The sequence below is a fragment of the Cryptomeria japonica genome, chromosome 1, assembly GCF_030272615.1.
Source record: "Cryptomeria japonica chromosome 1, Sugi_1.0, whole genome shotgun sequence".
Taxonomy (NCBI): domain Eukaryota; kingdom Viridiplantae; phylum Streptophyta; class Pinopsida; order Cupressales; family Cupressaceae; genus Cryptomeria; species Cryptomeria japonica.
Genome location: NC_081405.1, coordinates 10,852,973 through 10,981,961, shown reverse-complemented (window position 1 = coordinate 10,981,961; position 128,989 = coordinate 10,852,973). Strand labels below are relative to the sequence as shown.

Sequence of the window (128,989 nt, the reverse complement as noted above, 5' to 3'; positions counted from 1 at the left end):
AGACTATGACAAGAGATATGTTGGTTGGTAAGCTTGTTGCTTTTGAATTGAGTGAACTTGGTGAATCACGTGGAAAAACTGAGACTACATTTAAAGCTATTGTATCTGAAAAGCAAAAGTATGATCTAGGAGAGAGTTCAACTAGGGTTTCCAAGTATAAAAAGGAAATGAGAGAGATGGAAGAACAAGACAGATAATTGGAAGATCTTGAAGCACTTATTGCAATAATATCACCTAAGGGAGTCGATAAGTATGAAGGGAAGTTACCTTTGAAATGTTTTTCATGTAATAAGATAGGTCATTTTGCTTATAGGTGTCCCGAAAGAGCAGAGTATGATAAGCCTTACAAGCCTAATCGCAACTATAGATAACAGAAGAAGTGTTATTATGTTGTTGATGAAGGTGTGACAAATGATGAGTCTGAGAAAGGGAATTCAAAAGATGATTTTTTGTTCATTGCTATCAAGGGAGATGATCATGTATCTGCTGATTCTACAAGCTATATTGTTGAAGAGAAAGCTTTGACTTCTAAGATTAATGAGAAAGATGAATGAGTAATTGATAGTGGTTGTTCACATCACATGACAGGTGATAAAGGTAATTTATGAATATGGAGAAGTATGATGGTGGTCTAGTGAGATTTGGAGACAACAAAGTTTGTGTAATCCGTGGTAGAGGTTCTATTTCTCTTGATGGTAAGCATAATACTGATGATGTTTTATATGTTGAAGGTTTGAAGCATAATCTTTTGAGTGTTGGACAAATGGTTGACAAGAGATATGATTTGCAATTCAAGAATGGGAAATGTAAGATCGAATAGCTCCGGTATAGAAATTGCATCAAAAACTAAAACTAAAGGTAATATCTTTCATCTGAATGCTGGTGATAAAAGTTGTTTGATTGCTCAGATTGATGAGAGTTGGTCGTGGCATAGAAGGATGTGTCATGTTAGCTTTGACTGCATGATTAAGATTAGTTCTACTCAAGTTGTTAGAGATTTTCCTAAGATAGTAAAGCCTACTAATCTGGTGTGTAAAGAATGTCAATTGGGAAAGCAAACAAGAATTTCATTCAAGAGAAAACTGTATACATCTAATGGGTTATTAAATCTTGTGCATACTAATTTATGTGGACCGTCTAGGGTGAGAAGCTTGTAGGGAGATAGATACTTTACATTGTTGATTAATGACTATTCTAGAATGATTTGGGTCACTTTTCTAAGGGAGAAATCTGAAGCATTGGAGAAATTCAAAATATTCAAAGCTAGAGTGGAGACAGAGACGGGATTGAAGCTGAAGTGTCTAAGGTCTGACAGAGGAGGAGAATTTACCTCCGATGAGTTTAATTCTTTATGTGAAGAGCATGGAATTAGAAGACAGTTATCTGCTTCGTGAACCCCTCGGTAGAATGGAGTTGTTGAAAGGAAGAACAAAACTATTTTGGATGCTACTAGAACTATGACGATTGAAGGAAATGTTCTGCATATCTATTGGAGATAATTTGGTAGCATTGTTGTATACACATTCAATCGAGTACATATAAAAGGTGATTCCGGTAAGACTCCTTATGAGCTATGGTTTGGTCATGTTTCTTGTCCGCCTCCTTTAATGGTTCAACAACTAAGCCCTTAAAGCTATAACTCAAAGATTACACATCTATACTAAGTAGCTATCAGACTCATTATGGAGGTTCATTTAACTTATCAAACCAGGGACGTGAACTTGAAATGGGTCAACACTATTCGTGTACTAAGACTCAGTTATGGCCATTATGACTTAAGAAAAGAACAATGCTGGAATTGAAATGTTGTAAATAACTGAAGGAAACTGAACTTAGACTGATAATTAATTTGAACATGCAATTCTTAAGCTAACACAAATTACAAGAATGAAATTTCAAACAAACAAACAAACAAGAAACTACTCTACCAACTTTGGCTGCAGGAACAAACATAAAGCAGAGTTATGTGGCTGTAGGAACAGTCAACTGTTGGAATAAAACTAACTACTGAATGAAGAATAACTACTAAGCTAACTGCACAGAGTTCTCACCAAGTGGGCCCCCTTGAGTGAGACTTCCAAGATTAACACAATTGTTGAAAACTCGGAATATCATTGTATTCATCAAAACAGAAGTACATAAGATATGACAACTTGCTCTTAAACTGTATTCCAAAACTAGAAGTAAACTTACAACAATAGAATATTCAACCTCTCACAAGAGATCATATGAATATTATTTATAAAGAAAAACTACCAACTATCCTAACTAGTAACTAACTGGGCGACCAACTCCGCAACATAAGGAGGGCGCCATTTATTGAAAGCATGACAAAAGGAAAGGAAAACTCATGCATGCACTTAGCCAAGTCAGATATGACTTCCTCAATGGAGATATAGCGCAACATGCCCCTAAATAGACTCAATTGATTGTACATGATTAATTAAGAAGGTAGTTGCAACATTAAGTAGATAAAGCTCCTCAACATTGATTTCTTCTTGACTTCTTCAATAACTGGCCAGCTGGTAAGAGTCATGCTCCTTGTTGCAAGCTTCATCATAACACCACTTTCTTAGTACAGACCTACAAAACACATTAGCACATACAAACAACCACATTTCCCAAATCATCTTGAACAACATTCTTTTCAACACATGCACATTTAATAAAGAATTGCATAGCATATGCATTAGTATCATGGATTGTTTCAAGGTTACACTTAAGCCCAAAAGGTAATAATAAATAGTGACATCACAGTATCAAAGTCTAAAGTATCATCATGAACATCATAACAAATCCTTAGATAACAGAACTATAAACTTGTCTCATCATTCCTACAGTTAGATATTTCAGAATCTTTGGAAGCAAATGTTATATCAAAAGAGATGAGGATATGGGAAAATTTGATGCAAGATATGATGAAGGAATCTTTTTGGGATATTCTATTAAGAGCAAAGCTTGTCGGTGTTACAACAAGAGAGTGAGAAAGATAGTGGAAAGTGCAAATGTGAAGGTTTATGAGTGTCGTGTGAAACAAATCAGAGCATGCAAATATGAATATGATGATCACGATGTTATTTCAAGGCAAGTGCAGACTCATAGTATGAAGCAAAGTGATCCAGAGGAGACAGTAGATCTAGATGTTGTTGGCGATGAAGAAGTTCAAGAGACAGAAAACCAGAATAATCAGAAGACCCCCAAGTATGTAAGATTAAATAATTCAGAAAATCATATTATTGATGATAAAAATAAAGGTGTGATGACTAGGAGAAGGAATGCTACTGAAGAGACATGTTTGATTTCCAAAATTGAGCCTAAAGATATTGTTGAAGCTTGTACAGATGAAAATTGGGTAAAAGCTATGGAAGAAAAGTTAGATCAGATTGAGAAAAACAAAACATGGGAACTTATTCTGAGACCTAAGGACAAGAATGTAATTGGTACTAAATGGGTGTTCCAGAATAAGTTAAATGAACATGGAGAAGTTGTTAGAAACAAAGAAAGACTGGTATGTAAGGGATATTCACAAATGGATGGTATTGATTTTGAGGAGACTTTTGCTTTGGTAGCTATAATTGAAGTTGTTAGACTATTTCTTGCATATACTACTCATAAGAAGTTCAAGGTATATCATATGGATGTGAAGTCAACCTTTTTGAATGATGAATTGGAAGAGGAAGTCTACAATGAGCAACCAGGTGGATTTTCATTGACAAATGAAGAAGACATGGTATGCAGATTGAAGAAAGAATTGTATGGACTCAAACAAGCCCCTAGAGCTTGGTACGCCAGATTGGACAGGTATTTGATAAAGTTGGGATTTTGTAAAGGTATTACTGATAGTAACTTATACATCAAGATTGATAATGATAATATTTTGACTGTTGTGATTTAAGGAAGAAATTTGTTGATGAGATGCAAAAATAATTTGAGATATCTATGATAGGTGAGATGAAATTCTTTATGGGATTGCAAATTACACGAATTGATAAAGGTATTTTTATATCTCAATCTAAGTATGCGAAGGAACTGTTGAAGAAGTTTGGGTTGGATGATTCCAAACATGTTGGAACTCCTATAGTGACTGGATGCAAGATGACAAAAGATGATGAATCTTGAAAGGGTAACCAGACCCTATATAGATCTATGATTGGTGGACTGTTATATTTGACTTAGACTAGACCTTACATTATGAATGTTGTATGTCTTGTTGCAAGATTTCAAGCTGATCGTAAGGAAAGTCATGTTACTACTGTGAAGAGGATATTTAGATATTTGAAGGGAACAATTGATTATGGTTTGTGGTATCCAAAGAATGACGATTTCATTTTGAGTGCTTATACTGAAGTTGATTGGGCAGGTGATGTTGATGACTGGAAGAGCACTACTAGTGGAGCATTCTTTTTAGGAAAGAAGTTGATTTCTTGGGCAAGCAAGAAGCAAGATGTTATTAATTTATCTATTGCAAAATTTGAATACATTGTTGCTCCTAGCAACTGTACTCAGGTACTCTGGATGAAGCAGATGTTGAAGGATATTAGAGTTGTTTATATGTTGAAATGTGGCGACTGATCAACAAAGTACTGTACACTCGGCACGTATTCTCGCCAGGGTCTGGGGCCGGGCAGGGGTTTGGGGGCGGCAACCCTCGAGAAATTTTTTTTTGCCATTTTTTCGTTGATGAAAAACGACATTGTAATAAAATCCTAAAAAGGCCGACTTTGTTTGTTGCCCTAAAAACGCATGTTATAAGCAGCTGAGATGCTTAAGGCATTGTAAGGTTGATGTACTATTTTTGCTGGATAATAAGAAAGATTGGATGATTGTGTATGGTGGACGTAACCCATTCTGGGTGAACCACATTAAATCTCTATGTTATTTGTGTCTTGTTTTATTTCTTTATCTTTTGTATTTAAATCTGCATATAATTGTTAGTTCATATTTGCTTCGGATCTGCTTGAAACCCTAACAATTGGTATCAGAGCGAGGCTTTCTGTAAATTGGCAGGACTTTTAGATTTGAGTGGGAGCAATGGAGGATTCCAAATTCAAGGTCGAAAAGTTTAACGGCCAGAATTATCAGTTATGGAAAATGCAGATGGAGGATTACCTGTATCAAAAGGATTTGTGGCGGCCATTGGAAGGAAAGGCAAAGAAACCGACCACAATATCAGATGAAGAGTGGGACATTTTAGATAGAAAGGCATTGGGATCCATTCGATTGTGCCTTGCATCATTTGTAGCATTCAATATAACAGAAGCAAAAATGACTGTAGATTTGATGGCAACATTGGCTAAGTTGTATGAGAAACCCTTGGCTTCGAATAAGGTATTTCTTATGAAGTGTTTGTTTAATTTGAAAATGAGTGAGGGAGGATCTATAGCGGAGCACTTAAATGAATTTAATACAATTACCAGTCAATTGTCTTCCGTAAAAATTACCTTTGCAGAAGAGGTTAGGGCTCTCTTGATTTTATGTTCTTTGCCAAAAAGTTGGAATAGCTTGGTTATGGCTGTAAGTAACTCTATCTCTGGTAAAAATACTTTGGTATTTGATAATATTGTTGGTGTTATCCTAAGCGAGGAAATGTGAAGGAAAAGCATAGGTGAGACTTCAACATCATCGGGTAGTCTTTTGAATGTGGAGAACAGAGGAAGATCAAAGGAAAGAAGAAAAGGCCCTGGGAATGAGAAGTCACAAGGGAAGTCAAATAAAGGACGCTCTCAATCTAGAGGAAAGAAAGATTGCTAGTACTGCGGAAAGCCTGGTCATCTAAAGAAAGACTGTTGGTCTTGAAAAAACAAAGAAGGAGACAAAAATGAAAATGACAGTAAGGAAGCTAATATTGCAAGTAATACTTTACAAGATGCTTTAATTTTATGTTTGGATAATGTTAATGATTCCTGGGTAATAGATTCTGGGGCTTCATTTCATGCTACACCCCATAGAAAATATTTTCTAGATTATGTTCAAGGTGATTTTGGACAGGTATATTTGGGTGATGATGAGCCCTATCAAATTGTTGGAAAAGGAAAGATAAAGATCAAGTTGCAGAATGGTAATGACTGGGTTCTACAGGAGGTGAGACATGTTCCTAATTTAAGAAGAAATTTAATTTCTGCAGGGCAACTAGGTAGTGAAGGTTGCATAGTTACCTTCTCAGACAATATGTGGAAGGTCACTAATGGATCATTAGTAGTAGCTAAAGGTGCGAAGGTAGGCACATTATATCTGTGTATTGGTAACACTTACTCTACCTTAGCTGCTACAGATAAAGTTACTGTAGGGACAACAACAATAAATGTTGCAAGAACAAATTCGATAATGTGGCACCATAGGCTTGGGCACATGAGTGAGAAAGGGATGAAAATCCTTCACTCCAAAAATCTATTGCCAGGACTAAAGAAGATTGATTTAGAGTTCTGTGAAAACTGTGTTTATGGTAAACATAAAAGAGTCAGATTTCTCAAGGTTGGGAAAGAGAAGAAGAGTGAGAAGTTAGAGCTTGTACATTCAGATGTATGGGGACCAACTTAGGTATTATCTCTTGGTGGCTCTTGTTATTATGTTATTTTTATTGATGAATCAACCAGAAAAACATGGGTATATTTCCTAAAACAAAAATCGGATGTTTTTGAAACTTTTAAGAAATGGAAAGCTTTGGTTGAGAATGAGACAGGAAAAAAGTTGAAGTGTCTCAGATTGGATAATGGAGGTGAGTATTGCAGCAAAGCATTTGAAGATTACTGTTCCTTAAATGGGATTCGAAAGCAGAAGACAGTTCCAGGAACTCCACGGGAAAATGGTGTGTCAGAGAGAATGAATAGGACCATCATGGAACGTGCAAGGAGCATGAGATTGCATGCTGGATTGCCCTTACATTTTTGGGCAGATGTTGTACATACTACTGTCTATTTGATAAATAGAGGACCTTCAACCCCTTTGGATGGTGGTATTCCAGAGGAGGCATGGACTGGTAAAAAGGTAAATTATTCTTTTCTAAAAACTTTTGGTTGCGAAGCTTTTGTCCATGTTGATAAAGAAAACATAACCAAGCTTGATACTAAATCTCAGAAATGTACCTTCATTGGATATGGGATAGATGAATATGGCTATCGGTTATGGGATTTTGAAAATAAGAAAATAATTAGAAGTAGAGATGTTATATTCAATGAGAAGGTTATGTATAAAGAACAAATGCAGGAAAAGAAGCATGAATAGGACAAACAAGAATATGTGGTGTTGGATGAGATTCCTGAAAATGAAATGCCACGGGTACCTGATGCTCAGCAACAACAGATTGTCCCACAAACTCCTGCAAGTGTTAGATGTTCTACGAGGACAAGTAGACCCCCTGAAAGATTTTCTCCTTCTTTGTATTCTATTTTATTAACGAATTCTGGTGAACTAGAAGAATATGAAGAAGCAATGCAGGTGGATGCCAAACAACAGTGGCAACTAGGCATGAAAGAGGAGATGGACTCCTTGATGAAAAATAAGACTTGGGACTTAGTCCCTTTACCTGCAGAAAAAAGAGCCTTGCCTAACAAATGGGTTTATCGGCTGAAGGAGGAGGAAGGAGGTCAGAAAAGATATAAGGCCAGACTTGTGGTAAAAGGTTTTGCATAGAAAAAGGGTATAGATTATGATGAAATATTTTCTCCAGTTGTAAAAATGACTTCAATTAGAACCGTACTTAGTCTTGTGGCTGCAGATGATTTACATCTTGAACAATTAGATGTCAAAACAACTTTTCTCCATGGAGATTTGGAGGAGGAAATTTACATGTTGCAACCACAGGGATATGAGGTCAAAGGTAAGGAGAACTTGGTGTGCAGGTTGAAGAAAAGTCTGTATGGCCTAAAGCAAGCACCCCGACAATGGTATTTAAAATTTGATAGTTTCATGGCTGAACACGGTTATCATAGATGTCATTCTGATCATTGTGTATATTTTAAGAGATTTGATAATGGCAGTTATATTATTCTGTTGCTTTATGTTGATGACATGCTTGTTGCTCGGTCTAACATGCAACATATAAATGATCTTAAATATAAATTAGCCAGGTCATTTGCTATGAAGGATTTGGGTGTAGCTAAGCAAATTCTTGGTATGAGGATTACACGGGACAGGAAAAATAGAACCTTGAATTTGTCCCAAAGTGAGTATATAAAGAAGGTGTTGAAAAGATTTAACATACAGGATGCAAAAGCAGTTAGTACACCTTTGGCTAGTCATTTCAAATTGACTAAGGAAATGTGCCCAAAGGTACAGGAAGAGGTTAATAAAATGTCTAACATCCCGTATTCATCAGCTGTTGGCAGTCTAATGTATGCAATGGTATGCACAAGGCCAGATATTGCACATGCAGTGGGAGTTGTGAGCAGGTTTATGAGTAATCCGGGTATGGAACATTGGAATGTTGTGAAATGGATTCTTCGATATTTGAAAGGAACTACTACGAAGGCATTATGTTTCAAAGGATCTAATGCTGCTCTAAGTGGATTTGTTGACTCTGATCTGGCGGGTGATATTGATTCACGGAGGAGTACTACAAGGTATGTTTTTACTATAGGGGGAACTGTAGTCAGTTGGATTTCTAGGCTGCAAAAGGTTGTTGCACTTTCAACCACTGAAGCTGAGTATGTTGTTGCTACAGAAGCCAGCAAAGAGATGATTTGGTTGCAATGTTTTCTGAAGGAATTGGGTCAGACACAAGAGGATAGCCCATTGTATACTGATAGCCAGAGTGCCATTCATCTTGCAAAGAACTCTGCTTTTCATTCTAGGACAAAGCACATTCAGCTCAGGTACCACTTCATCTGGACTATTTTGGAGGAGGGTCAGTTATGGCTTGAGAAGATTCACACAAGTGAGAATCCTGCTGATATGTTCACAAAGGCAATTCCACAGGAGAAGCTGATTTCTTCATCAGTTTTTGTTGGTCTTCTTGATTGATAATTGTGGAATTTATACCAGTCAAGTCCTAGTGTTTTATCCAGCAGATGTTGCATGTAGAGTGGTGTTGTGTAGTATCAGTCTCCAAGTGGGAGATTGTTCGGTGTGGAGCCTGATCAGTCTCCAAGTGGGAGATTGTTGAAATGTGGCGACTGATCAGCAAAGTACTATACACTCAGCATGTATCCTCGCTGGGGTTTGGGGTCGGGCTAGGCCCTGGGCAGGGGTTCGGGGGCAGCAACCCCCAAGAAATTTTTTTTTGCCATTTTTCGTTGATGAAAACCGACATTGTAATAAAACCCTAAAAAGGCCGACTTTGTTTATTGCCCTAAAAACACATGTTATAAGTGGCTGGGATGCTTAAGGCATTGTAAGGTTGATGTACTATTTTTGCTGGATAATAAGAAAGATTGGACGGCTGTGTATGGTGGACGTAACCCATTCTGGGTGAACCACGTTAAATCTCTATGTTATCTATGTCTTGTTTTATTTATTTATCTTTTGTTTTTAAATCTGCATATAATTGTTAGTTCATATTTGCTTCAGATTTGCTTGAAACCCTAACATTATAATGATCCTACTGTTATATATTGTGATAATTCTAGTGTTATCAATATTATTAAAAATCCGGTGTTGCATTCTAAGACAAAACATATATCAATCAAGTTTCATTTCTTGAGAGAGAAGGTGAATGAGAAGGAAGTCAGATTGGAGTATGTACCTACAAAGGAACAAATTGCGGATATATTTACTAAGCCTTTGCCTGCAAAAACATTTCTATATCTGAGAGAGAAGTTAGGGGTGATTTCCCCTCCTGCTATGAACTAGATGCATTGAGTCACATCGATCTAGTGGACTTCATAGTCTTATTTTGATATACAGATTGATGAGTGGGTGTTGTTGCTTCGGGGGAGTAGTCAATGTGTGATTTAGTTGTTCATATTTGTGTGAGTGTGTCTTAGGGGGAGAGATTATCTGTAAGGGAGAGAGAATAGGGAAAATAATGATTTTTTATGTGTCTTTGGCATTGTTGTCAAAGGGGATAGATGCATGTGAAAAATTGTCTTATCTATCTAAGGTGGAGAGTTATGTGTGTATGATCTCAAGGGGAGATTGTTGGAGTTGACTTCTTTCTTTTCATTGAAATTTTTTCACATTCATATGTTGACATGAATGCCAAAGGGGGAGATTGTTGGATATTAGAGTTGTTGGATTGTGTTGTTGTCATTGATGTCAACATATTCCTGTGTTGCAAAGAATTGGTTTGTTGGAAAGAGTTGGTTTGAGTGATCTGTTGTAGATGCTCTGATGTGAATTAATGGGTTTTGAGATACTTATCTCTAGTTGATTAAGTACAAGTTTCAGTGTTTTGGAAGGTGATTTGGTAGAGTTATGTGATTCGGTGTGATGGTTGGTATTTATGTTGGTTATGTATTGCATAGTTGTGATTTCTTGATTGTATTGCTCTGGAATTAATTCTTTATATTGTGTGGATTTAGGAGAATGATTGGGATGTTCATGTGTATCCTCAGTTCAGATGGTTCATGATTTGGAACTTCACAAGCATATCTTTCAGTTTGTCAATTGGTGTTCTTGAGCTCCGGTGATGGAATAATGATGATTCTTGTTATCCGAGTTGTTGTGGTTATTGTGATGGAATTCAAATTGCTTATTGATGTTCTATGATCATGTTCTATGTGTTTTGGTGGTATGCGTTGATCGTGGTGCGCGTTATTGAAGAATTTATTGGTCTGGTGGTATTCTTCATGTTATGTGATGTATTGGTGGTTTAGCATGTTGCAGATGATCTTGGCGAATTATTTGCTAGTGTTGTGTGTTCGAAGATTTGATTTGGGTCCATGCTATGTCCTTGCCAACATTGTATTGGTCCGGTTATGGATTCATGTATCATGTGCTGTAATTTTGTAAGTAGGTCTTATGTGCTGAGCCGACCTTGAGGTTAAGGTTGATGATATGTATAAATAAGTGTTGTAATCATGTAAGATGTGTGCATGTGTTTGTATCTATGATCTATAAGAGTATTGTATGTGTGAAAAAGCAAATTTATTTTTCGGTAGTGGAGAAGAGAAGAGAAGTGTTGTTGTGCAAACAATGTGCTTAACCAAAACTGTGGTCAGACGCATGTGCATTCCCCATTATAATATTTACACATACTACTACAAAGTATCATCATATTCTGGGTAGGTTCCCACAGTGGTTTTTCCCTTGACCAAGTTTTCCATGTCAAAAATTTGTGTGTTATGTGTGTTGTTGATGTGGTGTTTATCTTTGCTATTGTTGTTCCTGATCGGATTTAAAGTTAGGTTATTTTGGTTTAGTTTGGTGAAAATTGATTCACACCCCCCCCCCCTCTCAGTTTTCGTGCATTGTTGCTGCCAATAGAAGATAAACAAGACATTGGAGCACTCCATATAAGAAGTAAATTGATTCAAGTGAAATCAATTTATTTTCTATTAGAAGGATTTCTTATCTTGGTTTTTATATTCTAAATTTACTCAAGAAATTTGAGCAATCATTTTAAATATTCAAATTGCGATGAAGAATGTGGAGGACACTTTTCTTCAACTATAATAGCTTTTAATATTTTAAGCCAATGTTACTATTTCCTTGGGATGTTCAAAGATTCTTATCAATGGGTTGCAAAGTGTGAAAATGTAGAAGTTAACAAGAAGACCACAACTAACAGCATTACCTCTCTAATTAGTGATCATTGAAGAACATTCCCAAGTATGGGGATTGGACTTCATAGGGCCAATTACTCCTACTTCAAGTGCTAGGAATACCCACATTCTAACAACTACAAATTACTTCGCAAAAAGGGTAGAGGCTATACCAGTAAAATGAACTACTTTTGAAGTGGTATGTGACTTTGTCAAAGAAAATATAATAGTGCATTTTGGAGTACCTTTAAAAATTATGACAAACAATGCAACTGGTTTCTCTTCATCTGAAGCTACCTAGTTCTACTATGAACATGGCATTTCACTTTCACATTTATCATTTTACTACCTGCGAGGAAATGAGAAACAAAAATCAAGTGACAAGAATTTGGTTTCAATAATGAAAAAGTTTGTGAGTGATAATTAACAATACTGGCACAAGAAAATATATGAAGCAATGTGGGCTAATAGGACAACTCCAAAAAGAGAAATAGGTAATGTCACCTTTTGAGTTTTTTTTATGGAACTAGATTAGCATTACCTCTACCATTGGAGTTAGTAGCATCAAAGTTGTAGACCTCAATTCAAGGACAATAATTTCAAAATTCTTTAGAGAAGATGATAATGTACCTATCCAAAATTGAAGAATAGAGATTCGATATGGTGGCTTGCATTACTTTGCATCAAGCCATAGTTAAAACGAATTTTTGTCAAAGAGCAAGACTAAGAAATTTTGTAGAAGGAGATATAGTGTTGATATTGGATAAAAGGAGAGAACCAAAAGGATCTCATGGGAAATTCAACTCACTCTAGAAGGGGCCCTTTAAAATCAATCAAATATGTGGTAACAATGCACTCAAACTAATATACCCCAATGGTACCATTCTGCCCTTCTCATATAATGGACAAGACTTAAAACCCTTCTAGATTTGAGGAATGCAATTACATCCTTTCTATGCTATATGTAATTTTTCTTGTCTTCATTTTTGTTTGTATCCCATTTTTGTTGTGAGTGGTCGATCTCTCTCTTTTGTCATTCATTTTCGTATTTCTCTACACTCTGATTCTCATGTTTTAACTAGATATTTCAGGTTCACTTGAATCATTGGACAAGTTTTTATCCCCAAACAGAGCCACTTGTTGCCCCATCTTTTGCAAAAGATTTTTGTTTTTATAAGATCCTTATGATTTTAATCTCTATGGAATTTTATTAAGTATTTTTCGGGATTCAAACCTTGATTCAAAACCTATTGAGAAAGGAACCAATTTTGAAAACAACTCCAAAACCCACTTTAGCTTTTGAAATGTGTTTTTGAGTCAACTATCAGGTTTCAAACTATAATCCACAACCTCGTCAGACTTAGAAGAGGTTTTCATAACCAATCCATTTTTCAATCTGCATGTCTTGTTATTTGTTCATGCATACTTATATTTTTGAAAGAATTTAAAGTCATTCGAAGAGCTACAACTTGGTTTCAAAATCGAGTTCATTTTCTAAAATGGTTGTCGAAATAAAGTCAAAAGCCAAAAATTAAAAGAAGTCTTTAAAGACCAATGAGCGAGAGGTTATAAAATTTCAAATTTTATATATGGACCTAATATGCTATCGAAAACCAACTCCCTCTCAATAGTCATACAATACTAAACACCAAAACCATTGGGTGAAAAGAAAACTAGGTTTCAAAACCTAGTTCATTTGTTGAAGGGTTCGAAATTGATTTCATTTGTTGATCATATTATTTTATAAGGTGGATGCATAGAATAAATTTGAAAAGGCCAAAGCTTCCACCGATATTGATGATATTAATGGAGTGTCAAAGAGTTGTATTGACATAATTAATGCGCATTGAAAAACAAAATTTCTCCAGTGTATGCAGTTTAACACACATAATTGGCACTCTAATCTAAAAGACTCTTAAGGTTCATATATTAGAGGAGATTTAAGAAGGAGGAATTTCCAGTGATGCTCATTTGAGGGATTTGACACATGAGTTGATAAGTACTACAACCCTTTGCAATTGTAGCAAGATTTGAAGAAATTGTCATAATTTAGAGTTGTATTATTCATACCCAATGAAGCTTATTAATTAAATACTCATCAAAATTCCTACTTTCTTTGCAAAATCTATTACATAACCTTTCATCTGAAGCAATGAGGGTAAATACTTGGGATACGAGCATTTAATTGGTCATACGTGTTCAATCCTATAAATTGGAGACACAAGATGGGGAAAAGTGAACTTAGATGAGTTTTGGAAAAGGGAAAATAGTCCTAAAATAAACCCTATTACTCAAAAAATAGTTGAGAGCGGGCTAATGCAAGCAATTGCCTTTCCTGTAGTAGTGTAATGCCTAGACCTAGTATTGGAAAGTGTAATCGTTATGGTCCTGGTACTAGAGAAATAAAAAATGTGAATGATGAAATTCTGCTCACTATAAATAGGGAAACTATTCTAGCAAGTTTGGGCATCCCTTCACATGATAAATATGCGCATTTCAATATCCCTATCTCACAGTCTAAATTTAGTTAGAAGAAAACTAATAATTGAAATGCAATCGCATGAAAATGGTTACTCAACAAAGAGGGGCAAGTTCTCAATTTCCCAATAATATGCAAAGAACTCATTTCACCTATGAAGTAGGTGTTACTACTTATCAAATTGCCATTAGTTTCATATCCAAAGTCATACTATATTCTAGTCGGTTAGTATTACCGAATCATGCAGTCAGTATGAACAGTCTAGTCGGTTACTGAAAAAAGCAGTCACAGAACACAGTATTCACCGAGCTGTTTACCGAGTAAAGTTTCATGGCTACCGAGTGGTAAAGTTAACTCACTGAGTTGATATTCACGGAGTGAAACATTTTACTAGATACATTGAACCTGGACATGCACATGAAAACGTGTTACAAGATTGAGGCACATCTAACCATTTTTGCATTAGGAATTGCATTAGGAGATTGTGTATGATTACAAGGCCAATCTAACCTATGAGATATTTTGTTTAGTTATTCATTCGAAGAATCTTTTTGTAAGATCGAAGCAATGAATCAGATCACTGCTGTAAGAGATCTATATATACAACATGATTCTAGGGTTAGACATGATATGGTATGAGATGCAATGAGATAGCAGTGTGTATGCATGAAGGAAGACTGTTACAAAGACACAGAGAGGTCACCGAGAAGGTTATCAGTGAACAGTCGAAGAATAGAGTAAATAGAAGGGTTTGCCGAGTTTCATTATGGGTTACCGAGGTATGCTACAAGCTATGTAATCTTATTAAGAGCACATAGAATCTGCTTTAGCATTTCAGATGTAAAGTTGCAGATATTTTGTAATGATTATATTGTAATATTTTGAAGTTGTAAGAGAAACCTTTAACAGGGTAAAAGACTCTAACCAAGTCTATAAATTGTAAATCCTTTAACTAGGTGCTACACTTATATAGTGTTGTAAAAATCCTTTAGTAAGGTAGATCTAACTGATCTTAATACTCCTAACAAGGTAAGCTATCAGAAATAGCTAAATGTATCTCTAACCGAGCATTCTTTATTATTGCAGTAGTGAAGTTGTGGGTGCCATCCCCACCGCAATTTTTCTCTCTAACCAAGAGTTTTTGTGTGACCAAAATATATGTGATGGAGTGAATCATGTATGATTGTTATCTATTGATTATAGTTTTATTTTATGTTATTGCACTATTTTGTTTATGCATAACAGTAATGTTATTATCAAGGAAAAGTTTTGGAGTACTGATTCACCCCTCCCCTCTCAGTACATTAGCTTTTTATATTGGGCCTAACAGTAATTGATATCATAATCCTATTCCATAGGATTAAAGGAAACCAAACAATGCATTTTTGGAGGACTAGATGCATTTATTTGTCCAAATTATAACAAATGGTATGTAATATTTGGAATGGGCTCAAATTATTAGCCACCAAATACATTATACAATGGTGAAGTTTCCATTGAGTTGAGAGTTTTATATGTCTTTTTATCTTTTCTATTATTTGGCTCACATCAAAGAATGGTAGGGTTTAGACCACATACCTTTGAATCAAGATATCCACATTAATGGCTATTATTATCAATTACAATTGAAAAACAATTAATAAAATTAAAACAACGTGAATGATGTGTTCACCTTGGAGCTACAGGGAAACACAACCCAAAGTATGTCCATGGAAGCCAAACAATTGGTGAGTGTATATGGCAGTTATTTTATCCAATTCATGACTTTTTCTTATATAATAATAAGAGGGTTTGATGATACCCTCGTGAAAATTCCCAAATATGTGGATGATAAGTTTGTGTTAATGGAATTTTCTAGGAATATAACTTATTGTTATCCTCACTTTGGAAAAATTGGGGTAACCCTACAAAATTTTAACCCATTTATAGATTATATGTTATATGCACTCTTTTCGAGGTAATTTGTGCCACTTCACATGTGTGATTTTTTGCTTTAGAACCTTCACTTGAAGTATTTTGGGTGCTTTATGGATCTTGTAAATTCCAAGTGCTCAGGTGCAATTTAGGTTTACAAACCCGAATTACACCATTTACTCTTGCTAGTGCAAATTGGGTTTGCAAACCTGAATTGCACCTCCTTGCATTTGCTCAACACCTTTTGATGTTGTTTGGGTTGGTAGACCTGAACTACGCCATGTTATTGGTGTTGTTTAGGCCTACGAACCCCCAAAACACCATATCTCCCTTGCCATCCTTTTGTGGACGGTGCATGGTGGGGTCGTAGGCTCACCATACACCAAAAACCTTACTTGGTGCATGGCAGGTCTATGATCCTGCCCTGCACCTCACCAACCTTGTGTGCCATTTCTTAAGTGTATGTTTGCTTTCTTTTAAAAGGAAAAAAACATTAATTACATGGGAGTTGTACCATTTGAAATTTAGAGGGAGATTAATTAATAATCTACCCACTATTAGTTACAAATTGGTCCTTAAGTTTGGGTATACAAAGTTAGGTCATAAATGATCTTTTAAAGGACAAATATGTTAAATTACAAATAGGAGACAAAATTTCTCTTGATATTCATGGTTATGTGGATTCAAATTGGCAGGTGATGTTTATATCAGAAGATGCACTAGTGCTTATGTGTTTACTTTATTTGGTGGTGCAATTAGTTGGATGAGTAAGCGAGAGGTTGTGGTTGCTTTGTCCACTACTAACACAAAGTACATGGTATCTACCCATTCTTGTAAAGAAGCCATTTGGCTTAAATAATATGCTCAAATATTGGAATAAAACAAGGTGTAGTGACAGTTTATTGCGACAGTCCGAGTGTGATCTATCTAGCTAATAACTTGATATTTCATGCTAGGACCAACCACATTGATATTCAGTACCATTTTGTCAGAGATGGTTGAGGAAGGTAGGGTGGAGCTAGTTAAGGTAGAGACTTTGATGAATGTTGTAGATTCTCTTAGGCTATAGGCACAAAGTAGTTCAGATGGTGTTCGGAGTCTATGGGGCCCTCACCCCCTAGCAATTAAAACATGTAAGAAGATTTATTTGCAAGTATATTGTAATCCATCATTGTTTTTTAAATAATATATTGGGCAGATTTTGGAGTGTCATAATTTTCTCTTGAAAGGGTTTTCCTCACATAAATCATGTGTTGTGGTATCCATGTTATTTATGTTTATTTCTGTTAAGTTTTTGTAATTATTGTAAAGATGTGTAAATTTTTTTGCATTACCCTCTTAAGGTTAGTGTGGAAGTTGTTTTGCTACTTAACTTACACATTTTTTTGTCTATTTTGAATCTGAAACTATATATCTCTATCTGCACCTTTTGGATTTGCAAATATGTGTCACCAAATCTATCATTTACACATAGAAAATGTAGGAAAAGTGTTGTGTTGTATATGGGCTTGCTTAAGTCAAACCCTAGGCAAGAATTAACTTCCTCTAAAATAATGATGATAAAAAAGAGTGCACCTTTGACTATGTAAAGACTAAAAATCCTAAGGAAATGTTGAATTGAAATGTTATGCCTTTGGTATGATATTATTGCCTTGAAGCTTCATGAAAGTTGATGTTTCTAGGTGGGAGTTCATACATGTCTTCACTCATGGAGGAAACACATGAACTTTATCATGGATGCCAACTTGAATGCTTGAATACTTGATCTCTCCTTCAATACCTTGAAGATTCCTGATTGCTTGCTCAATCGAAACATGCTTGGTGATAACTAATATACGATATGTGAGATGTTTCAAATAAGAGGGCGAGATTTTCATTTATACTCAACCTCCTAAAATGTGTTGAAAATTTGAAAAAGGTCGACACTGAGGAACACTTTCTCACAACAATTTCTCAACCATTGAGGGTCCAAATTTGAGCCCCTTTTAACTAAACCATGGTTTTAGGCACCATAGTCCAAGGGGATCAGGACACTAGGTGCCATAGTCTAGGAGGACAAGGGTGCTAGGCTCCATAGTCCCAACCTCCTAGGCTAAAATCAAGTTTAGGGAGCCTAGAAAGGTGTTGAGCTTCTAGAGTTGGCATTGCCTTGAGCAAAATCAGTCAAAATTAAGGGCATGAAGGGAAAAACTCCAAAGTGAAGCCCAAATAAGCATGAATTGTATAAGGATACAATTTATGACACTACATGTAGCTCCCACTTTAGTGGGAGCATGACCTTACACTCGTACTCTAGGTAAAGTATAGGATATCATCAAAGACTTTCATCGAGACATTAAAGAGATGATATAACACCAAGCCCCCAATGACTTAGGACCTCATTGGTTTAAAATATCAAGATAAAAGAAGAAACATGATCAGCATAGGTTACACACACATGGAGCATGCAAGAACAAAGAAGAGATATGACATCTAGGTCTAGTAAGGATTTCTTGTTGGAAGCCATATATAAGAGATAAGACATGAATTCTTGTCCTATTAAGGGTCTAAATACTATGAGTCATGTTAGAGAAAGGAGAGTTAAATAGGTCTATCAAGGTGTGTTGTGCTAGTTGACTCTTGCAAAAGATTATAAAGCAAATCCTTGGTTTCCTAGATAATCTGGAAAAAAAAAGTGACTACAAAATGGGTGTGGCGACATGCACCAAACAAAAAGATTACAAAACAAAGCCTCAGATTGCTAGGTAGTCCAAAAAACGTGACTAATAAATTGATGTTCTAGTGTGCACTGAGATTATCATCATGTTTGATCAAAGTGTACAAACCAAAATTCATGATGTGTGCACAAAGTGAAACATATACCAGAGTGTATGCCTCGTAAAGTGATTGTGTAAGTTCCTTACCAAGAGAAATTACTTTAAAGTAGCATATGCATGCTTAAAGGAAAGCACACTGCAACAATAAAATTCCCCCAGACCTAAGAAAATCAAAGGTTAAAGTCACAAGACACGAAAGTGTTAGACTTGTGTGAATATTATTGTCATTGATGTCAAACCAGCTATCTGATTTGGACCGGATAGTGTATGTGGTCTAGATATTACTCTGGATATTGTGGATGTGGTATGCAAGGTTGGGTGCAGTCAGTATGTGCAATTCAAATGTTGCTATCAGATATTATATCTGTTGTGGATATCTTTGGATGATTTTTTGAGTGCACTTTGTGTTCTTTTTGATCCTGGTATCAGTTATGAGTCTCGATATTAGCTATTTTGGTTAATATTAGTAGTATTTCTTTGAGATTTGTGTTGCGGTCCTCTTGGTATGTGTGGAGTCTACATTTTGGAGATATTGAGCTTGATCTTGTAACTATGGGTCGGTATTCCTGGGTCTGAATGACCCTGCCCCATTCGAATAGTCTTGGTATATGCATTGGCAATTGAAGTATGTAAAGGAAGCGTGTAGAAGTTATGTGGAGGCTGACATGAGCATATTGATGGCGTGTTGGGGATAGCTGACACACTATTTTTTATTTGTGTCCTCCAATATATATATACATATGTAGTAGCATGATGACCTGGATAAGTGTATGAAGGTGTGTGATGTGCAAAATAAAGTTAGTAGTGAAGATAGCAGTGCATGAAGTGTGAGTTTCAGATAGTGTTGTAGTAGTGCAGTAGTCCTTTACCGGACTGACTACAGGTCAGTTCTATAGAGATCTCTAACCGAATCCATTGTGGAGTTTGAGATTTGTAATATGAGCTTAACTTTAGAATTGATCCCATGCATTTGAAGATGCAATCCATTTTAGTTCAACCTTTTTAGTTGTAGTGAGCATTCCAACAGTTAGCCATTTTTCTTGTGTATTTGTAGTGAGCAGTCCGACAGAGAGCCGCTTTTCTAATCTAGCAGTGAGCCACCCCTTTTTGTAAACACAAATATAACTAGTTATATTCTCCTAAGAGTTAACACTCTCTGTAGTTTTGGCCATTTGGGTTTTCCATGTATAAAATCTGGTGTTTATCTTCTGGTTGTGTTCTTCATGTTATTTTGCATTAATTGTTTTAGATCAACCAAGTTTGTTTGGTATTTTTTGTGGAGGGTTTTAGTTGTGAAGAAAGTTTTTAAATCTATGGGAATATTGATTCACCCCCTTTCAGTATTTAGGTTCTCTCAACGTGAGCAGCAGAAAGAGTACATAATGTTGAATATTCTAACTCACAAGACAACTAAGAGGAGGGGGGAGGGTGAATCGGTTATATAAAATCTTAAATCTATTTCTTAAATTAGATCTGCAACAACTTAAATTTAAAACATAATGTATAGAAAGATATGAACATGAAACACCAAATCACACCATACGTAATGAGACACCAGATTTTACATGGAAAAACCGGTCAGGGGAAAAACCACCGAGAAGATATTCTCAATATATGAACACCTGTCAGGGTGACATTGGTTAAGGTGATTTTTACAAAGAAAGACTCATTACCAGAGGGCTCACTACCTAAGAGAAAGAAAGAGGCTCGCTATTGGACGGATCACCACCAAAATGAAGAATAATAAAGGAGAAATAATCCACCACTAATGCACTTTTGCAACTGCAAGATTTGTATATACCTTCAGTTCATTGCTTCAAATAGCTAGCACATGAAAGCTCACACTACTCAACACTTCTCAGCAACTCAACACCAGTTATCAAATGGTTAGGAAGATAGATCCTCTTTCACACACATTCATTACATTTCACTTTCTTTCACACTCATGTAAAATATACAACACCCACACACCATTATATGTTTCATCCTCTCATATGCAAAGTCTCACAAGGTCGGCTAATTAAATTAATTGGACACAATTCAAATTAGGTTGACACTAAACATTCTTGTGATAGAAGAATGCAAAGTGGACCACAACCCATCTTAACTAGAACCAAAATAATCTTCAAACATATTATACAACAATCCATAATCAATGAAGCAACAAGATGAAGTGTAAACACCTGAGGTCGATCAAACCTAGGGTAAACACCATCAAACTTGAAACCATACTTCCAAAGCCCAAGAACATGTGCCTAGTGAATAGAATGAAGCTAAGGACATTATCAACTTAATTCCAAAACCGCAACACTAGAAAACATAATGTGGAGAAATGTGGAGCATGCATTTTATATGGAAACACAATCAAACATACTAGTAAACACAACTTCCTTATCACAAAAATTTAGAGCACAAAATCTAGAATATATAATCTCTAAACATAGTTTAACAACATATCCAAACTAATCCATAATTGTGGGTTGGAACGATGAGTGGGAGAGGTGGTTGCGGCGGGCGTCCAGGGGTTAGGGTTTCCTCAGGGAATGAGGAAGCCAAATCGGAGGATGATGAAGACAATGGGCATCCCCCTGTGTCGGTAGTGATTTGTTTTTCCCTCTAGATCATTTGGTGGTTGTTGTGGTTCACGATGGTGGTCTTTGTCATCTCAACGACGTTGTGTTCAGCCTTGCCTCTGCTTCGAGCTCTTACCTATGGCGAGATGCGGCTGTTGTGGTGCAAGTGGGGCTTGTGCCTTTTTTTTTATTTTGAGGCCGAGGGTTTTTCTCGCCTGGTGCTTGGTTACGGTGGCTTTTGTTCCCCTTGCTTCCTTCCCTTTCCCGTCTGTACGGTCTTTGGTAGATGCGAGGGGTTTGTGGTCGAATCTTTGTGTGAGGGGCTTGTTGATGTTCCTCTGTTTGTGCTTTTTGGCCGACTCTCTATTGGAGTTCAGAGCCTTGTTGGTGAGGCCTGACCGGTGTGATGGCTTAGGTTTTTTTCTTGCAGATCTTGATGGAGAGGGCTTGGTGGTGGTGTCCTTCACTCTTCTTCCCCCTCATTGCCTGTCCTCTTGAGGTGGATGGATTTCTTTTTGGGGTTTCTTGTTGGGTTGAGGGTTTTGTTGAGGGATACCTATTGGGTCTTTGTCTTGCTGTCTCTTTGTTGTTGAGGTTCTTTGTGGCTTTCTGCATCAATTTTGGGTTCCTCCATTCTTCTGCTCCTATAGAGGTGGGGTCATGGGTGGATGATTTCTCGTTGGTGTTTTGTAGGCCTATGACTCTTTAGCTCTATAAGGTTTTGGGAGCGTTCTTAAAACCCAACTCTCTTGTGCTCCTGGTTTCTCAACTGTATCTTCGGTCTTCTTTGGGCTAGCCTATTGTGGTGGCCCCTTCTTCTATTAAGGTGGACAGGGTTTGTTTCATAGTTGATATTCCTTCTATTGAGGTGAAGGTGGGTGTAGCGGGTTTCTTCAGGAGTGAGGTTTTTGTCCTTCTCTTTATGTTTTTATTGTGTTATTTTGTCTGGCTGGCCGCTGGCAGTTTTCAAGGGCCCAACATAGACTGTGGTTGTTTTTAGTTAAGGCCTGGGCTAGATTTTTGCTACTCAAGGATTTTGTCTTAGGTTAAGGGGGTTGGGATTATCCCTGATATTCAGTTGAGGGTGTCTGTTAAACCCTAGGTGTTCTTTGTGAAGGTTAGGGGATCCTTTCAAAACCCTATGTTTCTTGTGAAGGTTAGGGGAGCCTTTCAAAACCCTATGTTTCTTATGAAGGTTAGGGGAGCCTTTCAAAACATTATGTGTCTAGATTGTTATTGTATGAATATCTATTGTAGTCTGGTGTCTTTGAAAGTTATGGGTGCCTAGAAACACCCATGATATTTGTTGAAGGTTAAGGGAGCCTTTGTAAAACCCTTGGGCATGTGATTGTCATTGTCCTTTCTTGTCATGGTTGTGGTTGGGCTTCTATTTTTTCATGATTGTTCCTCTTAGTAGCGTTGTATTGTGGGTTCCAGATCAAGGTAAAATATGAGGGTTTTGGGTCCCTTTAAAACCTGTTATATGGGGTTTCGGGTCCCCTCAAAACCTGCTTTTACCTTAATAAAAAACAACATATCCAAACTATATGAAAGTGCAACATACAAGATATATAGAATAAATATCCAAGCACAACTGCACAGAAAACTCAACATCACTTATACCAATCAGTCACTAATGACAACCAAGGCATGCTGACATCAATGACAACACATAAGCAAATCATTCTGATCAACCTTACAACAATATCCCCCTTTGTCATTGATGGAAACACATAAACGAAAACAACAATAACTCTCATACCAAAATCCAAGAAACCGGTCCATTCCATGTTCTCTCCCCTTTTGCCGAATATATTATCTTCTCATTCTCTCCCCCTTTTCTATTAAGGACAAATGCTCAAATAGAAAAATTGTTAGCTCATTTTGTTCAACTCTTTAGAAACTTACAACTACACGTAGCTCCCCCTAAGAGGTAGTACCAAGTCATTAGTCCAAAATAATAGTATTCATGAAGTTTGTTGGACTAATGCATCTCTTTATGCATTTAGTTCAACAAAGGAGGGGCAGTAACCCACAATTTCTCCCAGAGATATTCAAAAGTTTTTTTAGAAAGAGCTTGAGTAAGTATATTAGCAATATGTTCCTTTGTAGGCACATAATTAAGATTAACTTCATTCTCTAAAAATTTCTCCCTTAAGAAGTGGTACCTAATTGAAATGTGTTTCGTTCTTTAATGCAGTGCTAGATTATTATAAATTTTTATTGCACTGGTATTGTGACAAAATATAGAAATCATCAAACAATATTCCAATGTCCTTCAAATTTTGTTTCATCCATAATACCTGAGTATAGCAAGTAGAAACAACAATATACTCAGCTTCAACAATAGATAGAGATATTGAATCTTGTTTCTTACTTGACCCAGCAACCAATTGGGGTCCAAGGAAAAATGCACCCCCACTAGTACTTTTCTTGTCATCTACACAACCAACCTAGTCTGCATTGGTGTAGGCAATAAGAGTGAAATTAGATCTTTTAGGGTACCATAGAACATAGTCATTTGTTCCTTTCAGGTATCTAAAAATTATTTTTACAACAACAACACGTGTTTCTCTAGGATCTTGTCGAAATCTAGCCACAAGACAAACAACATGCATGATATCCGGTCTAGTAGTAGTTAGGTACAATAATCCTCCAATCATTGATCTATATATGCTCTTATCAATCTTTGGTGATTCAACATATTTTCTTAACTTACAACCAGTAGCCACAGGAGTACATAAAAGTTGAGTATTTTCCATTCCAAGCTTCTTTAACATTTCTTTAACATACTTAGATAATGAAATAGATATACCATCATCCTTCTGATTGACTTGTAAACCAAGAAATAAATTCACCTCCCCAATCATAGACATTTCAAGCTATTCTCGCATCTCATCAGAAAACTTCTTGCACATACCATCATTTCCTCCAAAGACTATGTCATCCACATAAACAACTACAATCAAGATGTCATTTTCTACAACCTTAAAATATAGATTGTTGTTAGTAGTACCTTTTTGAAAACCTTGCTTTAGCAAATACCTATCAAGCCTTGCATACCAAGCTCTTGGATCTTGCCTCGGCCCATACAATGCCTTCTTCAATTTGTAGACCATATCCATAGTGTTTGATAGATTGAATCCTTCTGGTTGTTTTATATATAATTCCTCTTTTAGTTCTCCATTCAAGAATGTAGACTTCACATCCATCTAATAGACCTTGAAATCATTGTGTGCCGCAAAAGCCAAAAACATTCAGATAGCTTTCATTCTTGCTACAGGAGCATAAGTCTCATCAAAATACATTCCTTCTACCTTTGAATAGCCTTTACATACAAGGATTGCCTTGCTTCTCACTATGTAACCATCCTCATCCAGTTTGTTCTAAAATACGCATTTAGTCCCTTTAACATTCTGGCCAGTTGGTATTGGGACAAGTTCCAAAGTCTGATTCTTCTCAATTTGTTCCAATTCTTCTTGCATAGCTTTCATCCAATGCTAATCACTACAAGCATCCTTCATTGTTTTTAGTTCTATTTTTAAAATTAAGCATAAGTTCACCCATTCTTTAGTAGTTTTACTTCTTGTGATAACACCTTTGTTCTTTTCTCCAATAATCTATTTCTTTGAGTGATTCTTCTGCTTATATCTCAGAGTCTTAGGACTAATTTCTAGAGCATCTTCCTTATCATCCTGTAACTTTTTTTCTTCAACCTTTTCTTCTTTTGGTTTTTTGATAGACACATCAGATTCATATCCCATTTCTACAACTGTATTCTTTGAAGTATCAACATCAACTTTCACATTTGTGCTTTCAACAATTCTTCTTAATATTTTGTTATAACATCTATAAGCTCTGCTTTTAGTAGAGTAGTCAACAAAAATACCTTCATCAGCTCTTGTGTCAAACTTTCCCCCCAAAAAATCATCTCTCCTGATATAGCATTTACTTCCAAATACTCTGAAAAATTTCACAAATGGGGTCCTTTTGTACCAAAGTTTATAAGATGTCTTCCTACGATTCCTTCTAATCTGTACTTTGTTAAAATTGTATACTGCAATGTGTATTGCTTCTTTCCAATAAATTTATGATAAACTTGATTCATTCATCATTGTTCTAGCAACTTCTTGAACTGTTCTATTCATCCTTTCAACTACACCATTTTGTTATGGTGTCTTAGGAGTAGACAAGTGTCTTCTTATCCCATGATTCCTACAAAAGGTATTGAATTCATCAAAAGTAAACTCTCCACCTCTATGAGACCTCAAGCATTTGATTCTTCTATCTATCTCATTTTCAACTATGACCTTGAAATTCTTAAAAATTTATAGAGCTTTAGACTTTTCTCTTAAGAAAGTAACCCAAGTCATTCTAGACTAATCATCAATTAAGAACATGAAATACCTGTCACCTTGTTGACTTCTAGTTTTGTTCAGTCCAAAAAGATCAATGTGCACTAACTCCAATAATCCATTAGAATATTATTCCTTAACTTCAAAAGTTCTCCTTATATGCTTTCCAACTTGACATTCTTTGCAAATAACATTAGCAGGCTTTGTGATCTTCAACAAATCTCTCACAACTTGAATTGAACTAATTCGAGCACCAGATTATCAAAATTAGTTCGACACATCCTTCGATGCCATAGAGAACTCTCAGTAATCTATACCATCAGGCAATATCCGTCAGCAATCTTCAACTGATATACATTTCCATTTGTCCTCTTTCCTATTGTAATCAAAATTCTGAACCTTCTTCTGATCTCACACCCATCCTCCTACAAAACAAGATTATATCCATTTCCACACATTTGACCAACACTTAAAAGATTATGATTCAAGCCTTTAATATAGAAAATATTGTCAATATTATGTATGCCATCAAAACTAATTGAACCAATTCCAACTATCCTAGCTAATCTCCAAATTTGACAACTCCTCCATCAAATTTTTCAAGCTTTACAAACTTCCTCTTGTCACCAGTCATATTATTTGAACATTCACTATCAATAATTAATTCATATTTATCTCTTCTAGCATGAAAAATAGATACAACAATACCTTCTATTTAGCAACATCTTTCGAAGCTTTTTCCTTCACAATTTTATTAGGGTTAGCAAAACAAGATTCTTCTTTTATAGCCAAAAACAAACATTCACTGTCTTCTTCATAATTAGATTCATCAAAAATATTTGCATCTTCTTTAACATAATAAGCCTTCTTATTCAATTAGGCCCTTTCATGGGTTTTCCAGGGTTAATCTTAGTGCTAGAGGTGGCTCAAACAATGTTTGGGTCAAGCCGGAGCAAGGGTGGGTTAAAGTAAATTTTGATGGGGCTTCGAGAGGCAATCCGAGAATCTTAGGTGCAAGTTGTGTCACCTGTGATGTGGAAGGAAATGTGTTAATTAAAGGAGCTCAAAGGTTCCAAGATGGCACTAATAATGAGGCGGAGGTGCAAGTAGCTTTGCTTGTGATTGAGTTGGCTAGAAATCTTAAGATTTTGAAGGTACACTTAGAAGGAGATTCCAAAATTGTAGTTGGCGCAATATTGAAGGATTCTTCTCCAAGTTGGCATATTAGTAAATTCATTTCAATGATCTGCTCAAAGTTACTTTCTTTTCAAGGTTTTATAATTTTGCATATCAAAAGGGTACAAAATGGGGTGGCGGATTTTTTGTCCAATGTGGCATGTGAGTTGGACCTTTTGTAACCCGACGGTGGGGTAGTGTTGATGAGGAAGTCCTTTGGTCTGCCTAGTTGGGAGCTGATGGTATTTCTTTGAATGCTTGAAGTACAAATGAGAGTATTTCACACCAATTTATTTGTAGAACACCTAGTGAATAAATTTCATCTAGACTGAAATCAAGTTTGAAGATTTTTTATGTTTACTGTTGGTAGAGAATGTTTAAATTCTTTGTGGAAAGTTTCAAGTCATTATTGTGCTTGCTTTATTCATTCTCTTGGAAAGCATGTCAACTTTGCTAACTTGGTTGGGTAGGGTGGTGGAAAATGGTGGTACATCATATTTATGGTGATTGAATGGGTGTTAATATCGACTACCTTTCGTTTATGTGGCTTCTATTGTTGTGTTCTCGAAATCTCAGTAGGCATTGTTTACTGGTAAAGTTTGGTGGAGGTGACAACACTATTACAACAGGTAAAATGGGGGTGAATTTTACATTGAAAACAAAGAAACAACTCTATTCGTCTCTTGGTCATCTCGGAGAGGAGGCTGAATGGGATGTTCCTTTTCAAAGATGAAAGGCTAGTAAAGTGTGTGAAGAGGTTGTTGGGGGAAACAATTGGAGTGGTGGAATATCGTTACAAAACCAACATGGATGTGTACTCTCTCATCTTGGCGTGGGGCTTGGCGTTGGAGAATTTTTTGGAGTTAGTGACAAAGGTGATGAATGCAATTGTCCTAGAAGAATATCACTTGGGTATGGAGTCAATTATTGAGTGGGTGGTACCTGGTGCTAGGTTTGTCATATGCGAAGGTATTGAAAATTTTCATCATGTGGCTGAGGAAAATTTCATCCCTTTTGTGAGGTGGTGAGATGACGAAACCAAGGCACGATTCAGAGGGGAGGCACGCATTAGATGAGAAGCCTGAAGGTGTCTGTGGACTTAATGGAGATTGATGTTGTACTGCAACAAGCCATAGAGGAGGCAAGAGTGATGAAATGTGGAGGACAACAGATGAGGAAGAGAAAGCGGGTGGCGAACGAACCCTAGTATTTTCTTCAGGTAGTTCTCATTGATTCTTTGTTTTATGGGGTTTTTTCTTATTTCTGGATTGTGGGGGTTATTCCCTATCGACTAGTTTAAAATTTTTGATGTAGACCGTGTAAAAATGTATTCATTTTTTTAAACTAAGTTGTTGTATCAAGTGAAATTCGTGTGCTTGAAGACACTGTATTTTTTGGGGGGATGGTGGTTGCATGGGTGGTTGGGAGTTGGTGGTTTTTTAGGGTTTGTAGGGTGGTTTGGATGGGTGGCATTCTAGATGCTTTTTGGTGGGTAGTTTTGATGCTCGCTTTTAGTTAAAAATGTAAACTTTCCTTTAATTATTAATAAAAACTACTATTACCGATAAAAAAAGCCTTCTTATTGAATTTTCCTTTGATTTGGAATTTTGTTAGGACATCTAGAAGCATAATGACCAATCTTTCCATAGCTAAAACATTTTAAGGGAAATTTACCTTTGTATTTTTCAATTCCTTTCTTCATCCTTCTCACAAAGTTTGCCTTAATCGCATCAAAGTTTTCTTCATCATATTCCTCATCTTTTGCCGATTTAGTAGCCTCAAATGTTGTCTTTTTCTTGCACTAGTAGTACACCATTCTCTCATCTCAAAAGCAAGTAAAGAGCCATAGAAGTATTCTCTAGTGTACTTATTTTGATTATGTGATTCTTCTATTTCTGAAACTTTAGAGCTATAGGGTTTAGTAAGAGTTTTGAGTACCTTTTCCACAACTTCATCTTTTGGTAAGTTACCTCCAAGACCTATGATCTTACTTACAACATTATCTATCTTCTGCAAGTAGCTAGTTATATTGTCTTCTTTATCCATCTACATGCATTCATATTTTGTTTTAGCATTCTACAACTTATATTCCTTAACAATATCATCTCCTTCATAAGTCTTTTCTAATTTTTCCCAAACTTCATAAGAAATCTCCAAAGATACAACCTCCGTTAATTTAGTCTTAGAAAGAGCTCAAAGATAGAAAACCTTGCCTTTTCATTGTCTTCAAAATCCTTGATCTCATCTAGAGTGTTCACCCCATTCTACAATTTAATGTACTTATTTGTAATACACTTCCATATTTCATAGCCAAGAGAAATCAAGTAACCTTGCATCTTTGCTTTCCAGAAAGCATAGTCAGATTCATCAAACATAGGGATTTTTAATTTTTGCGCCATCAGGATCTCCTCAAGCAGTTAAGCTCTTCTCTAAGGAACAAAATCTCTAACACCAATTATTGAATATTCTAATGCACAAGACAATTGGGAAGGGGGGTGAATCAATTGTATAAATCTTAAATCTATTTCTTAAATCAGATCTACAACAACTTAACTTTAACACATAATCCACAGAAAGATATGGAAATGAAACACTAGACCACACCATACAAACTGAGACACCAAATTGTACGTGGAGAACCCTATTAGGAGAAAAACTACAAACAATTTATTCTCAATATATGAACACATGTTAGGGTGACACCAATTAACATGATTTTTACAAAAAAATGCTCACTGCTCAAGAGAAAGAAAGAAAGGTTCTCTGCGGAGGGCTCACTACTGAAGAAGAATAAAAGAGAAATAATCCACCACTAATGTACTTCTACAACCACAAGATCTGTAGATACCTTCGACTCACTACTTCTAGTAGCTAGCACATGAAAGCTCACACTACTCAACACTTCTCATCAGCTCAATACCAGTTATCAAACAATCAGGAAGATAGATCCTCTTTCACAGACCTTCATCACATTTCACTTTATTTCACACTCAAACATACAAAACATCCACACACCATTATGTATATCATCCTCTCATATGCAAAATCTCCCAAGGTCAGCTAAGCAACTTAACTAAACACAATTCAAATTAGGTCAGCACTAAACATTCCCATAGTCGAAAAGAATGCAAACTGGACCACAACACATCTTAACTAGGACCAAAATAATCATCAAAAATGTTATACAAAAATCCATAATCATCAAAGCAACAATATGAAGTGTAAACACCCGAGGTCGATCAAACCTAGGGTAAATACCATCGAACTTGAAACCATGCTTCTAAATACCAAAAATACATGCCAACTAAATAGAATGAAGCTAAGGACATTATCAAATTAATTCCAAAACCTCAATGCTAGAAACCATAACGCGGAGAAATGTGAAGCATGCATTTCATATGAAAACACTGTCAAACATACTGGTAAACACAACTTCTTTATCATATCAATCTGGAGCACCAAATCTAGAATATATCATCTTTAAATGTATCTTAACAACATATCCAAACTGCATGAATAGATGTGAAACATAGAAGATACGCAGAGCAAATATCTAAGCACAACTGCACAGAAAACTGAACATCACTTATATCAATCAATCACTAATGACAACCAAAGCATGTTGACATCAATGACAACACATAAGCGACTCATTCTAATCAACCTTGCAACACATAAGGGATCCAATATCTAGTATAAATATGTGCATCAGATAAATCATGTATATTAAGTATGATTGTTATTATTTGACCTCATCCCCAAAAGGTCGTGCAACTAAAAACACAATACAAGAAGATCACTTAAGATGAACAAAAAAATTATTTTTGGGTCAACATGTAAGAGACCAAAATATTGATCTCAACACTTTGCATCATCCCCAAGTAGACAACACAAAAGCACATTTACGACATAACTTGTAAACAACATATAGAAGTGAGATACAAATAGAGGAATGTTATAAGAGGATTGGTCTCTTGTTGCCTTGTGCCAATGGAGAAACAAGGGTTATCAAAACAACTTTTAACAAAACACTAAGAAACACCAAGCATCATATTACGAGGATAACATTACATGCAAGCAAATAGAAAAAATAATCTACTTCATAAGTGACTAGCAAATCGTTCACCTCCCAATCTTGATTAACATGATTTAGAGATGGTGGACAAGATGTTAAAGGAACCACAACTAGTATGGTAGATGTATATATTGCTAGTGCCAAGTAAGGACCATGCTCTAATGATTAATCATTATATGTGTCAATAGGAGCTAGAGTTAAATCTTTTGAAAATATTGAAGATAATTCATAATTAATTTCAACGACTTGATACATATCATCAAAGTCATTAATAATCTCATTATTATTGGTAAAATCTTCATCCAATTTCATCACAATAAGAGAGCTAATCCAAAGAGGAGGAGAATAAGAATAATCATTATGCATTGACAAATTCAACCTTTGATGAGGTTGATTTAGGTAATTTTCCTCTCTAAGATTGGTTGAAGGATGCAAAAGTGGGATCAAATTAGCATTTCACTACTTGGGAGAAAAATCATTTTGGAAAACAAGATCACGAGCCTTGGCACAATGTCCTTGTCAGTGTTCTCTTTCACTACATTTTATGTCTACTATTGTTAATCAATTTAAGCATCACACTATGCAAGGAATTGGAAAAAGGTGTGAAGTTGTGATGCTTGAATTTAAAAGCAAAGTTAAAAGGATTTCTTGTAGCTATCACTTGAGTATCAATATAATTGGAACAATTATATACTATTGATTTTAAGAAATATTTTGTTTTGTTTTCTAAAGTTTTGAAATGTTTGATGAGCATCTTCATTCTTATCAACTTGAGTAAAAAATGAAGAAGCTTCATATTGACTAACTTGGAGTTGATAATTATGAAGTGTTGTGCATAATTGTGTGAAAGATGTGAATTCACAAAATAGAATATTTTTTCCAATGTCCTTTTACAAATTATTAATCAAAATCCTTTGAACATCAACACCAAGAATAGGATAAGCAATTTATGCATGCAAATGTTTATGTCTACCAGCAAAATTAGTCACTTTTTCTTTATCACCTTGTTTACAATACATTAAATCAATCATTTAGTAATTTGTGGCCCATTATTATTTTGAAAGTGTTGAATGAATGCATCAACAAATTGTTGAAAGTGTTAATTGAATAACTAGTCAAAGAGCAGAATGCTTCCAAAGCTTTGTCTTTTAAAAAATGAGCAAATTTTTTTTAAAGAAGCTTTCAATCATAGAAGAAGTCACTACACAAAGTAGAAAATATTTTCACATTAGTGTGGGGGTCACCTTGTGCCTTATATTTCTTCAAACGGGGAACTTCAATGTGTTGTGGAAGAGGAGTACAAATGTTGTCCATGGAAAGTGGGCTAGCTATAGATTATGTAGGAATAATGGACATGGATCAGGTTATGTTAGCTAATTGTTGTTTTAAAGATGAAACATTTTGCAACAAGTGATTTCTGGTAGCTTTGATGGATAAATTTAGTTGGCAAAAATTGGATTGTGATGGAGGGTTTGAAGGTATACTATGATAGATAAGAGGAACATTGTGGTAGGTAGGTTGAGGAGATGGTTGGGAAACAAAAGGGAGATTGGTTGAAGGTACAACATAGGAATATTGATTAATAGGATTCCACCCACTACTAACATGGATAACATTGCCAAATTATGCAATGGTATCCATGATAGAAAACATGTATGTAGAAACACTAGGTAGAAATGTATGTATGGCCATGGAAATATCAATTTCATTTAGAGGATTGGAATGTCCAAGCACCTCAACACAACTATCCAAACTCACAGGGTTCTGAAAATCATGCACAAGCACAAGCTCCAACAAAGTAGGAAGGGAAATCTAATGGAATTGGTTTATGATCTCAATGTCTTCTATGCAATAGTGAATGATGATGAAAGAAAATAAAAATTGATATGTAATTATTGCAATGCAACAAGTGATTAAATAATGTAAAATAGGAGGGAAATGATTAATTAAGCACCTATTTAAGAAATATGAGCTAAAGAAAGATAATCAAAGCACATAAAAGATCAAGTAATGTCTCCAAATCTAATTTTGATATGTAATTAAACTCATATCTAAACATCCAATTCATAAATTATGCAAGAAACATCGGGTTCACCAAAATGAAATGGATGAAAATGGATTTTCCTAGTCTAAATATGAAAATTAGGAATCAAACCCATTGACATCAACATTCATTAAAGAAACATCAATTAGGCCCAATTTTAGACCCTTGGGGGAGCTGGGGACTTATGGTTGAGTACTATTTTTTTTTTCTTCATATAATTAGATAATATAGGATGAGAAATAACGCAAGACATAGGGATTTTGACAAGAAACAACATGAATAGAAATAAATAGAACTATAAATTAGGAGAGAAACTCAAATATGAAAATGTGATACAGATAAGAACCTATGTCTGCAATCTAGGCATGAAAGTGTCGAACACTGTGGATAGGTGCCATTGTCCAAGGGGTGTTTTTGTTAGCTTAGGTGTGAAAAATCTAGAGCATGATGCTCTATATATTGTCCACCTAAAATTTCAGCATAAAAGTGAAACACTTTTGCCACAAATAGTGTCCAGTGTTTTTTGCATTTTTTGAATTTGAAATTGTATAAGTTTGTCTACAGTTTCTAGATTTTCAACTCTCTATAATTGAATTTGTCATCTACACACAAAAAAGAGAGGAAAAGTGTTGGGCTATGTAGGGGCTTCCCTAAATCAAACCTCGGGTATGAATTGAACTCCCCTACAACAACGATGGTAAAAAACAAAGTGTGCCTTTGATTAGGCATGGGCTAAAAACCTTTAAGAAGAGTTGAATTGGAATGTTATACCTTTGCTATGAATATGATATTCTTTCCTTTAAGATTCATGTAAGGTTGATTTTGGTAGATGGGAGTTCATGCATGTCTTCACTCATAGAGGAAACACAAAAAATTGATCATGAATGCTAACTCGAATGCTTGAATACTTGATCTCTCCTTCGCTGCCTTGAGGATGTCTGATTGCTTTCCCAAATAAAAATTACTTGATGATAATTCAATTAGGAAATGGGATATGTTTAAAATGAGGGGTGAGACTTTGTTTTATACTCAACTTCATCAAACGTGTTGAAAATTTGAAAAGGCCAACATTGGGGAGCACTTAACCACCCAACAATTTACCAATCGTTGCAGGTTCAAATTTTGTCCCCTTTTGATTGGACCCTAGCACTAGGCACTATAGTCCAGGAGGAGTAGGGTTGCTAGGTGTCATAGTCCTCACCTCCTAAGATAAAATCAAGGTCAAGGAGCTAAGATTCCAGATCTTGCACTGGCTTGATCACAATCAATTAGAATTGGGGCATGAAGGGAAAAGGACAAAAGTGAGGCCCAAATGAGTATGAATTATATGAGGATACAATGTGCGACACTACACCTATGTTCACCTTAGCCTATATAACCAAGGGGTTACCTTTATAATCTCAGTCATGTTGTTTATCAGTATATCATTTTTGTGCTTTAATATAATATCGTTTTTCTCTCATAGCTAATTTTTCATGTGCTTTCTTAGAAGTTCCTAGATCTTGGGTGGCAACAATCTTCAACCAAATTTTGCATGGTATAGAGCATACAGTACCAACTCTTATAGTTTCTCTACATAAATTCTAGTATTGTGTGTTTTATATGACTTTGTCAATAGATGCTTCTCCTAATATATTTTAATGGTTAACCACATGTTAAATTAATCTATATATTAAATTTGGTTGCTATGTGTCTAAACTTTTATTGTATTGGTTTATCGTATTTCTCAACCTTTGATATCTAAGCTTTGGTTTTGATTAAAGAGGTACAACTTACTTGGAAGTGTTGTGAGTATTTTGGCTATAGTGGAAGCTTTGAACTTAATGGTTTAATAGATCTCTTGGTGCCATGGCTATCATTTCCTTTTAAAATATTGATAAATTCAATGGCTTTGGTACAATTTGTGGAGGCTAAGATCTCTTGGATAAGGATCAATCGAGAGAAGTTGTAAATGAAGTAAAACCTATAAAAATCTTTAAGGAATAATAGAAAGTGTTGGAGAAGAATGCATGGGGAACCATTTGGTTATGTCTTGCAAATATTATTCTCTCGAATGTCTTAAAGTATGCCATCAAATTTAGCCTATGTAAGAGAATAGGTCATATTTACCAAATGAAGAGTCTAAAAAATAAATTATACCATTGGACACCATAAAAGTGGAGGAGACTTTGATGTTGAGCATCATAGCACTTTTTATCGATCTTTAAGTTAACTAGGTTTAGTAGATAATAAAATTGATGAGGATAAATGCATGTTACCACTTTGTTCCTTGCCTAAATCATGGAAAATTTTAATTATTCCTATCAATGGTGGTAATGTAGAGCCTAATATGGATACCTTGTTTCAACTTTTCTTAGTGAATAGATGAGGAGAAAATTCCATGCACGAGGCTTCCAAAGATGCATTGCATGTTTAAAGGTTAGGAATAAAGGAAATTTAGAAAGGGAACATATCCAAATCAAAAAAGGATGAGCCACAATCCCTAGGAAGAAAAAGGTGAATTTTATGAACTATGGAAAGTGGGGCCACATGAAGAAATAAAGCAAAAAAAAGAAGAATTTTGATGATTTTTCCACTAAGAAATCCTCTTATGGTGACGTTAGTGATTCGTAGTTTATTTCTATTAACTTGGCTAGTGATGATTCTTTCCTTATTAATTTCAATGCCTCAAATTGCATGAATCCTCATGAGGAGTGATTCTTCAATTACAAAAATTATGAAGGTGGTGAGGTCTTACTTGGTGCCAATAATTCAAATCAAATTGTTGGTTATTGATAAAAATAATATGGAGTTCAATAGTTTGATTTTATCTTTCTAAAGTTGTATTTAATTCATTGTGATGCCTAATGAAGAAAAATAAATAAAATAAGTAATATTATATAATAAACAAAAGAAAATATGCATGTATTCATACGCCATTCGTATATTCATAAGATATAATCAAAAGACTATTATATTCTTCATGTTCTCATTGCATACTCTTTGTATATGCCCTATTACAATGTATGCCACTATTGCATCATTGCATTATATTATATCATTTATTACACACTATTCTCTATTATCTCCTATATTTAATCTTTCATATCTTCTAGATTATCTGTTCCTATGTGCAATGCATTTACATTATTTTTATAGCCTTCCTTTCCATGTGCTTACTCTTTGTCTTGATTTTGATAAGTAAATATATGTTTGTTTATTGGCCTAGTTTATTGCTTCTTTTCCTACAATAATATAGACTATGATACATAAATATAAGGTGCGTCTTACATACCAACTTCCCCTACCAGGTTCTTCTCTTGGTCACTTAATATGGTTTCAACCTAGCTCCATTTAGATAATACAATGTCAAAATGTTATCAATTTTATAAGGACCAAGTTGTCTTATCTTCAATTTTTTAGGCTTCTTAAGTCCACTTTCTCGCAACAATATTGCATCTTTAGGCTCTAGTTGTTTATTCTTAATGTTCCTATCACACCATATATTTTGCCTTCTTTTCACTTGAGTTTGGCTATAGGCTATAATTAATATTTTCCCATCTACTTATTAAGCCTATCAATCTCTATATGGTATAATCATCATAGTTTAATCTTAATGTACTATCCAACCTTAAGTTTGGTACCATATATTGCACATGTACTAAAACATCTACGCCATACACTAATTGAAATGAAAGAAATTTGGTTAACCTTTTGCAAGTTATTCTAAATGGCCGGAGTACCATTGATATCTTTAAGTCCCAATTCAATGCATTTATATTGCACATCTTAGTTAATTCAATACTTGAATCTTAATGAAAACTTCACTTGTGTTATTGGCTTGAGGATAGTAAGGGATACTCGCATTGTGCATTATCATAAAATTCTTTAACAACTCTATAATAATGTCATTCCCAAATTCTTTGCCTTGATAACTTGTAATAATGAGAGTATACCCAAACCACATGATAATATTCTCGTAAATGAATCTTTTTTTTTTCTCATAAATGAATCTTCTTGCAATCTTTGTTGTACTATCCCTTATAGGTCTAATGTTTACCCACCTAGTCAAATACTTTGTATCTATTATAATGAAATATAAGTGGGACTAATGGGCTAGGGGACCTATGAGAACAATGAAATCAATTTTCTAGTTTTCAAATGGGTTAGTGCTATAATTGGCCACAAAGGCATTTCATCACTTGTGAGTTTATCTATCGTCTAGCATACATCACATTTTGAGCATATCTATTTTGTATATTTGAAAAATGTTCACCACCAAAGGCCAATCAATAACACCGCCTTGCCAATGTTGTCTCTAGAGTTATGGCCACCTAAGATCCTTTATGTGTATTCCTTTCACCTTATCACCTTATCTTTTCCAATAACGTAAATCAATGTATAAAGTAATGACCAAATTGTCAACCCTCTCTCTCTTCTTTTGTGATCTTTTCTAGAAACTCACTTTAGCTAATATTTCTACACTAATTTATTTTTTCTAGAAACTCGCTTTCACTTTAAATAGGTATGCATCAAGAAACTCACTATCAATTGACCCATATCCTTCTCTATATCAATCCTTGATAAATAGTGTAGAACTTGATTTACTTTTCTTGGTTTGACAATTATTTTAAAGTCAAATTCTTAAAATAGCATATGTTGGAAAATCGAATTGTCAAAGGTTGATGAAGGAGTTCGTGGATGAATGTTAGTGGCATTGTTTTGGAATAAAATTTAACATGAAATGAATATTTGTGTCCCCCCTTGGTTGGTGCCCCTCTTGGGGAAGTAAAAGAAATAAATTAAAAATTGCAAATATTTTGTTTGTGCACGAGGCCGACCATATTGGGCACCCCATTTTGAGGATTTCAAATTTAAATTAAATTCAATACTTTGTTGTTTTGGGTCAACCCTATCTAGGCACCCAATTTGAGGGTGAAAAGATGCTTTTAAAATGAAAAGTTGTATATCCTTGTTGAAGATATTTGAAGAGGTTGAAAGAGTTTTCTAACGTAAGAAAAATATTGAATATAATTCATCTTTAGAGCATATCGTAAGGAAGATATAGTGCATTTTTTAAAGCACTAAAAATTAAAAATTTGAAGGATATCTAAACCAAGTTTTATAGCATATTTGAAGATTTGTGAGCAAGTTTTTGAGCAGCATATTGTAGAGAATATGAGAACAAACCCATGTCGTCTCCATGCGACTGCTTATCAACATTTTCTACTTAAATTTAAGCAGCCAGAGTATTCCCATATAAACTTTTAATTCACCTATTTTAGTGGAGCAGCAATTGCTTAAATGTTGAAAATAAGCTTTGACAAAAAAAGGGGGGCTAGAAATAAGCAGTTGCTCCTTATTGAAAAAACAAACATGTGGCTTTTACTATTTTTTTTAATCTCCTTTTTATTTGCAAAAATATTGCTAATATTTCATTTATAAAAAATGATTTCAGATGATATTACTATTTTTTTTTATCTCCATTTTACTTTCCATGGGGCCACCTGCTCCACAAATTACTCCTTATAAAGTTGAGCAGATGCTACTAGCCAAAATAAGCTAAGCAGCAGCATGGGGACATGCCCTAAGTCTCAAACAAATATCACATTATACTCTTGGAAGTTGGTGCCTCTAACTGAGAAGATTTCAAAAAAACAGGCCTCTTCATAATAAATTATATTATTCACCCCGTCAATGCAGTTGATATTATTTACCCCTTGATTTCTTTTGTTTATATTTCATAATTTATAACCTACTAAATCAATGCATAATTTCCTACTACAAGCATATATATTGAATTTCAAGCAAGAAGAAAAATCTCTTTTATGAAAGCTTTCCTCTTTCCATAGATGGCTCCTCTGGAAAAAAAATAAAATTGTAAAATCTACTCATCTCTAAGTCCAATGCATAGTTTCCTACTATAAGTATATATATTGAATTTCAAGCAAGAAGAAAAATCTCTTTCATGAAAGCTTTCCTCTTTCCATAGATGGCTCCTCTAGAAAAAAATTGTAAAATCCACTCCTTGTCATTTCTAAGTCACATGATAATAACCACCTAATGTTTTATTACAAAAGGTGAATTGTGCAATGTTGACTTAAAAAATTAGATGATGGTTCTAAAAACCTTGGAAACATTTTCTACAACTGAAAATACGTATCCATAAAAGAGGTGGAAAGATTGCTAGGCCTGGTATCGCCACAAGATCGAATGTTTAGAGAACATTTATCGATAATTTTAAGGAAAGGAAAGTACAAAAACTCCAATTATAAGTCTTATATTCGGAATGCCAGAGTTTTATAAGTTGGCTTAATAAACAATTTTGGCTCTTCACCAGGGATTGTGTTGAAATTCTCTCTAATTACACTATTAAACTAAATGCAATATTATGTGTTTTAACAAAATTCTCATTTACCCCTTGCTGAAGTCGAGCATAACTTCGTTCGTTTACAAACTAACATAGCTTCAGATTGTCAGTGTCTAGCTACACTACAGAACACGTTATTTACCTAGATTATGTCCGAACAGTCTCGGGCTCAACATGGTAAAATAAAACTGCATTTGATGCTCATTTACCTCTTGGTGCTTGCAAGGTTTAATCAGATCAGATGCTCTTTGCTATGTGGTCTAATATTAAGCATGGAGAAATGAGGAATTATTTCTTACTGCAATTTGTTTGCTGCCAATCTGACAAATTGAGTTCAAAGTAGAGTGTTAAATTATAACTCTACTTTACCAACAACATCTTAGAGATTAATATTAAGTCTTTAAGTACTCATCCTGATGAAGTATGATCCGAAATGTTGACAATGAAAAGATTGTACAGTTTAATCCAGAAATTTATGAAACCAACTCATGATCTGTTTATGATGGAATCCCCAACCCATCAATGGTTCTAGCTGTTATCAAAGCCAAAATATAACTCGTAGACATGTTAACTAGCTCTCAAACCTCCTTACAAATATTAGCTGACAAACAATGTGTGTTCTCAAGGGTCCTATTAACTGCAATATTATGATGTGAACTAAAAGATAAAAGATTGCCTCAATTTAATGTTCTCAACCACAAATGTTCCCAAGTTTTTTGAAACTTCCGAACATAAAAATTCCTCTTCTAACCCTACCTACATATCTACACACTTAATTGGAGTCAAACAACTTAAGCAAAGCTGTAAATCACTTTGGATTTCTTAGAACAATAATCACAGAATCTCCACGAAGGAACATTTTGCTAATGAATCTATCCTTGTTGACAGGCTGGGCCGCCTTCTTCCCTTTCCCCGTCTTTGGGACCTGTACACATCAGTAGAATCAAAATGAGTGTTTTTAGATGCGAGGAGCAATCTGTAAACTTCCCTGTCAATAAATGCACCGATAGAATGTATAAAAGTTCAAGAAGATGAAGCATATTCACCAACCTCTGTCCACATTTCTTTAACATTCTCCAGAACCATGTTGCAATGCCTATCAAAGGCTCTAACTCGTCCAAGGAGTTTCTTGTTGTTTCTACAATTTATCAGAACCTGTGGTACAAAAAGGAGACAATTTATTCATGTAAAGTCAAACGTTTGCGGACAAAAGCCACAATTGTAAATGCAAATTTCAACTAAAAAATCTTTCAATTAAAATCTTGTTTTAATTGTTTCCACAATAACAACCATCATACCTGTGTGTTGTTTTTCACACTCATCATAAGGACAGAAAGAGGGCCAGTGTTGAATTCCTCCTCCTCCGTCTTCTCTGGCTGAAAGAATGTGTACAAAGAAACATAACATTCAACAAAGTCTCAATGCAACAAACAAAATTAGAAGAGTGTCATTACATTATGGATTCTTGTGTATCACTAGTATGCTTGTGGCTCATTCCAAAAATACAACATAATATGCTTCTGAAGAATTGTGAATGCAGTTTCCATTGCAAGACTCTCAAACCATAACTTCAAGAGTTGGGACCACTTAAGAATTACCGTGCAAGACATCACTCGAGATGAGATACTTACTAAAATACAGATATAATATATCCCAAACAAAAGTAGATTTGTCACTAAAACGGAAAATAGATGTAACCTTCGTACACAATCTGCACAATGGACAACTTGATTGGTTTATCTGAGTAAAGTGTGGCCTGCTAGTTTGCATGTGGGGCAATATGTTTATAAATTATATCTATGTCACTTCAAGATTTTATGATGGAGAATACGGGACACATCTATGCAACTGCAAAATGTTTGCCCAAGGGAGCCCGAAGACAAAACGCACAAGAAAATGATAAAAAACATATTTTATAACTTTTGACCATATTATTAAGTGTTAAATGTCATTAAACATTCTGAAGGGCTGAAAGTCAAATATCTCTCAGAATTTCCAGGACAGGAGGACGTGGGTTCACATTTCTAGGACGGCAAAAAAAAAAAAAACTTTGTACATGTGTGAGAGTATACATACACACATGCACACATAAAACGATAAAATCATCAAAATCATATTTTGTGGCTTTCCGTTTATATATTTAAACTGTAAAACATCATTAAACATTCTAAAGAGCTGAAATTGACCATTCTAAAGAGCAATAAACATTCAAATTGATCATTGAAAGTCACACTCAAAAAGTGAGGAACGCTGATATACACTTAAAACTTTTATGAAACTAAATATCCGATCACATTGTCAAAATACCCTTTTTCTTTTTTCAGATTAAAAATATGAGGGAGTTTGAGACTTCTTAGGCACACGAGGTGTCATCTGGCACAGCTTAGTGGGATCAATGCGGGCACACAAGGCGTCAATGGGACAACCCTAGGATCGCTATGGAACACAGGTTTCAAACTTTATTATCCATTAAGCAAAAATGGACTGAAAATATATATGCCATGAAGTTTGGAAGACAGAATCTGCATACGAGACCTGTTCTTCAATCACCTTTCAATATCATGAAAATCATACGATATAAATTCTTTAAAATTCACCAAGTTACCTTTCATAAAATGTGGACTAAAATTAGAATTGATTATTACAATCGCTATCATCTTTAATATTGAAAGAAAAATAAAACTGATATCAAACATTTTCCGTCAGCCCCTTTTGGAAGGCAGCCAATTCACCAAGGTCATTCAACACAGCAATCTACAGAAAATAAGTGGTTTATCAGGATCCTATTCTTTGGTACTGCACCTAAGGGCTATCTAAAGTGGATGAAAGAGAGAAATGCTGCATAATCTGGTAATTTTCAGTGTTTATCCAAACAAACAACAGCCACACTGAAGAAAGTTCAATGTTCAAAATCGTGGGAAAGTTGTCTCCAACTTGCATCCTAATGTTCCAATTTATTAATTATTTGTATTTATTTCTTATTTTGGCCTCATAGCAGGGAAGCATCCCACTTTGTGTTGGCATTTTCACATGTGTCGAATACTTTGGGAGGTGTGTAAGAGGTTGGAATAACATCTAACATCATTATGGCATTGTAAGATAGGAGTTATGACAAATTCGTATGACATGTAAGAGAATGATTATAAGGGAGATACATTGGAATCTTGACTAACATTATGACAAGTCCTAAAGCATTATCTTTCAATGGATTTGAATACGCCAAAATGGAGCACCCATATTGAGGAGTCAACTGTGATAAACATTATGACAGGTTATGACAGCTGTGAGAGCATTTTCTATTTTTAGCAGAGAAGACATGACCAACTTTGGCATTGGCATTTGGGCCAACCATACAACCATTTTGGGTTATTGTTTTGACTCGTGGTTTTAGCAAACAACTTGTGGTTTGTGGCTTCGGTTTTGCCTAATTATTGGTGTTAACTGTTAAAGGATGGAGTATTGATGGATTGTATGATTGACTTGCAGGTACAATGGTACTCCTGTATAGGCATAGCCTAAGATTTGTGTTGTAACCTCTTAGTTCCTGAAAAAAACAATTGCTTTTGTTTAGAGTGTGGATTTTTCTACCAAAAACATTTTCTCCTTTAAAATCATCTTGTCATGGTATAATTTTCTCTATGCATTCTTTTCCATAACTGCAAGATCTTTTATCGCACGTATGTCATGTTCCCTTTTCAAAACTAAAAGAATTAACTGAGAACCAATACCCTATTTTTATTTTTTATAGCCTAAGAGATAAAATAAGGCGAATAATAATAATAATTTATGTTGGGCCCAATCGCTTTATTTACAAAAAAACACAATTTAGTATTACATTTAAAAAAAGTTTTAAACACTTAATTTAATGTGTAATTCAAAAAGTGTTTTAGACACTTGATGTAACACTTTTCTTTAAAGTGTGTCTAAACTTTAAACACTTGGAGAAAAACGTAAAATATAAAATGTTTTTAAACATTTGGAAGGAAAAGTAAATTCAAATGGAGGCCCCAAAAAGAAACTATAAAAGAAGGTACATTGCCTTTGTCATTTTGTTATTCCTTCATTTTGATGATTGAAGTATTCAGGAACAAAAACAGTTGCTGTGGGAGATCCAGACAACAAAAGCTCTATAAGTTTCAATATTTGAATTTGAAAATGAAAACCCTCGTCCATGAGGCATGATTTCATCTTGGAATTACGTGTGTTGATTTGTTGAAGAATTTATTAAAGATATGATTAACAAGGATTTAATCAATAGAGTATTTGCAAGCAAATCTACTGATATGGTCATAATATTCAAATTTCTCATAGTTTGAAAGAAACTTATTGCAGTGCCCAGCTTTGAGCTTGCTGTTATCATCATTTGGACTGCTAAGATTGCATTTTGCTGCTGCATCTCATTTAGATCTTGCATTATTAGTGTTTCAGTGCTCATACAGTCAAAGGTTGCTGATTTAGAGGCATTTAAGATATTATTGTTGTTTCTAAAGGATTCTCAGACATTATTGCTGCTGTCAACGTCACTCCCATCTGCCATACAAGGGTAAAGAAGCGCCATACAGATCTGATCAATAATTATCCAGTGATTGGCGAAGGGTTTCCAGGCATTTATTTCTGTTTCTAGCTGCCACACTACTACTTCTGATCAGCATACCATTGTTGTGCAGCATTTCAAAGGTTGCACCTGGAGTTTTAATGCTACTGCAACCCTCAAACCCTCTTCACCACCAAACCAGCAGATGAAGGGGGTTGCCATACCATTTATGTTGGTGTTGGAAATAAGCCACACCCGGACTGACAATGGACTGGTCCAAGAGGGGCCAGTAGCTCAGTGATAGAGCACTCCAGCAGCGTATGGAAGGTCCTAGGTTCGAGTCCTAGCTGGTCTATGTCTCAACATGGTATCAGAGCCCGGTCCACGCTAGGAGCCCCAAGCACACGAGAGGTGTGGCTTAAGGGGGGGTGTTGGTGTTGGAAATAAGCCACACCCGGACTGACGATGGACTGCTCCAAGAGGGGCCAGTAGCTCAGTGGTAGAGCACTCCAGCAGCGTATGGAAGGTCCTAGGTTCGAGTCCTAGCTGGTCCATGTCTCAACAATTTAGGGAGCTGGTGCAGTATGTGTAACTGGAATTTGTTGTCATTTATATGTTGGAAGCAATAAAATATCAAAGGCAGGCCTAACCATGTTTGCTCAATGGTTTATTGCTGCTAACAAATAATTTGTTTGCTAATTGCACTGACTGTCATCATTAATCATCAACAATTAATACTCGGATCTACTGTTATATTTATTATATCTTCGTCATATAGGGGCTTCTAAGCTCATATCAGCCATAAATAGTTCAGATCTGCTGTTTCTAAAAATCAAATCAGCACTGTTGGTTGTTGGATCAAAAGTTTTAAAAACTCAGACTCGGATTTGACTTGGCAGCCCCAAATTTTGACTTGGACTCGGGACTTGGCACAGACTTGGCAAAAAACTCAGCATAGACTGAAATCAATGCATTTTACAAAAAATAAAAATCTAATTTGACTATCAACTGGTGTCATAATTCAACTATTACACCTATCATATGACCCTCAACCTCTCAAAATTTGAAATTTCAGTCACTTGTTCAGCCGCCAAAAGAGTCTAGGCTCAGGACTCGGGAGGCTTGGAGCAGGACTCAATCTAGTACTCAGCCAGACTCAGCTCGGGAGCCCTGGGCAACTCACCTCGGCCACCCTGAGGGCTTGCAAGCTGAGAGAGTCCTGCCGAGTACTCAGTGAGTCCTCAAACTATGGTTGGATCCACTGCTCATGGTTGAATATTTTGATTAAGAGTTTGTTGCTGCTAATTATATTGCTGATCAGCATTTATTTCAGTGGGGTTTGGAATTTTCTTCGGTAATTTTTATAATTTCAGCTTGCACACATATAAAAATTGTCTGTTTCCTAAGGTAGTCCGATTGGGAACATTACAACATACCTTCCCTTAAAAGGATTTAGTGTAGAAATCATTTCTGCACCATTGCTTCCTTCACGAAACCCAAACAATAGTCGAATCTTGACATTCCCCTCAACCATGACCATACAAAGTTCAATGCTTGAAACCCTTAATGCTAAGCTAAAATTTACTTACTACAAAGCCAAACCTCACATCAAAAAATATGTCAGTTCCACTTTAATCTAGCAGATTGCATAAAAGGAGGAGAAGATGTCTATTTTAGACACAAAATTCATTGACACAATCGACAGACAACCTTTTGGCACAAGATGTCTCAAATTGAGTTGTTCTGCTCCTAGTCATGCACTTTACCTTATTAATCCTCCGTTGATAACCAATCTGAGAAATCCCTTATGTTGAGCATTCATCTTAGGGTGTTCACTCAAAGTGTTTTCATAAAAAAATCCTTAGTAAAATGCATTAAGGGATTATTTTTTGTGGTTAACGCCTAGTACGTTGGCCTTGCTTTAGGTGATTTTAGGCAATGTCTTGAAGGCTTCTGGATAAAACTGTGAGATGAATTTTTTCATCACACAGTTTTATCCATGTGAAATTTTGCCAAGATCAAGACCTCAATGAAAAGTACAAAATAGAGAGACAAAATATAAGACAAGAATAAACTGTATTCTCATCAATAGATAAATGATCAATAGTTACATACAATGAATATGAGCCTGCTTATATAGGCAAGGCTATATGGATATGTGAGCACACAAACATGACATGTGGCTCAAAAAGAAACAAGGGTAGGTAACGATAAGTAGGAGAAACAATATAATATTCCACATGATGTGGATCACCCACTGAATGTGGAATGTAACAACAAGATAAGACCACAAAAGGTGGAAATTCTCCTACACACACTATCCCAATGTGGCACAAACACCCAAGTGTCTCATACCCAAACTACTATGAAATGCATTATCCTAAGTAAACTTAGGTGTAATAATATCCAACATGAATAAATAATTAAGCCAACAATCCAGAAGCCTTTTCAAGACATTTATCATGGACTGTGGAAATTTCATGCATCTGATTTTAGGCAATTTCAAGATTTTGTACTTGGTCATCCTAGCATCCTTGTCAAACTTCCCCTCCTTGGCATGCCTTTCCTCCCAACTCCCCTTTCCCCTCTAAGCCTATTTTCCTTCAATTTCAAAATTGTGGCTTTGGCCATCCCAACATACCTTTCCTCCAAAGTCCCTTTCTTGCCTCTAACTCAATTTTCCAAATTTCCATATCTTGGACTTGGTCATCTTGGCATCCCTATTGAACTTGCCCTCTTTGGCATGCCTTTCCTCCCAATTCCCCTTTTCCTTCAAATTCAAGATTTTGGGTTTGATCATCCTAGCATACCTTTCCTCCAAAGTCCCTTTTTTTCCCTCTACATCCATTTTCCGAATTTCCAGATTTCAGACTTGCTTGTCCCGACATCCTTATCGAACTTGCCCCTCCTTGGCACACCTTTCCTTCCAACTCCCTTTTTCACCTATAAGCCCCTTTTCCTTCAATTTCAAGATTCTAAGTTTGGTCATCCTCGCATGCCTTTCCTCCAAAGTCTCTTTTTTCCCTCTAAGCCCATTTTTCAAATTTCAGTATTCCAGACTTATTCATCCCAGCATCTTTATCAGACTTGCCCTCCTTGGCATGCCTCCCTTCCCAAGCCCCCTTTCCCCTTCAAACCCACTTTTCCTTCAATTTTGGGATTTTGAACTTGGTCTTCCCAACATCCCTATTGAAATTTTGAGATGTTTTTAACCATCTTCCCCTTTTGGCTTGCAAAATCTTGAAGCTCCACCATTCGAACAAAAATTAATGCCAATAATATGTCGATAATAGTGCAACCACTCCAAAAAGGTTTTTCCCACCTAGAAGTTGGTGTTCATCATGCAAGCATGGATTCCCATGCTGATTTCTAGTGACCTAAAAAGGGAAAATGTGCAAAATGGTTTTAATGAAGTAGAAGAGTTCGGCAACCATTGTCAGCAACTTTGGCAAGCTTTTTCTCAGCTTGTACGCTAGATCTAACAGCCCCATAAATGAAAAAACCCTTATAGATAATGTTCCCCCCATGTTTTGGGGGTAAACCTAGGTGATCTTACAAAATGTTTTCTAACATGATTTGGGGAAATGGTGCTCAATGGGTATGGATGCCCTTTTGTTGTGTACTAGTTCTGGGTATTTCACATTAATTATGGATCTGGTGTCTCTCTTTGAGGGTATCAAAGATCCAACAGTTCTCATTTGAAAGGGAGGGAAAAAGAGAGAGAAGAGCAATTGCAAAATTAGCAAAAATAGTGATATCCAAAACAAGCCCTAGGGTTTCAATTTCTAACTTTGGTTAAGGGTATTTGGGTATTGTAATGATTGGGATTTAGTTCATCCCAAATTTGTAATAAACATTTGCAACCTTTGTAAATCAAACGATTAAAAGCAGAATTGGCATTAGTTGAGTATCTACTTGTATATGGTGTACATTTTTAAGGTGTACTGATTAGTTGGCCAACTAAATAACTATAAAATCCTTGCAAAGCTTTTGGAAGGTATATTCTCAAAACACTAAAGAAAATGTATGGGTATGCTCATGGATTATTAACTGGACTCATTTAATATTCTACAATTATCTATTGTCTTTTTGAATGCATGTGTAGAACCTAGCTTGCTTATGCATTTTGGAAGATATAGTCTTTCATGATATCTTCATTAAGGTATCACTGTTGGTTTCAATTATTACATGTCTTGTATTAACTCAATGACTCTAATCCCTAACTACATAAAGACACTAGTTTGCTATTGGCTCCATCTTCCCACCATCCTACACACTCGCAACAAATCACTTCTCTTTTTAGTTTTATCTATTTTACTGTGTTCCAACTACCATGTTTCAATGTATATAACATAGGAGGTTATTACAAAACACATTAAAACATTTGTGGCAAATTATCTGCTCTGTCAAGGTGCTTAGCCTCGAGCCCTTAACCAACATATAGGCACAAAGTGACAATCAAAATAGGGGTGCACCATGCCATGGGTATGGTTTATTATCAGTTGTACCAGTCACAATCTGATCTGCAGTGGTCCTAAGGGAGATTGGGGTGCTGTACCTTGCCATTGAGGAGCCATACAAACCTATAATCAATTTTAAATCAGCAATTTTCAATACAGATCAAGATTGTTTGATAATCTTTCATCCTATTTGGGGCTTGGCCGTATAAACTTGGATTGATGGTATGATATGTCACATTTTTTATATTTTGATCTAATTCTTGTTGTTGCAGTTAATGGTATGGTGGAAATTATTCATTTTAAGTCTTGTTCCTACTGAGTATAATTCAAACTTACGTGAAAATTTTAGCACTAACCTATTTCCTTCATTGTAAATAATAAATACAGGACAGTTTAATTCATTGTTTGATATTGGTTGATTGATTTCATAAAGAAATTGGTGAATTTGTGCAACGGTCTTGCCAAGGACATTACAGTTTGTTCAAAATATAAATGAAAAAGCATCATCTATTAGTGATGCTTACAGAAAATCCTAACATTGTTGTGAGTGGCATGTGACTGACATTAAGCAAGACCAAATGGTTTCCCTAGACATTGGGCAAGGTGGTTTGTGCAAGCTAGTTGATCCTAACACAAACAATTTGCATAAATTGGTTGTGGAGATGGCATCAGAAATATGTACATCTGTTTAGCCAGACTGAGCAGAACCTGTATAGTTCCTAGATTGCCATTTATCCAAGATAAGTAAGGTGTATATGCAGGATCTTTGTATTGTAATCAGAAATTGAAGACATTTCCTATAGAAAGTTGATGCAGCCAAAGACCCAGATGCCCAATGAAAGGCAACCAAGATCTTGCTGCCACCATACAAGTAACAAATTGCAAAATGGAAACAAAATAACACACCAGAAGTATATGGATTTTCGTTGTTCATAAAAGCCTATTACAATCCCTTAAAACCCAGAAACTTACAAATCATAATGATCTGTATCCAGACACTAACTTAGAGCTCTTAGCTTGTACAGAGATTTCCCTCTTAACTTGGACTTTGTGAGCCTGGTAGCCTACTACAACTTATCTGTAAATCAGAAAATCAGTGAATGAACCCCATTACTGTCCTTGTTCAATGCTGCACTCCACAGAACTATACTTCTCTCTATCATGTGCTTCATCCTTCCCTGTATCTGCTTATCAAGGCATCCCTATCTAGGTTTTGTGTGTATAAATCTCAAGTGGAGGCATGTATGTAACTGTTGCGGTCCAGGTGACAATGAGTCACTCAGGTGTAATACCTCTTTTATGGTTTGTAACTACCACAATCAGTGAGTGACAGCTGCAGCCAGGTTTCAAGGTGGTGTAAAAGTCAAAGGAAGATGTAACCACTAGTTTTGAGTTCCTTTATTCCCACAAACTACTGTGTCACCTTGCATATGAACAGTTAACAAATTAATATGAGTGTTGTAATTGCCAGTGGCCAGCCTTAATGCATTCTAACCTGAGTTGTAATGGCTGTAACACTCGAAAATAAGGTGAATGAAGATTGTAACTACCCATTCTCAGTTTTATTCAACATTGAACAATTTATTCAAATTCACCATTTGGACTCTGCCAAAGTCAACATGTAATTGCTAGCACCTTTATTAATTTCATCATTTCTAAACAACTATGGCCGCTTTAAATCAACATATGAAGGAGATTGCTTTATTGCAAACATACACAAAACTAAAAGTAATCAAAATGCTACTACACATTTTTTGAGGGAGTAGTACAGGATTGTTTATGCACCCAGATGCGCTGGCATCAAAGGGGTGTGGCATGAAAAGAGGGCTTTAAATTCATTACCTATATTTATGAGAGCCATACAAGAAATACCCAGATGCTCTGGCATCAATGGGGTGTGGCATGCAAAGAGGGCTTTAATTTTGTTCACCAATATCTATGAGAACCATACAAGAAATCATGCACCAACCTGTTGTGACGTATTCACACATTGCCCCATTGCAAATGGGAACCCCTACTTTTTGCTTTCTAGGGTTAGTTTTCTTTGCTTGGTTGTCTGGTCTTGGCTATTAGCCTTTGCATTGGAGAGTTGTCAGAGAGATCATTAGGATAGCGAGGTCTGCTTGAGTTGAGGTGGGTCAGTAGGTGGTCCAGGTCAGGGTCTCTTTGAAAGCCTTCTCTAGGTCAGGCCTTACTCTTGTTTCTAGGTTAAGTCTTGCCTTTTGAGACCTATGTCTTTAAGTTAAGAAAGTGAATGGAGGTATGTGAGCAGGTGTTCTCAAGGATTCTTCCCTTTGAGGGCTTTGAGATTGGTCCGATTGATGAATGGTGAAGTTCTAGGCATTGATTGATGTGAAACTGACCTATTTATCCTTGGAAAACGCCTAATGATCAAGTCTAGACTTGAAAATTTGGAGAAAGGTCAAGAATTTGAACATTTTTGCAAAATTCGCTCTTGACCCTTCCAAAGGGTCCAAAGCAAATTTCCTTAGACTCCTCTCTTGCTCCCAGTCTAGATCTCAAAGCTTGCTCCTACGTCTTGACTGAGTGAGGAATGACCTATCTATGCCTTGTGAGCAAGTTGGAACGAGATGGGATGAGGAAATTGAGCTTAAAACATCAATATTGATCCTGACCCTTCCAAAGGGTCCAGAGCGAAATCCTTAGAAAGGCCTAATTTGTCATCAAAAACATTGAGTTGACATCACCTAGAAGGCAAATGGACTTGATTAAGATGAAGGAAGGACCCAAAGGCCAAGTCTAAGAATAAAGTTGAAGGAAATGAGGAGAATTTGTGCAAAAAGAGAAATTTTGCCCCTGACCCTTCCAGAGGGTCCAGAGCAAAATTCCTAGATAGGTCTTGTCCTTCCAAAGGTACCTAAGTGAAATTGTTAAGATGCACTTTTGATCCAAAGTTTTAAACTAGGTGCCTCCTTAAGGTGATGTGTTGGCATGTCCTAAGGTGAGAACAATGTGATTGGGGGTGAAGTTTGAGTGTTTGGATGGTATCTAAGACTAATTCCTCAAATTCGCTCTTCACCCTTATATCTCCCTTCTTGGTCCTAATTTGCCTCATAAACCTTATCCCTATGGTGTGATTGAGAGAGTATTGATGTGTGAAACAAAGTGAAGTGATGGAAAGTGATGGATTTGAGCATAAATGCAAATTTCGCTCTTGACCCTTCCAAAGGGTCCAGAGCAAAATTCTTAGGAGGACTCCCTTATTTCATCTAATGCACCCAAGAGATCTTGTTTTAGGCTAAATTGAGGGCGAATTCACTTGATGATGATAGAGGGAGATTCGAAAAGAAGATGAATGGTGTCAAAATGCAAATTTCACTCCTGACCCTTCCAAAGGGCTAAAGGGTCCAGAGCAAAATTCCTTAAGCCTCTATTTTGCTCCATATTTGAGACCAAGATCTTTGTTTCTAAGGCATGGTTGGTAAAGGATTGATGTGTACTTGCCTTGAAAAGTGATTTGAGGCAATAAGATGATGGAATTGAGGCTAAATTACAAATTTCGCTCCTAACCCTTCCAAAGGGTCCAGGGCAAATTTTCTTGAAACCTCTTTTGCTCCCAATTTTGTGTCAAGCCTAGCATTGATTGAGGTGGATTGAACTTAGAAGCATCCTTAGGCATGCATTTGAGTGAGTTGTGGTCACAAATGTGAAGAATTTGTCCAAAAATGCCAAAATGAATGAAGGAAGTTACTGAATGCACTCGCGTGGAATCCGCCTAGTCCAAACTACTAGCCTCTTACTAATTGTAAGTGTGCCCTGCGTGGTCAACTGGCATAGAATGAGCTTAATCTCAAGTCGTTACGCGTCTATTGTTCACGCATTAACTTAAATGGTGATCAGTGTCTGATGGTGTATGATTTGAATATATTCGAAGCATCCCTTAGAAGATCGCATTGAGTTGGTGTCGGATCGTTTGACCTGAAGGTGAGACCCAGCCCAATAGGACTCCACCTAGTCGTTCATCTACCTTCTTACATTCTAGGTCTTAGATTAGACTTCGTGAACCTTCAACCTTTGATATTTCTTCATTATCCCGATGAGTAGATAGGACTTGAGCTCCAACAAATCAGATGCTCAGGCATTTGAATGTAAGTCCCCTTGTGATTCCAGCATAATCACATCAAACCAAATTGAGCTTATCCACACATAGAGACCCTACATATAAGAACCTTGGAGTTATTTCGATTGATCCTTAGGCAAATCTTCAGCATTCGGATAACTTTGTTCAAGAGAGGATACGATACCTTGGTATTTTATTTTGTGTTCGCATGTGCATGAAAAAACACATCAACACAACCTCAGTGCAAAGTACTTTTTCTTGTTTTCTCCAAGACAACTTAAGGAGTAAATTAATATGGATAACATTTAATAATGTATGATTTGTATTAAGACAGCAAAATATGAGATGAAGACCCAAAATACACTACAAGATAGTGTCACAAGCAATTTTTAGCATGCATAATGATAACTAAATGCAATAATTAATGCTAATATACATAAATCTAATTTCTCACAGCTATCACAGTTTCAACATTTATAAGAGTCATAATTCATTAGCTTGCATTCCAATGTGATATGGTTAAACTCTTCCGAAGATTTATGCAAAACAACATGATAGGAAAGAAGATAAAATACAATTATGATTGCATCTCGGAAAATTTAAGAGAATTTTTTTGCTACATAGACTGTCAATTCATAATGTTTAGAAAGATGAGCACAATTAAACTCAAAAATCATGTAGAGGACCAGTTTCAGTATACTCACAACATCCTCGTCCATGGGCTTGCTGCAAGAAAGAAAAAGGTACTTTTCGTTAGAAATTACAACAAAATAAGACATGATAAAACAACTCAAGATACTCTCTATAAATTTAGAAATATTGAAACTAATCAAGTATTTTGTTGAAACTCTTTGCACAGATGAGCTTATATTCTAACTTTAACACCCATTAACTAAAATTTGATATTCTGAAAATACTGATTTAAGACTTTAATAGAATACTAATAAGTATTTTTAATTGTTATTCTCATAATCCAATACACACAAAAGACACTCTGTACTTAATCATAGGTATCAAATCTCAAGAAAAAATATAGACAACAACGCAACAACTGTGCGCACCTCTTCTCCAATTTAACATATACCAACTCAAATGAATCCAACTTACTGTACCACCAACTTTAGCTACAACTTTTGAACTCCACTTAACATTGACATGACATTCCCAAACACATTCAAGATTCTTGTCAACTGATTTTATGTTTTGTTCCGAACTTCCACTCTATTACAATTATGGTCTAGGAAAATATAAATAATAACAAATTTAAGGCCAAGAGAAGTTACATACAATCATTTAACCCCAGTTCTTATGAGATACAATTTCTAGTCCCCACTAAATTTCAATTGATGGCTACACATTCTGCTTAGCACATACACAGAAAGAGGCATTCGCTTGTAGCCTCAGAAACATCGTGAGCTCATATTGAGCATGTTACATAAGAAGGGCATTGTATATAGCTATATTTAATTTTGTAAATAATTATAATGATTTATAATCAAGGCAACTTGGTTCTTGACAAAGGACTTATTTACTTCTTTCCAAAAATCATAGGAGTAGATATCATTAAGGTGGTGATGATTGATGAGTGAAGGCCAGTCAGGCAATACCTACATGCTCAAAGTACGTAACATACAGGACTCTAGAAAAGTCTCCACTCTCAAATTTCCAGAAAGATTCAGGCTTGCATGTTTGAAGATTGCAACGATTGAATTTGCACCAGTCAATATATTGGCAAGCTATGACTCTACAGTACACTAAAATGAAACATCAGGGAATCTCTGTAAGCCTTGCTTAGATACTGCTTCTGTTAGAAACTTAGAGCATTGTCATCATTCAAAACAACTAGTGAGTTTTTCATTGCTCAATGGCACATACTCTCTAGGGCCATGGTTAATCATCCTCACTGCCTCTATCCATAGAGGGAACATTGAAACATTAAATGAAAGCCCACAAGCAAAGAGGACCATATTTTTTCCATTAGTTGCATCATGCATTTTGCCAATGCCAAAAGATGAACAGAGAGTTCTTGTGGTGGGAAGCAGGGTGTCTCCCTAAACCAGCTCCACCATTAGGTTACTGTGGTTAGGGTGGATCAGTTAAACTTAATGGTTTCAAAGACCCCATGAAACCAAGCTCTCTAATCTTTCATACTTAGGACCTGTTAAAACATATCATAATCTTATATTTTTTCCAACCACAAACAAATGATATCTAACTTATGCCAACACATCAATTTTGTTTGTTTTGCAGAAAGGGCAAGACCATGACTCATTGCCTAACTGTTGTGATTTTCCCCATGTTTGCCTCCAGTTAGTCACTACCTTACATAATTTCTGCTCAAACACTTTTTTTGGTAACATGGCATTTAAGGTGATTTCTTATGCATTATCTTGGATGAAGGGTATTGCAACAAAATAACCTTTCACTTGGCTTCTTTATTCTGAAATCGCCTATTTGAACTGATGCTGCTGAATTTTCTTGTTTCTTCTGTAGGTGAATGATCATTGTACTTCCCTCAATGCATTGAATAATTTGAATTTGATTTAGTGACTAATATTTTTAATTTTTGATTTATTGAATCATTGATTTTCCTTCTTTTTTAGGTGGCACAGTGTTCATCAAGTCAATTGATGCTTCAGCACATGTAAACAATGCCACATACCTTTGAAGGCTTTAGAGGAAGTCCTACTTGAGGTGGGCAAGGAGAATGTGGTTCAATTGGTGACCAATAATGCAACAAATTATGTTGCTGCAGGTAGACATTTGATGGAGAGGCTTTAGAGGAAGTCCTACTTGAGGTGGGCGAGGAGATGTGGTTCAATTGGTGACCAATAATGCAACGAATTATGTTGCTGCACGTAGACATTTGAAGGAGAGGCACCCAAAAATATTTTGGACTCCATGTGTTGCCCATTGCCTTGACCTCATATTGGAGGACCTTGGCAAGCTTCCATGGATCAAAACATGTGTGGAAACAACCAAAAATATTTGCAAATTTGTATGCAGTCACACATGGGTCCTTAGCCTAATGATGCAATACATGAGGCAGAGGGAGTTGGCTCATCTTGGCATCACTAAATTTGTTACTAATTTCATCACATTACAATCCTTGATTCGGTCAAAGGTAGCTTTGAGGCATATGTTAGTTGGTGAGGATTGGAATTTCTCATCCTATTCTACAACCACTGCAAAGATTTGTGTGGCTAATTGCATTTTTGATGAGCTAGGCTTTTGGAAACCTTGTGCAGAGATTGTGAAGGTAAAATTAATTCTACATTATATTTTAATTTTTAATTTTTATTCATATTTTTCTTTTATTTGCTTATTTTCGTTCACACTTACTTATGTTTCACAATATTTGCAGTTCACCGAGCACTTGGTAGTTCTCCTAAGAGTTGTTGATGGTGAGAAACCCACAATGGGCTACATATATGAGAGCACAGATAGGGCCTAGGAGGCAATTAGATCCAACTATGAGGCTGCTGAGGTTAAGTATCATCCCATTTGGGAGATCATTGATCAAGATGGCACCTCCAACTTCACAAGCCCCTCCATGCAGCCACTTATTTCCCTCAATTCGGCATTTCAATTCTGCCCTAATTTCAAGGCGGATGAGAAGGTTCTTCATGGGCTCTACTTAGTGATAAAGCGGATGTTGCTTGGTGATACCAACAATATAGTCCACAAGATAGAAGCCTTTAGTAATGCACAAGGAGAGCTCTTTATTGTCAAATTGGCAAAGATAATCGGATGAAATTTCAGCCAAGTAAAATTATCTTTAAGGGCATAATTTAAGTTTAAAAATGTATTAAAATTTTCCTCTTTTTGTATTATTGTTATATGTTGAAACTTGGAACTTAAAGTTGGAAATGAGATTTATATTTTTTTCTTTTTCTCATCTTAGGTAGATGGTGGCAAATGTTTGATGTTAAACACCAAATCTTCAAAGGATAGCCATTCACATATTGAGCCAACCATGCAGTGCTTCGGTTTGTGAGAACATTTGGAGAATGTTTAAGCACACACTCCAAGAGGTGCAAAAGACTATCCGTGGAGAGGTTGAATGATCTAGTCTTCGTCTTAGACACGAATAGGTTTTGGACCATGACTAAACCCTGTTAACACTAGAGGAGGTCAATCCAGAATCTAAGTGAATCATTGAGGTTATGGATCCTACCTTTCGTGACGAGGACCTTGATTGGGTTGACCAGGCAAATATAGAGGTCGAGGTTGTAGTCATGGTAGAGGAGGATAGAGAAAAATCAAGCACAGGTATAGCTGATGTTGTTGAAGGTGGCATGGAGTCATAGGCAGAGATTATGGTTGTTGCATCATCCAAGACCTACCTTAGATGCCTTTGTAGGAGGGATGCAAGCTCCTCTAAGCCATAGACTTGTAGTTAATGTTTTGATATTTGTTTGGAACATTTAATGTCATGGATTTCATATTCCATTTGTTTTGTATACACTTGACACTATTTATATATCTAAGTGTGTTAATTTCTTCAGCTGCAATGTGTTTATGCTTATGTGATCAATGTATACTTGTGTATGTGATCAAATTAGCTTCTATTGGATGATGTTATTGTTTCTTGAATGTTTATTGAATAAAGGGTGTATGAAACAAGTTTTAAATCCTTAAAAATCTCTAAATTTCTTAGGTTTTTCACTTTGCCAAATTTGCATCGAGTTTTTGTGTCGAGTCCCAAGTCCCAAGTTGAGTCACCCTCACCAAGTTTGAGTCTCGGAACTATGATATATATATCCTCCTCTAGATTCAATTCAAGAGTTATGCTATTGCTATCATTGTCTTAGAAAAAGAATTCAACCCCAGATTTGCAACCTTCAACTGCAAATGCAACTACATAATCAATCATACTATGCATATACTTATGCTATTGCTATCATTGTCTAAAAAAAAGAAATCAACCCCAACTTTACCAACTTCAACTGCAAGTGCAACTACATAACCAATCTTGCTTTGCATGTATATGAAAACTGAATTGACTTTTGATAGTTTTATTTTGATTAACATAAAAAATACAATAGTAAGTAGTGTTAAATGAACATCAATAGAGAGAATAGTTACTGTATTCGAAAGCATAATTAAAAGGTGGTGAACTCAAAAAGGTAAATAACAAATCATGTAAGCATTATAAGCTTGTAGTTAAAAACTTTCTATATACGCTATAAGTATAGAGCTTCAACTTGCTTCTAAATTATGTATAATTAATCTTTAAGACATTGTTGATTCTAAGAGATAAGACGAAGACTGAAATTTGAATAAAATTACACATTTTCCTAAATCATAAAATGCCATTACCATCCACCACTCGTCTCAATCTCACAACATTATGTATGAAAAGCCCATTAAAGGAGGTGTTGCACATTTTGGTTACAACAGTCAACTCTTGAGGACTACTTTAAATTTCATATATCTTCAATTCTTGCAGACCTGTATTCAATTGTAAGTTTAGGTTGCACTTTGCAGCAGTGCTAACTAGAGTCTTTTTCTTTGCAAGGTTTCATTTGTATTTTTCTAAAAGAAAATGGCTTTTGCAAGTAGAAGTGGTGGCAAACCAAGGGATCCTTGTTGGAAACATGGAACACCAGGTGCAGTGCAAGGAGAGGTTATTTGTATCTAGTGCACTAAGCCTATACACGGTAGCATATATCAACTCAAATATCACCCTGCACGAATCTCTTGCTGAGATGTTAAGCCATAATGAAGAGGTTGTGAGGGAGGCAAAGGCACTTCTTGCAACATATGAGCAAATGAAGATAGATAAAAAGAGAACAACAAAGGCAATGGCAGACCCACTCACAGATATCAGTTCTACAGGGTCACAAGGAGATATGGGGGACTCTTCTTCAATTGGACCACAGATACAAGGATGAGGAAGTGTGGGTGCCATACTTATAGTATTTTGTTCCCCACAACTCCTGGTGTGCAACCTTAATTGCAAGATACTACATGTAATAGAGAATTGCAACACGAGGCAAGGTTGGCATATGGGAAATTCTGATACTACAATAATATTTTGACCAATGTTGCTTCTAGTCTTTACTAGGTACAATTGGTCACTACATTGACCATGACACGTAAGGGGTTCAAGGCCCCAAGTTGTCATGAGTTGAGTGGGCCATTATTTTAGGATGAGATCCAAAACACACGGCCTAGTGGAAGAACGAAGGAGAGTTTGGGAAGAGAAAGGTTGCACCATTTTATCTTATGGTTGTACGGATGGCAAAAATTGGACACTAATCAACTTTTTAGTAAATTCGAAGGGACAATTGGTATTTTTAAAATTAGTTGATTCCTCCAATGAAGCAAAAATGTGGAGACCTTGTTCAAAGTGTTGGATGAGGTGGTGATGGAAGTGGGAATGCAAAATGTCATTCAAATTGTGATTGACACTGCAACTGCATATGTGGCAGTCGGTAAACTTCTATAGGTGAGACACCCGACATTATTTTGGATCCCTTGTGCTGCCCACTATCTTGACTTGCTCATTGAGGACATAAGGAAACTACACTAGGCAAAGAGTGTAGTTAAAATGGAAGGAATATTACAAAGTACATCTACAACCTAAGTCCCTGCGTTCAAATTCAAATTCGAGTTCAGCAACCATAAAATTCGGATGAAATTCGGCAAAAGCAAAAAATTCAAAAAAAAATTCGACATTAAATTCGCCTTACATAAAAAAAATTTAAAAATATAAAATAAGCAATATATCTAATAAATTATCAAAATAGTTTAAGATTGTAAAATAGATTTGAAATCATAATAAACAGATTAAAAATAAATTAAATATACTAAATGCTAAATTTTTAATAAAAGTTTAATATAAATTAAAATTATAAAACAATAAATATATCTAAATAAATTAAATATACTAAATACTTTTCTAAATACTAATTTTTTAATGAAAATTTAATATAAATTAAAATTATAAAACAATAAATAAATGTAAATCTATTTAATATTAATAACTCAAAGTATATTAGAATAACATTATTCTTAACGCGAAACAAAAATCCGAGGGGTTAATAACTCTATTACATGAAACAATAAATAAATGTAAATCAATTTAAAATTAATAGCTCAAAGTAATATTAAAAGAACATTATCGAGCAAAAAAATATTAAAATAACATTACGAAAAACGAAAAATCCAAGGGCTTACTCGGGCAACCACGATGGCGGCAAGACATTGCGAGGGGGAGGGAAAAGTCGCGGCTGGGCACAACAAAATTCAATGGCAGTCTCAGCACATGAACAAAAAACAAACTGCGCTGAATTTTCGACGAACTTTACCGAATTTAATTATTTTTTTAGAGATTCGCAGAATTCCGAACCTGAAGCCAGAAATTCGGCGAACGCGGTGACACAGTCTACAACCATACATGAGATTAGGAATCGCATGCTTTGCTATCAATTTCCTCACCTTGCAAAGCATATTAGCTACATTTTTTAACCTTAAACACATGTTTGTGAGTGAAAGATGGTTGGAGAGTCCTTATTGTAGGAAGCCTAAAACAAAAGAAGGCCACGAAGGTCATTTTTTATGATAGATTTGTCTAAGTCATGGAGGAAATCATCAATTTGAGTTTTCAAATTTCAATTGATGATTTAATTTTTAGTTTTCTAATATTACAATTTGTTGTTTTTGTTAAATTTTTATATTTAGGTGTCAAAACGATTGGTTAGGGTTCTACAATTGGTGGATGGGGATCGAAACCCCATGGGGTATCTATATAAGACCATGGATAAGGCTAGAGAGGATCAAGATTTGTATGGGTCAAACAAGACAAAATATGAACCCATATGGCACATAATTGATTGGAGGTGGAACCAACAACATATTCATGCTATTGCCTACAATTTGAATCCCAAGATTGGTTAGGGTTCTTGTTGGCCTCAACACATGTATTGAGAGATTGATTGATGATGTTAACCTTTGAGACCTCATACTTGACAAGATACAATTATAAGAGGGTTGAAGGGGCATTGTTTCCTTCAAATGATTGCACTATTAGGAGACACCCCATTGCCAAGTAAAAAACACGTGTTTAATTTTATTTTGCAGTTTATTTCAGTTTTAAAGTCTATTAGAATCCTTACCAAGTTATAAATGGCAAATGTTATCCTTGCAGATTTGTGTTAGGAAGATTATGGTGCCACAATGCCTAATCTCCAAAAGCTTGCCATCCTCATTTTATCTCAGCCTTGTAGTGCTTTTGGTTGTGAGCACAACTAGAGTGTTTTTGACGCCATTCACACAAAGAAGCACAATAGGTCAACTCAAAAGTGCTTGAATGACAGGGGTTCACCCCACAGCGTGACGGTTAAGTCACAAGCCCCAAAATGGGAAGGTCTAACATTTGACTCACATTGCAAGTTGTTCGAAGAGGGCGCATTTCCCGTGATTAAAAATTGGATGGTGTTGATACCAAAATGCAGCTCATGGCGGTTGGCGAACAAAATCCAAGGCAGACACGCTGGACTCCACATGTAGGAGCACACAAGCACAGGAGACCAAAGGTAGGCACCACATCCTAAGTCGACTTGCCTTGTACAAAGGGCAACAGAGTGATAAGTTGGCTCGTGCCACGCGGATGGAGGGATAAGGGGTCGCGTTTGGAGGAGACTTAATGGAGAGATAAGGTGGCCCAAGCAGCGCGGACGGAGAGATAAGGAGGTGACCGCAATTGGTGGAGCGATAAGGGTGCTCGCAGTTGAGGAAGGGATGAAAGACTATGCGGAGAGATAAGGAGCAAGAGGTATTAGGAAACGTTTGGAGTGATAAGGAGTGAAAAAGACTGAAGCGATAAGGTAAGGCATCAAAGTTCGAGGTGTCAATACCTCATCTAATATTGTAACCACGAGGAGGGGGTCCCCTAACTGTGACCCTCACTGGTTAGAAACTCCAGTATAAAAAAGGCGTTACCAATAAAAATAAAAAAAAGTGCTTGAATGACCTTGCCTATGTGCAGTAACTTTCGGTTGCATGAAAAAAAGGTACAAGGGCAGGGTTCACATGAAGCAGTTGACCTTGATGACATTGATTCATATTCAAATTGGAATGGTGAATCTAATGACATTGGTGTGGATCCATTGTTAACTAATGATGAGTTTGCTGATTTGGAGAGGGAGGCAGCTGAATGGGAAGCGAAAGTAGCAACATATGAGGAAGCAGAAGGCAAGGTTGATGAGCCTATAGAGGCAGTTTCCTCACATACACAGCTTGATTCTATCACTGTGGATGAGGCACCTATTGAGGATATTGCAGTTGTACCATTCACTTCAGCAACACCCAACTAGAAACAAGAAACTTTTTTGAGCTTTAGTCGTCGACAATTTATGATTTATAATTTTCATTAATACCAAAACTTGAAATTAATGTATTTAGAGGTTGTACTTATTTTGTGATCTATGATATGTATTGAACTCAAATTTTGACTTAAATATGATGGAAATTAGTAATATGTTCTACAATTCAGTATATATGTGTGTTTATGAAGAATATTTTAAAGATTGCATATTTTCAAATGTTTGATAAATTTGCCCAGTTTTTCCTTGAGTTTTTACAGAGTCCCAAGTTTTTAAAAAAATTTGGGCTTGGTGAGTTATTGCCATGTCCAAGGTTTTCAACTATGCAGTTCCATCATTTAATACTAAAGACTGTAGCATGGATTTTCTATACAACCAAGAGTTGCCAACAAAACCTAGAATATGTAGAACCTTAAGAAGATCAATGGCATATTATGAAAAGTTGAACATACAAAACGATTACCAAGATATTTGATATCTAAAAAAGGAGCAAATATTTCCTTAAATACGAGATAAAAAAGATTCATTTGTAAAGGATAAGATCAACAACTAATAAAGTAGAAGGATAAAACAACTAAAAGAATAAAGAATATTCCTAAATGTATCCTAAAGACTTAATTGACCATCATAAGCTAAATACTACAATATTACTTTAATACCCTCCCTTAATGCTCAAGCTACAAACTACGCCAAGTTTATCCTGAAATTTTACAAAAATGTCAATACTCAAGGAAGAGTTTGGCTGAAAACGAATCCAACCCACGAGATCCTCCACCAAAGGCTCAAACAACCAACAAATCAATCAAAGTATTTTGCATGATATATTGGTTCCAAAACATCTCGACATTTCATCACAAGAAAGATTGGTTCATGGAGTACATAACTTGCTCAAATTCAATGATCTTTGATGGTGGTGAGGAGTACACAATTGTTAGCCAAGCAAATGTGCAGATATCTTCTGGGGGGGAAATTATCATTTTTTTCAATGTGTATTGTGCATCGGGAATGGAGCTCAACTTGCTCTTTGAGAGATAGATTATGTGTCATTGTCCCAATTTGGATGTCTTATTTAGCAAACACAAATGTTATATTGTTGACAAGGAATCCAAAATACCATTTTTGTTGGTATTGAAGATCATGTTTTTTATCGACTTCTTGATATTGGAGAGGTTCAAGAGCGTGCATTTGCAACCAAGAGTGCATCAAATATTAGTACACTATGGCATAAATGGTATAGGCATCTCAAATTAACCTACCTCTCTTAGTAAGCTTGGGAGAATTTGGTAGACAGCTTACCTAACATACAACAACAAATACAAGGTGTTTGCAATGCTTGACAAGCAACACAAAACTCCTCTTTCAGTTGGACAAGCTTGGAGAGCCTTGAGAGTTCTATAGCTGGATTTTGCAAATGTTTTTGGACCAATGAATACGGCGTCAGCTATTTGTGCCATTTTGTTTGTTGAATTACAATACTATATTTCTATTGAAAAATATTGATAAACATATGCATGAGAAGTGATGGTAATATAATCTTAATTCCAACAAAAATAAAATAGTGTCTCACATATGTGCATTCAAATGCTCTTTGCCTTTCAACTACACATTTAAAACAAGTTCCTCTAGATGATCTTATGCTACTTCCATATCTTGTTCTACCACATTGATAATGATCAAATATTCCTCTGCAATATCTCTCAACACCTTCCTTTGCTTGTGCTTCATCATTATAAGTTCCTCTACCACTACCTTGTTGTCTTCCTCATTAGAATATACCACTTCTTCCCCTGTTTTTCTAATTGTTCTAAAATCTCCTAATCAACTAATCTTCAACATTTAGGGCATATTGGTATGCCCCTTTAATAGACTGGATATTTATCATACTTAAGTCTTCTTGAATATATCCCCTTAAACCATTAATATAGCTTACCACCTTCTCTTGACTAGCCTCATAAGTCAACTTATAATATTACTCAATACAATCTTTTACACTCATATATTTTTATCTCAGATTTTTTAATTTCTTCAACAATTCTAATTGATAATTTGCAAGAATGAACTTAGACTTCAACTTATATACCATCCCACCCCATTTTTCAATATTAGGTTTTCCTCTCCAATTCATTTCTAACTGTATTTCTTTCCAACATATAGCAACGTGACCTTTAAGCTTTGTCTTTGCAAAATTCACTTTATTAGGGTCAGAAATTTCCTTGTATTCAAAATGTCCTTCCAAATTAGTTAAAAAATCAACTCTTCAAAATTCAAACTGCTAGCATAAGTAAGAATATTAATTCTAGTCCTCTTACCGATAATAGAAATAACCTTCAACTTATTTTCCTCTCAGTTTTCTTCTCCCATCATAATGTATTACCCAGTTGTCCATCACCTTGTTTAGTCTCATCATCACTTTCATCAACTCTAGAGTTATGAGCTCTTCTTCTATCCTCTTCTACAAAATCCAACCAGATTTGGACATGTCTTATCATATCAAATATTTCCTCAATTCAATCTGCAACATGGAGAACATATTGACCTCTATCCATCCTTTGTGGAGGTCTCTTCAATCTGCTGCAAACTGGCTCAAAGTCAGCAATATTTTCACAACCAAATTACAACTCACCAGGAATCTTCTACCCAACACCTCAGTGCTAGAAGACTCTCTTCAATCTTCTTCTTGTTTCTTCAATTCAAGAAACAAATCTAAGCTTTAATACCATCTAACCCAGTCATGGTTGGAGAATCTAATTAAATACTATCTAACCATGCAACCAATGATAACACTCAACAGCTCACACAACAGATAACAGAAAAGTCACACAAATAACTAATTTATCAATTCACAAACACAATTACATTATAGCTTCAAGAGCTTCAATACATTTGTAATGACCCATTTTCAAACAAAGTACAATTCAATACTCCTATACCCAGCAATTCCCATCTGCATCATAATCAATGCATTCAAGGAGGCAATTTTGCAATCCTTGCAGTAGCTTTTGGATGATTAGGATGACTAGGCAGTAATAAATCCCATTCTCTAATGTTTGAAAGCAGCAGCTTTATGGCTAGGAATTGTTAGAATAATATTGTTTATTATTAATTAATGGTCAATATGTAAATATATTGTAATATTAAATTCTTTCTATTTTACGATTGTTTCTTATTTAGAAACATCGTCTTTGTAACTCTATAAGATCTTTTTGATCTTTGTAAATAATTTATCAAGTTTTTTACCCAATTACTGTTCATAATATGGTATCAAAGCCTTCACACAAAAAAAATGCATTAGAAATTGAAAGGATTTTTATTTTTGAATTTCTGCTGTATCTTCGAATTTTTCTAGGCGACTTGTTTTCTGTATTCTTCGTGCTTAGTTTGTGGGACCTCTATTCATCCTTGCAAACACAACACACAGTTTTTTCGCGTTTTTTTCTGGTTTGCAGACAAAGGTTTTCTTTGAGTGACTTTTGCAACCTGATGCGATTGCCTTCACTGTTCGTTGCGCAATTTTATGTGCAATTTTTCACTAAATTGCACACAACCTGCACATTTTTTCAACCTGTATTTTTTCTCCGCAATGGCAACAGATCTTCTTTTCTCTGCAATGGCCTTTTGTTTACCTGCGACGGCAATATTTTCTCGTGGATTTTTTCTGCAATTTTTTGATTGTCCAGACAACAGATTTTCCCAACTTCCTTGCTGCTCGTGATGCAATTTTTCGTGCCTCTTCTACAACGCGTGACTAGGGTATTCGGCTTCTACACGTCTGCAATCTATTTCAACCTAGGGATTTTTTAGAGCCTCCGTATTTTTGGCGACCTGTATTCATTTTTTCTGGGTCTACAAAATTTTCCACGATCTAGGTTTTCTTTCTGTCAACTAGGGTTTCTTAGAAATCCTCTGATTTTTTGCTTGGATCCAAATTTAACCTACATATTCTTTGTGGGTTTTTCGAGAAGTTTTCTAGGCCGTCTTCAGAATTTTTTGGTTCAACCGAAATTTTTTTACCTTGATATTTGTGCCAGCTTTACTTCATCTTTTTTTAAAGTTTGTATCTGCATCTGCCTCGGTTTTCTACATTGGGATTCGTGCTTCAAATTCTGTGCTATTGCCTCTTCTTTGTTTTTCGTTTTTCATGCATTGGGAAGTATGCAAGATGGCATCATTGACCAACTTAATGTTGGAAGGCAGCAAGAGATTTAACAGCAAGAATTACGTGGAAGCAACGGATGATGACAATCTTCGAATACCACCACCTTGATCTTGTTTTGGGAAAAGTGTCCCATCCTACCACAGCCAAATCGGATCAGGACAAGTTTGATGACCGGAATCGAGAAGTTGTCATGCTCCTCAAGCTCTCTGTCACAGATGACCAATTGCCTCAAATTCCCTCCGGCTAGTCAGCATCAGAAATCCATAAGCATCTGAAAGAATTGCATGAGATGTCCGACAAAAGCCGAGTGTTCTTTCTGAAGAACTAGTTGTTCTCCATTATGATGGATGAACGTATGTCCTTACGAGAACATCTCACGAAGATTAAGGACATTCGAGATCAGCTCGAAGCTATTGGTCGGAAAATGGAGGAAGAGGATATGTTAGCCATCACCTTGAAAAGTCTACCTAAATCCTATGAGCACTGTATAGAAACTCTCAACATTACTTCAACGAATGTTGACCTGAAGTTTCTAGAGTTATGCACCAAACTTCTACAGCAGGACAGTTGGAAACAACAGTGTGGTAGTAGTGCCACTTCATCCTCCTCAGAACAAGCCTTTGCAGCCAAATCCTTTCACAAGGATAAGGGTAAATCTCAATCATCTTAACATAAGGGCTCCAGTGAAACTTAGGATGGTTCAAAGAAGAAGAAGATTCAATGCAACTATTGTCATAAATATGGCCATATGATCAAGGATTGTCGCAATCGTTTGGTTTCCGAACAGCAGAAGCGGGGAGGGTCTCAGCCTAAAGCCAATGTTGTTGAACACACAAAGCAAAAAGAGTGTGCCTTTTACGCCTTCATGGCTAAAAGACCTGCAAACCATGTGAAGTCTTCTACCCGGTATATAGATTCTAGTGCTTCTAGGCATTTCATTCACAAGCGTGATTGGTTTACAAGTTTGAAGATTTCATTAGTAGTTGACCAATTTGCTGTACTATGGTCTTAACTTCTTCTGTTCTGGTGGAAAGAGCAACTTTTCCAACTATTATCTGCTCCATTAGGTTATCTCCTCTCTTTGTTTCATATTGCCTTACTGCAACCTTCTCCAGATCGGTTTCCTCTGAACTGATTTCTTTAACCAGAGTATCCAACTAATCAATAATGGGTGCAGTATCATCAACTGCAATGTTCGGGATTGTTTTGGAAGAAGTGAGGATTCTTGCCTTCTTTTTCTTCTCTCTCAGTTTTACCTTTTCAGCTTGGATTCTCAGTTTTTTTCTGAGACTTTCATCAACTGTTTGGGGATCATTTTATTTATATCGATGACCGAGTCACCTTCTTCTTCCTCTTTTGTTCCTTCTTCCATTTCTAAAGTGTCAACTTCTAAGATAGTTGTTGTGATGATTCGTACCTTTTTATTTTCAATTTCATTGTCTAAGTCTAACTTCCTCTTCGCCAGAGGGGTATCCATTACTACTATGTTATCCTTTATTTTATTCTCTTCCTCTTTTCCTTCCTCTGCTTTCTTCTCTTCCTCTTTTCCTTGCTTTGATTTCTTGCCTTCCTCTTTTTTCTTCTCTTCCTCATTTCCTTCCTTTGTTCTCTTCTCTTCCCTTGTCTTCTTTTCTTCCTCTTTTCCTTCTTAAGAGAGATTAGAATTTGGTGTCAATAAGGTTTTGTGAGGTGTATCCTCGTAAGGAATGTCTTCAACTAACAATTCATCTTGACCAGAAAGCTTAGTTTTGTTAGTTTCCTTCACCGATGAAGAATGAACAGGTTGTCTGATACCCTTTGTTAGATTGGGGTTGTCTGGCACAACATTTCCTATTATGTCCTCAACTGAGAAAGTATCAAATTATTTAGTGGAGTCTTTTTCCTTAGCTTTTCCTTTGACAAGAACAACTCCACTTTTGTCTTATTTTGTTTATTTTTCAATTTCTTCTTCAGTTTTCTTTTGCTGGATCATGATTTCCTTCCACAAGGCAACACCTTTAGCATGTACTCCTCCCACTTCTCCTACTACCACTCTCCCAGTTCTATTCCTTATTTTGAAATTTTGAATGCATGCTTCAGCCACCAGTGAAGCTTGTTCAAGGTCTAAGTCATGCTGCACTTCCATGAGTGCTTTTATTCTGAGTTACTTTTTAGTAGCTAGAGTTGTCTTCCATCTTCCTTCGATGTGATCTAGCAAGTCAAATGGGATAATCCCATATAATTCACTAGGAGTCCTACAAAAAATATGCAAGTTCCAAATCGGGGCATCCTTAATTTTCCTTTTGTCTTCTTCATTACTGATGGAATATCTCCTTCCAACACCACCCAGACCTCCAAACTCTTTGACCTTATGCACCAACACGTCAATTGTTGGAGCTTTGTTCCTCCCACTTCTTCTAACCTCCTTTATTTCCACATCTCATAAGGTGTCAGTGATATCACCTTCTTTCTCATCCTTTTGAGGCTCTGGATCACTCTTTTTCTTTCTGGTGTAAGTCACTCCTACCGGTCTATCTTTACTTGGTGAAGATACTGGAGTACTTGGATCCTTTTCTTTTGAGTATGTTGCAGGCTTGGTTGCTACAATCCCCTTAGATTTTGACTTTGTCACTTTCTTCTTTCCACCTGTTGATCATGCAACACGCACCATTGTAGTTGTTGGCATCGAGGATCATGGTCTATACAAACTTGTGGATACGAGTGATTCTCTTGAGCATGCTTTTGCAACTAAATCCTCCTCTATCACCAGTCTATGGCATCAACAATATGGTCACCTGAACATTCACTACCTTGCTTAGCTTGTTTGGGAAGATTTAGTACATGGCCTCCCTGAAATTCAAACTCAAAATCAGCAAGTTTGTGAAGCTTGTCAGGCTGGGAAGCAGCACAGGGCATCATTCAAGGATGGTGACTCATGGCGAGCCTCTAAGGTACTACAATTGGTCCACGCTGATGTATGTGGTCCAATGAATACACCTTTTGTTACTGGGCGCAGGTATTTCTTGTTTTCTGTTGAAGATTTTAGTCGTAAAATGTGGGTGTACTTAGATAGAAATCAGATGTGTTCCTGTATTTCAAAAATTTAAGGCCTTAGTAGAAAATGAGTCTAGTTGTTCTATTATTACTCTTAGGTCTGATAATGGGGGCGAGTTTTGTTATACTACTTTCTCCACTTTTTGTGATACACATGGCATAAAACGTTAGTTAACCATACCATACACCCCTCAACAAAATGGCTTGTAGAACGTCGCAACCTAGCCATTACAGAAATGGCTAGGTCAATGTTGGAACACAGGAATGTTCCTAAGAAATATTAGACAGAAGCAGTGTACACTATAGTCTATCTCCTTGATCGGTCTTCCACACATGTTGTTAAGGGGAAGACTCCTAAGGAAGCCTGGACTGGTCGCAAACCCAAGATCAATCATTTGAAAGTTTTTGGCTCTTTAGCATATGTATGAATTCCAAATGAAAAGCGTTCCAAGTTGGATTCTAAGAGTCAGAAGCTTATGTTTGCAAGGTACAATGACAACCACAAGGCTTACCGGTTGATTGATGTAGAAATTGATCGTCTTATCTTTAGTCGTGATGTTGTCTTTAATGAAAAAAGAGGACCATTTCAGCTTTCTTCGTCTAAGCAGAATTCTCAGGATCGACCTTTGAAGGCTTCTGATTTGGGTGTCTGTCTTCCATTTGGTTCACCTGAAGGGAGGGATGATGCAGATTCTGAATTTGATGATGCACTACCTGAATTTCCTTCGGATGATGCTAATCATCCACCAGTTCTAGATCCTATTCTTCCTCCAGTTCTAGTTATTCCTCCTACATCTGATGTTGGCTCTTCTACTCTCCGACCTAAATGGTGGGCTAAGACCATCAGTGATCTTCGTCCTGATGAGCTCATTGAGGGTAGATCATCCAGAAACAAGAGCAAACAACACTCTACAGTTAATTTTACTCTCATGGTCAACATTCATAGTAATTATGAGCCTCAAACATATGCAAAGCCAAAAGGGATTCTAGAGTGGGAACAAGCAATGAATGCAGAATACTAGAGCCTTCTGATGAATAACACCTGGGTTCTCTTTGATCTTCCTCCAAGGAAGAAGCCCATTAGCTGCAAATGGGTGTATAAGGTCAAGTATCATGCAGATGGTACCTTGGAAAAATACAAGGCTAGATTGGTTGCTCGAGGATTCACTCAGCGAGAGGGCATTGATTATGAGGAGACTTTTGCTCCTACTGCTAAGACGAGTACAATTCGTCTTCTTCTCCCTATTGCAGCTCAGTTTGGATGGAAAGTCCATCAGATGGATGTTAAGAGTGCCTACCTCAACGGTGAGTTGCAGGAAGAAATCTACATGACACAGCTTCCTAGTTTCAAGGTTGTCAACAAAGAACATCAAGTATGTAGACTCATGAAAGCACTCTATGGACTCAAACAGGCTCCTCGAGTGTGGTATATCAAGATTGATCAGTACTTGGTTGCTCATGGTTTTTAGCATAGCCCTTCTAACACTAATTTGTATATCAAACACTCTTGTGATGATGTTCTCTTTATTGTTGTCTATGTTGATGATTTGATCAAAACTAGCAATTCAGCACATTTGATTGCAAAAATCAAACAAGACCTATGCAAGGTTTTTGACATGACAAGTTTGGGGCTTCTCCATTATTGTTTAGGTGTTGAGGTTTGGCAAACTGATGGAAGCATTTTTATTTCTCAGTCTAAGTATGTTAGGAACATGCTTGACACATTTTGAATGCAAGATTGTAAACCTGCTTCCACGCCTATGGAGACAAGACTAAAGTTGTAAGCCAAGTCTGATTCTCCTCCTATAGAAGAAACAACATGCAGGCAACTAGTGGGCAATCTAATCTATCTCACTACCACTAGACCTAATCTCAATTTTGCAATGAACTGCATTTGACGCTTCATGATAGCCCCCAAGGTTGATCATTGGGTAGAAACGAAGCGTGTGTTGCATTATGTGAAGGGCACTTCTGATTATGGACTTCTTTACACTAAGAGTCACGATCCTAGACTTAGTGGTTTCACATATTCAAATTGGGCAGGTTTGGTTGATGACAAGAAATCAACATCTGGGTATGTGTTCAGATTGGGATCTGGTGCAGTCACATGGACTAGTAAAAAGCAGCAGGCAGTGGCTCTCTCCTCGACAAAACGAAAGTATCGAGGAGCAGTTAAGGCAACTTGTGAAGCAATTTGGCTTCCTCAGATGCTTGCGGATATGCAAATATCTCAAGCAAGTCCGACTCCCTTGTTCTATGATAATTAGGGAGTTCTCAAACTTGCCAAGAATCTCGTTTTCTATGAAAGAACCAAGTATGTGGAAACTTATTGTCATTTTATTTGGAATCTTGTTGAAGATGGCTCAGTTCAATTGCAGTATGTTCCAACTGCAAACATTCTCCCCAAGTCTCTCAACCCAGATAAGTTTGCTAAATTCAGGGGGCAGCTTGGTGTTGTTGACAGATTGACCATTAAGGGAGGGTGTTAGAATAATATTGTTTATTATTAATGAATGGTCAATTATATAAATATATTGTAATATTAGATTCTTTCTATTTTATGATTGTTTCTTATTTAGAAACATCGTCTTTGTAACTCTATAAGATCTTTTTGATCTTTGTAAATAATTCATTAAGTTTTTTACCCAATTACTGTTCGTAATAGGAATTACACTATGGATTGCACTTCACAAAAAACAAAAACTGCTGGTATCAAAGATTGTTCCCTCAGCATTAGACAACGATAATCTGCCTAAATTAACAAATAATGAAATCACTTAAAGTGGCACCAACATCATATAAGTCTACGGAGATAATAATTAAGGAAAAAGTGATGTTAGTTTCATACTTGCAATTGGGAATAAAGAAGAATTAAATTAAAACTAAACTATCAGTTAACAAAGTGCAGCAGTTGTGTGAGAAAGGTTGTGACTCTTTCAAAAATAAGATATATATGGGAGATCATTCCATGACAAGAAGACATCAATCAATGGGAAGAAATTATCATGCGACTTTGCAAGTAAATATTATAGCCAAAGAGGATGCAAACCCTCCACGTAAAAATTAAAAGATTTAATGATGAAAAACCTTAATTTCTCGTATCAAATTATCGGACAAAAACCCATAAATTGTCTAGATATCAAGAACAAACATTTAAGGGAAAAAAGGCTGCAGATTGGAAGAAGAAACATAGCAGAAAATCAAGATAAGATTATTTTCAGAATAGTGTCCAAGTGAAACAGAAAGAAGAAAGCTGATAAGATGCCATTGTTCATTATTCAGATGCCAACTAGGGAGAAAACATTTATTGCCACTGTTGGGTTGTCTTAGCTTGCTACAGATCATCAGCATGATCAACACATAACGGAAACTCTGCTTTCCACTGTTATAGAGATCTTGGGCAAGAAAATGTGGGACAAGCTGGTCCTGACTAACTTCTTTGAAGAACAGTTGTGCAGCTCTGCATTGGCTGCCATCTCAAATTACGATATGGGGAGGTCAACCTTTGACATCAATGTTGTCTTCAACCGTGCAAAGCCTAAAGAGAACATCTCTCTAAAGACATGCCTTCAATATTCTGTGAATGTTTGGTGTTCTGTAGTTTTGAGTGTTTCAAATCTTTATAGATAACTGCCCTTTGTCATTATCCTCTAAAAAAAGAACATTTTATGGAATTAAAAGGGCTTCTTTTCATCCTTCACAGCAATAATTGAACTTCTTTAGCTAAATTTTTCCCGAAAGGGGATATGTAACTCAATTTTTCTATGATTTTATACAATGGTAACTACCCCCTAGTTAGCAACTTATATATATATCGACAAGTTGCTGCCATAGGGGTGTCTCCCTTCAATTATATAAAATAAAAGGGGAAGCTTCAAACCCAAGAAAACAAGGAGTATAGAGCAAAGATAAATCATAAGGACCATTAAATGCAAAAACTGGATCCCCAAAAAGAAGAGAGGCAAGGAAACTTGAAAGCCTTCACAACTAAGGCCTAGAAGAGGACTAAAGGTGTTCACACCTATACATTCTTTCTTAATGGCATTTCTTGTTTTGTTTCTGCTTGTTCCTTGTTAACAAAGCGTCTATTGTTCAATGCATGCCCTCGTATATTAACTACTGCGCTTCCATTCTTAGTTTTTCCACTTTACTTTTCCTACTGTATCTCTTACTAGAATGATCACTACTTGGCTTCAAAATCATGCTAAGCTTGAGAGAGAATTCAAACATCGATGATGCATATTCAGTCAACTCCATTTGCGACCTCTAATGCTTACTCTTCAAATAGCAATTGCAAGGAGTTCTCTTCTTCTAAAATTTGTAACAAACCAAGCTGACAATATTTAGTTCCCTCTGAAAGAACTATTGCAAGGGAAAGAAATTACATTCCAATAAGATGGAGACAAGAGCTAAACCAAGAAGATCCCATGACTAAGTTATACAAAATCATTGTCTACACTACCATCTTTCTTAACCCAATTCTTTAGGTTGATAGACCTGTAGCCAAGAGTTACTTTGACAATGCAAGCTGCAATTTTGTGTCCAACTCAATTGCACCTGAAACAAAGTTCTAAGAAGCCTTCAAAATTCAGATATTAAGTCCAAGTGCCCTGAGAAGAGTGAATCATGATTGTGTGCAAAATGGGCTTTGCAATATATACCATAGTACAAACCCTCACATATCTTCTTGAAAGATCACCAAGATCTATGTCCAATTTGATGAAATTGCCCAAATTGCTGATCAAAGATTGAATGCAGCTAGGATCTCTCATCACCAACGATAGATTATACAAACACAACCAAAGTGGGAAACTAGTTATAACCTCTTTGGCAAAATCAAAGAAAGGGGCTTGCTGAGTCATAAACAAACATGATTTCCCATGGAACCACAGCCCATGATCCTAAACAAACCTACAATCACTAATAGAACGAAAGGTGACAAGGAAAAGACCGTGATCTAACAACTCCACAAAGGGGGTTTCCAAATTGCACCAATTTGATTTGGTCCAAGATAAAAATTCAGGTACAGGTGGACCCTTTCTTAAGAGTCTAAAAACAATGATCTACTTCCATATATTTCATTAACACAATTATTTGAAATGTGGAAATCAAGAGGTTCATCATCCAAAGACACCGTCATGTCTCTCCCAAATGAAGAACTATGGATTTGGCAAGCTGCTTGGAAATGGGAGAGAGTTTGAGGGAGTCCTAGCCAGCCAAAGGAGCGCACAAGAATCCCTTGTCCAAAAAAGATATGGATACTAGCACAACGAAGGCACTAGGGCATAATTACAAAATTAGAAATCTACAAAAATTGTTATACCTATGCACAAGATTTGTGGCATTTTGGCAATCCCTATAAATCACAACACTTTAAGTCTAATGATCCAAAGCAGCCACAAAGGTATTGTTGTGGATGAAGGGACAAAAGATGGGATGAAACCCTTTTTGGAGAGGTTAGTGCCATTCCCAATCGAACCAAAGTTTCCTTGAAATGCAAGCACCACCAAAGCATTCAGGATGAGGGGATCAAACTATCCAATGCCATTCAGCTGATTGCCACAACCCTTGTTCTTCATCTCGTACTTAAATAGCAACCCCACATTAAGTATTTATCCCAATGCTACATACAACAAGTAAAGTGGTCCCAAGAGTGTCAACCCTATGTAATGCACGCATCCCTAGATACCCTAAGTGCACCACATATAATATTAAATTACATAACATTATGCAAGGTGTACAACACACCTTTTCCTAACATATATATGCATATACGTACTTTAATGCATGGCTATTGTAACTGGAAATCGAGAAAACATATCAAAGCATACAATTAGTTAACCACAAAAACTAACAAGCTTATGAAATGAAATCCTAATTCAATCAATAAAGACAAGAAGACAAAGTACTGAAATAAAACGCAAACCAATCACAAAGTACCTCCTCCATGGTTCTTCATTGTCCTTCTTTCACCTTCAAATGGGATTTTTGTGGATTTCAACTACAAGACAAGTGCAATTGAAAAGCAGGATTGGAAAGATAGAGTGAAATCGATAGAATAAGGGTACTCGAAGCGTGGTTGTCGAAAATGAGCAATGAGAGCTCAATTTATAGACTTTGAAATCACATTGAACAAACAAGATCAACTCAATCCGACGATAGAGATTTCATGCAAGGATGAGTTAAAAGAGAAATTGCCATTAGAAGTGAAGAGAAAAAGTCGTTAAATCAAAAGGAAAATGGAAGTTTCTATTTGCACGCCAAATATTCCATTTAAACTCGACACAAACAACAAATGGAGAGAAAAGGGGAGAGGGAAAAATGAGGTGGAATTAATAATTTAAAATTATTAATTTCACTCATAACTCAAATTAGCCAATTAATATATAAAAATATTAATTGTAGGAAAAAAGGTGAAAGAATAAATAAATATTCATTATTTATTCAAAAGAGAGGGCATGTTAGTAAGAAAGGGGGATGATTAATTATTTAATTATTAAACCTAGGTGAAATTATCAAACGATTAAGGAATCCCAACCCGATTGTTGAATTAGGTCCTAATAGTGATGATTGATTGGCTAATAATTAATAATAAAAATATGACAATTGATTGAGGTTGACAACAAAATAGGACAAAAGATCAAAAAAGACTCAAGATTGATAATGATTTTGATAAGAGCCTGATAAGATTGATTGATAAAGTGCCATGAACGGTTGATAGAGTGTCACAGACAACTGATTGAAATTGATTGATAAAGAGATTGATAATTAATGACTGATTAATTATCAACAAAGAGGAAATTAAGTCTAATTGTCAAGATGAGACCAATTCGAATGATTTGAAAATGATAAAACGCCAATCATAATGATTTAGGACTAAATGCAAATGAACAAGACCGATTAGGGTTGTATTTGAAATGAACCAAAACCAAAAGAACGACACAATGTCAACATATGATGAAGATCAAATGCAACATAGAAGACACGTTAAAAATTAGGTTAGCGACGTAGGAGTGATGACCAATTTTGAGTGTCTACAGGTATGTATACTTTGAGAAAATGGCTATGTTGAAGGGTACGTCCCTTGGGGTACCCGATCTGATTCCGGTTCAAAATGGGGTTCAGTTCCTTTGGGGGTTCAAGCAGGTTTCATCTTGGGCAAACCCAAATACCTAAGCACTAAAAACAAACAAAAAATTGAATTTTTTTAAACCATTTTTGGCACCCAAATTGACTTCAACACCATGGGAACCCTAAAAGTGACCATTAAAATCATAGAAACGAGACTTGCACAGACTCACCCAAAATACATACATGAAATAGAACATTTAAGTGTAGGTCACAATCTTTTTTCTTTCTTATACTTTTATATTTCATGTATATATTAGCAAAATGTTTGAGAGTAGTTTCAAATCTCTAGGAGTTATAATGCAAATTCTAGAATCTAAAAGATCTTACAAATTTTCAAACAATCAAATTTAACTAATTAATAGACTCCTATCAGCATTCTCAAGCTCTCTCTATCTCGCTCCCTTTATCTACCCTAAACTCTATACCTATCTCTCTCCTTATCACTCTTCCTCTATCCCCTCTCTTGACCTCTCTCTATCTCACTCTCTCCTTTCTTCCCCAAGAGCCAAGCCTATCTTGTCAAAGCTAGAGCATACGGTATGATCATAATGCTATGATTACAAGTTTATAGCGGTTTTGTTGTTTAAATGATGCTATGTGATATTCTAATCTTATTTCATGCTTCTACAGCATATATGTGTGTGTGTGTGTGTGATTTTCACATTGTTTTTGTACTAACGAACCCAAAACCCATTATATATATTTTCATTTTTCCTTGCACAAACCCACATATCATGGTTTCTTGTTTCTGTTAACACAACTTCTTGATCAGGCGCATGATGTATTGAACACTGAAAATGAGTTGGCAATGTTGTGGCCAACAGCTGAATTCTGCCATGATAAACAAGTTTAGCCAGTCAGGAGACTGATTTTTATTTATTTTTTAGTGGATGGGGCAGGGGGCGGGGGGTGAGGCAAGAAGGGGGGAGTGGAAGAGCAGGGACCAGGGATATGACGTGTGGCATAAGAAGCATAAGAAGTAAATGGACTTAGTTTGTTTAAGATTCAGTTCCAAGTTACTTTATTAGACTGCTGCAAATGATTTAGTTGATTTGGTAGTTAGTAATATTTGAAGAAATATCACCAAACATATCGTCCATGATGCATATTTAATATTTATATAGATACCACTGCTATTATAACATCATTCAGTTATTCCAACCATTTGCTGATACATGTGTATTGCTATTAACTGTTCGGTTGATGCATATTTCTGGCATTTATGCTGGGAATATTTGGTGTCACATATCTGCTAGATAACACGATGGGTTGAATGTGTGTTATCACTTAACTAAATTGGCCCTTTATACGTGAGTTGTATCACTGAGTAAATAGTACGGAGGAAGAGCCTGCCGAACCAACCCAAAAAAAAAATATTTAAAGCTGGACTTTTCCATTCATCCAAGAGACATAAGCTAAGCTGAAAACCAAACCTAAACTTATCTTCTACCCTCGACCCGTAAGCCTAAAACTATGCCGGACAAGAAGGACTAACTCGTAAATAAGTAGTAACGGAGAACGAACTTACAATAGCTGTCTCATATTTGCAGTAAAACAGAATTTAAACAGATTATGCTGACTCTTAAGAATACAGTTTCCAGGAAAATTGTTTGTACCCTGATGATGAACCCCTTTAATGATTTGAAACAATTCTTTTGGTACGCAGTCGTTCTTAACATTATAGACGGCGGGAGCAAGCTCTAAGACTCTAAACTAGCTTGTTTTGAACAGAAAGGAGGTTGGAGGGGAAAACCCACCTCAAACTAAGATTTTCACTACATATTCAAAAGGAACTGAATCTTAAAAAACAGAAAGAACGAAGAGAATCATGAAGTAAACATACAATTAGGGTTTTCCTTCCATTTTACCCTAATATTCCGGATAAGCATTATCAACTATGCAGGCAAGCCAATATTTGCTCATTCTCTGATTTCTTCCTCTATTCAAGGTAAGAGTAACCTCTGAAATGACAAAAACTTCGAAAAAAACTGCATTGAAAAGAAAATTAAGAAAACTAACCTCATTTTGAGCGGAGGCTGAAGGTCACAAGTATTCTCGCTGCTTGAACTTTCTTTCTACTCCTTTTACTCCAGCTGTTCGAATACCTATGCACTGACACTGCACTTCACTGAAGAAACCCTCTTAACTACTTATACATCCAGGACAATTTCAATTTTTTTTTTACTTGGAATTTTTTTATTTTTTTTATTTTTAAACTCAGTGGTCCCCGCGTTCCAGCCTAGCGTCCTTTATTTGAAATTATTACACAGTGACATTTTGACGGACGTCGTCCTTTCGTTTGCAACTCCGTCAATTTTTTCTGTTAGGAATTTGCAATTGTACCTTAGGTTTAGTGGGCAAGCCGACAGATGTATTAAGAATGTCTTTCTATTACAACCAAACAATTATAAAGTTTAATGGGCAAGCCAACACATGTATTATGAATATCTCTTTCTATTACAACCAAATTATAAAAAAGTTTAATGGGTAAGCCGATAGATGTATTAAAAAGTTTAATTGGCTTTCCATTAGGGGAAGAGTATTACTAGTTGAGCATGTACCAATTGTTGTGAGGGTTGTTGATATCTTTTGTTCCAAAAATTGAACAAATAAAATCTATTGTTTGAAACATAAAATATCAATTTTTGTTAGGAAATGTACCAATAGTATTTAGGAAATGTACCAATAGTTGTTAAGAAATGTACTAATATTGTAAAAAGTAACCAATCAGGTGATGCCACATCAGCTGCACAACTATTGGGGCCTCTTTTGCACGCCTATTGGTCTCACTTTTTTTGGGGGTTGTTTGGACACCATGCTTGATGATGTGGCACTGAAAGCTTAGTTATAAGCAGGGGACGTGCCAAGTAAGCTACTATAAAAAATTGGGAGTAATTTGAAATTTTCACGTAGGATTTTGAGAAGCGCGAAGTTAGGGCGCTTAACTACTGGTACTCTTCCCCTAATCAATTTTCTATTTTCAAGCTTCTTTCTAGTAAGTCTTTTAAACTAGCAGTCGCACAGTTTTGTCGTGCAACATGTAGTCGAAAGCACTTGTTTCTTTTTCCTTTGTGAGAGAAGAATCGAAAAATGAAGCTAAAGTGAAAGTGGGGTAAGAGTCATAAAGTATTTATCCCAAAGCTACACACGTGTGTGTTTTGATGGTGCTTCATTGTTTCTTCTTTCTCCTCCAAAATTATGTTGCTATGAAATGGATGGGTATGAAAATGTGATAGGCAAGGGCAATTTGACAGCGTGATTGCGAGGATAATCAAAGGATCGTGGTTGAAAGAATAAGAAATAAGAATTCAATTTATAAACTTTCAAAAGTTGATTGGACGGACAAGATAAAATGAGAGAATGAGTTAAGTGAAGCCAAGTGGGAAATTGTCATTTGCAAGTGGAGAGAGAAATGGAAGTTTACAAGAGTTGAGTAGAGCGAAATGAGGAAGGTGGAGTTAGAAGTGGAGATGAAAATGGAGTGAAATTAATAAATATATATTTTTTAATTCACTCACATATTAGTAATTAGCCAATTAAATAGTACTTATTTAATTGTGACAAAAATAATAAATCCTAAGAAGGACGTGTTAGATTAGGGGACCTAAATAATTAAATGATTATTTGACACTAGACATAGATTAGGATGAATTAACGTTGAAGGAATAGAGATTGACTATTTGACAAAATCATTTAATTATATAGACGAGGAGAGTGACCCAAGTCAAATTGATAGGAGATAATCAAATTAGAGGACATAATTAATTATTAATTAAATAATTATCGAATTAAATAAATTATTAATTAAATAATTAACATCATTTAATTAATAGAAGAATGACACGATATTGACAAATGATAAAGACCAAATGTGCGATAAGGAGACATGTTAAAAAGCATAGTCATAGGCGTTGACCATTTTTAATTGTCTATACCTTCCTATATGAATGTCAATTGTATCTTATTGTATCTTTGAGGTCATGAGACTAATCCACTTCGACAAAGACCCGTTTCTAGGGTCGGACTTGATAAAAATGGCTCGTTCAATGCAAATAACCTCCCTAAGGGATGAAGCAATATTGAAAAGAAAACACTAGCATAGAAAAGGAAGGCCCAAAATTCTATCCAAATGAGAACAAGGAGTTTTTTATTATCAGAGATAGAAAACTCTTGAGACCAAGGTTGGAAAACGAGTAAAGACAACCTGACATACAATGGGCCATTCTAAAAAATAACCCTATCATGGTTAACCTCGGTAAATGGAAAGGGAAAAAGTCTTTGGTAAAGTCTTGGACCCCATCAAGATGGATCTCATGAGGGGCCCATGCTTTGGTGACCCAATCCTGGAGTATGCTTTCAGGGGGGGACCCTCCCAACAAAATAACCTATGAGCATATGTTGCTCTAACTATTGACATGCATAATCAAATTTTGAAATGGATAAAACCACATCCAAGGGGTTGTCAAAAGACATACCTTGTGGAAAGCTTTTGGCACAAATTTTTGGGGTCACTTGTTTAGAGGATCCATTAATGCCAAATGCCAAAACATCAACACCATTGTCAACTATTGGGATGATGTTGGCTAAGGCCATTGTAAAAATAAGGGTTTTATGGTAAATGTGGTGTGACACGAGGACAATAGGAACAAACAAAAGTATTGAAAAAACCTAGCAGAGCCAAAATCCATTCGAGAATCAAAAGTAATTTTTGGAATCTAGTCTTGATTCTTGTTAATGATCATTTTACATCGACTTCTTATTTATCAAACATTAACCTTGTGGATCATATAAAAGCTAGTAGCTTTCCTCATTTGGAGATACAATCTTGATGATAACAAAGCTCTACCAAATTGGTCACACATGTCTACAAAATTCTGAAGTATAATAAGCAACATCAAATATTCAACATTGTTTATTCACCGCTATTGCTAAGATGGTTGAAGCTTCAAAGAAAGTTGGAAGATGATACGAATTACTAATTGATGATTAGCTTGTATGTCTCCTTAAGAGTTTTGTATGATTTCATGCCATTCTTAATTTTCTAGAAGTTTTAAGATTTAGATCTGATATGTATCATTTATTTGTTGTTATTTACACATTCATGCATTCCTAAGTTGGTTTTGTACACCACCTTTTGATTGTCTCATCTAGGGTTCAGTCCAACACATTTGAGTAGGGTTCTTATTTATGTTTATGCAAATTATTTCTTGCCACAATCTTAGAAACACTTAAAGTTCAAAGCACACACTTTTATCTTAGATCCAACTTGTCTATACATGGAGGTGGAAACACTAAAATGGGGGTTTGACTAAGGCAATACCCTATATACCCATGACCATTTTTCCTCTCTTTATGCTTTTGTAGGGTTAGATTTGATAATAGAGGATATTATAGGAGTGCAGAGCAAACTGAGATTCAAATTTTAAATTGGCAAAAACACCTAGACTAGGGTGCCCTCCAACCATGTTTAATTCTTCTTGGCTAGAATTCTAGAAAACAGGCTTACAGGCCCACTCGGTTGCGTTTTTGAACCTTTTTGTCAATTTGGACACCCACGAGACTACGACACCCTCCACCCATGTCCAACACTTTTGAAATATGTCGAATATCATAGGTAGACCTCTATATCTCTATACCATTTATGTAGCTTTTAATGGTTTCTTGTGTGTCTATAATTCAGTTTTAGTAGTTTATGTTTTCAATTTTGCATGCTTCTAGAATTAATTAGCTCACATCTAAATAAATAAATCCATCTTCCATGCAACAAAAGAATACAACCTAGGTTGTTTGACTCTCTTTGAGTAGAGTTACTCGAGCATAACACCTTTGATTTGTTTGTATTCCAATATTTTATGCAAAAGAGGTTGGTTTTGGTTTAATTAAAGGTTAGATTTGTCCATGTCTTTTCCATATCAAAAAAAATAATAATTACACGAGTATCGAATAGATGCCATCACTTGTATTGAATAGAAAAAAAACAACTCCCCGTGCATCTCACACTTCATTACTCTCTGTGAGAATTTGCCAAGATCTAGAGTCCAACTGATAGCACATAAACAAAAGAGAACAAAATACGTGACAAGAATAAATTGTATTCCTATCAATGATGCAAAATACCCAGCTAATTGAGTTGATTGAAATTGAATTGATTGAGTGGATTGTTACATACAATGTAAACGAGTGTTTATAAACGCAAGGCCATATGGATATGTGAGAACACAATCATGCAATGTGGTTCAATGAGAAACAAGAGTAGGTAGGGGTAGGTAGGAGAAATATAAAAAAAATACTCCACAAGAGGTGGATCACCCACCAAAGGTGGAATGTAACAACTGTTGAACACAAGATGCCACTGAGGGGGGGGGGATGAATCAGTGGTTTCCAAACTTAACCCCTTTTAATCCTGAAAAGGTGTATACTGGTTTGCAAATCTAACACAAAGTAAACATACCGGTGAGATAGGAAAAGAACATCAATATGCAAGCACACACAAAAGGGCATATCACACAACACCAGATATATGAGGAAAACCCAACATGGGAAAAACATCGGTGAGAAATGTGGCTGGAATCTATTGCTCCAATCCAGCCTCACAATGAAAACACTAGTTACAACATTTAGGGCACCAACCCAAGGAGTACCACCCCTACTGATTTAGGGCACCAACCCAAGGAGCACCAACCCCTGCACCGAGCTCCAACTCAGTGATTACAATAGCATATATAAAAAACAATAGTAATAGTCTTGTTACAAAAGAGCTTTGTAACTCTCACACATGTCTCTTCACCAGTTCATCTCTATTTGGTTCTTTGTCATTTCTCTACTCACCTTCTGTGGCTCTTCCTCTACTATGTCTTTGTCAATTCTCTTCTCACTCAGATTCATCGTTGCTTCCTATTACCGGTACTCTTCACTCTGTCAGTTCTCTCCACTCTAATCTTTAGCAGTTCTCAGCTTACTGGTTACACCCTACTCAGATCTACCTTGTCGAATCTTCGTCGACTCTTCCACTGCATTGCAACCCTCTCTGTTGTCTTCCTACAAATTTTAGCACCACCGGTTCACACGACTGCAACACACTTTGCAGTATACCAATCACTATGACCTTACCGGTTAAGCCTTTGATAAACCCTCTCACCGATTGCACCTCCAACACTCAGGCTCTATGATCTTCGATGAATTCTCTGACTGCTTGGCTCTTTGTTGCTTTTTCATACTCCACTCTTCAACATCCGACACGCATCATCATCAATCATCTTCGGTCTTGAGTCTGCATATTTATACCTAAGCTTTCCCTCCATGGCTGACATTCAAACCTCTAGTGCGCTAGGGTTCCTTCATCAACCATGAGGCATATCAAATCGAATCAGATCTCTTCTCAGAGCTAGTCAACCTACATCTGATCACCCATCACCACCAAACATGCTGCTTATAGAACACGTTTGCTATATTTAGCAAACATGGCAACTTTGTCAGTTTGCACTTGTCAATCACCATGAAGCGATCACGCGGTTAGCTTCACCTACCCAGATCAACACCTGGACACCCTGGATTGATCATGAAGCCACCAAATCAATTCATTGAGCTTAGATCTATCTCGAGTCGCACCCTTCTGCTCTCGATCCATGATTTACACCATCGATATTAATGTCGACCAATCACCACCTACCTCACCGACAATGCACGGTCCATTTGTATGAAACTTGGGCTCCACATGGCGTCTCCGTCGATATGCACCTCACCTCAATCATCGTGTTAATTAGACTCTGTCACTGACCACAACACACAATCGGGTTCATCTACCAATTCACTAACCCTGTCGGTTATACCCTAACCAATTAACCTTCATGTTTGGACTTTGCAGCTCTGTCAGTGGAACACCTTTGTTGGTCACCAAACATGTCAATCCACCACATGCTCATCTTCATCAGGTAGGAGCACATCACTTAGCCTCTTTTCTCTCTTATCAGTTCACATACTTACCGGTAGGCACCTTGATGACACCATGTCATCAATCTTCAATTGTCTCCTTCTATCTGCATCTACATTCTGGTTGCATTCTCTGTATGCAGATGCTCAATCTTGCACACATCTTCATCAGCCCAGACATCATCTCAATCGGTTTGTCGAGATGACAAACCCATCACTTCTTTAATCTTTCTTCTTTGTCCCGGTATCTTAACTTACCAACTCTAGCTGATCTAGTGCATATCTCTAATTTCATGCACTCGAGGCATCCTTGCATTTCATTGGTTGATCCAGTGTTAGCCTTCAGTTACCTGCCTTCTACTTTTTGGTCTTATCTTTGAGGGTTATGATGCATTCCATGCATATTGGGGCATAAGCTCGGTATGACCACTTACCGGTGTGAGTAGATCCTTATCACTCATTCTGCTTTCGACATTGCACTAATATGCCTTAGTTGACATTGAGCATACACATCTTCAATCAGGCACATGTGATCCAGTTGGGGACACTCACTACCAATCTTCTTCAACCTATGATATCTTCTTCATCCGAGGTGAGTCATGTTGATTGACATCCAATTGCACATCAGCTCTGCACTTCTGCATTAGCTCACCCTGCATGCACACTGGTCATATGCTTGTTGGTTGGCAACAATGCACTGCCAACATATCACTTATCAGTTGTTATGCCATACTAGTCTCCAATACTTATGTCTCCACCACAAGTCAGCATTAACTTGTGTACTGATGACTCCAATGATCACAATGCAAGTTGACATTCTCTTCCTTACCAATGACAAGCTATACTGGTAGGCTACTATATTAGTTTACATCAATGACACCATTTTCGGTTAACATCAGTGACAACAATACACTTCAATCTCTCATATCGGTTGCCATGCTACACCGGTTGACATCAATGACAACACAATGCCAACAACAAGAAGATAAGACCGTAAAAGGTGGAATTTCTCCTACATACATCATCCCTATGTGCACACTTCCCTAAGTGTCTCATATCCAAACTACTATGAAATGCATTATCCTAAGTCAACCTAAGTAAAGTGTAATTATGAGGCATAACTTACACTGATACCCCCCCTTAAGTGCAACTTAGGGAAATGTAGACTTAAGTCATTAATGCAAGATGGGACCCGACTGCTAGGCCATGTTAGGTACCCATGTACAAATGCAAATGCACACAAAGTAATGTAATCTCTCACAAACGGAGAAAGAGAAAAAAACCCAATGGGAGAAAACTCCCCCCAAAAGAGAGATGAAAGAACACAATTCTCTCGATGAAAAATGAAAAGAATAAAACCTCGTGTGAGGAAAAAGTCCCTTGCATAAGAGAGAAGAAGAGAGACCAAATGCCCCCCCCCTCAATGCAAAATCTCCTGCGAAGATGGTCCAATGATGTTGACCAAAATACCTCCGCATAAGGAAGAAATAGAGCCAATGTTGCACCAAGAATGTCAAAGTGTGACAAAATTAGGTACCTATCAATGAAGAATGACTAATGAATCACTTGCTGCGACATGATAAAGATCAAGCATGGAGATAGACATATGAGCACCAATGATAGATGTACTCAATTCAAATACCTTCTCCACAAGAGAATAAAAGTCTCACATGAATATTCCTAATCTAAGTACATAAGGATTAAATCAAATAGGTCAATAATGACAAGATACAAAGAGGTGTGGCACTTTACATAGTGCGACTACAACATTGCTCATACAAGAGAATACAACATAATCACAAATGTGCAAAGCTGGAAACTGAAGAAGATGATGTCACCAAAAAGTTGCCCTATAGAATATCGCAAATGAAGATGCCACCAATTGAGAATGTCGCCAAGAGATATAAAAGAGTAAACTAACCCCCCCTTGACTACTGATTAGAAGTGCTGCAAAACAAGTATGAAGGTGTACAAGAAAAAAATTGTTCCCAATTTTGCTTATTATATGAAAATAAAAAATTAAAGATAAAAAAAATCTTAATAAAAACATTTATTTAAAAAGCCATGCAAAAAAAAACTTTATTAAAAAATTAACAAAGATTTTTTTTTTTAATTTTTTTTCTAATTTTCCCAAAAAAGCTAATAAAGAAAAAAAACATTTTTAATTTTTTAACATATTAAAAAACTTTAATAAAAATAAAATTTTAACATTTTAAAATATCAAAAAGGTTATTAAAAAACTTAATAAAAACATTTTTAAAAAATAAAAATTAAAAAGTTTATTTAAAACCTATTAAAAATTTAAAACATATTAAAAAGTTTATTTTTTATTAAAAAAACTTAATGAAAAAAACTTTTTAAAATACATTAAAGCTTTTAATTAATAAAAGCATTTAAAAAAACATTAAAAAGATTTAACTAAAAAAGTTTTAAGTAAAAAAACTTTTAAAAAGGTACCTTGCGTACCTCTACGCAGGGATGCAGTTATTTTGGCTTCAAAACGACAGTACGGTGTGCATAACACACAAGTTAGTTGCACGTTTTACACCGTAGATTTTGCAAACAACGACTGCAATTGACTAACATTTCACTAACTTTTTTAAAAATAAAACAAAATAAACAAAATACATTTCAATTTTTTTAAAATAAAACAAAATAAACAAAATACACCCCCTTGGTTAAAATTTAATTCAGAAATTTTTCTAAAAAAATAAAAAAATAAAAAAATATTTATGACAATTGTACCTATATCGGTACCGTCGCAACCGAGGGATTTCATTCTAGGTCAGGGTGATGGAGTCCAATTTGGACAAATGAAAAGGCGATCTTAAGGTTTTTAGGCCTTCTGAACACGATGGTGATGACAGATTTTGCCAAAAATGCTCGAAAATTGCAGATTGCTCCCGGGATGTCACCACCCTTCACCTTCAAACGACTCTATATTTGGCCTCAGATGTCGGATTTGGACGAAACAAAATGTGATTCTGACTTTCTCGAACCTCCTCAATCCAATGGTGACCTTAGATTTGACCTATCGATCTCTAACAATAACCTACAATAGAAAGCTCCAAAATGCATAACCCCAAATAACATCAAATTTCTCTCAATTGGCAAATCAATGGCCCTCAAATGGCTCTGATACCATGGGAGAATTTGCCAACATCTAGAGTCCAATTGATAGCACATAAACAAAAGAGAACAAAATATGTGACAAGAATAAATTGTATTCCTATCAATGATGCAAAATTCCCAACTAATTGAGTTGATTGATTGGATTGTTAAATACAATGCAAATGAGTCTACTTATAAAGGCAAGGCCATATGGATATGTGAGCACACAATCATGACATGTAGCTCAATGAGAAACAAGGATAGGTAGGGGTAGGTAGGAGTAGGTAAGAGAAATAAAAAATATTCCACAAGAGGTGGATCAACCACCAAAGGTGGAATGTAACAACAAGATAAGACTACAAAAGGTAGAATTTCTCCTACATGCATCATCCCTATGTGCACACCAAGTGTCTCAAATCCAAACTACTATGAAATGCATTATCCTAAGTCAACTTAAGTAAAGTGTAATTACGAGGTATAATTTACACTAACACTCTCGATGGTTGACATGTATAGCTTGGTGCATCAACATGTAGCAATATACAATGATACACAACAACATGAATCTTCATCTCCCATTTAGACACTTGGGAAGATGAATATGCATTTAATCTTTGTAATTACCAACAATGAGTGGATCCTTCCTCTATGAATATAAATACAATATGTCATAGATATTTTTAATTAAGTATTTTGTTTCAACATGTCCTTAGATGTACAAGTACACTCACCTTCCAAGGATTGTGGAGACACATGAAAATGACTTAGGATTGCAAGGTTAATGTCACCCTATCCTAACATTAAAGTTGGACAATATTTATAAGTTATATCACAAGCTACTCTCACCAAGAGTTTTTACACAAGAAAAATATAAAATCTAGATTGAAATATGTTCCTCTGTACATAATAATCATATTTTGTTACCCTCTAGTCTGTAATAGATGTTCAACAATGACCTTGGGATTCGCGACATGTGCTTAACTACCTCCCATGGATCCTTATCTCTAGTTGTTGTGGTGTTCATTGACAGCTCGAGCTTTTGGCATAACGACTGCGATGTCCAACAAGTGGTATTAGAGTGTTGGGTTATAGGTTCGAATCCTGCGGGTCACACTGAGGGGGGGATTGTTACCCTCTAGTCTGTAATAAGCTTTCAACATTGAGCTCAGGATTTGGGACATGTGCTTAACCACCTCACGTGGATCCTTGTCTCTGGTCGTGGCGGCGTTCATTGACAACTCGAGCTTTTGATGTAACAACAACGGTGTCCAACATATTCTTTGTCTACCTATATGTAGATATATTCAATTTAACCAAATATCTACTTTTAGAAAATATAAACGTTCATTTAAATTAAATTTTAAACAACCTTTGATAGAAACTCATAATAAAAAATAAAATTATAAAAGTTAGATATCGATTTAAAGCAATTTGATGCAATCTAAATGAAACTACTAAATTGTAATGATTAGAAATAGGCATATTAAAATATATTTTTTCTATGAGCATGCTACCTTACAAATGATTTATCTTTCCTTAAATTGACTTGTCTCCTAAAAAACCAAAAATCACACCATTACTATGTATAATCCAATCACCAATTTAAAATGGTCATGCCCCTAAGGATTATGTAATATAGTATAAGCCTTTAATTGTACCTACTTATGTAAGCTCTAAAACCACCCATGCAATATATGCTACACATGTTAGATCACATAGGATAAGGTTACATAATGCCCACTAGTTGGCACAACCAACACATGAGATCTTTGACAAAATGTTGTAAATAAATATGGTCTAATTGAATAACATAGTTGTGTGATATATTTAAAGAAGGTTTGTTGAAAAGATATTATTATTTTTAAGTAGTATGCTCAAATAGGAGTTTTAGAATAAAGTTGAGACATCTATCAAAGCATAATTAAAAACAAGTTTTTATAAGGCGATGTAAATACAAGTGTCACTTCCAATCATCACTATCTTCGCAATAACTTATACATAAAATTCAGTAAAAATATATTTATGCACAAATTCTCTTTTGAACATTTTTAAATTGATAATTTTTGTTTATAGCTTACATCGTACAAATAAGATTTGAGATTTCTTATATTTCCCTACTGCATCATGTTATGAGATAAGTGTGGCTTTTCTAACTTATTGATATCAATTTAAATTCATATTCAGTTATCATCGATATTTAAAAAATATGTTTAAATAACAAATACAAAATTAATGTCTTGTTCTTTCAAATTGTTAGTTTCTTTACAATAATTGAATACGAATTATTCATTGACTGGTTTTCTAAAAATATTATAAACTTTAAATTATGGAAGGAATTTTCATCACGTCTCAAGTATAATCAACGTAAATAGTGATTACAATCATCTTGTAGGCACAAATATGAGACTAATGTAATAGTGGCCTTTCTACTTGACAATCTTGACTAATTGCTTAAGTATTATCGGTTGCCTTCTATCGTAATCTTTCTATGTGTCATTGATATTATGAAAATTTATATACAAAGGGATGAACTAGAGACATTACTTAGTTGGTGTAGTCACATAAATCTGTCCACTTAATTAAATGAATACTTAGTATTTATTTGATTATTTAACCATCAATTAATAATTAATTAAATTAATATTTAATTAATTCATCTTAACCCTCTTCTCCTATTAATTAAATAAATTATTCAATTTATTTGATTTAATTCACTTAACCAAATTCAGACCATTAATTAAATAAATAAATCATATTTATTTAATTAAATCTTCTCTCACATTTAAATAAATTAATATTTATTTAAAACCCCCAAAAACCCACCTCTCACAATTATTTTAAATAAATAATTTATTTAAATCACCTTTATCCTCCACCCACTTGTATTTTCCTACAAAAGCAAGTTGCACAACTATTTTAAATAAATTATTTATTTAAAATCCTATTTATCCTCACCCACTTGAAACCTTTAATGGTTTCCCTTAAAGTATTCAAACTTGATGGCTTTAAAGTCTTCAAACTTGATGGCTTCCTTCTATAGTCTTCTTAAGACTTTAATGGTTTTCCTTAAAGTCTTCAAGCCTTTAATGGTTTCCCTCAAAGTCTTCAAGCATTTTAATGCTTTATCTTCTTTTTCTCATTTAAATAAATTGATATTTATTTAAATATTTATCCAAATGCAACTTACACCATTTAATTGAAATAAATGATTTTATTTTAATTGAAAATACCAAAATTTCTCCCACTTGCATTTTCCTACAAAATCCACTTGTATGCCTAAACCCCTTCTAAATTCTTCTAAACCCTTCCTAATTAGCCTAATCCATCCCCTAAATATTGTCACATTCCTAAGCAAATTGGAGTCATTTCTCAAAGACTCCAAAGTCTTTGAAAAGCAATTAATGCTTTGTGTGTTCAACAAATTAACCCTCAAAGTCTTGGATAACCTTTGAAAGCTTTCAACCTTCAACCACTAAATGGCTCAAAGTCTTTGAAAACCATTGAAGGCTTCCAACCTTCAACCACTTAATCCCCAAAGTCTCCAATAACCATTAATGGTTAATTCAACCCTCCCACATGGTTAAAACATTTGTTTTGACTCAACCTCTACCCAACCCAAAGGTCTCATCAAGCCTTTAATGCTTTGACCATGATTATCTCTTAATCATTTGCACAAAGGTTTATCCTTGGATTAACTCTTAATCCAATGGGTAATCTTAATTTAGACTTGACCCTTACCTTCTAGATAACCATGAAGTCTTCTCAGGCCTTTAATGCCTCCAACCTCTTCTCTCAACCCAATCCTATGTTGAAACTTGTCACCATTTTATTGGTGCCAATTGTGCACATGGATCCCCAACTTTCAATCCTAACCCTTGTTAAGATTGCTCAATCTTAACCCTTCATTTCCCTATTTCTTCTATAAATAGAACCCTTCTCCTCAAGCAAAAGGAGAAGCATTTTAGAGTATTGTTGTTATACTGACATTAGCATAGAGTTTTTTCATAGCATCACTATCTACTCTTGCATAGTATTTGCTTATCATATTCAACCATCTTGAATCTCCATATGGCATCCATGGCTAGTGCTAAAAGCTGAGAGCTACACTCATTTGGGACTTGGAGAGGAGAGGAACAAGGGAGGAGCAACTATGAGCATCTTGATTAGCTATTTCATTATATGTTTATATGCTTTCTATTTCATGCTTAATATCTCTCTTGATATGCCTGTTTAGGATAATCTTTTGTTGCTAACACTAACGTTTGTTTCTTGTGCTCTTGTGTGTGTTGCCATCAAACAGATTTTCTAATCCTTTTTGCAGAGCATCATTTGGTGAACCCGACGTGAATCCAAACACCAAAAAGATCAACTTTTTTTTTTTTTTTTTAAACCAATAACATGTTTGAATGTTGAAAATGTCACACAGGTTGCGCTTTTGACACTGTTTTGGTGCGTTTGACATTATTTTGGCGCTATTCACCCTGTTTTAGTGCTTTTCCCTTCTCTGTCTTTCCCTTTCTTTTAGTGCGTTCGTGTTAAATAGTGCCTCTATTCAAACACAGACTAGCGCTATTGTAACAAAACGTTGTACAAATCACCTTGTAACCAAAAAAAAAAAACCAAAAAAAAAAAAAAATTAGGCTTGTAGAAGCCCACCAAATAGGGGGATTTTACTAACTATTTTTCTCTTTTGTGCAGATTTAAATTAGATTAAAAAGTAGATTTATATTTTTTTACTAACTTGTTTTTGAAGTTGGTTTTAAAAAAAGAATCACACATTTGTTTGGGGCTCTTAAAAAGAATTTCATTGTTTAAAGGTAAAAAGAACCACAAACTTATACAAAAACAACTTTATTTTTTTGCAAGTTAGGAAACAAACTTCGTTTTGGTGCTTAAAATCAACAAGGCAAATTTTATTTCTTGCATCAAGATAAAACTCACAATCCACACTTCCATTTTTGGTGCAAATAAAATTCACAATCAACTTGTCTCATTTTCAAAGCAATTTTACTTCATGCAAACGTGTTTTTCATTAAGTTGACCAGGATTTTCAAATTCTAGTTTACTCAAACAATTGCCTTTGAAAATTAAAAAGAACACCATGATTGTTGGAGCAACATCTCCAAATAGTTAAATCATCTTTGCAAATGCTGGATTAAAAAAGAACAAGTGTTTTACGTATTTGGCACACTTGTGCAAAAAGTCAGTCGAGTGGACCTACTTCTAACACACACTATCCTCTCCCTTGGCTCTCGTGGTCCTAGGTGCAAGAGAAAAGTGTTAGTAACACTCAAATTTTATCTTTTTAAGAGAGGCCTGCCAAGGGATCGATACTCTTGGGAACGACCTCGAGCGGTAAATCCTTCGAGCCGCTATAGAAATCAGGTGAGAGCGAAAGTTGTAGCCTTGGGTATAGCTGTTCCTACAGTGTAACTGGCCGAAAGGACAAATGGGCCCCACCACCAGTTACAAGGCTCTTAAGTGAGTCACTGCAGAATGAACTTATGTCCAAAAAACATCGAACATGACTAAACACCTTTAAGTAGTAGCCCACCCGTTCTATTGATTGAGGATATTTGCGATATAATTTAGTGCAAGAGCATAGATGGTTTTGCTCCCAAGATACTCACCATACATATTTCCTTGAGTAGAAACATAGCTTTTTGAAAAGTCACTTGTGGCTTGATAAAAGTGGTGACTCCCCCATCATAGGGATCATCTATTTGTTATGCTCGTGCAAGACTTAGTATATCACATCCTTACCTGCCACGGCGGGATTCATAAGGTATGTAGTACCAAAGTCGAAGAAATATCAAGATGTGGGCTAAATTTATCACAACTGGCCATTTGACCTTAGGGATAAAGAGTGTTTGAAGTGTGTTCGTTTTACAGACCTAGTGCAAATTGAGCCGACTTCAGGCTTTGGAAATACACTTTAAAATAAATCTAAAGGAAGGGTCATATACAAGTCCAAAGATTGGGTTGATCTAGACCCATACTCATTTGTGCCTTTGAGGCAACATTCTTGTGTTTTTGTGCTTGCTTTGTTTCCTTGTCAAAGAAAAATCAGAAAATCAATCCCAAAAACACAGTATTCATCCAACATTTCTCAAAAACAAACAAAAATACCAAAAACAAAGTACAAACAACAAAGAGACAAAATTTATGACCATTCTTCACATCTTGCGAAAGAAGAAGTGTCATCAGAATATTACCTTGAAAAGAAGACCATTAAGCTCAAAGGCTTTGATCAAAAGGAGGAAATTCTTCTATCTCAATAGACAAATCTTTGTCTCACATAGAGTCTTTCTACATCACATGCGTCTCTATCTTCAAGGTAAAACAAACGAATTTGATTCCGAATCATTGAACCGCAGAGCTTTTATGCAATATAGAGCTCTGAGTTATCACAAAAATCAAGGAGGAAAGATTAATCCCAACTTCTTCCCAAACATCTGTATCACCTACAACACAGCTCGAGAAGTGCCACCAACGCCTGAAAGGGAAGAAGTAGAGTTTGTTCCATTTGTAACACAAAGTTTTTATTGAAGTTGAAAACAAAACATCCATCATCTCATTCATACATCATTTTTCCATCATCAATTCATCCCAAAACTCTCAAAACATTAAGAGGTTCTTGTCCCAAGTTCTCTTTTAGATATTGCTTGAAATCAAACACATCACATCACTTTTAGATTGTTTCTACATCTAGGATAAGCTCATCCTAAGAGACATATCTACGCAGGTTAAAACTAGTTCATGAGTGAATCCTCTCATTGCTAGGTAGTCAAAATCTGTAACACATCTCAGATTTCTCTACACCTTATCACATCCAAACTCCTCAAAACAAACAAGCAATTCAAAGAAGGAATTTCGGTTACATCTACCTTAAAGTGCTAGAGATCCCCATACAATACAAATCACCAATCATCAATCTTTCATCAATAACTCATCATCATCTTCAATCAACTTCAACACAAACTTACAAACAAAATGGCTCAAACCCGATCGCGATCAAGGCAACGAGAAATAGAAATTGAGGAAGAAGAAGACAACCTCAATGAATTTCAAGAAGCACTTGGAGGAACTGTAACTGATGAAAACCCAAGTACTCCCACTCCTTCAACAATCGAAAGGGCTCAGCATAACCCTCACTTCAACAGATTATTTGATGAAATATTAAGGAGCAATGCTGATGCTCACTTCTTAAAACTCGCTCAAGAAGGAGCCAAACTCCCCTCGGACTTTGATCTTGCCCAATTAAGACAAGCATCAGAAAGACAAAGTCGCCATGAGGAGGAAAGGGGTAGAAATCACATCAGATATAACATTCCTCGAGGTAACCCACCATCTCCTCCTCCAAATGAAATAGAGATGTTGCGGCAACAAGTCGAGAATCTCGCCCAACAACTTCATAGTGGTGTTAAGACCAATCAATTCTCACTTAACGACATCTGTCCCTATCCTTTTGATAGGAATCTTTATATGCCACCCTTTCCATGTGGGTTCGAAACACCCAAATTTGAAAAATATAGAGGAAAGGGGGATCCCCGTGATCATGTCCGAGAATTTCATTCCGCTTGTCTTGAAGTGGCTTATGAGGACACATACCTAATGCGCCTTTTTCCCCAAAGCTTGGGAGGAACCACCACATCATGGTTTTCCCGACTACCAGGTGGCATTAGAACATTTGAGGAACTCATCCAGAAGTTCCTATCTCATTACTCTCATAACATTGAACGCAACATCACCATGGCTGATCTATGCAACACCAAACAAAAACCAGGTGAATTATTCTCAGTATTCCTGCAACGATGGCGCCAAATGTCTAGCAGACGTTCTCTTCAGTTACCTGAACAAGAACTAGTGGAAATTTTCATTTCCAACTTAAACGAAGAAATGGAATTTCACCTGGATGTCAAAGACACAGACTCCTTTAACGATATGATCACCAAGGGTATAAAATGTGAAAGGGCACTCATCAAGAAAGGACTCATCAAAATCTTTAATGAACCAAAAGATGGTCCTCGCCCGCGCTTCAATAGCGATAAACCAAACTTCTGGAACAAGAATAAAAATATCATCAACGATGGGGTTGTGGATGCTCGAACTATCCAAAATGCACAACCTGTGGTTCGATTTGCAGGACAAAATCCTCCACCTCAAAATAACACAAATGTTCCTCCTAATCAAGGTCGCATCACATCTTAAGATGAACCAAGACCTCGTCAGCAAAAACAAAAATGCACATATACTCCCTTAGGGGAACCCATTGAAACAGTGATGCGACAACTCATTTCTCAGAATTTGATCACTCTACCTAAGCTATCCAACTATGAACCTCAGGTCAAACCGGCATGGTGGAGAGATACTGAATACTGTGAGTTCCATCAAGGAAGAGGACACAAGACAAGTAATTGTCACCGATTGAAAGATCTCATTCAGGATCTCATTGATCGAGGAGAAATTGAGATTGAAGGACATGACCCAAAAACAACCAATAATGATCATCTGATGTTCAAAAATCCACTTCCATCACAAGATCAAAGGGGTCCTTCCACTTCCAAGCGAGGTACTGATACCACTAATTATACGCAGGCTGCGTATAACTACACTGTAAATCACCTGTATGATGCCAGTGAACAAATTGCAACTATAACCTTCAAAAATCCCACCTCAAATTGCAATGTTGTTACACGTCGTGGCAAGGTCACCATCAAGGCAGCTCCATAGGGCACCACCTCCGTCCCAAAGCAATATAATCTTGTGGAACAATTAGATAAAACGCCTGCGCTCATATCCATTTTAGAACTATTGTGCCTATCGCCATCTCATAAAACAATCTTGGATCAAGCACTCCAAGAGGCGTTAGTCCCTGCAAACCTGAACACAGACCAATTTCAAGCCATGGTTGGAAATCTAAAGTCATCACCTTGTCTCACTTTTTCTGAAAGTGACAACTCTTCCTTCCAACAACCTCATAATGCTTCACTACACATTGAAGGCTTTATCAACCAACACAGGATCAAGCGAGTCTTGATAGATAATGGAGCAGGCCTAAACATTTGCACACTACAGTTGGTCACAGCATTGGGATATGCAATAGAATCAGTGGATCCTCGCAAGAAGATCACCATCAAGGCCTATGATGATGCAGAGCGTTCATCCAAAGGAGCTGTGGTACTACCAATCCGAGTCGATCCTGTGGTCAAGCACATAATTTGTCAGGTTCTGGACCTTCCTCTACTATATAATCTATTATTAGGAAGACCTTGGATACATGCCATGCAAGCCGTTCCATCTACCTACCATCAATGTATCAAGTTCCCACATAATGGTGCAGAGATCACAATCCTGGGTGATGCAAATCCCTTTGCATTTTGCCATAATATCAGCCATCAACCAGAAATTACTGTTCCTAATAATAGGGAAGCCATTTCCTCTACATCATATGTAAGTCCCACCTCTCTTGCCAGTTTGAACACCCCTATACCCAAGCAAGAAAAGCTTAAAATGAAAGTCGCAGAGGAAGGTCCCGGGGAATATAACTTAAGTCAACTCTTTTGTGTGGGACAAATGCCCACTTCTCCTAGAACACATGGTAAACCACAGCAGTTACTCCAGCAACGACTAATCACGCCAGCATGTGCTTGGACGCCTTTCGTCCTTGGAAAGAGTCAAGAGGAAGAAACACAAGATGAGGACCTAGCGGACTGGATCTATCAAGATCCCATCACCACTGACAAACCGCAAGTTACACTTCCTACGGAACAGTATGGTAAAGGCCTCCTCATTATGCAGAGAATGGGGTATGATGGTCAGAGTGCTTTGGGATCCTGCCAACAAGGACGACACGAACCTCTACTACCAGAATTCAAGCCCAAAGGTAATACAGGCCTAGGCTTTGAAAAAGAGATCCTTCCTAAACTCAGATTTAAAGGAAAACCTAGCAAACCATTTTGCCCACCTACTATAAAGAGGACACCTTTCATAATCAAAGCACCATCAAGCAATATTGTCACTGCCCCATCGAGGCTCACAAACCCACCGCAACCGTCATCAGTGCCAAAAATCCCACCAATCGAACTAGTAATCCCATCCACAGCAGTCATCACATCAATAAAATCATTCACAGCCACAACTATATTGGAACCCGTAGCAGCATCTATGGCACCAGCCGTTCCAATAGAAGCCACTAAATCAACACTGTCGATACTTCCAGTGACAAAACCTTTAAACCCCATCACAGTTCCTGCAGCACCGATCACCTCAAAGGTACATAAACCAATCACACCTGCAGTATTCAACTCCAGCGACATCCCAGTATGGTATAGCAATCGAATGCTGGAAAGTGATTCAGAGACCGACTCACATGAGTGGGAATTTGATTCTGTACAGCTTAACACTTCAGATGAGGAAGACAAGTCACCACCTCCGCCACGCAAAGACATTCCTGTTTACGGAGAAGCACAGATAAAGACCACTTGGGTACCTGAGCTGGAAACATCTTCCACAGACCCTACGTCTCATCCTACGCTGGATTCTGACAGGGAGAGTACCATCAACGACCTTCACCACACTGTCTTAACCCTCACTGATACATCTCCCGCACTTAACTTAATCGATGAAGTAATGCTCATTATCCACCCTGAACTCATCGAATGGAACCAACCAAATCCCCCATGTCTTGACCTCTTCCAAAACGATGAGGCTATCATTGACTTTTTGGAATTAAGGGATAATCTACCAAGCGGGGATCACAAAGCTGGATTCGCCATTGAACTTAATAGCGCAACATACTTCGGGGCGGATGCCAAACCCTTCAGCTGCAAAAATATAACATTAAAACATGGATCTTCCAGTGAAAACCACACTGTGGCACTGTTTGATCCAACAAAAGTAAAAAGAAAGAGCGTATCCAACGGTGAAAACCTCTCTGAGGCGCCTGAGGATGAAGGGTTTGACATTCTCCCTGCTAATACACAACAGGAACGATCGACGATTCTCATTGGGGAGACTAAAGAATACAATGTGGGGACTCCTGAAAACCCTCATATCATACATCTGGCATCTCTTCTCACTCCAGAGGAACAGCCTCAATTTATAGAGTTCTTCCAACAGCGTCAGATCAACTTTGCATGGTCATATGCAGACATGCCTGGGCTTGATCCTGATTTAGTCATGCATCATCTCACAGTAGCAAAAGGAGCCAAACCTGTCAAGTAGAAGCTTCGTAAGATGCATCCTCAGATTGCCGTGCTAGTCAAAACAGAACTCAAGAAACTCCTGGATGTTGGTTTCATTAGACCAATTGATTATGCAGAATGGATCTCCAACATTGTACCAGTTGGCAAACCAAACGGGGGCATCTGCATTTGTACAGACTTCAGAGATCTGAATAAGGCATGTCCTAAGGATGACTTCCCTCTACCAAATATCGACATCATAGTAGATTTGACAGCAGGACATGCCATGCTTTCACTCATGGATGGCTTTTCGGGATACAATCAAATAAAGATCGCACCAGAGGACCAACATAAGACAGCCTTCAAATGTCCATGGGGCACATACTGCTGGAATGTAATGCCTTTTGGTCTAAAGAATGCAGGAGCGACCTATCAAAGAGCAATGACCACCATCTTCCATGACATGATGCATACTATGATGGAAGATTATGTGGATGATTTACTAGCAAAATCACTTACTAGAGAAGGACATCTTCACATCTTAGATAAAATCTTTGATAGACTGGAACAATACCATGTTCGACTCAACCCAAAGAAATGTGTCTTCGGAGTGACCTCCAGGAAGCTTCTAGGATACATTGTCTCAAGCAAAGGTATTGAGGTCGATCCAGCAAAGGTTAAGGCAATCATGGACATGCCACCTCCAAGGAATATCAGTCAGCTAAGGACACTACAAGGACGGCTTCAATCCATCCGTAGATTCATTGCACAATTGGCTGATAAGTGTCACCCATTCACACACCTGCTACACAAGAACATCCGCTTTCAGTGGGATGCCCGATGCCAGCAAGCATTTCAGGCGCTTAAAGACTATCTCATGAATCCACCATTGTTGATGCCACCAGATCCAAGTAGACCGTTGTTACTTTATATCTCAGCGACAAGTATAGCATTGGGTGTACTACTGGCACAACATAATGCAGAAGGAAAAGAGTGTGCTATTTACTACATCTCTCACACACTGGTGGGCTATGAACTCAATTACACACCTATTGAGCGAGCTTGCCTAGCAGTAATCTTGGCAGCCACTAAACTGAGGCACTATCTGTTAACACACAAGGTGCAACTCATTGCAAAGATTGATCCACTCAAGTATTTACTTAGCAAAGCAGCATTGACAGGTCGCTTAGCCAAATGGGTGATGATTCTAAGTGAATTTGATATTGAGTATGTGGACCGTAAAGCTATCAAAGGTCAGGTTATTGCAGATCAGTTGGCCGATGCACCTCTCATAGGTGATCATCCTCTCATTTCCAATTTTCCAGATGAAGAGATATTCATGATTACAGAAGCACAGTCATGGAAATTATACTTTGATGGTTCATACACTAGGCACGGCTCGGGGGCAGGCATTCTGTTTATCACACCTCAAGGTGATAGCATCCCGAAGTCTTACAGGCTCACATTTCCATGCACAAACAACATAGCAGAGTATGAGGCCTTGATCACAGGACTCAGGTTAGCCATACAATGGAAATTACAAGAACTACAAGTATATGGCAATTCCCAACTGGTCATTCAACAAGCAACAGATGAATATCAGACCAAAGATGATAAACTCATGCCATACAAGCAAATGGTGGACACTCTAAAGACATCATTTACTACTATCACTTTTGAGCAGATACCAAGAGATCAGAATCGAGCTGCTGACGCTATGGCTACCATCGCATCTCTACTAGATCTTCCACAGAATTCAACACGCTACGAGTTCTTGGTAGAACAACTTTGGATCCCCGCTTATGATATCCCCGAATCTGAAATGATATGTTGCCTTGTTGGTTTTGAATCCCCATGGTACGGTGAGTTCTACACCTATCTTCGCGATCATACCCTTCCTCCCAACCAATCGAATAACCAACGTAAAACCTTCATTCGCCAAACTGCTCGATATACCATTATTACTGAAACCCTATACCGACGCGGTCTTGATGGTACTCTCCTTCGATGTCTAGAACAAGGTGAGATAACAAAGGCTTTGGAAGAGGTACATGAAGGAATTTGCGGGACTCACTCAATTGGTCCATCACTAGCCAAGAAACTCATGCGAGCTGGATACTATTGGCCATCTATGGAAAAGGATTCCTACTACTTTGTCAGGAAGTGCAAAAAATGTCAAGTTCATGGCGACCTAATACATGCACCAGCTCAAGAACTGCAACCAATCACAACACCATGGCCTTTTTGTCAATGGGGTCTTGATCTTGTGGGTAAAATCCATCCATCTTCATCCAATGGCCATAAATTCATTATTACCGCCACCGAATATTTCACCAAGTGGATCGAAGCTGTTCCACTTACCCAAGTCACCGGCAAGCAGATCGCCTCATTCATCCTCAATTACATCATCTGTCGGTATGGTGTGCCCATGTCCATTGTCACAGATAACGGTCTTCCTTTCAAAAATCAGGATGTTCGTGAGCTTTGTGAGAAATTTCATATCCAACACCGCTTTTCCACTCCCTATTACCCACAAGGCAATGGTCAGGCCGAAGCATCCAATAAAAACATATTGAGGATCCTAAAGAAGACAGTCAATGATGCCGGCCGTGATTGGCATGTTCAATTGAATCCAGCGCTATGGGCATATCGAACTAGCATTCAGACCCCTACAGGTGCAACTCCTTATTCATTGGTCTATGGTGCTGAAGCTATCTTACCTATTGAGGTTGAGATACCATCCTTACGAGTTTCATTGCACAATCTCATCGATGATGAAGCATACAGAGTATCCCGTCTTCAAGACTTAGAGTTACTAGATGAGAAGCGACAAGCTGCATACAATCACCTCAAAGCCTATCAGCAGCGCATGAGTAGAAGCTACAATCACCGAGTTAGATCTCGTACATTTGAGGTAGGTGATCTTGTTCTTCGAGAAAATCCTCGCAACCAACCAAACAGAGAACATCAAGGCAAGTTTGAATCAAACTGGTTGGGCCCATATGTTGTCACTGCTGTATTCGGGTCCGGGACATATCAGTTGGCTACATCAGACGGAGAACCGCTCGCAGATCCAATCAATAGCATGCACCTCAAACGGTTTTATACCTAAGGTATACAGAGCATCAAGCTCCCCTACATATCAGAAAATATCAAAAACATTCAAAAAATGTCCTAAAGAAAATACAAAAACATTCAAAAAAGTAAAGAAAAATCATGCATCCAAACGGTGAACAACCACTCCAGTGGCACCTTGGGTAAGTACAATGGCGAAAACCTGGCAAACAGGCGCCACTCGTAAAGGCAATGGCTCCAGTATCTTTCAGGCTCATTGCGATCACATTCATACATACACACATCCATCCATTTAACCATGGCTTGTTATTTGATCTGTCATCCAAGAAAGTACTTCATGCGTCTAGCATCCCGCTTTTTCATAAATCATGTCCAACTTGGGGGCAATGCCCTTACAATCTAGATGATGGAAGTGGATTCTACATTACTGGTGATTCATTGGCAAAAACATTCAAAAATGTCTCGCAAAATATCAAAAACATTCACAAACAATACAAAATCCAAAAACATTCAAAAATGACTCACAAAATCCACAAACATTCAAAAACTATTACACAAAATCCAAAAACATCGACAAAACCATTGAAAAATCACACAAAAACATGGCAACACCTTGTACATACCCATCCATGCAGATACCAAAATAAACATTGACAAACTACTCACACAATGACCATTTACCAATCAACCACACACTCAACATCAACAATCAAACTGTCTTCAACAAGGATGCATCATTCCTTACCAAAACAAAAACAAAAGTGACATTTTCTTTGACAAGAAAATTATGTTAAGCTATCAAATACTTGGTTGATTTGTGAGTACAATCGTTTGTTTATCTGTATCAGGATCTTGCAGCATTGTTTTGTATCATTTGCGCATTATTTCTGATGAAGTTCTGGGGCATGTACTAGTGGTGTCTACGTGGGAAGTTCACTAAGCTATGTGATCATAGGCAAAAATGCAGTCATAGATCACTACGGCTTGTTGACTATAGCGTATACCTCGACCATATGAGCATGAACCATTACCAAGGATCCTTATTCTTTATTCTTTATGTATATATTGTTTGTTTGCAGGTGCAATGCTCTTTCTTTGGTTCCTCCTACCTCATCCAAACTGGATAAAGATTTTATCTCTTATTACGGTATGCACTTGTCTCAGGATATGATCAGCCTAAGATCAAGGAGGACGTTCCAAGTCATGCATGAAAGGAGATAATCCTTATCTGTTCCGCAAGCAATACTCAGGTCAACTTGATCCATTATATCAAGTTGCTTGTATTAACTTGCTATATAAAAATCCATGTAAGAAATACTCTGGTCATCTTAAATCTTTATGTCAAGTTGCTTGTATTTTCTTACAACATTTTAAAGCTCAATGATGAAAAATAAAGCACCATGGATCGTCATTCCATCTCATCTGTATATATTGCATTTCGTTGCATTCCACCCATCCATACATTCATAATAGTTGCATATCATGCATACGTAGTCATAATAATGCATACTCTATTTTACTCATCTTCTTCCATAGGACTCGGTCCTAGTCCTCCATATCTTCTATCTAACATCGAATCCCCCCTCACCCTCCCTATCTTGATCATCAACATCATCCTAATCCCTTCATCACTTCCCATCCTCACTCATCCACAAAATTAAGCCAGTTACTCTGTCTACACAGATACATCGACTCCCACACACCTAGACTATCAACAGATACTCTGATCAAGTATCTTCGGGTCTCAACAGGTAATCGATTATGATAATCCTAGACTACATCAGGCATTTATCATAATGACCTAGTCTCAACGGGGCTGCCATGATTCCCCACAGCCATCCATCACATGCACACACTATCAATTAATCAACCAATCAAACACAATCCAACGGACAATTACATCAATTGTCTACGTCTCAACGAGTATTTTGCTTCATATACCTTGACTTCATCGGACAATTACATCAATTGTCTAAGTCACCATCAGGTCACTTTGATTCACTTACTCAGACTTTATCATGTTCAAGCGACCAACTGACATCAACTGTCACGCTTTGACTTGACCGGGGCAATTAAACCGATTGCACCAGATTGTCCAACCAATTTTGATCAATTGTATAGCATCAATCAAAACCCCACACTACATCTGCTATGTATCTCTTGCATGACCTCAGGGTACTCGCTGGCTTGTTGTTTCTTCATATTCACTCCATTTTCTCTCATTCTTTCATCATTAGTTCTAATCTCTTCTATTCTACCTCCCCTCCACTTTTCATTCTTTTTCGAGAGATCGCCCGATTTTTCAAAAAAAAAAAATTCGGCCCATCTCTCGAGGGGGCATACCACCCATTAAATTTACATTTTATGGGGCATTTCTTCACACCTATTTTTCTTTCTTTGAAACGACGCGATAAACCGCACCGTCTCAAAGAGGGGCAAATGTAGTCACATAAATCTGTCCACTTAATTAAATGAATACTTAGTATTTATTTGATTATTTAACCATCAATTAATAATTAATTAAATTAATATTTAATTAATTCATCTTAACCCTCTTCTCCTATTAATTAAATAAATTATTCAATTTATTTGATTTAATTCACTTAACCAAATTCAGACCATTAATTAAATAAATAAATCATATTTATTTAATTAAATCTTCTCTCACATTTAAATAAATTAATATTTATTTAAAACCCCCAAAAACCCACCTCTCACAATTATTTTAAATAAATAATTTATTTAAATCACCTTTATCCTCCACCCACTTGTATTTTCCTACAAAAGCAAGTTGCACAACTATTTTAAATAAATTATTTATTTAAAATCCTATTTATCCTCACCCACTTGAAACCTTTAATGGTTTCCCTTAAAGTATTCAAACTTGATGGCTTTAAAGTCTTCAAACTTGATGGCTTCCTTCTATAGTCTTCTTAAGACTTTAATGGTTTTCCTTAAAGTCTTCAAGCCTTTAATGGTTTCCCTCAAAGTCTTCAAGCATTTTAATGCTTTATCTTCTTTTTCTCATTTAAATAAATTGATATTTATTTAAATATTTATCCAAATGCAACTTACACCATTTAATTGAAATAAATGATTTTATTTTAATTGAAAATACCAAAATTTCTCCCACTTGCATTTTCCTACAAAATCCACTTGTATGCCTAAACCCCTTCTAAATTCTTCTAAACTCTTCCTAATTAGCCTAATCCATCCCCTAAATATTGTCACATTCCTAAGCAAATTGGAGTCACTTCTCAAAGACTCCAAAGTCTTTGAAAAGCAATTAATGCTTTGTGTGTTCAACAAATTAACCCTCAAAGTCTTGGATAACCTTTGAAAGCTTTCAACCTTCAACCACTAAATGGCTCAAAGTCTTTGAAAACCATTGAAGGCTTCCAACCTTCAACCACTTAATCCCCAAAGTCTCCAATAACCATTAATGGTTAATTCAACCCTCCCACATGGTTAAAACATTTGTTTTGACTCAACCTCTACCCAACCCAAAGGTCTCATCAAGCCTTTAATGCTTTGACCATGATTATCTCTTAATCATTTGCACAAAGGTTTATCCTTGGATTAACTCTTAATCCAATGGGTAATCTTAATTTAGACTTGACCCTTACCTTCTAGATAACCATGAAGTCTTCTCAGGCCTTTAATGCCTCCAACCTCTTCTCTCAACCCAATCCTATGTTGAAACTTGTCACCATTTTATTGGTGCCAATTGTGCACATGGATCCCCAACTTTCAATCCTAACCCTTGTTAAGATTGCTCAATCTTAACCCTTCATTTCCCTATTTCTTCTATAAATAGAACCCTTCTCCTCAAGCAAAAGGAGAAGCATTTTAGAGTATTGTTGTTATACTGGCATTAGCATAGAGCTTTTTCATAGCATCACTATCTACTCTTGCATAGTATTTGCTTATCATATTCAACCATCTTGAATCTCCAAATGGCATCCATGGCTAGTGCTAAAAGCTGAGAGCTACACTCATTTGGGACTTGGAGAGGAGAGAAACAAGGGAGAAGTATCAAAAGGCATCATGGAAGCATCTTAGGGAGGCTCTTCTCCTTTCTTTTATTTTGTTAAACTTCTTTCATGCTTTTTGAAATCTCTCTTGATATGTTTGGAATGGTTTTTAGTTCTTTGTTTTGTTTTTATGGTTGAAACTAACTTATTAACATTGAACTTTGTTGTTGCCTTGTCCCCATTTCCATGACATCAGTTGGTATTATCTCTTTACTACAAGGAATCAATATTTCAATTGATATTTTTCCACCATTTAACTTTTTATTTTCTTGGAGATCCCCTAATACTAAAGTGGGATAAAATGAAATTCATAAATATATTTGATTGGACATTTATGGAGCCTACAATCAACATACTCAGATTTTTGTATCTAGAATGTTGATTCTAAAACTAAATCATTAAATGAATTTGTTTTTCCCCCAAATTTTACCAACGACTATATTATTTATTTACAAGGCATTGAGTGCACATCTAATGGATCATTTTAAGCTCTTTAGGCTTCACATGTTCGTATGGATATTGTTTTGGTATAGATATTAATATACACAACTTAATAGAAGACACATTCTTATTTAAAAAGAAATTGAATCTTTGTTAGTACTGACAGATACTGAGAGGGGAGGGGTGAACCAGTACATTACTGGTTTTAGCTAATTGAAACTTTTACTTTAAGTTTTAACTAATTAACCACTCACTGATGTAAACATTTATTGCAAAAGATTAAGCATGCATGAAAAGATACACAAAAACACATAAATTTATCTCGTGGAAACCCAATAGGGAGAAAACCATGGTGTGAGTAGGAACTCACAAAATTTGTACTCTTCTGGAGTGCGCTCGGATAAGAGCCATCTCTGTTAGGAGATTACAAAGACACTATTAGGTGCCACCTGGTTAAGATATTTTGAACAAGGTTGGTTAGTGCCTTTACCCTGTTAAAGGTAGCTTGGTTAAAGGACTTTGAACATCAATCAAGATGTCACCCGGTTAAGGGATTTTTACAATGGGACCTATTAAAGTCCACCCAATTAATGGATTTATGTTGCAGTTGTTAGAAAGCAACAAATGGATGATCTGCTGAAACTGCTACTCATTAGCCTGGTCAAATCACACCAAAGAATCACACTAGATCTGCATCAGTAGTGTTTGTTCTACACAACTTTGATCTCTTGAATGCACTATCAACTCTACCTTTTGTCGATTTGTTGATCCTTGAATATCACACTGTCGGTTCTTTGTCACTTGAGTCACCACTCTGTGAAACTCCACTCTACCAGTCTTTTGTCATTCGAGTCTGCAGTCTCTTAAACTCCCCTTGTGTCCAATATCACGTAATCTTCATTCACCTTAACGAAAACCATCTCAAAAATGAGATATGTGTATTTATAGACCCTTTTAGTCTATCGCCAACTTTCCCTCTAAAACATACCTTTCAAAATTTTGTTTTCAGGCCTTAAATTACGCCTCTGAAATCATGCAGGAATCTCTGTCAACATAGTCGAACATGTCAATAAGTATGTCGGTTGACTGAGAGAAGACTCCTGATTTAGCTGGTTGTAACGTAACATTACTAGTATGTTGATTACCAACTCTTTCGGTGTACCGATCAAAACCTATCTAGCTGATTTCCTCTTGTATACCAGTCTGTTCTTTGCTTAGTCGGTGAACCTCTTTTGTGTCGATCTACTCACTGCTACCCGATCTTCTTACTATTTTTCGGTCTACTCACTACTTGTCGGTCTACTCATTGTCGATGGACTATGTCGATCTACTCACTGCTTGTCAATCTACTCACTGTCGATGGAGTGTGCTAATCTACTCACTGCTTGCCGGTCTACTCACTGCTTGCCAGACTACTTACTGTCGATGGACTGTGAAGACTAAGGAGATGATGTTGCCAACAATGACAACCATACTATGTACCGATCATACAAAACATTACCAGAATGCCAACAAACTCCCCCTTTGGCATTGGTGGCAAATACTGCAAACTACTACAAAACTGTACCAGCTCTGGCCCTGGCCCCTGTTCCTGACAAGATTCCAAAATTCCCCCTTTTGCCATCAATGGCAAAGACTATTCAGAAGAAATTTTGTCAAAATAAAGCAAAAATCTCTTTAAAGTTTTCTTAAGCCACTTTCAAGGAAGATTCTCATGAAGAGTGAATTTGTTTCATAGTGGTGAAGTGGCCATGTAAAACTGCAATGAAAACCTCCACATCATCAACTGTCTTACAGTCAGGTGCATGTATTAGTTGGTCAACTTCATTAATGTTCAGTTGCATGAAATCAATAATTACTGCTAAATAACATTAGAGCTTTAACAAACTGAGACTTCTTTTGTCTTCTTCGTCTTTCAACCTTTTGATTTTATGATTGAGCATTTTGACTTTTCCAGTAAAGGTTGATGTTGAACTGCTAAGGGGATCAAATGAGCTTACCAGATCTTGAATCTCCTTTTGAATCTGAATTCTTTTATCTTCTAAGTCTTTGATTAAAATAGGTTTGAAGATTTCATTAGTAGTTGACCAATTTGCTGTACTATGGTCTTAACTTCTTCTGTTCTGGTGGAAAGAGCAACTTTTCCAACTATTATCTGCTCCATTAGGTTATCTCCTCTCTTTGTTTCATATTGCCTTACTGCAACCTTCTCCAAATCGGTTTCCTCTGAACTGATTTCTTTAACCAGAGTATCCAACTAATCAATAATGGGTGCAGTATCATCAACTGCAATGTTCGGGATTGTTTTGGAAGAAGTGAGGATTCTTGCCTTCTTTTTCTTCTCTCTCAGTTTTACCTTTTCAGCTTGGATTCTCAGTTTTTTTCTGAGACTTTCATCAACTGTTTGGGGATCATTTTATTTATATCGATGACCGAGTCACCTTCTTCTTCCTCTTTTGTTCCTTCTTCCATTTCTAAAGTGTCAACTTCTAAGATAGTTGTTGTGATGATTCGTACCTTTTTATTTTCAATTTCATTGTCTAAGTCTAACTTCCTCTTCGCCAGAGGGGTATCCATTACTACTATGTTATCCTTTATTTTATTCTCTTCCTCTTTTCCTTCCTCTGCTTTCTTCTCTTCCTCTTTTCCTTGCTTTGATTTCTTGCCTTCCTCTTTTTTCTTCTCTTCCTCATTTCCTTCCTTTGTTCTCTTCTCTTCCCTTGTCTTCTTTTCTTCCTCTTTTCCTTCTTAAGAGAGATTAGAATTTGGTGTCAATAAGGTTTTGTGAGGCGTATCCTCGTAAGGAATGTCTTCAACTAACAATTCATCTTGACCAGAAAGCTTAGTTTTGTTAGTTTCCTTCACCGATGAAGAATGAACAGGTTGTCTGATACCCTTTGTTAGATTGGGGTTGTCTGGCACAACATTTCCTATTATGTCCTCAACTGAGAAAGTATCAAATTATTTAGTGGAGTCTTTTTCCTTAGCTTTTCCTTTGACAAGAACAACTCCACTTTTGTCTTATTTTGTTTATTTTTCAATTTCTTCTTCAGTTTTCTTTTGCTGGATCATGATTTCCTTCCACAAGGCAACACCTTTAGCATGTACTCCTCCCACTTCTCCTACTACCACTCTCCCAGTTCTATTCCTTATTTTGAAATTTTGAATGCATGCTTCAGCCACCAGTGAAGCTTGTTCAAGGTCTAAGTCATGCTGCACTTCCATGAGTGCTTTTATTCTGAGTTACTTTTTAGTAGCTAGAGTTGTCTTCCATCTTCCTTCGATGTGATCTAGCAAGTCAAATGGGATAATCCCATATAATTCACTAGGAGTCCTACAAAAAATATGCAAGTTCCAAATCGGGGCATCCTTAATTTTCCTTTTGTCTTCTTCATTACTGATGGAATATCTCCTTCCAACACCACCCAGACCTCCAAACTCTTTGACCTTATGCACCAACACATCAATTGTTGGAGCTTTGTTCCTCCCACTTCTTCTAACCTCCTTTATTTCCACATCTCATAAGGTGTCAGTGATATCACCTTCTTTCTCATCCTTTTGAGGCTCTGGATCACTCTTTTTCTTTCTGGTGTAAGTCACTCCTACCGGTCTATCTTTACTTGGTGAAGATACTGGAGTACTTGGATCCTTTTCTTTTGAGTATGTTGCAGGCTTGGTTGCTACAATCCCCTTAGATTTTGACTTTGTCACTTTCTTCTTTCCACCTATTGATTATTCATCTTTATCAGGTGTGACCCCTATTTGCACACTCACACAGGTGGAGGTAGTGGCACCAGATGCTTCACCTCCATATTTCTTATCAAGGGTATCAATCATTTTCCTTGCTTTTCTTTTTATGATAGGCACTTGAAGTTCCTGTTTAATTTTAGAGCTTGCCTCCTCGTATGTTCCAAACCTTTTTGCATTTGAGTCTACCAGTTTAGACAAAAGCATATTGATATGAATTTTAACAAGATCTTCTGCAACCTCATAGCCCATAGGTGGAACCCAAAAAGTTTTGGGTTGAACTACTTAAATAATACAACAGTCTGTGTCTACAAGAAAACAAATGTTGTCTTTGTATTTATGCATTATTCCAGTTGGGATTCTTTATCTCTTATGCATCCTAATCTGGAATTCCTTAAAATATCCCCACATTGCTTCCCCAAATTTATTTCCTGGATCCCTAATCATTTCACCTGTCTGAACCATGATAGGCTTCTCATGTGACCACACTACACTACCCTTACCAGGAAAATATTTTTGCACATAGAAAAATAGACATACTAGTAGTGAGCCATATTTGAAAGACTGCTTCTTGTCCTTATTTATTCTTTCCATGTTCACCATGAATTGACTTTGAATCATCTCGTATATATCATATGTTGCATTCTCTTTGATAATTTGATATCCAGCATGGATGGCACCACTTGACACACTATTCATCCGACTTGATTGATAAACCCTGTATCCCAACACTGCAGAGGCAAATCTTACTTCGACATCCTCGATATAGGTGATTGTCATAGCTCTACTATCATGTCGAGATTTGGTTAACCAGGTAACCTCTATTGATGAAATCGTTCTTAGGGTTAATGCTTCACCGGTTGCACTGAACCCTGTCACTCTTAGAATCACCTCCTTTGTGATCTTGATCAGTGCATTACCTTCCAGCCACAGAAATTGATCATGAACCGTGCTCAGTACATATCTAACCCACTCACCATGAAACTGATAAGGAAAGTCAACAACATTAGCCAAACCCTTTGTCTTCAGAGGTAGAAATTCTACTTTCAAATTTTCATTGTCACATAACCCATCAAACTCATTTCAAATGAACTTATCTCCAAGTTCTTCTAGTTTGCAATGAATGTAGGAGCAAATATCTTCTACCAACAATACACCAGAGGGCACAAATGATAAAGCACCGATCTCGTTGATTTCATCAGCATTCATCGGGTGCAGCTTGAATGCGGGCTAGGGTTCCTTGATAGCTTCAACCAACACAAGAGTCGATAACGGCGTTGCCTTGATGACCTTCAAACAAGCTTTTCTCAAATACAGTTGAAAACCCTTCCCTAGGGAATACCAAACACCGCTATCACTCTGCTTGAATTTTCCACACAAACAAAGCTTGGCAAATTTCAAATCACCTTTGGTCGCACATGAGCTCAAGAAATTTCACAAGAAGTTAGTGTAAATGAAAATATGCTAACATTTCATTATTTATCTGTGGAGATTTATCGGCGCTAGGATCCAACAGTCAAATTTGAAACTCACAACTTAGAGTACACCGATTAGACTTTACCGGCAATTTGTTGCCAATAACGATACTCGAGTTAATAACTCAAAGGAAAAACTTTAATTAAGAACTTTTAGACCAGATTTTATGCATCGTAACTATGCAAATAAACACATCCTTATATTTGTTGAGGGGATTCAAGAATAATCTTACCATATGTGCTCCCCCTGGGCATCGATATGCCTAGTTAGAAGTGGAATTGTCATCATCGATGGATGATGACTTGGTTTTAGAATGTCCTTGACCTTATTTTCCTTCATCCTTCTTGATCCATGTCTTTTTCATTTCATCTCTTATTTCTTCAGTTGTCTTCTTTCCTTTCAGGTCGTTTTGCTCTTTCTTCTTGCTAAACCGGTTGTTGTCTACAGACCGGTTGTAGGATTGGCTCTTGCAGTCTCTGGCTAAGTGGTCGATCTTATGGCAGTTAAAAAATGCCATGCCAGTTGTCCTCCATGGTCCTGAATTGTTTTTCTGACCCATTATCATTCTACAGTTTTTTGCAACATGACCAAGACTACCACACGTGAACACAGGTGGCATTCAATTGATTACTCCTTTTGATAGTACTAACCGGTTTGAACGATGATCTTGATACATTTGTCTTGAACCTACATTCTTCAGATCTGTGTCCAAACTTATTGCATGTGAAGCAATGTCCAGTAAATCTTCTTCCATTTGGCATATTGCTAGATTGAGATCTGCACTCATAAGCAGTGTGGCCATACTTATGAAAATTATGGCAATAACCATCAAAGGTGAAAGTCTTCTTTTGACTAACCAGTTTGTTTCTACAGTCATTAGTCTTATGACCCAGGTTACCACACTAATTACAAGAGAATTTGGAAGACTTCATAACTTTTGCTTCTGGATGGTTTCTTTTGTCATCCTTCATCCTTTTGGATTTATATGATTCTCTAGTTTCCATAGGACCTGAACCGGGGTAACCAAGGCCGATTGTATCCTTTGTTCTTCTCTGAGCTATCAACTGTTTATCTACCTTCTCAGAGCTTTCATTGAACTTTCTCAGCTTCTCATTTCTCTCATTCTCAGTTTTCAACTCACTCTTGAGTTGTTCAATATCTTTCATCAACTTTTCCTTTTATTCTACATTATCATTTAGATGTTTGTGTATATATTCATTCTCCTAAGTTAGAACTCGGATTTCTTCATCTTTCTCAATCATGATTGCATAATTTTCTCTCAGGTCATCATCAGCAAGCCTCCTGGCTCTTTCAACTTTTGACAGTTCTTCTGCTGTTTCCCTTTTTCTTTCATCAGCACTTCTGCTCTCAGTCATTCTCAGTGCCTGACCTTCTTGTTCTCTTTTGAGATGAGTAATTTATTTGGTTAGCTTCTTGTTCTTTTCCATGAGTTTTGAGACTGCTTCTTCAACTTCTTTAGATCCACTTTGTTTAGAGAGTTGATCTATGATGTCCGGACTCTCATTTAGTTGTTGAGCTAATTCCTTCCTTTTTGCAAGAGATTTTCTCTGTCTCTCTTTCAGTCGAGCAATGATTTTATTGGCTTCATCAATCTGCTTTTGATACCGACACTCTTCCATGATCTTTATCCTCAAGTTGTCAAGCTTCACTTTAGAGGAATTGAGCTCTGATACCAATTGTTAGTCCCAACCGGTACTGAGAGGGGAGGAGTGAATCAGTACATTACCAGTTTTAGCTAATTGAAACTTTTACTTTAAGTTTGAACTAGTTAACCATTCACCAATGTAAACATTTACTGCAGAAGATTAAGCATACATGAAAAGATACACAAAGACACACATATTTATCTTGTGGAAACCCAATAGGGAGAAAACCATAGTGTGAGTAGGAAATCATAAAATTTGTACTCTTTTGGAGTATGCCCGGTTAAGAGCCATCCCTGTTAGGAGATTACAAAGACATTGTTAGGTGCCACGCGGTTAAGGGATTTTTAACAAGGTCGGTTAGTGCCTTTACCCTGTTAAAAGTAGCCTGGTTAGAACATCAATCAAGATGTCACTGGTTAAAGGATTTTTACAATGGGACTTGTTAAAGTCCACCCATTTAATGGATTAGTTGTTAGAAAGCAACAGATGGATGATCTGCTGAAACTGCTACTCATTAGCCTAGTTAGATCACACTAAAGAATCACACTAGATCTGTATCGGTAGTGTCCGTTCTACACAACTCTGATCTCTTGAATGCACTATCAACTCTGCCTTCTGTCAATTTGTTGATCCTTGAATATCACATTGTTGGTCTTCTGTCACTTGAGTCACCACTCTTTGAAACTCCACTCTACCGGTCTTTTGTCATTCAGCTTTGCAGTCTCTTAAACTCCCCCTGTGTCTAATATCACATAATCTTCATTAACCTTAACAACAACCATCTCAAGAATGAGATATGTGTATTTGTAGACCCTTTTAGTCTATCGCCAACTTTCCCTCCAAAACATACCTTTCAAAATTACATTGTTAGGCCTTAAATTACGCCTTTGAAATCATGCAAGAATCTCTATCAACATAGTCGAAGATGCTGATAAGTCCGCCAGTTAACTGAGAGAAGACTCCCAATTTAGCCGGTTGTAACTTAACGTTATCAGTTTGTCGGTTACCAACTCTTCCGGTGTACCGATCAAAACCTGTCTAGTCGATTTCCTCTTGTATACTGGTTTGTTCTTTGCTTAGCCGGTTAACCTCTTCTGTGCCGATTTACTCACCGCTACCTGATCTTCTTACTATTTGTTGGTCTACTCACTACCGATGGACTGTGTCAATCTACTCACCGCTTGTCAATCTACTCACTACCGATGGACTATGTTGATCTACTCATCACTTGCCGATCTACTCACTGCTTGTCAATCTACTTACTGTCGATGGACTATGAAGACTAAGGAGATAATGTTGCCAACAATGACAACCATACTATGTACTAGTCATACAAAACATTACCGGAATGCCAATAATCTTAATATAGAAATTTAGGACAACACTGAGTATTAATATGTTATGATAATTTTATTGTTTGGATTATAACACAAGGGGTTCAAATAATTTTAAGGCTTTTTTACCATATAGTAATAAAATAGTAGATATATGTCCCGTTTGAGTGTTTCCTCAAGTTCATGATGTTGTCATAAAGTATATAGGAATTTAGTTTATGATGCTTCACATGAATCTAGTATTGTTGTACCATATATTAATAAAAGTATCAGTCATGCTATTTGAATGGTTCTATATAATGTCATCCTAAGACATATAGGAGTTTATGAGTATGTGGGTTGCATGTTCATAAGTAAATTCATAAGTTGTTAGCATTATAGTATTTGTTGAATTTTTACTATTTAGTCTTCTACCATATTGATAGTATCTAAGTATAGTTATTATAGTTTTGTATATTGTAATTATGTTAGTTGGGATTAAGAATATAATGTTATCAATATTATTTATTTTTATTGTTAATTATCATTTGTGAGCAACACCAATTTCTTTCACAACGACGAAAGGGTTTGGCACAAGAATAATAGCTCATGCAAGGACAAAGATACATCACAAGTCTTGCCAACAATCTAGTGACAACTCTAATACAAAAATAAAGAATGAATCAAAATAAATACACTCATAATGTATTCACAAATAGAGATTGCATATTTATAATTACAAAAAACCCAACAATCTTCTTATAAATTTACTAGGGAGTTTGACAAAAAACTCAAGATGAGCATAATCCATCATGAGCATAGTTCATTTATTCATTATTATAACAAACCTAACCTCCCTCTTCAATTCTTGTCATATGTTTTATGTTCTTAAAGTCCTTAAGGATTAGGCAGAGACTAAAAACTAAAAACTAGCATACCTATATTTTATAAATAAAATTTATGTAGACAACGCAGAGAAATATCAAATTTAAAAAATCTTTACCTTTAGCATAGATTAATAAATTTGATATGATTAATATTCATTACAATTTAGTTTTTAGAATATGAAATGATTTGCATGAAAAAAAAAATAGAAGTTTCTTTTAAATCTAGATTTAAAAATAATTTTTAAAATCATAAGTTTCTTTTCAATCTAGATTTAAAAATATAATTTTTAAATTATAAGTTTTTTAAATCTAGATTTAAAAATATAATTTTTAAATTATAAGTTTTTTAAATCTAGATTTAAAAATATAATTTTCTACATTTAATAAATAATAATAATAATAGAAAGTTGCTTTTTAATTTAGATTTGTTTCTTTTAAATGTAGTGTTGGTTGAAAATTTTGTACACCTGGGGGATGTGCAAAATTGTGGTTTCATCCACAGTGTGTGAGTATGATACTCTCCTAATTTAGGGAAGGCTCCCCTATCTACAAACCAAGCTAATCTAATATGGGAGGGACAACAGTCTTTCTTCTTCTTTCAAGAAAAACTATACTCTTTTCTCTTCACAGAAAAGTAATAGCAATTGGAAATAAATGACAACAACTACAAAAATGAGACTTTTTTGTAGGATTTTTGAAACATAAAGAGAAGCAAAGTTTCCATGCAAGCACAAAGACCTTAGTCACTTCCCTGGGACAAGAATATAGAAATGAAAGCACAAAGTCTTCAACACTTCTATTGTTCTATCAACCTTCTTAAAATGATAACAATCTACAACACACAATAGCTCAAAGTCTGTCTATATGATGCACTTCACATTACATGCACAAGTCTTCAAAATAGAAGCAACACAAAGTCTACAAGATATATTCCCACTCGAGCTTTCCACACTAGCTTCAAATATGATAAGCATATCAAAGTCTGCAAGACCAAGTCTGAAAACCAAACATATAACTCTAAATACAATTAGCAGCTCAAAGTGTGCAAGATTGAATTTAAATCCCTCTTGAACAATAGAAAAAAAACTCACTATCAACTCCAGAAAATGTCATCACATAACAACTTGAATTGGCACAAAGTCTCAGTTCACAACTTGCCTCTTTTATTGAAAGCAATCTGATTTACATCTAAGCTCAAAGTCTTAAAATAAAGACTCTCTCTCTCTCTCTCTCTCTCTCTCTCTCTCTCTCTCTCTCTCTCTCTCTCTCTCTCTCTCTCTCTCTCTCTCTCTCTCTCTCTCTCTCTTTTCCTTCGCATTTTATTTACTACAAATAGCACGTACGGGGTACTGAACCTATTAGTTCACTGCCATGCCATAACATTTTTAAGGCGTAGGAGTGTGTACACGCTACTTATTAGTACAAAGTGGAAAAAAAAATACCGTTGGGCTTGCCAACATTTTATGGACTAACAACGTGCACACGGTTATTAATATAGCACGTATGGGGTACTTAGACATAGTTTTATTTGCCCAAGAGCCTCAATGGCCTCAAAAGAAGTTTTTGAGGTCATTGAAGGCCCCACTACAACTGTGTCTGCACTTCTATCAATGTTTTATACATAGAAGTAAGTGAATTTTTTATTCTTGCATGATTTTGAATGATTGAATTGTTGTTCTTATTAGTTTTGTCAGCATTATTGTGTGATTGTTTAATAGTTTTGATTCAAAAAAATAATGATAAGATGCATATTTATGGTTATTTGTTTGTTTATGAACTTTTGTTTACATACATAACATAATATGATTCTATTTAGGACAACCGATATCAACCATGGGAAAGAACAAGCAAGGAACGATGGAACAACGAGAGGCTGAAAAGGAAAGACAAAGGCAACGTATGAAGAAATTACGTGACATAAGAACAATGGGAGAAGAAGGTATGTCATCCTCAACATCTCAATTCGATTTACCAAACGAACATAATGCACCTAATGCAATTGAAGAAGAGACATTTGATTTACTGTATGAACCTAATGCAACTGAAGAAGATACCACATTAAATAATTAATTAAATGATGAACATACACCTTCTCTATTTGATGAATTGAATGTACATAATGCACCGATGTTAACACCTCCTAGAACCATTCGTAGGAAACCAAAGTATCTAATTGACATTGATGAGAATATATTGATGCCAATGCCCAATAAAATGAATGAACGAACTTGTAGGAGAATGGTTAAAATAATATGGCAAAACTATTTTTAAAACTTAAACCAAACCACAAGATGTCAATTAATTGTTCAAATGATTAAAATTTTGAATTTTAGAGAGACAATGAAAATTTTAGGCCTAAGATCATCTAAAAGTAACAGTGAAAGAACTATTGTGAGAAATCTATTTGATGCATATCAAGTTATTGGTTCAAAATCACATACTAAAGATTCTAATGCTACTCAACATGTCATTACATCAACCATAATGAGCAAGAAAATAAAAAAAGATCGTTTGATAAGCAAAATAAGTAAGTCATTAAACGTTAGTAGAACAACATTAGCATTACAAAGGCAAGAAAAAATAGAGGAACCTAACAATAATTCTCTTTGGGCATTCTCGGGTAGACTACCACGCAAAGACAAGGTTGTTTTTGATGCACTAAGAACATTAATTGAATTTTTTTGGCATGACAACACGAGTGTTTCTCCCAACCAAAGAGATTTTGTTAGAAGGCGAATCGGGTCTACAAATAGTGAGCCACATGCAAAACACTATTTGGATATGACTCAAACTAAATTTTATGAAAGATTCCTTCAAAAGTTTCCTCGAATAAGAATTTCTCAAAGATTTTTTAAATTGGCAAAACCTTTTTATATTAAGATTAATCATGTACGCACCTGCGTTGTTGTAGGATGCATATTGGATTTTCCATGCACTATGATATTTTTCATCATATTTGTTCTACTTTGCACACTAACGATGTTTTGCAAGAATGCAATATACAAGCACCTCCTAAGTCGGTAAGAAAATTTATTTCAAGTGTGCTATGTAATAGACATGATGGTTGCATTTATTATAAGATGCCTTGTTTGGAAGGTTTTTGTGCTATATGTGGTGGTTTGCAACATTTACCAAGATGTGTACATTTGGAGAGCACACATGAAATTGGTAGGAAACTAGTTTCTTTTGGAATATACAAGACAGTCGCACATGGAGTTAAAGATGGAAAATATTTGAAGAGATGTGAGTTAGTGAAAAATGATATATGTGTAGCTGAGTTTATGAAAATGTTTCAAGAGAAACTAGTTTATGAGTACAAAATGCATACACATAGAGCTCAATGGTTAGATGAGCAATTCAAGTTATGTAAGGACACATTTACTCTTGGCACCATTGTCTCTATTGTTGATTTTGCTGAAAATTATACACTACAACCTCAAAATGAAGTGCAATCTATGTATTATCATTATACACAAGTTTCTATTTTTGTACACATAGCATTCATGCATGCAAATGATAGCACAGAGGAGGATAGAAAGGTTGTAAGAGAGTATCACTTCTACATAAGTGATGATCGTACTCATTAATCAAAGTTTATACAAGGATGATTTAAAGTTTTCTATGATAGTTTAAGGGAAAGGAACATACGATACAACCGACGGTTAATATGGTCAGATAATTGCACCGCACAATTCAAGAATGCAAGGATGTTTTATTGGTTGACAAGGATGCATATGACAAGCGGTGTACAACATTTTTGAAATTTCACTGAGGTTGGACATGGTAAGGGAGAGCACGATGGTGTAGGAGCATGTGTAAAAAGAGCCCTAGCTAGAGAAGAATTGAAGTACGAAGGTGGTGCTAAGTTGATAGATGCATAAACAATTGTGTGATGGCGTAAGTCTATGATGGGTCCAGGTAATCTAGGTAAGTCAATGGTTCATAAATATTTTTGGTTGATCACTGAATCTAACATTGAAAACTATCTAGATTGTTGTACAGTTGTAGGATCGAGTGACATGCACTCATTTATGAGTTCAAATTCAAGTTCACTAAAATTTTATACGAGATATATGGTATGTTTTTGCTCTTCACGCATGTATTGTTTATGGGAAGAATGTGAATCACAAGAGTGGGTTGACAAATGTTATTGTAGACCGTTGGTTCCCACTGATACATATCAAATTCCCAAAGCACTACAATTGAGCCAGATGGAGACATCAATGGATTTTGACCATGTATCTGACCTAGTGGATTCAAGTGATTTTTTGAGTTAATTTTTTTTCAAGTATTCTTTTTGGTTCTTTTTTTTGTACATCATACTTTATTTTTGGTATTAGTTAACACTTTATAAAATGTAGGTCATGTGTATGCAGTTGTTGCAGAAGGAACAAATTACTATTTGTGTCATTGTGTTGAGCCAAAAAGAAAATTGACAACTAAAATCATTGACAAAGAGGGTATTGAGTACCCAATAGGGTATGTTGTCGTGACAGGAACATGGCTTAGAAGATACCCTATCAAGAATTTTGTTGTTTGGTTGTTCAAGGACTTTGAAACACACAGACATATTCTTCATTTATCTAACCTTATTGTTGCAACAAATATTCATTTGATGAAATATAGTGGTAGACCTCATAACAAGATTTTATGGAAAGTTCGTGAATCTGACCACGAGGCAATACTTGACACAATACGGGTTAGAGTCGATCCTGAAGGCTCACTTGATTGATTCTACGGTTTAGAGTAGAAAGATTTTGAGAGTTTTTTATATATCATCGACGAATTGTTCTATATTCATTTTTTTGTATATATAAATGCCCATGAGTTGATTTTTACACATTTAGGGGCATAATTTTGTATATTTAAATGACAATGAGCTGATTTGTAAATATGTAGATGCCAAATTTTGTATATTAAAATGGCGATGAGCCGAATCGCATGATTTTTACACATTTAGGGGCATAATTTTGTATATTTAAATGACAAGGAGCTGATTTGTAAATATGTAGATGCCAAATTTTGTATATTAAAATGGCGATGAGCCGAATCGCATGTATTGAAATGCCAAATTTTGTATAAAAGCCCATGAGATAATTTGTAAGAGATTTTTTTGTATATTCAAATAGCCAATAGCTGATTTGACCATATTTAGAGGCAATTTTTTGAATAATATGTGACAATGTTTTGTGACTATTTTTTGTGTCTATGTTTTGTGACTATATTTTGAGTCTATGTGATGTGATAAGGTCAATCATGAGAATTATTGATTCTTGTATAATCATGGAGAATTATTTGAGTCATTATCGGGTCATAGGGGTCATAGATTGAGTCTAGATACAATTTGAGCAAAAATTGTCATTATTGTTAAAAAAGTTGTCAAGCAACTTGTACATCGCGTTAGTAGGATATGACTCGATGTTTCGATGTTTTGGGATGTACGAGAGGAGCATACCTAGCGTAAACCTGCGCACCTGGACGCGCTCGTGACGTTGGTTTGTGCACACAATGAACCGAATCAATTCTAGCCTATCCTGCAACTTTGCATTGCATGCAACTGATGATTTTTGCAACAGACAAAAAAATGCTACCAATTGAAAATGGCTCTGAGTCGTCAAAAATAGAGATAGGCCATTGTAGAGGAGCCTCACGCGACCCCACAGGTTCAAACGGATTGATCATATGTGTCTTGGATTGGAAGAAACAGTCCGTCAAAGTTTGACAATTTTTTGGACTCAGGACACTTAAGAGATTGCGCTAGTAGTGTATGACTCTCAACGTTTCGGCACTTTGGGATGCATGAGACAAGAATGCCTAGCATAAACCTACCTAATCAGACGTGCTTGTGACATTAGTTTGTGCACATGACAAATCGAATCAATTTTAGCCTATCCTGCAACTTTGCATTGCATGCAATTGACGGTTCTTGCAGTAGGCCAAAAAATGCTACCAATTGAAAATGGCTCCGAGTCATCAAAAAATGAGATAGGTCATTGTAGAGGAGCCTCATGCAACCCCACAAGTTCAAACATATCGATCATATGTGTCATGGATTGGAAGAAACAATCTATCAAAGTTTGACAATTTTTTGGACTTGGGGCACTTGAGAGATCACGCTGGTAGGGTATGAATCTCGACGTTCTGGCACTTTGGGATGCACAAGAGGAGCATGCCTAGTGTAAAACTACCCACTCAGATGCACTCGTGATGCCGGTTTTTGCACACAATGAACCAAATCAATTCTAGCCTATCCTGCAACATTGCATTGCATGGAACTGACAATTTTTGCAGCAGGCGAAAAAATGCTACCAATTGAAAATGGATTTGAGTCATCAAAAAAATGAGATATGACATTGTAGAGGATCCTCATGCAACCCCATGGGTTCAAACGAATTGATCATATGTGTCCTGGATTGGAAGAAACGGTTTGTCAAAGTTTGACAATTTTTTGGACTCAGGGCACTTGAGAAATCGCGCCGGTAGGGTATGACTCTCGATGTTTCGACGCTTTGGGATGCATGAGAGGAGAATGCCTAGCGTAAAATTGCCCACACACACATGCTTATGACATCAGTTTGTGCACATGATGAACCAAATCAATTCTAGCCTATCCTGCAACTAACGATTTTTGCAGCAGGCGAAAAAATGCTACCAATTGAAAATGGCTCTAAGTCATCAAAAACTAAGATAGGCCATTGTAGAGGAGCCTCACATGACCCCGTAGGTTCAAACAGATCGATCATATGTGTCCTAGATTATAAGAAATAGTCCGTCAAAGTTTGACAATTTTTTGGACTCAGGGCACTTGAGAAATTGCGTCGGTAGGGTGTGACTTGACGTTTCGACGCTTTGGGATGCACAAGAGGAGCATGCCTAGCATAAACCTACCCACCCAGATGCGCTTGTGATGTTGGTTTGTGCACATAACAACCAAAATTTGACCATTGTGAGCGTGAGGGTTCTCTCGCACCACACACATATTATTGTATATATTCATATTGTTGATTACATAGGCAAATATTCATTTAAATTTATAAAGGGGAAGCCACCAAATACAACGAATACACAATAATGAATTGAATACAAAGAGTTTTGTAGGGTTAATTCAACATTTTAAAAAATTTATCAAATCATATTCCATGAATGCAATGTATTAAATCATATATTTTTGTTGTTTATATTCATATTGTTGATTACATAGGCAAACGATCAATTAACTTTATAAAAGGATAGCCACGAAATACAACAAATACAAAATAATAAACTCAGTACACATTTATTGGATCGAATATCAATATATATATATATATATATATATATATATATATATATATATATATATATATATATATATATATATATATATAAGGCATGTCTGCCAAGTCAATATAAATATTACAAATTTTTTTGCATACGCCATGTCCAAATCGATATACAATAAAAATGTAGAATATATCTACATGTATTGGTCATTCTATGACCAAAACTAACACTATATGATCCTAAAATTGTGGAGGATCATCAAAATCAAGCCTCTTCGATGTAGTACACGGCTCTGTAGATGGCTGCAAAACCATAATTCAAAAGCCAAGTTAGAATTCTTTTGTAGAAAATAGTTCACAATTAACAACATAACTATGCATTTAACTATAATTCCTTTGCAGTTGAAATGTAGATTACCTCATCGGCTAATCTGGGAGCTAATGTCTTCGCTCTCCTCTCCTTGTCACTCTTAGAAGTTTTCTTGAAGACATATTTAAAAGGATCCACGTTATGGCCATATCGCGAAGGGGTCTATTGTAGATTAAATGTACAATTAATACAGTGTACTAACATAAATACATCAAAAACACTTAAAAGCTATAATACAGAGAACAATGACGTACCGGTGCCTGAGATGCTTCTCTAATGGACTGAGGATGGCTCACCATCGATGGAGAAACTGTCACTGTTACCTATACAAAAAATGATCAAAGATCAAATACAATTAATATAATGATAAGTATTGTAGGTTAAAAACAATTAATGTAATATATCAAACAAAAGTGTACCGGATCTTGAGATGCTTCTCTAGTGCATGGAGGAGGGCTCGCCATTGATGAAACAACTATGGATATTTCCTGTATGAAAAAATTATAAGATTAAATATATCATAAGTTCACATGTACACATGCATATAATCATGAAATCAAGAAAATAAAGTAGATATACATACCTCCACCCTCTCTTGATCCACGGGCAAATCGGGTGCGTTCAACAAATCCACATAGCTCAATGGTCGTTGTACATGTAAAATAGAAAAAAAAAACACTAATCAATCTACAAACCCCAACTAATACTTGATTTCAACATTTTCAAACAATTGTACAACTAAAAATGTGTTCAATTACCTTCTTCCCGCATTTTTTGCATCTTCAAGGAATTCTTTTTCTTAGGATGAGGCCTAGATGCTGAGGGGGTACCCTAAAAAAACAATATTAACATGAGATATTAGTACAGATTATATTAAACATAATTTAAAAAATCTAAAATGAGATGACTTGCATATTCCATCAAAATAATACATAAAAAATGGTTGTACAAAATGTGATACCGTATAGCCTTGTAGGCCAAAATCGATCACTGAGAGTGTGATGTCATCAATCTGGGACATTTGGTCCCCTATCAACACCTAAAAACCAAAAATTGGACCAAGCATTAAAGATAGTTAGTATATTTTATAATATTTTTGAATTCAAAGTGTACTATTCTATTTTAACATGTTACAAAATTTATACCTCAAACATCGAAGTTGTAGTTGTAGTAACTGGGCTCCGGAGTATGGGATACCACTATTGCATCCTGAAATGCATATTATTTGTCTCAATTTAAATCAATGTATAAATGAAAATTCATTTATGTAATTATAAATTTAAAGTGACTAATAAATAAAATGCTATGAATTCAAATCAGCACAAATGTGTATGTCGCTGATGGGCAAACACCATGTCCATTAACTCATCTGTTAGCATGAAATCCTCAGTCGTGCAGGCCTGACATCTACTCCTGCAAATCATGCACAGATGAGATGTGGATCCATCTGCACTGACCGCATCATTTATCCCTGAGCATATCCCCGAGCAACTGACACACATATGCTGAATGGGCTCTCTGTCGCCACCTGGAGCAACTAATGGCTCATCATCCAGTACAATAGGGTGTGCTAACGACATCCCATGCTGGATGATGGCACCAATCAATGCTATGGCCGCCTGAAGAGTCTATAGCTCCATCGACTCTTTCAGCTCTATTGGGAAAACCTGATGCACCTTGGGTTTGAGTGCTAGGGGGCGACGACTCTCTGGGGCTACTCGCCTACGGGCTCCAGCTCTATCTTGGGCAGAGCCGCCACCTCTACCATGGAACTCTCTCATGTCAAAATAGTTTGGCTTCACACTGAGCACAAACTCATAGTATACTTTTCTCAAAAAAAATAATGACACCTCATAATAATTATAAGGTGGATCATCAAATACCATCCACCACCTCTGCCAAAAAAATATTCTTTATCTGCACATTGGTACACCAATGTATGGGAAACCTCTTTGCATTAAGAGGTAACGACTGACTAGTTTTAGGATCAACAAAAAGGGCACACATTTGTTGTTTACTAAGATTTTTGTTATTCACTCCCTCGTATGATAACCCATCAACATGGTATTGATGACACCTATCACTAAAGTTTCCCCATTTTGTAATTTGTGTGGAAACAGATATGCCACCACTAGCTAATGTTTCTAGGCTAATGCCGAGGGATTTATGATGCTCAAGTTCAGATCTTTTCAATTTATCAATCAGTCTATTGATTTTAGACGTATTTTGCCCTAACTGATTAATTAATTGCTCCTGTGTTTCAGGTGTGTGGTCAAAAGGAGGAATTGGGGGTGTGTCTTGTGGGTTTTGAGGAGGTGCATTTTGTTGTTCTTGTTGTGGATTATCAGAATCTGGTTTTTGAAACAAAAAATGAAAAAACCTAATCAAAATTAATGAAATTAAATTCAAAACGTAAAACAAATTGAACAAAAGGGAAAGAAAGAGAAAAATTAACAAAAACTAACCTTGATCCATAGTGTATGGAGGAGAAATGAGGCACCCTATTTGTGGTTTGGCGGAGAAAATGTGAAAACAAATGTGGTTGTCACAGGAAAATAAGACCCAGTTTTTTTTTTTAACTTTTTTTTTACAGGTATCGCGTATGCGATCCTTTAGGGCTCATTAGTGCGTACACGCTCATTTTCCTAAAAGTAGCACGTATGTGCTCACTTTCCTAAAGGTAGCACATACACACTCACTTTCCTAAAAGTAGTATGTACACGCTACCTTTTTAAGGCTCGGGAACAATGGACCTAAGTGCGTACGCTGTGATTTCAAAATTTATAACCGCATACGCGCTGCTTGTTTTTTCATATTTTTTTTGGGTGGTGTCCACTTTTCTGACCACCATCTTTGTGCACATACCCGATACCTTAAAACCAACTATGCATCCACTTACAAGGATTCAATCATAACTGAAATGAAACCTTTGAATTGAGAAGATAATCAAGTTTATTAGCAACAGGTTCATATTATCTTTGCAATAAGGTGAGCGCAAGAGTGAGGTTGAGATAGGGCTAGAAAGAGGGATATATAGAGGGGTAAGAGTGGGGGAGAGATTGGTAAAGAGATAGGAATATAGATAGAGAAGAAGATGAAGATATAGTCGGAGTCAAAGATAGAGATGGAGAATGGGGAGAGGAAGATGGAGAGAAGGAGAGAGATATGAGAGAGATAGAGAGAGAGGGGAGAGGAATGTATAGACATGGAAGAAAAAAATAAATAGTTGGAGAGAGATGAAGATATAGAAAGATAAAGATAGAGATAGGAAGTGATATAGAGAGAGAGGGAGAGATATAGTGGTACAAAGAGATAGGGATAGAGGGATAGATGAAAGAAGTGATAGGGAGAGATAGATATAGAGAGGAAAAGAGATATGGATATTGTTGGCATTATGTGAACCGGTATGAGGATGTAGTGACATTGTATGTTGTCATTGATGTCAATAGGTTGCAGAGGTGTGAACCAGCATATGTGAGAACCGGTATAACACTGTGAACTGGCATGTGTGCCAAAGTGAAGCAGTGTGCTTGATCAAAGGTGAACCGACATATGGTTATGGGAACCATCACATGGAAGCTTTGTATGACTACCTATTGGTAGTCTCAACTTTAGGGGTTCTGGTTGAAGTGCTTCAAGCTTGTGTGGCTCAATTGGTGACTTTGTGCGATGAGTTAGCTTGATAACAAAGAACAGATCATGTTGCCACGTAAGCCTTGTGTGCGTGAAGAAGATCTTGCCTATCTACCTCGGGAATATGAGAAGACTGTAAAATGGTGATAACGTGTGATGGGTTATCAGCTGCCATGAAAACGGTGGAAAACGAACGATGGAGATTAATGCAGTATGCTCAACGGTCAGGATTGAACCATTTGAATTCCTTAACCTATTAGGTTTAGGGTTTAGGGTTTATGCTACCGACCTAACTGTTTTCTATAAGGTCGATGTTGTGACTCTTTCTAGGGTTGTTGGCAAAATTTGTGTGTGCGTATCGAAGAGAAGGGATACGTGATTCTTGCCAGACCAAAAGGAGAGAAGTGATACCTGTAGAGTGTAAGTGCAGAAGGAAAAGAGGAGCTTAAGTGGATCTGCATTGGCATTGAGTGTTGTTACCAGATCATTGTAATACCTGTTGATCTCTAACCACCTCAACAGCTGGATAATCCCTTAACAGGGTAACTCTAAGCTACTAAGTTTGAAGTCCTTTAGCTATTGAGTTCTTGAAATCCTCTAACAAGGTAACCTTTAACAGGGTTTAACCCTTAATCGGGTATTGTAGCCATCCCTTAACTGGGTGATCTCTAACAGGATCGGTTCCTAGCATAACCTATTGTAATGTCTCTAACCGGACAAGGCTCCTAACATAACAGACTTCCAAAGAGTTCAAAAACAACTTGTGGGTATTCATCCCCACCGTGGTTTTTACCAGTTGGGTTTCCACGTGAAAAATATGTGTGTCATGTGTGATGCTTTACTATTGTTTGTCAAGCATATGATGGTTCTATGTTTTATTCCTATCAATAAAACATGTTGAATTAGCTGTTATTATGATCTGATGATAGATCACCTGTTTATGCATAAGGGTGAAATGGTAGTGTAGTCTCAAGGTGAGTGAAAGGCTAAGTGAGTAACCAGTTAATGCTTCTCTCAAACATTCTTAGCTTTACTGGTTGCACTCTGTTTGAAACCAGTATCTCTGTTTGCCAGTCTTTTGAAGTGTTTGCTGTCAAACCGGTTTAAGACTATTTTTTGCATGTACTGATTCACCCCCCCCCCCTTTCAGTACCAGTTTGGTACTATTTGCTCATCATTGAGTTATCAGATATAGAGGTCCCAAAAGAGGGAGAATGAGAGAGAGATGGATGGATAGAAGGAGGCATGTCTAGAGATTAGGGGGAGAGATGAAGATAGAGGTAGAGATGAAGATAGAAAAAAAGAGGAGGGAAAAAAATATAGAGCAAGGGAGAGGGGGAGATAAAGATAGAAAGAGAGGAGATAGAGAGGGAGAGACAAAGAGGAAGAGATAGAGAGAGATATAAAGGAAGAGGGAGAGATTATATGTATTAAGATAGAACTAGAGAGTTAGAGATATATAGAGAGGGGAAGAGGGAGAGAGATAAATAAATGGACGAATAGAGCTAGAGATAGGGTGAGATAAATAAGGGACATAGATATACATTGGAAGACAACTATAGAGATATACAGGAAGAAAAAAGGAGAGAGGTAGAGATAAAGAGATAAATAGGGGGATAGGGAGGGAAAGGGGGAGGGAGAGATGCAGACAAATAGAGAGGAGGGTAAGATAAAGAGAGGGATGAGCCAAAGAGAGAGAGTGGGGGGAAGTTAATATAGACAGAGAAAAATATAGGTATAGAGAGAGGGATAGAGAGAGATAGAGAGAGATATGTATAGAAACTGATGGATAGACGAGCCAAAAATAGATGGAGATAAATATAGAAAAATATATATTGTGCAAGAGATATGGAGCAAATGAGAGAGAGGGGGGAAAGAGTGAGAGAAAGGAGTTGATAAAGACAAGTAATAGAGAGAGATAGGTTTAGACTTTAGAGAGAGGGAGAGAGATAAAGAGGGGGAAAGATAGAGATAGAGAGATATAGAGACAGGGAGAAATATGAAGTGTGTGTATGTACATTAGAGAGCAGAAGTAGAGAAATATAAAAAGAGGGAGTGATGGGGAGATAGGGAGAGATAAGATTGAAAGAGGGAGAGAAGCAATATATAAGGATATAAAGAGATAGATATAGGGATAGAAAGGATCTAGAGAGTAAATATAACCTATAAAATATAGAGGGGGTGAGCAAGAGGGAGAGATAGAAGGAGAGGGAAAGGGGGAGAGGAAGAAATAGAGATAGAAAAATGGTGAGAATTAGAGAGGGGGAGATAGAGAGATAAAGATATAGGAAGTGATATATGGACAGATAGAGATAGATATGGAGAGAGAGAGAGAGGGAGAGAGAGAGAGAGAGAGAGAGAGAGAGAGAGAGAGAGAGAGAGAGAGAGAGAGAGAGAGAGAGGAGTGTATAATATCTAAAGATAGGGAGATAGATTAGAGATAGGAAGGGAGAAATAGGCTGGAGTGTGTGTTTGTGTGAGTAAGACAAAATGTGCGCGAGTAAAAGATATATAGAGGGAGAAAGATATACAAAAAAATAGAGAGAGGGGGAGAGGGAGAGAGATGATATAGAAGTAGAGAGATATAAAAAGAGGGAGTGAGAAGGAGAGAGAGAGAGAGATGGATAGAGAGAGGGAGAGATAAAGAGCTAGATAGAGTGGGAAGGATAGAAGGGGAATAGAGAGAGGGAATAGAGAGAGATGTATATAGG

At 36.3% G+C, this 128,989-nt stretch overlaps 1 protein-coding gene across 1 annotated transcript; it reads right to left on the bottom strand.

Annotated features, from left to right (window-relative positions):
• Nucleotides 1–39,812: 39,812 nt before the first annotated feature.
• LOC131036647 (uncharacterized) lies at nucleotides 39,813–78,335 on the bottom strand. Its single transcript, XM_057968584.2, has 5 exons — nucleotides 78,167–78,335; nucleotides 53,200–53,221; nucleotides 40,719–40,796; nucleotides 40,471–40,575; nucleotides 39,813–40,345 (listed from the first exon to the last, which is right to left on the bottom strand). The coding sequence occupies exons 1-5, from the start codon at nucleotides 78,169–78,171 to the stop codon at nucleotides 40,229–40,231; spliced, it is 327 nt and encodes a 108-aa protein (XP_057824567.1). The 5' UTR covers nucleotides 78,172–78,335; the 3' UTR covers nucleotides 39,813–40,228.
• Between the last annotated feature and the right edge of the window lie 50,654 nt (nucleotides 78,336–128,989).

Coding starts and splice junctions, on each gene's coding strand:
- LOC131036647 (XM_057968584.2), bottom strand. Junction 40,797..53,199: donor AGCCCATGGACGAGGATGTT/GTGAGTATACTG, acceptor ACATTCTTTCAG/CCAGAGAAGACGGAGGAGGA. Junction 40,576..40,718: donor GTGTGAAAAACAACACACAG/GTATGATGGTTG, acceptor TTTGTACCACAG/GTTCTGATAAATTGTAGAAA.